The 144179-nt window shown below is 37.4% G+C and overlaps 2 protein-coding genes, 1 long non-coding RNA gene and 3 pseudogenes across 10 annotated transcripts in view; 3 read left to right on the top strand and 3 right to left on the bottom strand.

Annotated features, from left to right (window-relative positions):
- Positions 1 to 21360, top strand: part of ano10a (anoctamin 10a) — a 73758-nt gene extending 52398 nt beyond the window's left edge. For 6 of the 7 annotated variants that reach the window (XM_086079062.1, XM_086079061.1, XM_086079059.1 and 3 more), the window contains 2 exons: positions 11648 to 11764; positions 18258 to 21360. In XM_086079062.1, the coding sequence (XP_085935188.1) occupies positions 11648 to 11764; positions 18258 to 18323 (183 nt within the window). In that variant the 3' untranslated portion in view covers positions 18324 to 21360. The remainder of the gene's footprint in view (positions 1 to 11647; positions 11765 to 18257) is intronic. The other variant, XM_086079058.1, reaches the window with a different exon arrangement.
- LOC147171772 (uncharacterized) lies at positions 2589 to 3588 on the bottom strand (annotated as a pseudogene).
- Positions 3850 to 5355, bottom strand: LOC147171771 (uncharacterized; annotated as a pseudogene).
- An 8012-nt stretch (positions 21361 to 29372) lies between the features above and the next one.
- LOC147171769 (uncharacterized) lies at positions 29373 to 30520 on the bottom strand (annotated as a pseudogene).
- A 10981-nt stretch (positions 30521 to 41501) lies between these two features.
- pomgnt2 (protein O-linked mannose N-acetylglucosaminyltransferase 2 (beta 1,4-)) lies at positions 41502 to 72634 on the top strand. 2 transcript variants are annotated; one of them, XM_086078191.1, is made up of 3 exons: positions 41502 to 42086; positions 54800 to 54881; positions 60849 to 72634. In XM_086078191.1, exon 3 carries the CDS (start codon positions 60894 to 60896, stop codon positions 62691 to 62693), a length of 1800 nt encoding a protein of 599 aa, XP_085934317.1. In that variant the 5' UTR covers positions 41502 to 42086; positions 54800 to 54881; positions 60849 to 60893; the 3' UTR covers positions 62694 to 72634. The 2 variants fall into 2 exon arrangements, with proteins under 2 accessions (XP_085934317.1, XP_085934316.1); XM_086078190.1 differs by having other exon boundaries at positions 41503 to 42086; positions 60852 to 72634.
- LOC147171768 (uncharacterized) lies at positions 64388 to 72634 on the top strand. Its single transcript, XR_015095351.1, has 3 exons — positions 64388 to 64561; positions 66733 to 66812; positions 70554 to 72634. It is a non-coding gene; the product is annotated as an uncharacterized LOC147171768 (long non-coding RNA).
- Positions 72635 to 144179: the final 71545 nt, after the last annotated feature.

Here is a 144179-nt window from a genome sequence, read left to right as displayed (position 1 = left end):
GAAGCCACTGCTGCTTAAATGTTAAAATTAATATAAAGTATCAGCGCTATAGAATCTATGCCTACAACAACATGCTAGTTGATCAGTGTCACTAAGATGTGAGCGGTCACTGTGTCACTACGTTACTTAAACAAAAGTAACTAGACAGAAGTAACAGCCCAAAGGTAGGCTTAAAATCTTCAAATGAAAATCGTGACTTTAATGTGTTTTGTTTTCGTGAAAATTAGTGACCAACACGATATTAGCAGTCATATAGACCGCACCGGAGTGGCAGCAACAATCATACAATAAATCTTACCTTTCTACGAAAACTGCTTTCTTTCCGCCCACTTTTTACGCCTCAGACGTTGTTCTCTTTCAAAATGATGTGTACGCGTGTCCTACTCTGTTAGTTTGTCTGACTCATGCATATTAATGAGGAAAATGTTTGAGATCAATGGCAATCAACCCAATTGCGCGTTCCCGTTGATGGGTGTGAGTGTGTAGGTTGTCTCAGTTCGCCGAAGCACTCTGAGACGCACTCGGAGAACTGAGACTCCCTACACACTCGTACACATGAACGGGAACACGCAATTGAGGGGCACAAGGGTGGAAGTACGACTATTGGGAGACAGTCTACCATGTTGCAACAGTAACTGAAAACAGCGTAAATGTGTGACTTACGGAAGTCGGAAGTCTCGCCTCCTCCGTGGCCTATACCCCATAGGAAAATGCTTATTATGTGAAATTAAACTTGTGCTAAAATGGGGCCTAAGTGGGAATCAAACTAAGACCTTTCACATAACAGTCATTTGTTTTAACGAATGCACTATTGTGGATATTGAAGGGTCTGTGACATTGTACGTAATTATATTGAGTAATCGAGTGTAATAAATGCTGAATTAACATTTGAATGCATGTGGAATGCTTTATTATTATTATTATCATGTTAAATGACATTCAAAAAAAGGGATATTTAAGCTGCTAAATGCAGATAATTGAATTTTGAATTGCTGCCACCTGTGGCCAAAAAAAATGAAACTGCACACTCCCTTCTTCAAATACACAATGCGCACATGACTTCACATTCGCAGAGTGCGGTAAATTCAAACCCATATCCTAACTATTGGTGAAAACTATTGGTGAAAGGCTTGCAGGAGTTCCCATTGTGAACAGCTAAGGTGTTAATCTACTAATTAAAAACTTTTCAGTCATAAAATGGTCAAATAAAAATGGCTATTGTTAAGATATTTTGGGTTAAATTGTTACATATGTGTCGGGCCATTTATACATGTGACAAATTGCAGGGTCCACGCCGCTGTCGCTTCAATGCACCATAGACACTCAGGTGGATAGCAGATGTTTCTTTTAATGTAGCAACACTGCAACACAGTGTGACAAAGAGGCGGTGGTGATTATAGAGAAGGGGTATCGAAAACCGGTTCTTGTTGAGAACCGTCTCCCAGTGTTTCAATTCCTTGGCATCATTTGCTGTTTTTGCCAACGATTCCCTTATCGGTTCTGTGTGGGACGATGGCGTCACCACGCGCGCGAGTCGCGCAACTTTTCCGTGCGCGCCGGCAGCAAACATGGCGCCATGCTCGAAAGTTTGTTGACATCTTCCAAGAAAAGCTAACTACAGGCCAACTTGCAATGTTTGCAAAGACAAGGAGGAGGAGTGTAAATAATGTAGTCTTTTTTTCTTTTCTTTTTTTCTGGGGACCCCATGGCACCCCACTGAATCCTCGAATGTGGACCTTAAAACTTCACTGTTGGGTTTGTAAGTCCATGTTACTTTTAAACATGTCTCTTGTTTACAGATACAACTAAGACATAAAAAAGTGGATGCTAATCTTTTATTTATTTATTCATCTTTTTTCCCAAAAAAGATTCGATAAGAGAATTGATTGAAGAATCAAATCGTTAAGCAGAATCAAAAACGGAATCGGAATCGTAAAAATCTTATCAATTCCCATCCCGAGTGGTGAATCAACCAGTCTCAGACAAATATGGAATCATGCTAAGAATCCTCGTAGCTCTGCTCTACATTGAAAAAATATATCTATTCTCAAAAGAAAAAAATATATTAAAAAGTCCATATTCTTGACAAAGTGATCATATGATGTCTTAGTTTTAACATTTTTTCTTAATAAAACAGTTTTCACATTTAATCACAATACAACAGAAAAAGGACACATTCACTCCTGTTTACAGAGCGTCCCTGACCGCATCACATGCAGCGTGAAGTGTCTGCATAATACAAAAATGAATGGCGGCCGCGCTGAACTGTGAGCTCGGGCCAAAAATACAGTCAAGAAAAACACCATGACAAATAAAACATAGCAATAAGAGAAACATTTACCTGCAACATAGTGTGTCAAAGAGGCAGTGGTGAATCACCCAGTCTCAGACAAATATGGAATCTATGCAGCAAACGACCGAATGTTACTTCATCATAAAAACAGTTTCAGTCGACAAATTCTACTTTAACGTCAACAGAGAGAGCTATGTGGGCTCATAACAATCAAAGAGAACTAGGTGAGCAGACCACACAGTATCATGAGAAACACAAATTGAAATAATACAGTATAATCATTCATTTATCCGGACTACCACGAGATGTGACTTACCGTTACAGTTGGGTCAGTAGACCACAGTGCAGTAGGCAAGGATTGCAACATGTAACCAGCAAGCTCGCTGTCAGATGTTTCTCTTTCATGATGTCGGTCCAAAAATTGATGTTCTAAAACAGACATAGATACAAATAAATCAGATTTAATCCAATAGGCATCAAGAGATTTGGAATACAGCAAGTCTGTATGTAAAGATGGTTGCCAATCAGTTGCTTTTGTGCAGGCCAGGACAAATGGACCCAAATCTTTCGCCGTGTGCTTGGATGACACCATCAGTGAAACATGAGGATGGCACGGAGGCATAGATGGATCAGGTGGATTTGCCATCATATAACATTGTGATTGTTCTTCAGTCAGAGCAACTGAATAAACCACACCGGGTTTGCCTGCAAACAGATCACCCACACGCAACTCCCAGGCGTTGTCATCAATTGGTTGGAACGCTTCACTGTACATCTCATCACCACATCTGTCATAGAAAAGAGTGCAATGCATACAGTATGATACCATATCATATGACCTGAGATTATGAACCCAAGACGACCAAAGTGTCCAAAAAGTTTCAGCATCCCTCCAGCCGGAGGAATCAGTGTCAATCTTTGCCCAGTAGATGTCAGCACGGCGTGTTGAGGCACCACTGGAAATTGGGTGGAGACGTTGGAGGCGGAGTCACCAGTGCAGTAATGAGTATGTCCATCTGGATCAATGGAGCAGTCCTTATGAGAAGATCTCTTCCCAAAAGATTCACTGGACAGTTCAGTGCGTACACAAAGGATTGAAGCAAAGTTTGTGTGAAACACTGGGTGTGTACAGGAGTTGTCATATGCAGGATAGTTTCTTCTCCCTTGAATCCAACCAATGAAATTTCTTCGGCGGTGAGGGAACTTTCAGGTGGAAATATCATAATGGTGGAGTGACGAGCTCCAGTGTCGACCATAAATGGTAAAGAAGTTCCTCCTACCATCAGTTCAATCATAGGTTCCTGCAGACCTTGGCATGTGAATTCAGGGCCCCATCATTGCGGAAACTGTCCACCAGGTGGCGGCAGGAACTGCTGGTTTGGCACAGGCGGATACTTCTGCTGGGGTGGAGCCAGGTACTGTGGGGCGTTCTGTGACTTACGTCCCCTCTGCTGGTTGTAGCCGCGCCCTCCTTGTTGACGCCTGCCTCCTCTGCCTCTCCAGCCTTGTGGGCGTTGATGACAGTGTCCAGCGTGGCCACAGTTGTAGCACTGGTTTCAGGCCATGAATGGACCTGACTGATACATAATACACTCAGACATAACAGTAGGTGATGAGTCAACAGTAGAAGCCGGAGGAGCAATATTCTCCTCGCTTTTCTTCAAAGTTTGGAATTGCATAATTGCTAATTGCTAATTGTAATTCAGTATTCGTATGTTTTTCTGTTTGACTCTATATCTTTAGCATACCTCCTCAGATGGTGTTTCAGATGAGACAGCCATCTGGTGTGGTCTGCACCAGGAAGATCAGGATTCACCTCCATGGCCTGCACAACAGACTTAGGGACACCTTTCAGCACCGCTGCTCTAAAAACTTGTGAATATAGTGCAGAGTCAGTCGGCAAGTGTCCAGTTTTCAAATAATATTCTACAAGGGCACGGTCAATGAATGCCGCAGCCTCCTCATCAGCTTTTGGAGCGAACATCAAGTCTGAAATGACCATCTCAGGAATAGGAAACAGTGAGCCAAGACATTGTCAGGTAATTATCACGTGAGGGAGCCTCACCATCCATTAAAGAGGACATCCCTGAATTACTCATCAACACTTCTAGTTGAGAAAGAGGGCACGCCTGCGTCAAGAGCGCGCGCACATCCCCCGCGGTTAAAATCTGCCCTGTGGCCGCTCTCTGCACAGATCTCAACCAATTTTCACCCCCCACCTGCATTGGGGGAAGTTTCTGCAACAACACACTCAAGTCAGAGGGCAAGTAAGGTTTATAAACAATGGCAGAATTTCCTGTAGCGGGGTCAACTTTTGCCAGCATTGGGGCTTGAAAAATTGTCTGAGAACGCGTCACTGGTTTTTGGGGAGTACTGTCTGAATGACGTCCAGTCATGCTAATGTCTTGAGTGTGGTCAAATGCAGAATCAGGGCGTGTCCCTGAAGCTGTCCAAACTGCACATTTTAGGTCGGCCAGCTGATTTTGAATATCTGCAATGCGATAGCTGTTCGCCAATGCACTAGAAGTTTCTTTAGTCATTTCCCGCTCTCGTTGCCTAAACAATTCATCTTGTTCAGCCTTCAATATACGGTTTTGTTCTGTTAGTTCATTGTCTGCAGCTCTTTCAAAGCGTGCAAGAATTCTACGCCATTTGCTGCAAATTAGCTGGGGCACTTCAGAGTGTCTAGTCAGTTCCAACCCGAAAGCTCTGGCTTGGTTCAGTTTCTCCTGCAGCCCATCATTCATATGCAACACTTTATCCAATTTTTCCTCCACTTGTCTCACAGAGGCGGTTACGCCAGCTGCCAAGCCGTCAGCCGCGGCTTGCACCACAGATTCTCGCAGCCGAGGGCTACTGTCAGAACTTTCACCATTCCAGTCAACATTGAGACTTCCCCCATTCACAGTTAATAGGGGAGCTTGCATATTTTGCAGCATCTGAAGAGCATTTCCATATGGGGACTCAGTAAACTGCTTAATGGGCTCAAACACATTTTCCGTGGGCGGCTCAACATACGGTGGCGGCGCAGTTGGCAACATAAACACATTCCTCCTTCTCATTCCTTGCTTCTCTCATATTCTTCCTAGACTTTTTCAATGCACTACCCATAGCCATCATTCTAGCATTAGCCATAATTTTATCCACTTCTACAGTTTACTCTGACTTTTCTCCCTCTTGGAGACAACCCATATGTCCTTTCTACTTCTTTGTTCAACAACTGTCTTTTCTTCACACATGCTTGTTCCACCTCTTTCATCAATGACACCAAACATACAGCGGTTGATAATGAAGGAAACCATACCCCCTCACAAGTTCTCATCCAATTATTCAACAATTCTTTCATTCCATCTCTATCTTCTGCAGGCATAATTCCCACACATACTTCACACGCATTTTTTACCTGTGCACTCAACAACAAGTTCTGACCATGGTTTGGAAGAACACGTAGATCAAACTATTCAGTATTGCGGTCAAATTCTCCCTCCATTTCTATATTATTTACTTACTTCCTTATTTATTATTATATTTTATTATTATTAATTTTTATTAATTCAGTGACGTCTTATTTGTGGTACCACAGTTTAATAAGCCTCCTATTTATTCAATACCCCCCCCCCCCAAAAAAAAGAAGAAGAACAAACAAACATGTAATTTCTCAGCAGTGGTCGAATTTTTAACTTCTCATTTCAAAAGTACTTGACTTGGACCAAACAAAAGCACTCAAACCTTAATTTATCAACAAAAGTGGTTGACTAGGACCAAACAAAAGCACTCAAACCTTAATTTATCAACAAAAATGCTTGACTAGGACCAAACAAAAGCACTCTAACCTTAATTTATCAACAAAAGTGCTTGACTAGGACCAAACAAAAGCACTCGAACCTTAATTTATCAAAACCACTTGACTCGAACTTCTTATTCTCTTATTTCTCTTCACTCAGTTGCGCACAATTCATTCCGTAACGTTACTTCCGTATACAAGGACTCTAGGATTCTAAAATAGAACGAAACCACCTTGTATAGTTAATGTCTTAGTAAAATCCAAAACCAAGGACTTCGTGTCTCTAGGATTCCGTAATGGAACGAAACAAACTTGTATTTTATATTTTACTAATACCTGTTCACTCAGATCTCATATACGATTTAGTCACAATTTAGAAGACGTGAAAACAGGTCTCAGAGTTTACAACAGGCAGAAATTCAACTACGAGGATAAGTGTCCTCTTACCTTACAATTACTTTGGCGCCAGAAGTTCTGTCTGTTGATCAACACTTCAACCTTTTTTCGTCAGGGTCACCATTTGTTGGAAAACAATCCTTTTGTTTTCCGCGTGTTCCCTTTGTTCCGGGTAATGAGAATGTTGATTTTCTGAATACAGACTGGAGATCGGTGAGCAGGTCCTTCGAAGGATTTATTATTACAGAATATTCTGGACACAAACAAGTTTACAGACAAAACGCTGCAGAAGTTCTTGCAAGTGTGTCGATTCCTCACAATTGCATTTGTCTTATACTTTCAGAAAAGTGGTCCCCCCAAACCCCTGAGGAAATTAAAGCAGTTATGACTAAATCTAAACAGTTATAATTAAATCTGGGCAGAAGACTGTCAACAGTATATGTCCAGTTTTTTAAATTAAACTCTACTTTCTTCGTTTAACTAACTCCCTCTGGAAGGGTACACGGGACAGGCTCGGCGGATTCAACTCAACTGTTGTTTATTGCTCACACGCACACATCAACACACTCACACACTACCTCACAGACTTGTTCACATTTTGTGTAGTAAGTAACAGTAGTTGCAGTATTTGAGGCATCCGGTACTGACAACAAGGAACGGCTTGATGGCCCACCCCGTACACACAGGTGCAAACCATTCATTCATGATTAACCTTACTCCCTACAAAAATAATAATACATCATAAGCATTAGGTAACTGGCTTGACTAAAATACATGTACAGTACACAAATAAGATTTAAATACATGTGTAAACACAAAATGCGCACTACAAGAATTTATGTCTTACTGTAATTAAACTGTAATTAAATTAATTTAGAAAATAAACAAAAGTTTTACACCTCTCACTTGGTCTATTGATTCTATAATCCAAGAAGGCCACCATACCCATGCAAATATTTTCTCGAACATAAATAGGATGTGCATACATATAAGCGTAAAGGAGTGTTGAGGTCAATAAAGAAAGTCAATCGTCATTGTTAGCATTGTGAAGTCCCTTCACCGAAGCATACCATCAAAATGGTGATGGTGGGGAGTCTTTATCCCGTACCGAAACACACCACCATCCCTTGAGGGGGATGGTGGAGGGGAGTCTTTGTCGTACACGGAGTACTGTGCACTACATCATGTCATGTGGTGGGAATTATCCTTTTTACCAGAACACATCACGTGGCAGGGATCCATTGTTCTGCAACACAACATGTGGTGAGGACCCTTTTTACCGCAACACACCATGTGGTGGGGATCCTTTGTACCACAATGCACCACGTGGTGGGAATCCTTTTCACCACAACACACCACGTGGTGGGGAGTCTTCTTGTTTCTGTAAAAGAACCAACAGTCTTCTGACATCCCTATGCAGGATGGTTGAGGGGCAGGGTTCTCAAACCTGGTTTCTCTTTACCTGTTCATCAGACGAATGAAAACATTGACATGTTTTAACTCTTACATCATGTACTACTCCATGTGTGTCAGGACATACTTTCACAACTCGGCCAAGTTTAAACATGCAGAAGCATGCCATTTTTGGCGGATGAATGGGCCAGGTCCAGCAAGCTGACTCCATCGCTTCCAGAATTTGTCAACCTCGATCTGAACTGCCCTCAGACACACAACAGGATAGGAGGGGTATTTAAACCCTCGGTCTTGCCCGGCCAAGCAGAAGCGTGTTTAGCGTGATGTCTTCTACAGCTTTGTCCTGTACTTGTGTTCTGGCACAGATTGGCCTCTCGTTAGATAAATTGGCAGTCAAATAGAGGAGCGTCTGGAATTCCAGAGTTGTGAGATTGCCTCCCTCACCAACACTGCTCACTGCTCTTTTGAGTACACGGAAAGATACTTCGGCTGCCCCATTTTAAAAGGGAGAGTCCACCGGGTGAATCTCCCATGACCAGTCAGTGCCCGCAACTGCCGCCTTCTTTAGAATCAAGTCCCTGTCAATGTTCTTCAAGAAAGTTCTTGTAACATCAGACTAGCACCCACAAAGTGTGTCCCCTGATCATACCAGAGCTTCCTTGGGACCCCTGGGGGCTGTAAACCGAAGGTAGGCTTTCATGAACCCTTCTGTCGATAAGTCCTCCACAACATCATGTACAGCTCTTGAAGCCATACAGCTCTACACTACACTCCAGACCTTCATCCTAGTTCTGTGTTTCACAGTGTCTTTGACAATGTAAGGCCCAAACAGATCTAGAGCTGCAAATTTGTAAGGTGCAGCAGGTTCAATTCTCTCGACTGGAAGTACGCTCATTATCTGCATACACATTCTCGCTTTGTTCGTACGACAGTCCATACAGAAATGTATGACATTTCTAGCAATCCTTGATCCCTGTACCACCCACGCTATAGATCTACCCTGAAGAATTGTGCCTTCAATCCCCTCGTGATTGGTTTCATGAGCTTCCCGTGGTGATTGGGTTCATGAGCTTCCCGTGTGAGAAGGGTGCTGACCCACGCGTAATATGAAATGAGGGGCACTCCATTTCTTTCCTGCTAAATAGTCTGTACTCTGCCATAGCACAGCAAGAGACCCAAAGCCTCATCCCTGCTGACAACGAGCCAGTTTATTGTTACAGGAAATTTACTCCATTCTGGGCAGCCAGGCACAGATCTTGAAGTGCAACCTCAAGCTCTTGTACTATTGGTGCCGCCTCAGGCATTGTGGATCATTATGGGAGGTGAGGAGGTCATCTACGTAGCAATCTTCTTCGACGACGCATCTCTCTTCCACCATACTTGAGAAGCTAGGGCACGGCTACTTGCTCAATGCCTGCAACCTTGTCTCCCATGTTCACCCTTATGACAGCATAGTCCTTAATCTCAATCCTTGGCGAGTCTCTCCACAGGAACCTGTGGACATGGACCTCTTGCTCCTCAAACCATATGGAATTATACATTTTATTTTTTTGAGCAGTACAATCTCGATGTTTATTTACTGTATCAATCCCTTAATATTTTTTTTTTTATGCAGAACCTACAGCGATGCAAAACAACAGGAAAAAAAAGCTTACTTAAAATACAAATCGAGAAGGTAACATTTTTCTTACAATCACAATTAAGTTTGAAAATCTATACATGGTCAGTGGTGTATGCACACTATTTGAAGTCATTGAGCATGTTATGAATATTACTGTTTTTAATTACTTTCTGCCATGTGTTTAATGTAAAACATATCCATGGGTTTTTTTAACTCTAAATTCTGCAATGGCAACCAGGAGAGGGAATTTAACATTCAGATTAAGCTCTATTTTTTACATATGGCTTTATAATTTGGATTAGACCAATATCGTAGGGGGACTAACTGCTGTTAAGAAATATTTCCTTAAACACGGTAGTGCCATCCCCCCATTTTGCTTCCTTAGTTGTAGAACACTATATTTAACGCGCAGCCTTTTCCCTTCCCATATAAATCGAGAAATCAGTTCCTTCTTTTAAATAGTTATCATCTGAAGATGTACAGTAAACGGGGAAAAATATAAATTTACTAATATTTGTGTTTACTCTTGAGCTTAATTTGAAGAATGGAATAAGATTCCCTCTGTGAATGTATTTTTTTTATGATTAAGCATAATGGTTCAAAGTTGGCACTTGATAATTTAGTTAGGTCGTTTGTTAATACTATCCCAAAGTATTTTAAGGACTTCGCTTCCCACTTTAGTGCATACCTTGTTCTCAGCCACTCAGGCATAATTTGTGTTTTCGATATGTTGAGTTTTTATCCCGAAAGCCTCCCATAGTCTAAAAGGTCATCAGACCAGTGAATGATTTTTCAGGCTCTTCCAAGTAAAAAAAAGTATGTCATCAGCGAACAGCGCCACCCTCTGTTCCAAACTTGCAATTGTAATACCTTTGATATGGTTACTTTGCCTTATCAGTTGGCCTAAGGGCTCACTAAATAAAACAAACAAAAGGGGAGACAGAGCACAGGAGACTAACTTGGAGGTTGTGTTTTCGTATCCCACCTCTGACTGTACATTGCAAATAAATCCATGGCCATTATGCTAAGTGATATACATGTATACCAACTATATCAGGACATGCATAATAATTTCACTGAAATTATTAAAATCGATGTGTCCCATTCAGCTTTAGATGACAATTTTCAATACGTCATAATCCCTGATTTTCAAAAAGTCAAGTTAGCTCACAGGTACAGCAGCTTTCTGTTCACAATGGGAACATGTCATTATGCATTGTGTATTTGAAGAAGGGAGTGCTCAGTTTGATTTTTTTTGTTGTTGCCACATGTGGCAGTAGCAATTCAAAATTAAATGTTCTGCATTCAGCAGCCTAAACATCCATTTTCAATGTAATTTAACAATATTGTTATAATAAAGCATTCCACATGCATTAAAATGTTAGCTTTTCCAGAAATTGCATAATGTCTAGTGTTAGATATATTGTAAAATATTTTTTCACTTACAATTTGTGATTGTTAGTTGTCTTGTGACCACAAAATTGTAACACGTTACGGGAGTCAGTAGCTTTAAATAATAATATTAATCATAATAATATATAAAAATATATTGAGTAACTAGTTATGTTACGCCGTTACTACCAAAATGTAATATATTACTGTAAAGGGTTTATGAATGGCTGTAGTTTCAATATGTTGTGCATCTTGGGTAAAATATATTTGACATTTTTCTGATCACGCATGTCCTGAGCGGAGAATGCACAAATTCAACTGTAAAAATATTGATGAATCACAGAATTGTATCAAACGGTTGTATGCTCGATTTAAGCACAGATTTCTGATCAACTGTTGAAAGGGGACTGAATCTCTTCTTTCATCAATTACCACTGCAAACATCAAAGTGTATGTAGCAATGGAAACAAATATTTGTTGGTTTGTATTTTTGTTAAATTTTTTGGGGTGTTTTCTGTAAGTGCTTTGTGACAGCCGTGGCTGTTTGAAAGCACTATATAGATAAAGATGACTTGACAAATTTATGCTCATACACTGTTAGTGAAAGAGGCCCACATTATATTTCTATAATTATTTTGTCATACAGTATTAACCCCTTGTTCTGAGCATGTTTTTAAGAAAAGTTATGTGCATATAAAATCAAAACATCATGGAAAAACACATATCTTATGTTGAACTGGAATTTCAGCATGGATTTCTGGCTTTCAAGTTTATCCTGGCATTCCTGGTTCCTGATGTCCCCAAACACATACAGATCAAGCTGGCTCGTCTGGAATTTGAATCAATGGAGGCTCTCAAAAAAAAGGTAAAACTACAACTCTTTTCTCCCTTTCAGTCAGGATTATATGGTGCTAAATTCAGGCCATACATTTTTTTCCAAGTTATTTTAGTTTTTTTTTTTTTTTCATGGTTAATTTGGAAATGTTTGTGGGGGCTAATGGTAAGTTTCTGCAATGCAAAAATAGACGGGAGTCTCAAGTTTTCTTTTACTCCAACTTGCACAAAAGAAAAAATACAACTGCGTCATTAGTCGGGTTTCCATCCATTTTTATTAGAATTTTCAAGAAATGCGAAAATAAAACTGAATGGAAACGCTAGAAATTCGAAAAAAGGCCCAAAATTTGCAAAAAAAAAGTTGTTACGGTTAGAGGGGGTGGATTTTGAAGCGTACTGAAAAAAGGAAAATGCGAATTTTGACTATGGAAACAGGTTTGGCGAATAAACACTGCCAAGACCCAGATACACGTTGCAAGTTTTGACCAGATATTACATCACACTTACATTTGTAGTCAAAAAGCAATAGTGGGCGATAGCGTAAGGTCTGTTTGGGGGGGGTTGGGGGCGAAAACAGGAATATTTTTGGAATTAATTAAATAAGCGAATATTAATGCAATTTTAGATGGGAAAACAGCAAAAAAAACACTACGGTTTATCGATAATTACAAAAGCAAACTCATACGACATCGCATGGCACAGTCGCTTCCTGTTTTTCTTCTTCTTTTAAATTACTGGTCAACTTTTACTCGCTTACATAACGGTGGCGTTTGTGAAGCATCGCCAATGTTTACTTGCTTTGTCAATTGCAGTGTGTGTTTGCTCAATGCATTGAGAGTTTTCTGATTGTGTTCGGTTGCTTTACTTATCTTTTCTTTAGTGGTAGTCGTACTTGTGGAGTCCTAAAGTCACGTAAGTCCTCCATATTGTCCGTGATGGAACAGTTATTTTCACGGCGAGCATTTTCCGGCACACATTACGATGTTATTTTGGTCTTGTCAACCCCAAAAGATTTCCAGGCTATGGACGTGGACTTAAGTCTTGCTAAGTTTATTAGTTACAAAAAACGAGACTTCAATTCAATGTTTTCACTTGGAAACACTTCTCTCGTCTTACTCACGACTGGTGCCACCGAGTGACGTGACTGAATCCTGCCTGCTGATTTGCAGAATGAAGACGTATCACTTCCTCTTCCATCTATGCACGCTGATTCGCCAAATGAGAACTTTCATCACTTCCTCCTACTTTGCATCCAATCAATTGAGCCCCCCCACCACCCATTTAGAGATAGTATTAAAACTCGATAATTTCAAATTGGACATCGTGATAGCCAAGTTGACGATATCGATGATGATAATTATCGCCCACCCCTATTTTTCATGCAATGCATTTTCTTTATTTTCATGACTATTTACATTGTTGATTCTCACAGAAGGCATCAAAACTAAAAATGAACAAATGTGGAGTTATGTACTTAAAATTTTTTGAAATGACTGAAAACCTGTTTTAGATTCTAGTTTCTTCAAAATTGCCACTCTTTGCTCTGATTACTGCTTTGCACACTCTTGGCATTCTCACCTCTGGGAACTCCTTCAATACTGTTGGAAAACCACTTCAGGTGCTCTTGAAGCTCATCTAGGGAATGCCAAGAGCAAAAAAATCATCAGAGCAAAGAGTGACTCTTTTGAAGAAAATAAAATATAAAATATATATATGTTTTCAATTGTTTAACCTTTTTTAAGTACATAACTCCACGTGTTAAGTCAAGTTTATTTATATAGCCCTTAATCACACAAGAGTCTCAAAGGGCTTCACATGCCCACAGTTGACAAATATTAACAATTTAGGGGTGTAAATTGCCTATTACCTTGCGTTTCGATCTGTATCACGATTCGATTTTGATACCGATTAATCCCAATACGAAGTCAATTATTGCGATTTTTTTAAAAAAAATTATACCTCAAATTTAGAAAATATTAATCGGTTAACTTGGTCATGTACACTGTAAAATTTGTATGAAAATGTACTTCAGGCTTATAACTGTGAGCCACTGTATTTAACAGGTTGCAATCTGTTTCATGTTCAAATTTGCTTAATGCTTTAAGTGTGAACCCTAACTCTAATTAAAACATTTTGTTGAATATTTCTATAAAAAATGTATCTTTAAAAATCGATTAGGCTGCATATTGAATCGATACGAGAATTGTTCGCTGTAATATCGCGATGTATTGCCAAATAAATTTGTTAACACCCCTATTAACGACATCCCCTGATCGATACTAAACAATATTAACTAGAATAGTGCGAAACTCCATTTAAGAAGTTGAAGCACTACAAGAAGACGTCGTCAGAGAAGTGGGTCCTCATCCAAAGTCACCCTGGTAGGTCGTGGCAGCTATCTCTCAGCAACTCCAAGATAATGGTCCGCCCCAGATCTCATCCCGGTCAACCAGCGCAGAATCCGTAAAGCAGCATCCAAATCGGTCATTGGCACCTAACTCCCTCTCCAAGCCGTGGAAAAGGGAGTAAAAGAAAGCCCTGGACCAGGCTGAGTGGACGTGGGGCAAGAGTGGACCGCGGTGGCGACGGCCCCGTGGGGCGGATGGTCGGTCGGTACTGTCGGTCGTCCCACAGCTCTGGGCCGGCTGGGCTCCCGCGAGTCGGCAAATTAGAGAGACCTCAAGAGACCAAAAGAAAAGACTGAGGAAAGGAAGGAAGGATAGATGAAGCAGAGTTAGATCCACAGACATCAGCCTCCACCGATTCAACGACCAGAGGAAGAAGCAGATTGTGTTTGAATTTCGATAGATGCTCGTGTGGTGGATCTGGCATGCATGAAAACCTCCACCAAAGAGGGGAGCCGTCGACCCCGGCCAGGACAGAGCAAGCACAACCCCCCAGGGCCCCCCAGGCCACGGCAGCGCCAAGGCACAACCCTCGGGCCTCGCAGGGGCCACCGGCCGGAGAGCAAACCATTAAGGCCATAAGGCCATTAATCACTTCAGCAAAGGCTGTCTCAGTATAGTGAAACAGCCCTGAATCCTGACTGAAAAGGTTCATACCAATTGTTAGCAGCCATGTAATTATTCAGCTGTTGCGCGACAACTTTTTCAAGTAGTTTTGCAATAAACGGTGAACTTGATACCGGTCTATAATTACAGAGAATTTCTGGGTCGAGGTTAGGTCGTTTAAGTAGAGGTTGAATAACAGTGGTTTTAAAAGCAACTGGAACAGTGCCAGTAGAAAGTGATAATTTTGTAATATTTAAAACTCATCACAGTCGATATCCAAAACTGATTCTTCCAGCTCAATACAAGGGAGTGTACACATTGTACACTGTAATGCACCACTAAATTAAAAACAAAATTATGATTTCAATCATTTCATGAAAAGTTAGAGATGTAAGGAATTACAATTTGAAAACATACCGCAATGAGATAGGTAGCATGGCATAGTCAGAATCAGATGGATCAGAAGCCAGTTCTCCGTCAAACTCCATTCTGGAAATAAAACAGGAAAGCAGCACATGTAAATATTTACTGATCTATAAGTATGGAATTATAGAGAGACAAATTGGTGACTTACACAGTGTTCTCCGGACTGCGTTTTGCTCAACAAAAATGGCATCCTGTAGTTCCACTGATTTCATGCTACAAAGAAAATAAAGCACAAACAAACAAATGTTATACAAAAATTATAAAAGAAGACAATTGTTTGCCTTTCTTGTAGCAACTGTAGTGCTTCTTCTTCATTCAAAGGTTTTACTCCAGTAAGTGGAAGTCACCACTGTAGTGATTATTTGGGTTGCCGTACTGGCGAACGAGAAATTTAGACCGTTCTGAGGGGAGTTGTAATTTCCTCAGCAACCTCTGGGGGCACCACATTGACTTTGTCCCTCCTCTTCTGTGCACTTGAAGCAGACTTGGTTGACTGAGACCAAGCTGTTGGGATAATATTTGATAATTTTTTAAAATCAGAATTGACAAGCCAGATGTTTCATTTATCATTCTGAACACATTTCAAACATTACCACGATCATAAGGATATTGAATCCGCTAAGCTTACTAATTAGCTAAACTTCGATGGCTGCAGAAGTTACACACATCATTCATTTGAGATTGGTTGGACAGGTTGTATACAAAGACAAACAACAGGAGTCACTTGATATCAGTTAAGTACATAAAGTCCGTTTATGTCCGGAATTATGTAGACTTCAAATTAATTAGGAGCGGCAAGATTCTTGAGGATAATACCGATAGTGACCGCTGGAGGGCCCTGTTGTACCGTATAACTTCCAAGGGGCGTTGTTTCAAAAAACACATGGCTGATTCCTGTGGAAAAGCCAGACCATAAAAGATGGTCTGGAGACTGATAAGCAGTCTTATTGCTAGTTTGCTTCCTAAACAGGCTTTTAGGTCTCGTTGGCGCTGAGTTATGTGTTTCCTGTGGGTTGTAAAAACTAAATCCAGTCCCTGCTGGAGGGAAATTCAAAGAGTTTTTACTTTTTGAACTCTCTCTGGTTGGTTTGAGAAAACACAGGGTTGAGGCTTGTACACACATTCCCCAGGGGGAAGTGTTTAAAAAGGTAAAAAAAATAAAATAAAAATAAAAATATATATATATATTGAGGGTGACGGGCAATATTTGTTACACCTCTTTAAATAAAAGATTGTCACGTAATAAGTAAGACATAATTTGCCTTCACAAATTAAACTAAACTAAAAACTAACTAACTAACTAACTAACTAAAAAGTCAAATAGAATTTCAAAATTTGAACTTACCTATCCGATTCCCCAGCACTCACTGAACTGGGGAAATGTGTACCTTTACTGATGACGTAGATGGCTTATGTGGTGTTAAAGTTGAGTATATGGGCCATGTCCTTTCAGGCTTTCCATAGCTACAAAGACGCACAGTTACAATGCAGGTTACATGTATGCAAACGTTGTAACAGTGTCGAAGTACATTTTTGTATGCTATTTGATTAGCACCTTATTTTTACACTGTTTACCTTGTAATAACTGTTAGACGTTTTCAACAAATTGTATTCGATTATGCAATGTTGTAAACTATTCATGACAGTTTTTACATTGGAGCAAGTTATGCTTTGCTGTGCTACGTTGCATGGAAAACATCGAGAAAGATTTGAGCAGTGGCTTTTGTTTCACCAGGTGAAAAATTACTAAATCACAACAGAAGCTTGCACATTCAAATAAGCCCTAATACACGAAAGGCTTATTCAAAATACACAATACAGCTCCGCTACGTTTATTCCCCCACAAAATAATTCTACAAAGATTAGCAATGCACTAAATCGATGGTCGCTCACGGAGCTACCATAACAAACAACTGGCTATAAATTGTTAGCAATACTGCCTTTAGCATACTGCATGTCTAGTTGTTTTACTTATTATTTTCTGGGAGATTTTTAAATAGTGCTTACCTTTCAAGCCAATTGTGGGTAATTTTTCATACCTAGAGCAGTTTTAAGCGTTCTCCATTGCAGGTCTTGTTTATTGCCGACGTCTATCAGTCTCCACTTTGTCTTTTTGTCGCACTTGAATACACTTTTCTTTTTTCTTTTTCCCTGGATTCTGAGTTGGAGTTTGGGCTGTGCTCGAAGTTGGTTTCTTCTTGTTTGTGGTAGTAGTTTGCATCCTAACTGTAAAAAGTTAAAGGTGCTTATGCACGCAGTGTCGTACGCTAGCTAACACCAAAGGCTAACGCTATGTTGTTTTATTTTTCTTGTTTTATTGTTTGTTTTGTTTTTGGTGCACTAACACACATATGTGGTCTCCCAGGCGGGGAAGCGAACTCACGCCAACCTGTACCAAAGGCAAGCGACGGTAACCACTCCGCCACCCGGAGACCCTAGGCCAGGGGTGGGCACACTCGGTCCTCGAGGGCCGTAGTCCTGCAGGTTTTGGATGTTTCCCTTCTCCAACACAGCTGATACATGATCAGCTCATTAGCAAGCTCTGCATAAGCCTGATAACGATCCTGTTGATTGGAATCAGCTGCGTTGGAGCAGGGAAACATCCAATACCTGCAGGACACCGGCCCTCGAGGACCGAGTTTGCCCACTACTGCCCTAGGCTAACGCTATGTTCAGGACTCCGCGGGGACACGCATGACGTCACCCTCTGCCACTCCACCCCTCCTCAAAGAAACTGTATTGTGCTGGTCCCCACACTCTACTATAGGGGAAGGTAAAAGCTGATAGGTGCAGTCAGAGTAAAAACAGTCAGGGTCTTCGTACTCATCTGGGCATTGGTGGAGCATGCATGATGTAGAAAAAGCTTTAATATTACTTTTTTAACGGCACATTGCACCTTTAAAGTTGTGTTCCTAAATTACCTAAATGTCTAACGGCCAAATTAGACATTTTGAGTTATTTATTTATGTATTTTTGATGGGTAAAAGTGTTTTACAAAATAAATGAAGACAGCTCACAACTGCATACATGGTACAATCATGGCAAAATACAATTTTGACTTGAACTGCTGTTTGTTCTGTGTTTCAGAAAATGTTTGACATCCCGGTGTTAAGAAGAGTTGGCTGTGAAGAAGAGGGAGAAATAAATGCATAATGATGACCTAAACTGATACATCTGGAAAAACTGTTCAGATCTCTATGTATGACCTGTGTGCAATTATACTATGATGCTGTATAAAAGAAATTAATTTAATAAAGGTTGGAAATATTCATAATGGGGGGGGGGGGTGGGGGGCACTAAATTGTATTACACATAAGACTCAAAACTGATTTTTATTGTGTTGTATTATTGATACAAATTTCATTTTATTAGGTTTCTTAATTTAACTATAGTCTGAGCTTTGTCTGTTTTAAACGGTGAACAAAAGACCAGCTAGATGTGTGGCAGACCAACATGTCATTTTAAATTTATTGTTTTGGTTTGGCCCATCTTTTGAGGCAGAAATCACTGAAAACAATATGTTGGCCAAAGAGTCTTACAGTTCTGTGCAACAATACAGCTAGCAAGCATAAGCTCACATCTCTCCCAAAAGTTAAAGTTAAAGTACCACTGATTGTCACAACCACCTAAGTGGGACGAAATTCATTCTCCGCATTTGACCCATCCCCTAAGGCAGCAGTGAGCAGCAGCAGGGGCCGCGCTCAAGAATCATTTGGTCATCTAACCCCCCAATTCCAACCCATAATTCTGAGTGTCAAGCAGGGCGGCAATGAACCCATAACCTCCTTGTTAGCTGGCATGCTTCAAAACTCCTTTCCCAATTTCAGGAGTCATATCATCAAAATTGCAAAGAATCTTCTTAATTGCTTTTGGCTCATTTGCATTCACTTCGTGTTTTTGCCAAGAATAACCAGGATGGTTCAGTAAAACACCATGGATCACCTGCAAAAACCTCCCATCTCACCCAAAACAGTTTAGCCATTTGTCAAAACTTAATTCCTTTTTCATATAATAGTCAATGCCCCCAAAATGCTTGACATTGGAATTGTGTTGGTACCGCGAGTCAAAAAGCCTTGATTTTTTTCCCTTTTTTTTTCTTTTTTCTTTTTTTCTTCTAAGAGCTTAGTATTGTTTATTCGGTAATTTCACCGATTTGACATGTCATCATCATTGCTCTTTTTTTCCCTCTTTTTTTAAAATTTTGTATGTGGGTGAGTATGTGTATGTGCGTGCGTGTGTGCGAGTGTGTGTGTATTCATTAGTTCACCAAAAACCTATTAAAAAATCCCATACCGTTCACCTAAACCGAACACCGCCGTCAGGAGACCCGAGGAAGGACCAAAGAAAAGAGGAAAGTGAAATCCAGCACCGACCAGACACCACCCACCGGGCCACCAACCAGAGTCCTTCACCAACCCCAGAAACATCTAAATTCCAACAAATCATGGAGACCTCAAGAGACCAAAGGAGAGACTGAGGAAAGGAAGGAAGGACAGACAAAGCAGAGTGAGATCCACAGACACCAGCCTCCACCGATTCAATGACCTGAGGAAGAAGCAGATTGTGTCTGAGTTTCGATAGATGCTGGTGTGGTGGATCTGGCATGCATGAAAATCTCCACCAAAGAGAGGAGCCGTCGACCCCTGCCAAGACGGAGCAAGCGCAACACCTCAGGGCCCCCCAGGCCGCGGCAGCGCCAAAGGACGACCCCCGGGCCCCGCCAGGGTCACCGGCCGGAGAGCAAACCCAGGAGCAGTAGCGCCCCCCACCCCAACACGGCCCGCGCCCCCACCCAACGCAGCAGGACGGGGCACTGTAGGCCCGCCAGGCACCCCACCGGTCCACAGCCCCCGCTCCCCCCACGACCCCCCGCCCCCCATCCACCCCAACCCAGGCCCAGCCGCCCCCAGGCCCCCAGACACATTTCTTTTTACCTGTAGGTGACACTACCACTATGATGAAGTACAAGTTTTTAGATGTCTTCAGGTCTGGACACTAATCAAACGTGTACAATTTTGAGAAAATATCATCTGAGTTAAGTTCAAGCAGCTTTTATTGTCACGGTGAGTCATCTGACTTTGCGGTACCGTAATGGTTCGGGGCGTGAACAACAGGATCCCTTCAACGGGTTAGCGCAGTAGATTAAAAACTTTTTTTTTTTTAAAAGGACATTTATTGTCATTACTCGGTGGCGCTATATGTGTAACCGAATATTGTCGTATAGAGATCCGGACGTTGACGTAACACATCCCACAATGCACGTTAGCGCCTCGATTCTGGCAGGATATAAAATGTGTCTGCTACTTTGAGTAAAGGGCAAATGCCATACTTTTACAATGATAGTTAACTGTGGACCAAGTCTTACAACGACAAAGGGAAAAAGAAGAAGGATTAAGCATTCTCTAGGCTACCAAAAGAGGAACCAATGTATAGCCAATGGATTATAGCAGTCATGAAAATAGTGAACAACAAGACGGAGGAATTGGGACCCTCCTCATCGTGGTGGATATCGCTTGTTTAGTGATCACTTCATATCAGATGAGTTAATTACTGAATCAGTCATGTCTATGTAGCTTGATTCTATAGGTATTAAATGAAGGTGAAAGACGTGATCAGGCACTTTGTATCGTATTGGTTGAACCAACAGATGCTAACCAACGTGAATCTAGCCTCCCACAAGTCCCACCATTCATTTGTGCTGCTACGGTTTAATAGATATTACACAGTTGATTTTAGTAACTGACCAACAGCATGAAGAAGACAAACAAAGAACAAAGCCCATTTGAGGAATAGAGGAAGTTATTCATGACAACACCTCTCAGAAATAGCGATATCAATCACAAGGATATATCCGCAGAACAAAGCTCTACTGAGGAAATGAGGAAATTAAAACAAGTTTTGACTAAATCTGGGCAGAAAACACACTTCAGTAACTTATATTATTATTTTTCTTTACCATAAACGGACTAATCTAATTAATTATCCTCCCCGTATTTGAAACGCCGTTATCGTTATTGTATGTGAAATGCCGTTGCGTTACATTTCATTTATTAGTTTCAAGGCTCGAAGTAAGCTGCAAGACATTGTGCATTTGTGTGTTGCTCTTGTGGAAATCTTGCTCTGAAATGTGCACAGTTCGAGGCACTGTTGTTGTCGGACCTCGTCACAATAAAAGTATTGACAGCTGAAATGTATAGTGACTTTTATTTTGGAAGTGCCGAGGGGGATTTTCGGCTCTTTTGAGTGATCCGGTTCATTTGGATCTGCTCTTTTTGGCTCTCAAACAGCTCTTTAACTGTAGCTTTTCTTTTAAATATTTACAACAAACTTAGCATACATTTTGATAAATGACTTGGTGGACTAAGTATTGCACTCTACAGACTGCAAATAGCAACAATTATCAATCAAAGAAAATTATCTTTGTTTATTTTATTGTAAGTTAAAAAGGCTAGTGATAGAAAATGTTCTCTGTTTTCTTGCGTGTTGAAATAAAACTCAAAGTTGAGATCAAGTGGAGAGGCTTTCTTGCAAGAGATTTTATTTAAAAATTTCTAAAGTCATTTAGGACCCTTACTGAATCAGAAGTGGTCTCCAAATGTGCCCTCCTTCTGGGCTCATCCCAACTTATACAAAAACAGTGTTTACAGAAAATAGTCTCCCCCTCCTGACTCCTGTCCTTGTGGGAAGAGTGAAATACAAAAACAGATAATAAATCTTCAGCTTGTATCTTAGTCCACTCCAGATGTAGGAAAATAATTGGTCCCGGCACCTCCTGGACCAGATAATTTATGGACAGAAACTTTGCTTGCACTTCCAAACATATACTCCCTTTAGATAAGAACAGAAACCTTATTAGACATTTCTTTCCCAGAAAAGAGAACAAAGGCACTATACATCGAATAACATTTAAATTAACTGTTGTCACAACAACTCTAACTAAAATCAAAACGGTTAAGATATATATTGAAACAGTAAAAAAATTTCACAATGTTAACATTCCTTCAATTGGGCTCGAAAGAGCCCACAATAAACATTTAAACATTTATTTTTTATTTTTTTTAGAGGAAAATACCAGCAGGATCTTCATCCCCCACATTGAATGCAATAGTGGGCATGAATGGGTTAGCAGAAGCAACCATCATATAAGACGACTTATTTTGTACGTCCTGTTTTTCAATAGCAGTGGTAATAATTCTTTGGCAAAGAGAACGAATACATGGAATACAGCAACACCCGCACGTGGTTAACAAAGCAGCGAAAACAGCAACAGATATCAAAATTGAGGAAACTAAAGCTTTATAGCGCCCAAATACTTCCATCCAATTTTCCCATACAGAAGTATTCACACCGGAATGCTCTTTCATTTTCTTATTGAGTGTCCGCAGTCAATGTTCCCTCTAATTTTTCATGTATCTGGGCATACACACAAGCTCCCCGAGCAAACAGGACTACTGTGAGCAACATCAGATATGCACGCTTTATTTTTAAATAAGTAATTTGGTCCACTTAAAAAAAAGACAAAAATCTGAAAAATGGGATGTGTAAATGTTATACAGTATGTGAGAGTCCTGCTTTGGCCATGGGAAGAGTCCTGCTTTGGCCTGGCTGAGGGTCCTGTTCTGGAAGATATGAGACATATACACCTTTCAGACATAACATTTTGCTCACATTAAAACATTCACATTTTGCACAATGACTTGTGCTGTAGCTTGTGATGCAGTGCAAATTCCTGTAACACTTTGTCTGTAAAATATCTAAATACACAGTTTTTCTTGGCATTTCTACTACCCATAAATGATCTAATAGTAACAACATTTAATGATTAATATCCATAAAGACAAAATCTTAATAACCGTCACTAGAATATGCACAAATCTGACTTAAATTTTACCTTATTTTTCACGTCTGTCCTTCTTACTTCTCCAATGGTTGTACACTTTGTCCAGGTTAATTGCTTCGTCTGCTTCTTGCTTTGACTTTATGCGCATTAGCTGGTCCAAATGTGTCATTTCAAGACGATTTCTGGATTTTGTTTTGATATGATTCATTAAACTAAATCCTCTTTCACAGTCGGCACTGGAAGCTTGAAATGTAGCACAAATATCCACAAGCTGTGAGATCTCCTCTCGCTGCATGTTTTGCAGAGTAGACCTTTCTCACTTGAAAAAGAAAAAATCTCACCCAATTTCACCGCTTTTTATTCAATTTGCACATGCTCCGACAACCATTCCATCTTAAAAGAACTGCATTTCTTTTTTACTGTGGCTTGGTGAGTGGATGTGTCGCTGCCTGTTCGTTTCGCCATGATGCGGGGTTTGTATTAGCGTCTATTAACCTGCTAGCTAACCTGCACGGCGCATATAGGCAGGGCCCAGACGCAAGCACCGTCAATGCCATGATTGGCTTCGTACCGTAAGTGAACCGTATCGTATCATTGGCTGGACACCTGTCACTCACTGAGTGAGAAACAAAAAAACAATATTATTGGGCGAATTAATTAGATTAAGTCTAATATTAGATATTAATTAATACGTTATGTTGATGTTTATGCGCTGGATAGATTTTCTTGTGCGCTGAGAATATGCGGGCAGTGTGCGATTGCGCACGCGCACAGCTTATTGTCCGCAGTCCTTCAATTGCAATGGTTAAACTTCCATCTGGTGCAGTGTTGTTAGGAATAAAAGTGCAACACTGATCTCCAAACATTGAGCAACCTCCGCCCTTTTCTGCCAGCAACATGTCTAGTGCAATTCGATTTTGGAATGTCATCAAAGATGTGGCAGCTAACTGGCCGCGTACAGCCTCAAAACCAGATTGAGTCCAACTTCCTAGCCTTTGGACATTATAATGTACATAATTAATTCTATCTACGTTTTTGTTAATGGTGCACCACCAGCAAATTAGAGATTTGAATCCTGAGAGTACTTGATCAGCTAATTTGTACTCATCTGGCACACCTCTTGGTACTCCAATTGCATCAATGTAGGTGGCGACATTCTGCTCTTGCCAAGAATACCGTTTGGTTCTCTGAAAAGAAGGAGGAGATTTTGGTTCCCAATTATCAATCATTTTTGGTTGTTCATAGTCTTATTTACACAAACTAAAATGGGAAAATATGGATCAGGTCCGAAAAACCATGCCCATAACAATAGCCCAAAACAGTAGTTGTTATATAGAGTTGCATTAGGCGGACATATATTTCCATCAGGAAGAGCAAAGGTCAAATCGAGTCGACCTCCCATTTTACGCAATGTTATCCTTTTGCTAAAGAAAATTGCCTCCGTGCTAGTTCCCGGAGGCCAGTATCGTCCGTTCTGGGTGGTTATCAGAGCACTCCAGTCTTGCCGTAAATGTCCTGTCAAATACCACCAGTATGTCACCCAGTCCCCCCCTTTTGTCTGCTTCCCTCTCGTAAATCCCTTCAAAGATTTAATTGGAATTTTAACAGGTGTGTTTGGAGCCACTATCACAGCAATTGAGTTATCATAAGTCCAGGATATGATCCAGGGAATGCGTGGAGAATCAATACCTCGCTTAATACGATATGTAGTAGTTACGCTCAAAGTTGGAGCAAGGGGGTTACAGAAATACCAGATCAGCATCAACATCAACATGAGAAAAAGTGTCAATATGTAACAGCGTTTGGAGATGTGTTCCCGCCTCGAAGCCATCTCGTGATGAAGTTCTTTGTTGAATGAAAAGAGTGGCGTGTTAGTTTTTTTCTTTTTAAAGACCCCAGGGTAGACTGCCCAAGGTCCTTTTATTTGTCACCGGGATTATTCTTCGTGGAATGATGCCCAGGAAAAAGGGCACTTGACTCAATCTCCGTTGAATGATGTCCTCTGAAACAGCAGCTCGACAACCGGGCACTGGATCACTGGATCAGCAGACGTGGCCCTCAAGTCGGGTCGTCCGTTGGTCCGCAGGTGGTGGGATCGCTGAGCCAGAGGCGGATCCAGCGGGCCGGGTAGACGAGATGTGGTACCAGGTGTCCCCCTTTTTATGCAAGTGCACTGCACAAGACGTTCTCTCCGTGACCTTGTGGGGTCCGGTCCATCTAGGAGCAGACCATTTTCTTTTAGTCACTTTTAACCACACATATTCACAATCATTTATTTCTAAAGGAGCATCTGGCCACTTTTTTGTTAGCTTGGAGAACGTAGATGCTAACTGTTTCAGTACTGGAGGTCCTGCAATGTGCGACTCACCCAGCGGTGCAACAGGAGCCGGAAATGGTCTGTTTTTGTGACCTTCAAATGGAGTCCAGCCTTTGGCTGAGTTTAGTGACATTCGCACATTCATTAATGCAATAGGAAGAGCTTGTAGCCAATTCAAATTTGACGAGGCCAGTGCTTTAGCTAATTTTTCTTTAATATTTCTATTCATTCGCTCAACCTGTCCTTGGGATTGGGGATGATAGACTGACCCGAATGTATGTCTTAGCCCCAATGTTTTTTCTACTTCCTGTAGATGTTTGTTTTTGAAATGGGTTCCATTGTCTGATCTAATTTTTCTGGGAAACCCATCTGATGGTATGTAATAATTAATCAAATGTTTTACCACGACCTCTGCTGTTTCAGATTTACATTGATATGCCTCAGGCCATCCGGAAAAGGAGTCCACAATTACCAACAAATATCAGTATCCTTCCACTGATCTTATCATGTCAGTAAAATCCATTGAAATTACCTGTCCCGGGGCAGTCACTTCTGGATCGTGAGTGCCCGGAGGAGGTTTAGATGTCGGCATACTGTTAAATTTATTGTAAACACTGCAGTCCTGCAGTTCACTTTTAACAATTTGTCTCATGTAAGGATGCCACCAATTGCGCAGTCGTCTCAATATTTCCTCTGTATCAACATGGCACAGTCCATGGGCTTCAGAAATCAGGTTTTTTAATTGTTTCTCCGATGGGATATATTTACCTTGTTTCTGCCATATACCTGCTCCATCCTTTCGTCCTCCTTCTGACAGCCACACACTTTGTTCTTCCAGACTGGCCTTCTCCTGCCACAGCTTAATTGTTTCTGTGGTTATTTCTTGTCCTAATTCACCTTCGCTCACCATCAATTGTAATGTTGGGCTGTAACCCGCTGCTTGTTTTGCCACCTTGTCTGCCGAATCATTTCCTACTGACACAAAATCATTATTTTTTGAATGTCCTTTACATTTTATCACAGCTACTGCTTTAGGCAGTAGTAAGGCGTCTTTCAAATCAAAGATGTCTTGATGATGTTTGATAGGCGTCCCTGAAGCAGTCATGAAGTCATTTCTTTGCCATTCTTTTATGGCTGTATGTATCACTACATGCGCATAAGCAGAACCGGTGTAAATGTTCACAGTCTTATCTTTTGCTATTTTTAATGCAGTTGTCACAGCCACTATTTCTGCTCTTTGAGCTGACTGTGGCCCTGTGAGTCTGTCTGCCACTATCGGGTCAAAAGTTGTTCCAATCATCTGTGTTACAGCAAAACCTGACTGGAGTCCTTTATTGCCTTTAAAACAACAGCCGTCCGTAAATAACGTCAAGTCTGGGTCGTCCAGTGGTGTGTCGTAAAGGTCATTTCTCAGTGAGTTATCTTCCAAAATTCGCTGAGTACAGCAGTGGGATTGTCCCTCCAACATACCTTCTGCCATGTTAATTCCCTCATGTACAAACAAAATGTGAGGTTGTGTCAGAACTGATTCAATCTTTCTCTGTCGTCCCCCTGTCATAGTAAATGCTTGGCTGGTTATGTACTGCACTGTACTATGTGATGTACGTACTGTCAGCGGGTGATGTAACACAATATGAGATGTTTTCTGAATCAGGCGAGCTAATGCTGAAGCAAAGGCTGCACACAGAGGATGACGTTGTTCATATTTTTCAAGAGGTGTTGATGCATAAAGGCAAACATGTCTATTACCATTTTTCCCCTTCTGAAAAAGAACAGCTGACACACTGAGGGATTTTTCAGAAACATCCAGGAAGAACATTTTAGTGTAATCAGGGACGACAAGAGCCGCAGCTGATGACAAAAACTGTTTCAGCAGAACAAAAGAGTTCTCAGCAGCTGGAGTCCAATTAAGAGCATGTGACAGGTTTCTCATTCCTTTTTCATTCACTAATTGTCTGAGAGAATGAGTCAGTTCCGCAAAATCCGGAAAATGATGTCTGGAATAGTTGCACAGACCCAGAAAAGCCAACATTTGTTTAACATTTGTCGGTTTGGGATGGTGCAAAATGTCATCTTTGTGTGACGGAGAAATACCTGTTCCATGCCCCGAGATAAGTCGACCCAAGAATGAAACCTGAGGTCGGGCAATTTGGAGTTTGCCTTTGGAGCACTTCAAGCCCACCGAAGCCAGGTGGCTCAAAAGGAGCTGTGTAGCTTGAAGGCAGGACTCCTCGGATGGTGCAGCTAGGAGTAGATCATCCACATACTGCACTAAAATAACATCAGGAGGAAGTTGGAGAGGTGACAGCAGCTGTCGAAGGGAAGCATTGAAAACTCCAGGAGACAACACAAAACCCTGAGGAAGCCGGGTGTAGGAATAACACTCATTATTCCACGTAAATACAAAATACTTCTGCATAGACAGGTCAAAAGGGAGGCAAAAAAATGCATTTGCAAGATCAATGCAGGTGAAATGCGTATGCAATGGAGTAATTTGTGACAGCGCAGAATGCGGGTTTGGCACCGGGAGTGCTGGTGTCAAAACTTTAGCATTAATAGCTCTGAGATCATGCACCATAGGAAAATTCACCAGTGTTTTTCTTTACTACTGGGAGAATGGGAGTATTGTAACTAGACTTATCAACTTTACAAATAACCCCTGTTTTTAGCAAACCATCAATTGTTACTGAGATGCCAAGTCGCCCTTCATTTTTCATTGGGTACTGCGGCACCCAAACGGAGTCGAGTTTTAATTCAAAAGTTACTGGAGCAACTTTACACAGGCCCACATCAGTCGGGTCAGTAGACCACAGTGCAGCAGGCAAGGATTGTAACATGTCACCAGCAAGCTCGCTGTCAGATGTCTCTCGTCCATGATGTCGGTCCAAAAGCTGATGTTCTAAGACAGACATGGAAATAAACAAATCAGATTTAATCCAATAGGCATCCAGAGATTTGGAATATAGTAAATCTGTATGTATAGAATGTTGCCAATCCGTTGCTCTTGTGCAGGCCAGGACAAATGGACCCAAATCTTTTGCCGTGTGCTGGGATGACACCATCAGTGAAATATGAGGATGACATGCCAGCACAGATTCACCAGGTGGTTCCGCCATCTCATACCACCAAGATTGTTCTTCAGTCAGATTAACAGAAAAAGCCACGCCGGGTTTTCCTGCAAACAGATCACCTACACGCAACTCCCAGGCGTTGTCAACAACTGTACGGAATGCTTCACTGTATATCTCATCACCACACCTGTCATAAAATAATGTGCAATGTATACAGTCCGATATCACATCATATGATCTTAGATTTCTCACCCACGATGACCAAAGTGTCCAAAAAGTTTACGCATCCTCCAGCCTGAGGAAACAGTGTCAATCTTTGCCCAGTAGATGTCAGCAGTGGTGCATGTCATGGCGTGTTGAGTTACCACTGGGAACTGGGAGGAAACATTGGAGGCGGAGTCCCCCACGCAGTGATGAGTATGTCCATCTGGGAACTGAAGCGTTAGCCCGTCCGGCCCACATTGGATCAATGGAGCAGTTCTTATGAGAAGATCCCTTCCCAAAAGATGTACAGGACAGTTCGGTGCGTACACGAATTAATGCATGAAAGTCTGCGTGCAGCACTGCGTTTGTAACGGATTTGTCATGTGCAGAATAGTGTTTTCTCCCTTGAATCCAACCAACGAAATGCCATCAGCGGTGAGCGTACTTCCAGGTGGTAATGTCATAATGGTAGAGTGACGTGCTCCAGTGTCTACCATAAATGATAAAGTAGTTCCACTCACCTTTAATGCAATCATAGGCTCCTGCAATGCAAATAAGGTGGATTCTGGGTCCCGTCATTGCGGAAACTGTCCGCTAGGTGGCGGCAGGAACTGCTGATTTGGCACCGGTGGATATAGCTGCTGGGATGAAGCCGGGCGAGGAGGAAAATTCTGTGACTCACGTCCCCTTGGCTGGTAAAAGCTGCGTCTGCCCTGTTGACGTCTGCTACCTCTGCCCCTCCCACGTGGGTGTTGTCGGCAGGCATCTGCTCAGTGTCCAAAACGGCCACAACTGAAGCACTGGTCACGGTTGATGGCTGATCCCGACTGATACATAGCACACTCAGAAACAACAAAAGGTGATGAGTCCACAGTAGGAGCCGGGAGAGCAAAATTCTCCTCTTTTTTCTCAAAGTTTGTAATTGCATAATTGCCAATTGTAATTCAGTATTCCTATGTTTTTCAGTTTTTGATTCAATATCTTTCGCATACCTTCTCAGATGATGTTTAAGATGAGACAACCATCTGGCGTGGTCAGATCCGGGCAAATCGGGATTCACCTCCATGGCCTACACAACAGACCTAGGGACACCTTTCAGCACCGCTGCTCTAAAAACTTGTGAATACAGTGCAGAGTCAGTTGGCAAGTGTCAATAAACGCCGTAGCCTCCTCATCAGCTTTTGGAGCAAACATCAAGTCAGATATGACAATTTCCGGGATTGGGAACAATCCGCCGAGCACCTCAAACAGTGTCAAAAAATTATCACGTGATAGTGCCTCACCATCCATTAAAGATGATATTCCTGAATTCGTCATCAGCACTTCCAGTTGAGAGAGAGGGCATGCCTGCGTTAAGAGTGCACGCACATCTCCCGCAGTTAAAATCTGACCTGTCACCTATCTCTGCAGAGACCTCAGCCAGTTTTCACCCCCCGTCGGCAGTGGGGGAAGTTTATGCAAAAGTACGCTCAAGTCAGAAGGCAAATAAGGCTTAAACACGGTAGCCGAATTCCCGGTGGCTGGATCAACTTTCGCCAACATGGGTGCTTGCAAACCTACTTTATAACGAGTCGCAGGTTTTTTAGGAGTACTGTCTGGGAGCCTGTCGGTCGCACTAAGGTCACGTATTCCCATAACATCCCCGACAGCACATATCAGATGAGCTAATTTGATACCTATTCGCCAATGCATTAGAAGCTTCATTAGTCATGTCACGTTCACGTTGTCGAAACAATTCGTCTCGTTCCGCCTTTAATAAACGGTTTTGTTCTGTCAATTCGTCGTCTGCAGCTTTTTCAAAGCGAGAAAGAATCGTACGCCATTTACTACGAACTACCTGGGGCACTTCAGCGTGTCTAGTCAGTTCCAAACCGAAAGCTCTAGCCTGGTTAAATTTTTCCTGCGGGTCATCCTTCATAGCCAATACTTTGTCTAATTTTTCCTCCCAATTGTTTCACAGAGGCGTTTACGCCAGCTGCCAAGCCGTCAGCCGCAGCCTGCAAAACAGAGTCGCGTTGAGGATTTTTATCACAATTTTCACCATTCCAATCCACATTGAGATTACCGCCATTTACAGTCAATATAGGCGCCTGCAAATTTTGCAGCATCTGAACAGCAGTACCATATGGTGAATCCGTAAACGGGTTTATAGCTTCAAACATATTTCCCGTGAGCGGCTCAGCATACGCCGGTGGAGCTGTTCGTTTAGCATCAAAATCAGCCACTTTGTCATCACCAGCTTCTATCATAGCCATCCGAGCGATTTTAACAGAACTGCCCAAAGCCAACATTCTAGCATTAATCATCATTCGATCCACTTTTTTACAATTTCGTCGGACTCTTCTACCATTTAAAGAAAATACAAAAGTCTCTCGTACCATTTTGTCCAGTGATTGACGTTTTTTCACGCATGCCAATTCCACCGCTTTCATCAAAGATATCAAGCAAACCGCGGATGTCAACGGTGGAAACCAATCTTTTTCACAGCAAGCCGTCATCCAATCATTCAATAGTACTTTCATTTTACGTCGATGTTTTTCGGGCATGGCTCTGACTGAAACCTCGGAAGCATTCTTAACTTGTACATCCAAGAATAAGTTCCGACTGAACCGGAAGTACTTTTAGGTCAAACCATTCGGTGTCGCGGTCAAAACCGCCCTCCATTATTTATTTTAATTATTCACCACTTTAGTTATTATTATATTCAAGTCGTATTAAATTTATCAATTCAGTGACGTCTCACTTGTAGTATGATAGTTCAATAGGTTAAATTTATTCGACAACGTTACTCGTTCCTCCCCTCAAAAAAAACTAATAAAATTAACCACAAACATGAAATAACTCCGAAAAAACACGGACACATTTAACCAATACAGACAAACATGAGAGCTCGGACACACGTAACAAATACAGTACGAAACAGGAAATACCTCCGAAGCGCACGAACACACTTCACAAAATACAACGTACCTTCGTTAAAAATAATAAAAAATAAATTACATCCGGATCTCCCGATTTCTTAGTAGTAGCGTAATAAAGCCCTACGTCAACCTGTACCTCTTAAAATTCATAAAATAACCATCATAATCTCTAGATTTCTTAGCGGCAGCGTAAAACCCCCGCGCCTATCCGTTTTCCTCTCAAAATTCATAAAATAACCATCATGATCTATCAATTTCATCACAGCGGCGAGACTCCCGTCCCAAAAACAAAATAAAACTGCTTGCTTCAACCTGTATATTTTAAAATTCTTAATGCTTCTTCAGCTGCGCATAAACCAACGTGGCGGTACATCCGTAAACAATGACCTCGTCACCACGTACGTGTATAATTCAATGTCGTAGTAAAATCCCACATCAAGGACTTCGCGTCCCTCCGTTAATCGAACGACTTCAAACTCTACTACTACCTGTTCACTCAGACCTCATGTAAAATTTAGACAATTTAGAAGACGAAAACCGGTTGCAGCGGTCCCAAACAGACAGAACCGTCCGTGAACGCCGCAGCCCGCAATCGTCAAAACGTCGGGCGTCACCATCTGATAGAAAACGTTCTCTGTTTTCTTGCGTGTTGAAATAAAACTCAAAGTTGAGATCAAGTGGAGAGACTTTCTTGCAAGAGATTTTATTTAGAAATTTCTAAAGTCATTTAGGACCCTTACTGAATCAGAAGTGGTCTCCAAATGTGCCCTCCTTCTGGGCTCATCCCAACTTATACAAAAACAGTGTTTACAGAAAATAGTCTCCCCCTCCTGACTCCTGTCCTTGTGGGAAGAGTGAAATACAAAAACAGATAATAAATCGTCAGCTCATATCTTAGTCCACTCCAGATGTAGGAAAATAATTGACTCCTGGACCGGATAATTTATGGACAGAAACTTTGCTTGCACTTCCAAACATATACTCCTTTAGATAAGAACAGAAACCTTATTAGACATTTCTTTCCCAGAGAAGAGAACAAAGGCACTATACATCGAATAACATTTAAATTAACTGTTGTCTTATTATTACACAACTCTAACTAAAATCAAAACGGTTAAGATATAAATTGAAATTTTTACAATGTTAACACTACAAACAATAAGCAACCAAATCAAAACTTCAACCAACAACAATCAAAATAACAATCAAATAAAAATAGTGAGTAGTAATTTAAGTTCAACAGCAGCAGCAAACAAAACAAACATTATTCTCCTCCTGTCTCCCTCTGACTGTCGGAGATGCGGAGCACAGTACACTCACTGCATGCCCTCACCCTTCCCCTTTCTCTTCCCGTTACTATTATTAGTTATTATTATTAGTATTAATGGAGACAGGTTGACACAACGGGGATTGGATTTGTACCGCTGTTTGTGCGATCGATAGGTCACGTGATTCGTTATTTATGTATGTTTTAAGGTCTGTTATGTGTGTGCGTTTTTGTGGGCGTCTGTGTTGTTCTTGTGAAATTGTTTAACGTTAAATTTAACCTATTGAACTATCATGCTACAAGTGAGACGTCATTGTATTGATAAATATTAATACGACTTGAGTAGAATATAAACTGAAGTGGTGAATAATTAAAATAAAAATGGAGGGCGATTTTAACCGTGATACCGAATGGTTTGACCTAAATGTGCTTCCGGTTCATAGTCGGAACTTATTCTTGGATGCACAAGTTAAGAATGCTTCCGAGGTTGTAGTCGGAGCCATGCCCGAAAAACATCGACAAAAAATGAAAAAACTATTGATTGATTGAATGAACGGCTGTCGCTGGACAAAATGGTACGAGGGATTTTTGTATTTTCTTTGAATGGTAGTAGAGTCGGACGAAATTGTAAAAAAAATGGATCAAATTATGTGAAATGCTAGAATGTTGGCTTTGGCCAGTTCCGTTAAAATCGCTCGGGGGGCTTTGATAGATGCTGGTAATGATACAGTGGCTGATTTTGATGCTAAAATAACTTCTCCTCCGACATATGCTAAGCCGCTCCCGGGTGATTTGTTTGAAGCTATTAACCCGTTTACTGAATCACCGTACAAAACTGCGGTTCAAATGCTGCAAGATTTGCAGACAACGAATTGACAGAACAAAACCGTTTATTATTTTAAAATGAATAAAGAGTGTGTGCGTATGTACTTGTAAAAGTTTGAGAAATTGGGAGACTTGTTGAGTAATCGTATGTGACCTAGATACCAAAGGTGGGGGCTACCATAGTGGGTTGTGATTGTGAGTGAGAAATGTGCGTAGTGAGATTTTGTTTGTTTTTCTTCAATATCTTTAACTGTATGTTTGGTGTTGTTTTTGTGTGAGATGAGACTGGTGTGATAATGGCATTTGTTTTTCGATTGGGAATGTGGTAAAATAGATTTTGCGATGTGATGATGCTAAGATTTTTTTTCTTTTTCCGCTCCCCCCGTCTCTAAAAATAAGGAAAAAAAGGGGGGGGGGGCTTTGTGTGTGTGAGATGGGAGTTTTTCTTTTTTCTTGGTAAGAGAGGAATGATAAACAATAAAAAAACAAATAACAGTATTTGAAGGATATTGCTGAGTTCTTGTAGAAGAATATTAGATTCGATTTTTTTTTAGTGACTGGATAGAAAGTCTTTTATATTATATTATTTTTGATATAGAGGATGGATTTGTTGACTTTCTCTTTTTTAGGAAAATTAATAAAGAATAATGAAAAAATAATAGTATTTTGTATTGAGCTATATTAAGTTAACATAATTATACCTACATCTATATAGCTGTGGCTAGATTTAAGATAGTTGAATGAGAAGTTATAAATGTTTTTGAAGTCTAAATAATAATAATGATTTTTAATATTTGTTTTTCTCTGAGTGTGTCATTCCAGAAACTGATGCTAAAGTTCCAAAGCAGATGGGGGTTTGATGGCCTTCACTGATTACAAACTGCGAACGGGATGCGCCCCAGCTGCTGATACGTTGTATTTGCAAGTATTGCTAGTAGCTATTTTGAAGGGCATTCCCAAAAAAACAAGCTATGGTATAGTTGAAACATTTTTTGAGAAAGCAGGAAGTAAACTATCTTGCTGTGGTCCCATCCTCCTCAGTCTGTCATTTGAAGTGCATTGGATCAGGCGGGTGCATTCATTGGTCAGGTGAGCGCCTGGGAGGGCCGAAATGTGTCATCAGGTCCACGATTGCAGACAGCAACCTCCAGCGTCTGGGTGGACATGGCAGAGGTCAAAGAGCTTCACGCCGCAGCAAAGTCATTCCCCTGTGCCTACAGACTAACATGGTGCTCAAATTCCACAATGCCCAGTGACTGTGTACAAGCCTCGTTACAGAGACGTCTCCTCTCATCACTGCTCAATGCCTGCTTTGAACATTGCCTGACACATCCGCCGCCCTGCCATCTGCTGGCCAGGACTGAACATTGACTACTAAAAGCCTGTGGTCCGACTGGGATCCGACACTTCGATCAATGATATGGTAAACTGGTTGTATGCAGGGCATTTTTGATGTGTCGGATGGGGAGATGTGATCTATAGCAAGGTATTTCAGGAAATTGAAAACAACATATGTGAATTTGAAATGGGATGATTGGGAAAATGTATTTCAATCTTAATTACTCTATTTTATTATTGGGTTTAGCCTACTAAATTTTTGCCTATTTTCTTGGGAGAATCCGTTTCTGAATTGGTACAATGGGAATTTAACAAATACGATACGATACGATATTCTTTTATTTTCCCCGTGGGGAACTTTTTCCTGGACTCCGTCCAGCTGCAGTTACAGTATAGAAAAAACAACAGAATAAAAGGAGATCAAATTAAAGTTAAATAAGAAGTGCAGCAATAAGTAGAAGACTTCCCAGAAGTCTTCACAGAAGTATATATTATAAATATATATATATATATATATATATATTATCTAAGTATATATTCTATACACATAATATTGTACCATATATCTTATTGTACTGAGTTAATGTTATTATGTTAATAACAGCGAGTTTGCTGGGTTTTGTATTACTGTTGTGTTTTATATGACACACTATTATGTAGAAGAGGTGGGGTTAATTAATAGTTTAGGAATAATTGACGGTTTGCTCAAAGTAGGAGTGTTGTGTTATTTTCGGCTCTAATTATAATATGTTTATTTTACCCGTTAATAAGGTAGATATTTGTAAGTTTCGTGTAATTCCTATCCTGAATTAGATTAATGTGGTTACCTCTATTTTTATGACCCCAAAATCCTAATATACCAGTGTCTCAAATTGTATCTGCCTGTGTTTATTTTAATTGTAGTGACCTGAAGCTCTCTCGTTTGCCTCATAATCGCCTGATTTTTTCTTTTGCGGAAAGCTATAGTCTGGTGTTCCTTATTTATGAGCTACGAGGTCTCTGTTTTTTCCTCCCTTTATCTTGACGGGCTTGAAAAGATCAGTGGATCTTTGTCAAAAGGAGGGTGTTCATGTTTAAAAAATGTATTAATGTAGACGAATTAGATTAGTAAAATGAAAATGTTTTGAAGTGATAATCCACAGTCTGAATGTGAGAAATCTACAAAGGAGGAAATCAAGCTGCCGGAAACAAAGTAAGTTTGAAGCAAGCGAAGACAATAATGAAGCATATCGCCAAATTAAGGTAATTATATTATATTTTATCTCAGAAACAATTGAAAAATGTAATGTTTGGAGCCCAGTGTTTGCAAAAGATTATATATGATGCTAGTAAAATTATTCCTTTCAGGATGGTTAAAGGCAACTTCATGCAAATTTAGAACAGTAAATATCGTGGTAAAAAATTACCTACTATTATATGAAACCCATTTGAAAAATAAATATTTACAAGCTCTGTCTGTTGTATTAATGAAAGAGCGAATGTCATTCAACTCAATCAAAGGCTGGGCTCTATTTCAATGTCACAAAAAATGGACCTTTTCCTGTTCCAACAGCGCAGAACCTACGGATTTTAATCAAATAACATTTACTAATCCCAACTAACAAAAACTATCAGGTGTTTTTTCTCCAAATAAAATTTATGTGGGTTTATGAGAGACTAAATTAAAATGTTTTGCACCCAGGAGAACGATCCCATGGGGTGACGGAGAGAACATCTTGTGCGGTGCGCTTGCATAAGACGTGGTACCACCTGTCATCCACCAGGCCGGCCGGAACAACCGCTGGCTCAGCGATCCGACCTGCGATCACCGGATGACCCGACCTGAGAGCCACGTCAGCTGAATCAGTGCCCGGTTCTGGAGCGGCCGTTTGAGGACATCAAAACGGCTATCAAGTCAAGTGCCTTTTCCTGGGCAATCATTCCACGAAAAATCACATTTGCGGGCAGAATAATCCCGGTAACAAATCGAAGGATTTCGGGCAGTCTACCCCGAAATCCTGAAAGAAGAGAAAAACTGACACACACTCTTTTCATTCAACAAAGAACTTCATCACGAGATAGCTTCAAAGCGGGAACACATATCCGTCTGCCGATGCACCGCGACACTCTTTTTGAACAACAACATTTCGTGTTAAGCCTCACACATGCTATGCTTATTCCACTGAAAAATCTTTTAATGTATCAAATTGTTTTTCTTAATGCCATATGACTGCTAAACTACCTCCCCTCCTGCTAAAGGGATGTTTTAATGATAACTATTTTCCCCACACAACCAGTGCTTAATTTTGCGTTGCTGTTTGCGATGATGAAGATCCGGCTGGTATTTTCCTTTGAACAAGAAAGAAAAAAATGTTTCAATGTGTTGAGCTCTCACGAGCTCAAATGAGGGAATGTTAGATTATTAACATTGTTTTTCTGTTTCTATTTATATTTTAACCGTTTTGGATATTAGTTAGAGCTGTGTAATAATAAGACAACAGTTAATTCATATGTTAAGTCAATCTATAGTCCTTTGTTCTCTTGCCTGGGAAAGAGGAAGGTAACAGGTTTCTTTTTCTTTATTATCTAAAGAGAGTAATGTTTGTAGGAGTCACTGTTCGGCCAAAGAGAGTCCAAGGACAATCTGGTATACTGCTGTTGAAGTCTAATCTGATTTTGTACTTTTGAGAACTTGCTGAGGGAAGGGGAGAGGCGATTTCCTTTATTCACTGATTTTCAATAAATGTGCTGTGTGCTCGAGGAGAGGGAGACATTTTGAACGAATCACTGCTTGGGTGACTTCATATATGTGATCAGAAGCTTCTGAATAATTTTACCTTTGTAAAGGAACTTCTTCACCAGAATCTCAACTTCAATTTATTGGAACACGCAAAGAGTACAAAAATATTATCTACTCTATCAATACCTCATGCGTGCGGGTGCGATCTACGGTACGGGCCGCATTTTTGCGGAAAAATCCGTGGAAGGATGATATAATAAAAAAGATAAACCACTTTTTCCTAGGATAGTAATATGTGCCTGCGTTGCAGCGATGACTCTGTATACAACATGGGCCTTAAACAAGATCTCGTTACTTTCCGTTCTAATCACTGTTTTACGGTATTAACTAAACAGTGATATGAAGTTATGCTGCCTGATGGTCACAAAAAAGCTTAATTAACTCTTTGACTGCCAAAAACGTTTAATAACGTTTAGTAAAATCCAAATGAGTGCCGCCAAAGACGTTAAAAGACGTTCACTGTGTTTTTTTTTGTTTGTTTTTTGGAAACGGGTGGAGGAAAGCCTTGGCAAGATGTGCTGAAAGTATCAAGCAGATCGAGTTAGTATAATGACTATTTTTGGGCACTAGATGGCAGCGATGACTCTCTTTGGACAAGATCGGGTCAGTAGAAGACGTGAGGCGGAGCTAAAGTGTTGAGGGGAGAATGGCTGAGGAAGTGAAAATGGCGACCGGTTGCAAGCAGCTCACGCTTGAACATTTTTTTCAAAGATGAAAAGCATCGACCAATGCTATAGAGCACATTGATGATGATGATGGTGACTCCGAGGTTGACGCCGAAGTTGGAAGCGTTGACGCGACGGCTTCGATCACGTCGTAAAGCCTCACCAGCGATGCTAACGGCGGTAAACGTGGTGCACAACCGAGCACTTCTGTACAGGCGGACGTTCAATCGGACGATGAAGAGTACCCCGAGTCCAATGCATATTCATCGGAGGAGTGGGTACAGTCTGATCACGGAGAAGACACTGGTTCTGGACTACGATGCCACCATGAATGGAGTGGATAAGATGGATCAGAACATCTCTTACCACCCGGTATAGGAACTGAAGGATACGATACGATACGATACGATACGATACGATATACTTTTATTTTCCCCGTGGGGAACTTTTTCCTGGATTCCGTCCAGCTGCAGTTACAGTAAAGAAGAAACAACAGAATAGAAAGAGATAAAATTAAAGTTAAATAAGAAGTGCAGCAATAAGAAATCTTCACAGAAGTATACATGTGTAGAGAAGTACATACATGAGGACTGCACACACACACTCCTAAATATATATATATATATATATATATATATATATATATATATATATATATATATATATATATATATATATATATACACATGAGTATGTACAGCACAGCTGCATATATTCCACACACACAACATTGCACCATATATCTATTGTACTGAGTTAATGTCGGTTGTTAAGCAGTTTGATGGATGTCGGCAGGAATGAGTTCTTGTAGCGGTTCAGCCGGGTTCTGGGGGCCCTGAATCTCCTGCCGGAAGGCAGTAGCTGGAACTCATGATGCAGAATGTGAGTCGGGTCAGTAACAATTTTCTGTGCCAGTCCGGTGACGGACCGCTCATAAAGCATCTGTAGGGAAGGATGATTCCTGACCCCCATGATCTTCATGGCAGTCCGCACCAGACCGGCAATCTGTGACCTTGACTGCACAGTCAGGTTGCCGTACCAGGCAGCAATGCCGTATCTGATGATACTTTCCAATGCAGCCCGGTAGAACAACAGCATGATCCTCTGCTCCACTCCATAGACCCTAAGTCTGCGTAGGAAATAGAGACGCTGTTGGAGTTTGGAGCAGAGACTTCCAACATGTACCCTCCAGCTGAGTGTGTTGTCAATGTGGACCCCCAGATACCTGTATGAACCCACCTGGCTGATGTGATTGCTTTTAATGACGACTGGCCTGTGGTCACCAACAGCTTTTGGATCAAATATCACCTCCTCTGTCTTCCCCACATTGAGCACAAGATGATTCTGGTCACACCACTGGACAAATTTCTCTATTTCTGAGAAATAGTCCAGTGGGCTACCGCCGGCCTGCAGCAAGCTGATGATAGCTGTGTCATCAGAGAACTTAATGATAAAGTTCGATACGAGGAAGCCAGATGTAACACCAGGTCACCATATCATGATCCTGAGAGTAGACTTGATGACAACATGGCCAAACACACACTGCAGTATATACCTGCTACTCCCCGGAAAAAAAGTGCACGCGAAGGGGCAATCGCAGTGAAACTAATCTGTGGTGCAAATCCTGCTGCGTCCCCTTGCACGCAGGGGAGTTTTACACAATATATCTCACAAAAAGAAAAACTGTGTAGTTAAAACATCCACACAATTGTAAATAGTACCACAGTTGCACACATTTGTAAAGTTTGCCAAATTGTTTTGTCAAATTGTTGCACTGTTGAATGTAAGTAAACGTATTTTATCAAAAAACACATTTTCATTGTTTGTGGTAGTGTTTTACAGAAGTAAAGCACTGTTTAGGTGTTTGTGGTATCATTCATGGGGAAAAATTCAAAGGTGCCAAATTCACTAGAGTGCATGAAATAATATTGTTTCACAAAAAGCTTGATTTCTCCGTATTTTGGGTGAAACTAACCTATTTTCTATTGTTGATTACTGAAAAACGGAATAAGGTAGAAACTAACTTTTTTTTCTGATGAAAGATGAGAGTTCAATCTTTCATTTGGTAGTATCTGTGTTTCCATAGTCCAAACACAACATTTTCTGTGGACCTTGAAAGATCAATAAAAATGCTTAAATCAGCTGGCACCCACATATCCTCTTTTCTGAAAATGCTTGGCAATCAAAGAGTTAATGCGCGTTTGACAACTTGGTCCGAGTGCATTCGCTTTTATTTGCAAAGCTGTACCACCACTTCCTGATTATCAATGCAATGCTCTTATTTTAAAGTGTACCCCACCACTTCCTGTGTGACACTTCCTTTCAGACAGTGCACATTTTTAAACAGTGCATTTTATTTTCATTTATTTATTTATTTTTAATCCACACACACATATTCATACGAATAAATGTGGTCTCTAGGTGGGAAGCGAACCCGCACCGCCAGCACCGAGGGTAAGCGATGCCTTGACACTCCCACCTCGCCACCCAGAGCAGTGCAAATGGAATGCGGAAGTGCATGGTAGATCCCCTGCGTTAAGAGCACTGATCTGTATATATTATTGGACAGCTGGTAGCCCATACACGCCCGTGTAAGCCGTTGAAGCCATAGGGTGGTCATTAATTATTATTATTATTATTATTATTTTAATATAAAGTGGACAGTATGTGCTGCTTTGAAGACAAACTTCTTCTCCCCAATATTAGCTTTGGCAGAGGCATCTTTTATTGAATTACATGCATCATTTTTTAATTTAAAAAAATATACATTTTCCTTCTGTACACCAAACATCATTCATCTTATAATTTATATGTGTATTTAAGCCCAAGTTTTAAAATGTCTGAATTCCTCTTGTTTATGTTTAACAAATTTAAAACATCGTAAATCATGCCGTTTCTACTAAGTACTCAAATGTTCTCCAATTTCGATACTGTAGTGTAATGTATAGGATTGTATGCCGTGAACGCGTTTCTTGGGAGTGGTAAAATGGCGGCTTTGAGGCTTCATAAATCTCGGCCTAGCAGCTATCCAGTTATATACAGAGCAGTGGTTGAGAGGAGAGGCGGGTACTAGCTTCACCGCAGTGATTGTACGTACAGGGAATGGCATTACTTGGATCTTTTGTTCTAGCCTGGCGAGTGAGTCTGGTCAACCGCCCTATCAGTCGCATTTCTGAGGCGGGGCATACCATAGCTAACAGACAGTGGACTGAACCAATGAGCGAAGAGCGGACGTGAGAAAAGCGACTCGTTGAATACTTTTTTTTTTTTTTTGCGGAGACACAGTAAAAAGCCAACATGGTTACTAGCCGAAGAGAGACAGTAGTGAATGACGTCGTTGCTGCGTGAAAAACTTGATGACTGAAGAGTGACGTTGCTACAAAGACGAGGTCACGCAAATAGACAAATTTGATTGGGCCGTCCTGTTTTAGGACGGAGTCGAATCGCTGTCTATGGCCGCCTGGCGGCTTGCCAGGCTACTTTTGTTCTAGTGTAGTTTCCGTACGTTAGCGAGCCAAGATAGACCACCTGCCGCGCATATGCGCGCAAATCGTGCAGGGGGCGCAAATCGTGTATTGACGCAAGTCCGTGCCCTGGGTATTGAAACAGGGCCGAAGAAGCAGTTGATGATGAAGATGATGACAAAGGTGGTGTGTTTTCCTGGAATCAGTCCCCAAATCTGCTTTAAGGTACACGTTTTAGTGTGTTAGTTTGTAAACGTTTACCTTAAATGTCTTGACTTCCAATGGTGCTCGTGTTTTAGGCCATCAGCCAAGAAGCAATATGTGGCTTGAGCCGTTAGAAATAGGATTTCGTTCCACATTTGTGTGGGGGGCATCTGTTTTTTGGTTTCTCTTGTTAAGTAAAGTAATCCGCTTGAATCATTGCAGTTTTATTTTTATTTTTATATCAGACATCTAAACATAGCATGATAGGGTAAAACTGGCAAGAGTTTGTTGTCTGTATGCATGTTTAGACCCCTACATTTTTGAAACTTGAAATGATAAAAAGTAAAAAATTATGTACAACATTATGTAATGTGAGCTTTGTCCCATAATGGCAGCACTAAAGTAAAAAAATTACTTTGTTCAATAACTCTTCATGCAACGTACAATGGAATTTCAGGTTAGGGTTAAAGATTGAGATAATAAACACATTCAACACAAGTTTATATTTTGTAGTACAATATGAATAAACTTTATTTACAGATTACAGACAGATGCTGTCAAACCATAATCTTGAGGGTACATAGATTTGAACTGTAATCTGAAATGATCAAGTGAGTTTTTCTGATTTACAGTATATGTAGGTATCATCATCATCAGACTCAACTAGTGTTGTCACTATCAAATATTTTTAGAAATGATTAATCGATTTATTAAATCGACTAATGGGATTCATTTTAATGTTTCATTAAAGTGTGTTACAAAAGCATTTTTTTCTGATGACTGTTTTTTAACCAGTGATTGGTGTTAATTTCGTACTTCGTATAAGTGATTTAAAAAAGAAAAAAAAGGGGAGGGGGTGATGTTGTACGATGATACAGTTTCGGTTTGTGGAACGAAAGTGAATGATAAGTGGCCGTGGTTGATGGCCTATTTCAGAAACGAGATCTTCTCTGCTCCTGCTTAAATGAAGGCGGTGTGTCTGCGGGTGTTGTGCCCATGTAGTTACCCCCAAACAAACCCCTTAGCCGCAACTTAATGATAAGACGATATTGGTAATGTTTTTTAAATTAGTTCCTTGTTCTGCTTTTTCTCTTTTTTCAAAGATAATTAGCTCTTGTATGGACAAACAGTTGTCCCTTGGCAAATTTATTTGGATCGCCATTTTAGTCTTCTTTATCATAATTATAATAATAATAATGCAATCAGATTTATACAGCGCTTTTCTAGACACTCAAAGACATTTTACAATGGAATGGATACGTTATTCATGCACTCACACATTCTAAGCTACTTAAGTAGCCACAGCTGTCCTGGGGCAGGCTGACTTCCGTCATGGCTGCCACTGTGCGCCTACGGCTCCTCCGACCACCACCAAACATTCGCACACTTTCCATACAGTGTGGTTAGCACTGGAGGCAATGTGTGTGAAGCGCCTTGCCCAAGGACATGACAACACATGACTTGGGGAGAGTGGGGATCGTACAGCCAACCTTCTGGTGACTGAACAACCGTCTCTACACCCTGAGCCACAGCCACAAATTTGTCATTGTTGTTGTTATAATTGTTATTATTATTATGATTATTATTATTATTATTATTATTAGTAGTAGTAGTAGTAGTAGTACTAGTAGGGCTGGGTATCGATTCAGATGTCCAAAATCGATTCAATTCGATTCAGAAGGGCCCGATTTGATACATGATTCACATTGGTTTTCAATTCAGTTAAGGGTTTCATGCAGTGCCAATTTAACTTTTATTTGGAAGATATTTTCAGAAGTACCAATGTTGCAAATAGTAGAAACTTTTTTCACTTACTTGGCGCATTAGTAAAAATATTAATATTTACATTTATAATTGAATCCAATGCATTTACATTAATCATGTATATTTTTATTGAACATGACCTGATCAAAACAATAAATAATAATTTAAACCAATTACAACTATAGCGCTATGTAAATAAAGTGGCAAAAACACTCTGGCAAATCACAACATTCACATTCCTGTGACGGGTTTTTATGCTAAGCTTCCAGTAGTTAATAAAAATAATAATAATTTGACATAAGAAACACAGTCATAGTGCATAATTATGCATCCAAAATTTGTGTTTTTATGGCCAATATTTTACCTTACTTCTCACTTTTTTTTTTCTTTCATTTAATGTACAGTTTAATTACTGCCACATGCATGCACTCCGTTTAATAATGTGGCGGTAATCTACCAAAAGCACCTGCCAACCGCGATAAGAAAGAAGAAGAAGTCATGCATTACCGCCAGTGGCCTTCTTCATAGCCATAGGCATCTATGCTAAAGAAGGGGGCGCTAATGAATCCAAAGTATTTGACAACCATCAAATTGAAGTAGAAGAAGTAGTTCGTAGTCTTGTAAGTTATAGTGTAGTAGTCCTTCTTTACTATTTAGAGCAGCAAGATGCACAGTAAACAATCAGGATTCTACTTTTGGCTCCAATGTGGCACAGGATTTTAGTTTGGTAAGCCATTTAAAACTACTGCAAAAAGAAAAGCTTTTCCATAGTGCATCTGTCTACAGTGTGTGTTGTATAAATCGTACAATACTTGATAAAAGATTGCTCATTTTGCCAGGCCAGATGTGTGTACCAAGTTTCATGAGTTTCTGTGCATGTTTAGGCCCTCAAAATCGTCGTCATATTCTTGGCGAACAGTGCCTTGCCACGTCCAGAGCAATTTGCAAAAACTCACAAATTTCGTGTTGTGACATCATTGAAGGCCTAAACACTGTTCTGAGCAAATATAAGGTAGATCGAGTTAACGTGGTTGGAGAAAAACGTTGAAGAAAAAAAACCCCAAAAATTGCCATTATTGCCGTGGCGCTATCAATATGATGAAATATACACCCTTAAAAATGTTTAACTCAACCTTTGGGTCAACGCTGTTGGGTCATCTTTTTAGCCAGTTGGTGGTAAAATTTTACTAAATTATTAAACCATCTGCTGGGTCAGAGATGTTCCACCCATAACATAAAATAAAATGCATTGATCTCTTAACCCAACTACTGGTATAGGCTGTTGAGGTCAGTTTGATCAGGAAAATATGTTTACATTTACACCAGTTGTTGGGTTAAAATTTGCCCCGCCTTCAAGGTTTGCATTTGGAAGTCCCCATTTTATCTCCCCCATCTTTTCTCTTAACTTGGACTTGCCGGCTGTTGCTAATGGTGACGTGAAGCAGTAAATACACCGCATTTTACATTATTATACAATAATGTATTTTATTTTAGGCTAGCTGTATTATCAACTTTAACTTTGGAGTACAATAATGCGGGACGCTAGTTAGCCCGCCCAAAGTGCCTGCTTGGCGACGGCGAACGTCGGGGCCATGGCGCTCGTAGGAGAAAGAGTGTTTTGTCGGCCAGTGCGCTATCCGATGGAATTAAATGAACGATAGTTCTCAGATTTTGGGTGAACATGAACTAAACGTTGTGTATTTCTGCCACTTAAACTATTGACCATTTACACCAACGTCACGTGATCACGTGATTGCCCTATGACGAACGGCGTAAGGAAATGATTGTTGAATGGAAGTGGACGTGACCCGGAGCGACTTAGTGACTCAGCGACTGCTATTTTACAAATTAAAAGTTATTTTTGCCCATAGAGCCATGGAAAATACTACTTCAACCGAAGTTTGCTTGTCAGTCGAAGTCGCACATTTAGTCGGGACTCATAGTGTGTGATATTTACTTTATTTGGAGATTGCTAGTTTGAAAACAGCCCCTTACCTTCTGTTGCCTGTTGTTTTTACTAAGTTAATCAAATCGTCGACTTTGCCGGAATTCACAGCGCACGGCCTATATCATTATGTAGTCAATGCCATCTCTCCTCCTTACACCGGGGCTGATTTAAAACCTTGTCGCTGGCTGGGTTTCTGGGACGAGATGCTACGCTCACACCAGGGGACAATATACCTCAAAATGCAAAGGTAGGTTGTTTATCATGCTAACTGACTTATTTTTACATAGTCCGTTCTATATTGAAACGCTGTGATGATGTTATGTTACTATGTTTACTAGCATGGAACAAATTACTATTGTAGTGGCAAGCTATGCAGTAATTTCATGAATATGACTTTGGGTCCAGAGTGAAAAACTCCAAGCACAAAGATGAAATCCCCCATTATTAAACAGTTAAATGCACTTAATAGTTTGAAGAAGGTACACTTTAAAACTAAGCTGTGTGTTCGTGCATTTGGCGTGGACGTCAACTATCTGGCTCGTTAATGTGATTTGAAACACGCAATGGGGGTGTGGGGGTAGTTGGTGTAAGTGAGCGACTCTGGCGGTTACCGTGGGTTACAGATCGACTACAGCTCTCAAAAAGCTGAAGTCCGGAAATTATTGGTGGGCAGTGGGTACTAGACATTGAATTGCAAGGTCGTTTATGGCAATGTTTATTAATTGTGAAGAAGTATAAAGCCAGCTAGTTTGCTTTGTGTCAATACTAGTGAGGAATTTCATCCTAAATATGTTTGTATTCCTTTCCAAAACATGGCTAACTTGCACTAAAGTGTGGAATTTGCCTGAATGGATTACTTCATTTGGGCTCTGTATCAGGCCATTATCTGTAGCAATTTTGTTCAAACTTGTAAACATCTGGATGCTGATACTGGGGTGGAAAACTTTGATGTATGATGTCATTTTTAATAATAAGTGCCAATATTCAACAAACAAATCAATCGCAAATATTTGTGCAGTGTTTCCTTGCTATAATTGTGTTTCACCTTTTCCGTAAAAGTTACACGGACTTTCATCTGTGACTGTAACAGATTTTAATTTGTAACCATAACTTTATGTATCGCAGGTTTACCTTATTTCGTGTTTTTTCTTACTATTCTTCGTCCTTCTTAGTCGGACTAGTAAATATATATATATATATATATATATATTATATATATATATATATATATATATATATATATATATATATAATATATTATATATATATATATATATATATATAATATATTATATATATATATATATATATATATAATATATTATATATATATATAATATATTATATATATATATATATATATAATATATTATATATATATATATATAATATATTATATATATATATATATATATATATATAATATATTATATATATATATATATATATAATATATTATATATATATATATATAATATATTATATATATATATATATAATATATTATATATATATATATATATAATATATATATATATATAATATATTATATATATATATATATATATATTATATATATATATATATATATATATTATATATATATATATATATAATATATATATTAGTTTTTGAGTTTTGTTTCACAAAACCCAAGACCATGAACGGCACATTTGAACGAGTTTCCGAATGGTCCGAGTGAAGCAGCGTGTTCGTGTTTCCGAACCCACCCACGCTGAGGGAACAGGGATTGTGGGGTCAACAAGGTCTTATGCTCATGGTCTCGTTTTTTGTGTAAACAACCCCCCCCCCCCCCAACTTCATAAACAATAATACTCTGTCAGGTTCGATTGAGAAGGAAGAAAAATACAAAAACCCAGAAAATAGCAATGTAAACATGCGATACATAATGTTTTGGTCACAAATTACAATCTGTGTCACAGCAAGGCCTCAAAAGGTGAACTGTGGTGTAGCGAGGGAACACTAAAAATATTTGCTATTTATTTGATTGTTAATTATTGCCTACTTTGATTTGTAATCTGAGATTATGCAGAGCAAAAATGGTAAATAGATTTTTTATATGAAGGTTCTAAAAAAAAGTTTTTTAGATTTGACATAGCTGATCAACAAGCTTACAACACATCATGTAAAATAATAGATTTTTTATTTGCTTTTTTCATGTATAAAATTTACGTTCATGATGATGCATTGGTGACAGGTTATCAATTTATAATAATTGTAATAACTTAATCATTTTGTTCTTTTTCTTCCCTCTTTTCTTCTTCAGCCTGGAAAAAACCTGGTTCAGTACCTGAGCACAGCAACAACGTTGTACCCATTTGTTGTTATGCTTGAGGAGGAGCATCTGTGCTCACAAGCCTGTGATCATAAATGGGGCGGGCAGCCATGGTGCACCGATCCCTTTTAGGTGCAGTTGATGGGTCCTGCCTATACATTTCATTTATTTCATGCACAGTTATATTACCCCAAACCATGTGTCCAGAGTTGGGAATTTATTCAGAATGTGATCTTCCACATTCCAGGACAGCAATCAAATGCAGTACTGTAAATTGACAAAAGACCAAATTGCTTTTTTTTCTTCTATTATTTAAAATTGTTGTTTGTGATTGAATTATTTAAAAAATGGTACAAATCCTCAGAATTTCATACTCTCAACATAAAATATTTGCAAAATCCTGCAGTCATCCATGATAGAAGACTGACAATCTTTTGTATTAATCAAATCTAGAAAATTGCAAACATCTGCTTTTAGTTTGTGGAACAATCATCAGCAATGTTGCCCATTTTCTGACCAAACCAGTCAATGATTCTTAATTTGTTTTTTCCCCTGTATTATCACTTTGAACTGTTATGTTTTTGAATAAATTGATGGAAATATATATTTTTTTATTTGATTCATTGATTAATAATAAAAAGAGCAATTGTTAGTTGCAGCCTTGCGCCCTTGTTGTGAAATAAAACAATGGATGATATTTGCGTCTTGGTTGTAATCCTTTAACAACAATTTTATTTAATGTGTACAAATAGAAATGCTAACTCCAAAACACTTATCCAGAAATAACAGTCAGATGTGTAATGTTTGGATCATATGCGGCCCAGAAAATGGGATTAAAGGGATACTTAACTCATTGAGCCATTTTCAACAGCAAAAAGTTCACATTTTGTCCAGAATTAATTCGATAACTTCATTATTTTTCATGTACAATTAACATGTTTAAAAACACATTTTCCACTTGCTGCCAACTGAAGATGACATCACCTGTGCTGAGAAAATAGGTAACGAGTAACAACCAATCATGGCTCATCTGGTTTCTAGGTTTGTCAGCAAACTGAGCCATGATTGGTCGTTACCTGTTTCCTCAGCACTGGTGATGCCATCTTCAGTCGACAGCAAGTGGCAATTTTTTTTTTAAAGGTATTAATTGTTCATGAAAAATAAAGTTATCAGATTAATAATTAGACAAAATATTATCTTCTTACTTTTGAAAATGTCTCAATGAGTCAAGTATCCCTTTAACAAGACGAAGTCAGAGTTGACCCATTTTGGAATCAATTATGGTAACCCAACATGCCTGGTGACGCCCATAACCCAGCCCCACTGATCTAAAATAACTACTGGCTGGGTTGGTACAACTTTAGGAATGTGTTGGGTTAACAAATAGCCCAATTTGGGTAAAATTTGACCCAGCAATTTTAAGAGTGTAAGTTCGTAGATGTCTTCAGCACTGGATTCTCATCAAATGTGTGAAATTTTGAGAAAATAGGATCATCTGGGTCAAGTTAACGCAACTTTTCACGGTGAATCATCAGACTTTGCGGCACCGCAACGCCACGCCCTTTGGCGAAAAGTTACAATATTCGGTGTGGGGCATGATCAACATCTTTATGCTTTTCTGACAAAATTTCAACTGGATCCCGGGCTCGGCACAATAGATAAAACAATATAAAGTATGACATTTCTTGTCACCACTAGGTGGTGCTACATGTATAACCAAATATTATCATTTAGATGTTTTCAGGCCGTGGCTATTAACTCTTTGACTGCCAAGCATTTTCAGAAAAGAAGATGTGTGGGTGCCAGCTGATTTAAGCATTTTGACTGATCTTTCAAGGTCCACAGAAAATGTTGTGTTTGGACTATGGAAACACAGATACTACCAAATGAAAGATTGAACTCTCATCTTTCATCAGAAAACTTAACTTAACTTAACTTTGGCTGGGACTGCTGTCAGCAGCTGGCTTGCCCTGGGTCTTCAGAAGTTGATTTTCTTTGACTCTTGATTTTTTAACCTCTTTCTTAGTTTGTTTCCAAAGGCATTCTTCTGAAGTGACTGCTGGTTTTTCAGTCCTCCCCATTCTTACATACAGCTCCACTTTAAATAGCACTGCCGCTGCATGGTTACAACATGACCCTAGGCTGAAGTGACAGAGGACAGGCACACTCCAGTTAGTCTCAGATGACATAACTCTCAAACTTAACATGAGAATTGGGTTAATGTTTCTTACAGGAGTGGGACGATACGGGTAGCTCACAATTCAAGACTGTGACGATATGTGGCCCACGATAACAACAATATCACGATACATAATATCTATGATATTCGATATATTGTCAGAAATGTTCTCAACGATGTATCAGAACATTCAGTATGTGACAGTGAAAACTTGCAGACTGTTCTTCGCAAGTAGTGTGCAGACACCAGTTCTTCACCACTGTTTCTGACTACTTTAGGGGATTAGCGTTCCTATAAACAGGAGAGATTAAGTACTGATGGTGAGTCGGTGACAGCAAAGGATCACAAAAGTCATGGTTCGGATCGGACCACAGATTTGAGTCACAGATCAAATCGTTTTTTGGATCAGAAAACAAAATAAAATAAATTGATGTATTTTATTAACTCTTTGACTGCCAGACGTTTTCAGAAAAGGGATGCTGTGGGTGCCAGCCGATTTAAGCATTTTGACTGATCTTTCAAGGTCCACAGAATTTTTTTTGTTTGGACTATGGAAACTCTCATCTTTCATCAGAAAAAAAAAGTTTGTTCCTACCTTATTCCGTTCTTCAGTAATCAACAATAGAAAATAAGTTAGTTTCATCCAAATGCTCTGTTTTGGACCAAAATACGGAGAAATCAAGCTTTTCGTGAAACGATATTATTTCATGCACTCTAGTGAATTTGACTCCTTTTTTTTGTCCATGAATGATGCCACAAACATCTAAACAGTGCTTTACTTATGTAAAACACTACCACCAACAATGAAAAAGTGTTTTTGATAGCAAAATACGTTTATTTGCATTCAACAGTGTAATAATTTGACACAACAATTTGGCAAACTATTTACAAATGTGTGCAACTGTGGTACTATTTACAATTATGTGGATGTTTCAACTACAGTTTTTCTTTTTGTGTAACACTCCCCTGCGTGCAAGGAGACGCAGCAGGATTTGCACAACAGAATAGTTTTCACTGCGATTGACGTTACACTTTCTTGCCGGCCTTTTTTTCCGGGGAATAGCAAGTATATACTGCAGTGTGTGTTTGGCCATGTTGCCATCAAGTCTACTATCAGGATCATGATACGGTTACGTTACGGTGGTGTTACGTCTGGCTTCCTCATGTCCTTCAGTTCCTATACAGGGTGGTAGATGTTCTGATCCATCTTATCCACTCCATTCATGGTGGCATCGTAGTCCAGAACCAGTGTCTTCTCCGTGATCACACTGGTACCCACTCCTCCGATGAATATGCATTGGACTCGAGGTACTCTTCATCGTCCGCCTGTGCAGAAGTGCTCGGTTGTGCGCCGCGTTTTCTGCCGTTAGCATCGCTAGCCGGTGAGGCTTTACGACGTGATCATAGCCGCTGGGTCAACACTTCCAACTTCGGCGTCAACCTCAGAGTCACCATCAACATCATCGTCGTAATCAATGTGCTCTTTAGCATTGGTCGATGCTTTTCGACTACTCTTCATCGTCCGATTGAACGCCCGCCTGTGCAGAAGTGCTCGTTTTCCGCCGTTAGCATCGCTAGCCGGTGAGGCTTTACGACATGATCATAGCCGCCGCGTCAACGCTTCCAACCTCGGAGTCACCATCATCATCATCGTCGTCATCAATGTGCATTGGTCGATGCTTTTCGTCGTTGAAAAAAATGCTCAAGCGTGAGCTGCTTGCAACCGGTCGCCATTTTCGCTTCATCAGCCATTTTCCCCTCAACACTCTAGCTCCGCCTCACGTCTTCTACTAACGCTAACCCAATCTTGTCCAAAGAGAGTCATCGCTGCCATCTAGGGGCCAATAATAGTCATTATACTAACTAGATCTGCTTGATACTTTCAGCACAGCTGACCAAGGCTTTCCTCCACCCGTTTCCAAAAAAAACCAAAAAAACCATAGTGAACGTCTTTGGCACCCCTCCGTAGGATTTTACTAAACGTTATTTAACGTTTTTGGCAGTAAAAGAGTTAAACACTTTTGCCCTTTAAACAAAAAAATCAACTCAAAATGTCTAATATGGTTGTTTAAAATTTAGGAAAACAACTTTAAGATAAATAAGAGGCAGATACATTTTTTTTAATACTTGGTCTATGTATATAATAACAAGGTATTAATGGCTTAAAACAGCAATATTTGACATTTTGAGTTATTGTCAAAGGTGTATTATCTTTTTTTATGAAAAAGTCTAAGTGCAATTTAAAGCCCATTCCTTTCCCTTAAACATGGAGAGTGAATTACAAAGTAGCCTAGGTCCACGATATTGAAAAAGAAGTAAAGAAAGCAAGCCATGTATTGCTGTTGCCAGCCATTTTTTGCGGCGGCGGCGAAGGCAGAAGAGAGTTGTCGCTGTATGTATTCGAATGTGGAGATGGAAGTGAACAAAAAGAGATCAAATGAAACGCCAGACTGCAGTGTGACCTGTCTCCTGTAGTTCATTTTGTTTATCTCGTTTGGACCCCACCCATTTGGCGACCGGGCACTATCCGCGGAGACGACTCGAACTCCGTTGGAACTCCGTAAATGGCATCAGCTTAAAGTCGAGACATGCTTTCAAGGCACAATTTAAACTGCACAATTTAAACTGCACGATTTAAACTGCACGATTTAAACTGCACGATTTAAACTGCACGATTTAAACTGCACAATTTAAACTGCACGATTTAAACTGCACAATTTAAACTGCACAATTTAAACTGCACAATTTAAACTGCACAATTTAAACTGCACAATTTAAACTGCACAATTTAAACTGCACAATTTAAACTGCACAATTTAAACTGCACAATTTAAACTGCAGTTACGCAGTTGTACATGGGAATGGAGCAGCCGTAAGATAATTCCACATCAATGAATCCATGGTTCGGAAGGTGAGGAAGCAGAAAACGTCGGAGCTTGCCATCATTCTGGCATGATCCAACCGCTGGAGGAGCATTGGAGCGATCCACCAAAAAACTGGGCGCGCCGCGGTGTGTGAATAGATTCTGAACTGAATTCACTATTTTACTCCAGTTGCCATTTTAAAACAAATAGTAGAATGCTTGTTACCGTATTTTAGCATACATACTACCATTTGTTTTTAGCATGCAAGCGCCAAGTATGGTACGATGCGCTCGTTTCGGAGCTGCAGTTACCTACATTTAGCCACCAGTCTTTGTCTTTGAAAAAAATGCTCAAGTGTGAGCTTCTTGCAACCGGTCGCCATTTTCGCCTCCTCAGCCATTCTCCCCTCAACACTCTAGCTCCGCCTCACGTCTTCTACTGACGCCTACCCGATCTTGTCCAAAGAGAGTCATCGCTGCCATCTAGTGCCCAAAAATAGTCATTATACTAACTCGACCTGCTCGATACTTTCAGCACAGCTTGCCAAGGCTTTCCTCCCCCGTTTTAAAAAAAACAAAAAAAACATAGTGAACGTCTTTTAACGTCTTTGGCGGCGCTCATTTGGATTTTACTAAATGTTATTAAACGTTTTTGGCGGTCAAAGAGTTAAGATTCATGAGAAGTTTGCATTTCCTCTTTTTTGATGAAGGAAATATTAAAGGCAAAATTTTAGGCCCCGCCCCCGTCATATAGTATTTCAAAAAGTCAAGATTTTTTCCCCCACTTGTCCCAGGACTTGAGATGATACATGCCAAGTTAGAAGTAAATCGGATGAAAACTGTTGGCAAATGGGCAAAAAGAATGACCACAGAGAATGTGCAAAAATGGGCCAAAATTGGACATTCAAAAATTCATAGCTCACTTCCTGTACATTTTAGGATATGGCTTCCGCTGTCTTTTTTTTTTGTGTGTCTTGGGGCGCTTCACGTGCCTGCCAATTTTCGTAGCCCTCGGTCAAACGTGCCGGGATTAGTGCATATTTTTTCACACTAAGGGGCGCTATATGTTGCTATGTTGTTATGGCAACTTCATATAGAGCCCGAGGAGTGTGAAAAGTTTGGTGAGTTTTCTTAAATGTTTAGGTCCCCAAAAATGAGATCGTTTACAAAGAAGAAGAAGAATATGAACGAAAAACAAGGGGGACCTCTTGGGCTAATAAAGTATACTGGATATATGGTGTTTTATGGCACATATACCATTTGTACCAATCCCTCCAGGATTTCACTGGCATTTATATATATATATATATATATATATATATATATAGATATATATATATAGATATATAATTTACCTAAACATGTCTTTACGATAGCATTTTTATCTGACTGTATGATCGAAACATCTTCTAATTAGTACGTTAACACATTAGATGCTTACAGTGGGTACTACCGTGATCCTATGGCTAATGGTTTTTAGTCAGGATTCGGGTTTTGAATTTGCGATGTCATGGACGCATTGCACATGTGAAAAAGCGTGCGTACAGTTTTATTTTAGTCACGATTCGAATAATTTTCTGCGTAAGGGATACATTATTATTTTTTCTATTCGGTTACAGCTATTTCTTGTTTTTGATAGAATTCTCCTATCGCCTGAAGATCTAACTTTTGTTATTCTCCCTAGGACGTGCAAATGCTAGCTGCTACGACACACAGGATGACCTTTACTATATGTATACCCTAAAACTACCGCACCTATTAAATAGGTAAGTATTTACAATACTTTAATTGTGCGTCTTTCATTTTTTTTATGTCTTTTGCATTTAAGTGCTAGCCCTTTTTAATTTTAATGCTAACCGATTGTTCTGCTATTAATTAAATAGTAACATTTATTTCACAATCAGGGCAGTGGATGCCTGGTTAGCACGGCTGCCTCCCAGCACAGAGGTTGCGAGTTCGATTCCAGGCTCAGGCCTTCCTGGATGGAGTTTGCATGTTCTCCCAAACTGCCAAAATTAAAAAAGAATAAATTACTAAATAAATAAATAGAAGTGAAAATAAACACACACACACACACACACACACACACACACACATATATGTATATATATATATATATATATATGACACGTTGAGGCGGATTTAGGACTTGGGCGCAGAGAGAAGAGGCAGATATTTATTAAACACCTCGTTGTTGCCGGCAGTGGGCTGCTCGGTGGAGGAGGCAGGACTGGCCGTGGGGAAGGTGGTGGGATACAGTAGTATTAAATCTGCGTCCCGAATGAATGGAGCGATCGTTATCTTCCTTGATGACACTAACAAGGTGGGACAGGTGGTTGAGAGCGGTGTTGTGATTGGCGACACCTTCACTCTTGTTCTCCCCCTCGTGAGCCCTGCAAGAAAGGTAACGATCTCGAATGCTCCGCCGTTTATTAAAAACGAGGTGCTCGCTAAAGAACTGTCGAGATTTGGTCAACTCGTTTCACCGATAAAAATGGTGTCTTTGGACTGCAAGTCACCGCAGCTTAAGCATGTTGTGTGTCACCGGAGACAGGTGCACATAGTGCTTAAAGACACGACGGGCGAGCTGAACCTGACATGCACTTTTAAAGTTGATAATTTCCCGTATATGGTGTTTGTTTCTACTGAACACATGAAGTGTTTTGGGTGCGGTGCGGAGGGGCACCTAGTTCGCTCCTGTCCAGAGCGGAGGGCGGGAGCGCCCCCCCACCCGGGGATGCGGCGGTGGCCGAAGGGGCGCTGCAGCCCACGGAGCCGGTGGATTCGGCGGCGTTGGAGGCTCCGGTGTTGGCCGATCTGTCGGCTCCGGTCGCCCCGGTGACGGCGGGGTTGGCAGATTCGGTTGATACGGTGCCGGTGGTGGGCGGGGCCGCGGAGGGGTCGACAGGAGCCGGCGGTGGCCCGCCACTGCCACAAACCGATAACGTAATACAGGAATCGATAAAAGAAAAAAGGGGAGCAAACGCCGTCATTCTACGACCGTGTGAAAATGTCTTTGTGAATGAAAACATGGCTGATGTGGGCGATGAGGCAATGTCTGATGATGACACACTGAAAGTGTCGCAAAAGAGAAAACTTAATGTTCTTGTGAAAGGTATTGTTAAAAATAGAAAAACGACTGAAAGTGAATGTGATTTTACACAGGATGACAACGATGTACCCTACTCTGTCGAAATGATTAAGAGGTTTCTTGAAGATACAAAAGGGGTACGGCAAACCGCCGTATCCGAGCATTTTCCCGATCTCAGGCTTTTTATTAAGTCCAAAGCCTCTTTCACGAAGGCTTGGGGAAGTGCTCACCGACCAAGAAATTTATCGGCTCAGAAAGAGCATAGCGAAAGCCAAAGATGAATTGCACAATGATGAAATGGGTGATTAATCTCCTTTTATTGTTTTTTTGTCATTGCTGTGTTGTCCTAATGGGTCGCTATTTATTTTCCCCATTAATGTGTGATTTTAATATGGGAACTCTGAACGTGAATGGTGCCCGGGCTGATTTCAAAAGAGCTGCTCTTTTTAAGATGATGGAATTGAATGGACTGAATGTGTTGTTTCTTCAAGAAACGCACCGCACTGACAACAATGTCTGTGAATGGAAAATAGTTTTTAAGGGGGAGGTAATTCTGAGCCATGGTTCCAGTGCCAGTGGTGGAGTTGGTATTTTATTAGCTCAGAATTTTTTGCCGGCTTCCTTTAGTGTAGAAGAAATTATTCCAGGTTTTTTACTAAAAGTTATAGCTTTCTATGAAGATGTTAAGTTAGTATTTTTAAACGCCTATGCTCCAACCAGAGGGGTGGAGAGGATCACGTTTTTGGATAAGTTAGGTGATGCTCTTAAAGCGTGTCGTGGTGATTTCGTGTTTTTAGGCGGTGATTTTAATTGCACTGAAAATCCTGCTCTGGACAGGAATCATCCTGAGCCACACCCTGGGTCGTCTCACAGACTCAGACAGCTCATTAAAGACCACGAGCTGTCTGACCTATGGAGAGTTTTTCATCATGACACACGACAGTACACATGGAGCCATAGCTATGAGAAGTATTTATCCCTCGCCAGACTTGATCGCTTTTACTGTTTTAGTCACCTTTTGAATATTTTTAAAAGGTGCTCGATTCGGCCTGTGGGTTTTAGCGATCATTTTCTTGTGTCTTGTTCCGTTTTTATTCAGAACATTCGCTTACGTAGCGCCTATTGGCATTTTAACACAGCTCTTTTGAATAATCAGGCTTTTAAAACAGCTTTTTTTTTTTTTGGGTTATCCCACAGAGAGAGCAGACCCAATTTTCCCACCATCCAGCAATGGTGGGATTACGGAAAAACTCAGACCAGACAACTGTGCCAGAATTTCACTCGCTTTGCCACGGGTGAGTTGACCCGGACTGTAAGGGGTCTGGAGAGACAGGTAGAGGAGTTACAGTCTTTAGCTGCTTCTACTGGAAATCGAGGGCTTTTAGACTCCCTCAAGTCCAAACAGTCGGCGCTGGCCAGCCTGCTCGGGGTTTCTGCACAGGGGGCGCTGGTCAGGTCGCGTTTTATGAACATCTCGCAGATGGATGCCCCCTCTCAGTTTTTCTTTGGGCTTGAGAAGAAAAATGGACAAATGAAAATCATTCATTGCTTACGCACGGGTAGCCGTTCTGAAGTCTCAGATTCTTCTGGGATTAGGAAATATGCTGCCGGTTTCTACAGAGACCTTTATAGGAATGAGTGGTCAAGTAATCCAGAGACACACAGTAAATTTTTAAGCGGTCTCCCTCAGGTGAGCCAGGAGCAAACCCCCAGTTGGCGGCACCGGTGAGGCTCGAGGAGCTGGAAGCTGCCCTAGGGAGCCTGCAGTGTGGCAAGGCTCCTGGCATTGACGGCCTTTCGGTGGATTTTTACAAGTCCTTCTGGCCGATTGTCGGACCAGACTTGCTTGCCGTGATGAACGACAGCATCAAAAATGGGAAACTCCCGTTGAGCTGCAGGAGGGCCATCATCACCCTGCTACCAAAGAAGGGAGACCTGCAGGATATTAAGAACTGGAGGCCTGTGTCCTTGCTGTGCTCCGATTACAAGATATTGTCCAAAGCGCTGGCCCTTAGGCTGCGAGGGGTGATGTCGTCCATCATCCACCCTGATCAGACCTATTGCGTGCCGGGCAGGCTCATTAGTGACAATGCAAATCTAATTTGAGATTATTTGGAACTCTGCAATTCCTTGGCTATTGGGACTGGTCTCATTTCCATAGACCAGGAAAAGGCTTTTGACAGGGTGGAACACCAGTACCTGTGGCAAACGATGGGTGCTTTTGGTTTCGGCCCTGACTTCATAGCCATGATCCGGGTGTTTTATTGTGATATTGAGAGTGTTCTTAAAATAAATGGTATGGCAGTGGTTCCCTAATTCCAAACCCGGAGGACGGCTTCCCCCACATCGGCCTGCTCCCAGACTTGGGTGACTGTGGCGGTCCCCTGCTGGAGAACATTCCAGCAGTTCCGTTGGGAGCCGCGTCCGGAAAACATTTTTACCGAACAATGGTCAAGACCTTACACAAAAACAAACTTAACGGACGCTTGGACACTCCATGGAGGAGAGTTATAGACGATAAACTGAAGCCAGCTTGAGGCACCTTATACAAGGCCCCAGTGGTCAAGAAACACAGCGATGTTCAGTGGCGGATCCTCCACGGCATCGTGGCCGTGAACTCCTATATATCCGCAATAAATCCAGCCGTTGCGGATACCTGCCCCTTCTGTGGACACAGGGAAACAGTATTTCACTGTTTCTATCAGTGCGAGCGTTTGCAATCTGTTTTGATTTAGTTTTTACTCAATGTAAAGTAGCTTTTCACAAGCACTCTTTTATTTATGGTTTAAACCACAAGGGCCAGATCAAGAAGGAAAGCCGGGTTTTAAACTTTGTTCTGAGCCAGGCTAAGATGGGTGTGTGGTTGTCCCGAAAAAGGAAAGTTGACGATGGGGCAGAAATCGATCCCACGGTTCTGTGTAAAAAGTTGATAAAGTCCAGACTCTTTATTGATTTTAGTTTTTACAAGAGAGCAGGAGATTTTGGATAGGTTTTGACAGACAGATCGGTGCAGCGTCTGCAGTGATGCGGACGCTGTATCGGTCCGTCGTGGTGAAGAAGGAGGATTTACCGGTCGATCTACGTTCCTGCCCTCACCTATGGTCACGAGCTGTGGGTCGTGACCGAAAGAACAAGATCCCGGATACAAGCGGCCGAAATGAGTTTCCTCCGCAGGGTAGTCGGGCTCTCCCTTAGAGATAGGGTGAGAAGCTCGGTCATCCGGGAGGGACTCCGCGTCGAGCCGCTACTCCTCCACGTTGAGAGGAACCAGTTGAGGTGGCTCGGGCATCTGGTTCGGATGCCTCCTGGGCGCCTCCCTGGGGAGGTGTTCCGGGCATGTCCTACCGGCGGGAGGCCCCGGGGACGTCCCAGGACACGCTGGAGAGACTACGTCTCATGGCTGGCTTGGGAACGTCTTGGGATCCCGTTGGAGGAGCTGGCTGAAGTGGCTGGGGAGAGGGAAGTCTGGGCTTCCCTGCTAAAGCTGCTGCCCCCGCGACCCGACCCCGGATAAGCGGAATTGGAGACGGAACGGAACGCCAATAAGAATAAGATCCACTGTATTTAAATTAGAGCTGTCAAACGATAAATTTTTTAAATCAGATTAATCACATCTTAGAATTTTGATTAATCACGATTAATCGTTTTTTATCAAAGAAAATTTCCGCCCAAATTCGAAGAGCCTAGGTTTTGTGTTAATTCTTTTGAATGTTTGAATGATATGAGGACATTTTTTTATCCACTGCACACGCTCATCCTCCTCTTTTTCTAATCAGTTAATTACTTGCATAATTTAAAATAGAAAAAAATGACCCCAATATTTTGACAAACAAATATTCTAAATGTAATATGCAAAGATTTATGAAATTCTTTACTTTAATGCATGTAATTATGTTTATTGCTCAAACACAACCTGTGCTACCTTAAACGTAGCCATCCACTGTCACGCTTAAGGATAATATATGGTCAAAATTAATAGTGCAATTAATCTGCGTTAATTCATGATTAATGCGATATTTTTTTGTGATTAATTAAGCAGTTAACACTTTAACTTTGCCAGCACTAATTTAAATACAAAACATGCTTTGATTTTAAAACATCACTATCCTAGCGATAATGTTAAAAGCGAAGGGAGGATCCCATTCAAATGCTAACCAGAAGTTAGTAGGGCCCGACCGATATGCAATTTTTTAGGCCAATGCAGATTTTTGGCAGAAAAAAATAGCGATTAATCGACAGATTATTTTATATAATATATATATATATATATATATATATATATATATATATATATATATATATATATAGATACATATATATATATATATATATATATATATATATATATAGATACATATATATATATATATACATATACATATATATATATATATATATATACATATATATACATATATATATATATATATATATATATATATATATATATATATATATATATATATATATATATATATATATAGATACATATACATCGTTCTGAATCAAAAATCTAATCGTGACAGTCAAATATTCCCACCCCTAACAAAAAGGTTGTAATTTTTTGTTAAAATAACTTACTTTAACCCTTCTATCCTCTCTGTTCCCATCTTCCCCATCCCTTGTCTTCTCTTTCTGTCAGCAGATGTTTGTCTCGTGAGACTGAAGGTCTTCAACAACAGCAACGATGCACACTTCAGTGGTCAGCTGCAGACTGAATTTGGGTGTACTTTTTAATGGACTACTTGTCGCTGTAATTGCAGCTTTACTTTGGCAGTACTCCAAGTTGAGAGAACATGCTACAATGCTAGAGGAAGAGTTGCACATGGCACAGCGGTCCCAAGAATTTACACATTCGAATATAGACTATCATCGAGCCCTGCAGGCTCTTCATGAAGATGGCACCCGCATGGTGTGCAGCAGCAAAATGCACACTGATCGCATCTGCCGCTTTGATTACCTCTGCTACTGTACAGAGGGAGATGAATTTGTATTCTTTCATTCCAATGCCTCCATTATGGTGCCAAACTTGGGTTCTAGACGATTCCAACCTGCTTTGCTTGACATGTCCTCAGTAGAAGATCACAATACCCAATATTTCAACTTTTTAGAGCTTCCAACTGCTGCTTTGAAGTTCTTGTCCAAGCCTGTGTTTGTACCAGATGTGACATTGATTTTTAACAGGTTTAATCCTGACAACATAATGCATGTTTTTCATGATGATCTGCTGCCAGCTTTCTATACTATGAAACTGTATTCGGACCTGGACGAGAGAGCACGTTTGATGTTCATGGAGGGTTGGGGTAAAGGGCAATACTTTGACCTCTACAGACTTTTAAGCAGTAAGCAGCCACTTCTCAAAGAACAGCTAAAAGATTTTGGAAAGCTCATTTGTTTTACTAAATCTTATGTGGGTGTGTCCAAGATGACAACTTGGTATCAGTATGGGTTTGTTCAGCCACAAGGGCCCAAGGCTAACATTTTGGTCTCAGGAAATGAGATTAGACAGTTTTCCGAATATTTTATGGTTAAAATGAACATCACAAGAAAGGAAGAGGTGGAGAAGGATGTTGGTAATGTGGGAGATGAGAGCGAGAAGGATGAATACATAGTTGTGTTCAGTCGCCTAACAACAAGGCTAATAGTCAATGAAGCAGAGTTAATCATCGCACTAGCTCAGGAGTTCAAGATGAAAGTCTTTAAAGTTTCTCTGGAGGAACAGTCTTTTCCCAGCATTGTCCAGGTTATCAGTGGTGCTTCCATTCTAGTGACCATGCATGGAGCCCAGCTTATCACCTCACTTTTTCTCCCCCGAGGAGCTATTGTGGTTGAACTTTTCCCCTTTGCTATAAACCCAGAGCAGTATGCTCCATACAAAACCCTTGCTACACTTCCAGGCATGGATCTACATTATTTTTCATGGAGAAATACCAAGAAGGAGAACACCGTTACCCATCCAGACCGACCCTGGGATCAAGGAGGTATAGCTCACTTAGAGAAGGAAGAGCAAGAGCGAATATTGGCAAGCAAACAAGTCTCAAGGCACAAGTGTTGTCGCAACCCAGAGTGGCTCTTTCGAATCTACCAAGATACTTTGATAGATATCCCTTCACTTCTTGATGTTGTCAAGGAAGGGATAAAGACTAGGCAAAGCTTTAAGAAGTCCAAACCTGCCAGTAAGATTCATCCAGGCAGGGTTAGGGAACCCCAGTGTCAAACCTCGGTGCAAGCTACTGACAAGGCACAACTTATTATCTCTTGGCATATCCCATGGAATCTGAAATACTTGAAGGTCAAAGAGGTTAAGTATGAGGTATGGATTCAAGAAGAAGGAGAAAATACTTACATGCCTCATATCATTCAACAGCAAAACTACACATTTTCAGAAAATATTAAGCCTTTCATCACCTACCTGGTATGGGTCAGGTGTATATTCAACAACAACCTTCTGGGTCCCTTTGCAGATGTTCTTTTGTGTAGAACTTAAAGCTGCCATACAATTGTGATATTATTATTATTATCATCATTATTATTATTATTATTATTGTATTAGTTTCTGGTTTTGTTGTTTTAGACATTAAACATGTAACAAAGTCCATGTTTTAATTACTGATTGTCCTGTGATACAAAATGAAGTTGTGATTATGGAGTAGAGTTCAATTTGGAACCCCACGGGCGGCCGTGACATGGCCTCGTGTGGGATGACGAGGCTTGTAACCCTCCATAGGACAAAAGGACTGCCCAGTATGTGACAGAGGGGCGGCCGGGAGAGCGGCTCCCCCCGAGTTTGATGGAGCATAAGGCCTGGCAAGGCTAGCAAACTTACGCCCTGCGTCATTAGCACGTACCGTGCGTTCCAGCGCTCCTGACGCTGTCGATCCGAAAACGTGACCCGGCACCACAGGGAGGTGACGCAGTTCCTTCCGAGAGGGCTCTCGCAAGCGCCATGTTACAGAACAATGTAGCCTCCTCTATTTCGTTGTCTCTCAAAGCTGCGGAGAGAGCAAGTAGGAGATGCGCTTCGGCGTTGGCCAGGCGTGCTACTACCGTCGGCGTGTTGTATGACTTAGTGACCAGTTCGTCAATCAAGCGCCACGGAGGGCTAGGGCATATCATAGCCTCTCCAAGGGCCTCCTCCGGGGAGACGATGAGTGAAGCCACATAATACATTAGGCATATGGTCCAAACAAATAGGATTCAGAAACCGCTTATCTGCCGGGAGCCGAGGATAAACAATAGAATTGGACCAGCAGGAATGAAGGTCTGTCAAAAAAAGACGAGATTCCGGGATTCAAAAAGACTCGGTTGAGTAGTCCATCGGAGAGAGGTCACACTTAGTAGGAGGCTCAGAAAAGCCAGACCTGTCCAAATGTAAACGTTGGAAGGCGCTTAGCATAACAGTGCGCACCAATTCCACTCCAGCTGAAAAACTTTCAGGAGGAGGAGAAAACGGGGCAGTGGAAACAGAGTCCATACCCAAACATGCCTCAGAATCCCGGACGGAGACAACATCCTCGGCGACGTCGTCTGCTTGGGAGGGCAATTGGAGTGTAACCCTAACCCTAACCCATCCGGCATATCCACCAATGCATAGGGCAACTCCACTGCAGAGGGCTGAGAAACATATTGCCATCACACTCGCCTGCAAACGGCTCAACTGCAAGGCGATCCGCTCGACTCTTCTTACTCCGATGGTCAAGGGCAGCAAGAGAAGCAGACCTGCGTTTTGCCCGACCCCTGCGAGGGTGGGGGGGGGGCCCATTGCCACCGCCGACAATGAACGCCCCTGGAAAGCCGCTGTGTCCTGGTGAGTCAGCGCAACATCAGTTATGTTCACCGGAGTGTGGTCCTGCGTGTGGCAGAGGAGGCGAAAAACCGGCCTCTTCACCAACGGAACAAATGTGTGCTCACAGCAACACGTAAATGAACGTCTGTGTCGTCATAAACTAGCAGAAGTCATGACAGACAATATCAAAGCCATCAAACAACATCAAGGCGGCTTGCGACCTCACGGACTGAGCCGCATAAGTTGCGAGACAATACAAGCTAGGAAAGGATACGAAATAACCGTACCAACACTAGCGAGTTGTATTCAAAACAAGTCAAAGTAACAGTAGGCAAGACGTCAACAGTCGCTAACATCCACCAGGCGTACTTACAAACTTGAAGCCGCACTCAGCGATGAGGAGCGGAGATCATGTAAAGATGGAAGGGGAGCTCCAACGTCCATACATAAATACCAAAAGTCCAAATACACCGAACCATCGCAGCCTAAGGGGGGCGGGGAACCCCACTGCCCCGATCAACAAGATCACAGGCCACCAGCGACGGCGACGAAGAACGGCGGTAAATGCCGTGAGTGATCGCGTGAGAAGGTCAAAGAGACTCGGTTCCGGCTACGATCCCCTTTTATACATGAGTATCATGTCAGCCGGAACCCTGGAAATGTCCTTTTATGAATTCTTTCTCGAGTGTCTGTCATACAAAGACACACAAACCGTGAAACCATGCTGACAAAAAATAAAGATGACTTTTAAAATGGACAGCCTAGACTAAACAAAGTATACAGGCTGCCATCCTTTTATTATTTTTTTTTTATTCAAATTGTTTAAAAATGATTTTTTTTTTCCCTTTCAGGTCAACTTTCTAATTCATATTTATGACTTTTTTTTATTTTTTGTTTATTTTATTTTATTTTATTCCACTTTGATGTAATGCAAGGCAAATGTAATTGTTTCATTTGGACCACAGTATTCTTTTTTTTAAATTGAGTGTGATTTGCACATGTATAGTATTTAACATTTCCGGTGAAAATTCCCTGGCCAAGCCCAACCGCTGCCATTTCGGATTTTTGCTTGCGGAGTAATGGACGTTGATATTGGTAATAGGGATGTAACAATATCCAAACATCACGATACGATAGTATCATGATCTTGTGCGGAGGTTGGCGATATTAAAAAAGGGTCACAATATTGTAAAAAAAATAAAATAAAAATAGAGAGCTCATACTAAGAAAAAACAATATTGTGCTTTTGTACATAACAGCAACACATATAAACCACCAAAATCTCTAATAAGACTTAATATTGAGGCACTTGCTTGCTAATGCACACACACATTGAGTTACTCCACATATTGACTCAGTTCACAAGCATATTACATTCTCCTTCATCTGACCATTAGTGTGGATTTTAAACATAGAAGGGCCAAAACATTTTGTGAAAATTAAACTGCTCTAAAAAAAAACTAACCAACAGAGGGTGCTAGAACTGCAAAAATGAAAATCAACCTGACTGTTTTTTGTGGTTTTTTTTTTACAGATTGCTGCTTTTAATATTGTGACATGACGACGACAGTATTGTGGCAATTTTAATATCACGATATTGCCGTTATTGTTACATCCCTAATTGGTAATGTGGCAACTTCACAACAATGTGTGGTGAGATTCCAACCAAGACATCAACTTTACACAGGTTCAGTATTCACTGATGAGCATGAGATGGTGTTGGTTAAAAAAAAAACATACAAAGGTTTATTTAATTCATAAAAATAGTTCAAAATACCCTCAGTCTAAAGCTCAACGATGGGGCCAGGGTCCTTCGGAGTGGGGAAGACCCTATGAAAATACAATAAATGTACACTAAATGTGACAGTCACACACTCACGCAAGTGAAGGAAGGGGGAAGGGAAACCACGACCAGGAGGCACAGCACACACACAAAAAAAAGGTCGCTGCCACTGAAGGGGGGAAAAAAGAAACAAGGAAGTAGGAGCAAATCAATTAACAAGCAAATCAATTAACCAACTAATTATGAAACAAAAAAAAGCAATTTGGTAAAATAACCCACCCAAATAAACCCCAACAAAACGACAAAAGATATTAAAACTAATGTTTAAAAGAAGAGAGTCTTGTTACAAAAAGTCCAAACACTTATTGCGAGGGCTTAGACTAACACAAACAGGCAGATTGCCAGGCAGGTCAGGCAAGCGAATGGATGAATGAATGAGCAGTTCGATCAGTTTGCGCAGATGAAGGGATGTCGAGCACGCTTGCCCGGGAAGAAGGGAACGGTGGTGCGGCACCGACGACCATCCGCGCGGCGAGTTTGGCACAGCAGCACAATTTCCACACGTCACAACACAACAAAAGCAAAGCAAAACAGCCGTGATCTAATGGCGATGACCTTCCCACGCACACCTGTCCCACTTGAGAAATCTTAATGTACACCACGAGTCAGGGCCAGGAGGAGAGCTCTGGCATACCAGACGTGCATGATCTGAGGCACACATGGTGAGGATGGCGAGACCCGGAAGTGGGCAGGTCTCCAAGCGAAAGAATAGAGGAGGACGCAAGATGCTAACCTACCAGCTTTTATAGTGAATACTTACTAACCAATAGGATTGGTTAGGATTGAGTCATACAATAGGATTTAATGACTCAATCACCTTACCACATTCAACCCCCCCCCTTTTTTTTTCATTGTCGCCCCGACGATGAAACTAAATCTCATGTAATCTAATTCCAGGGACTGAACAGAGCCGACAGCCCATTGGCTGCCACTCCAGAAGAGGTTGCTGCTTCCTGTGTTCGCGCCGACCTAGGGAGGTGATGCACGTTTGCATGATGTCCAGCTGTTGCGCAAGTAGTGCGACGCAGAAATCTCTGACTACTGGGAGCTTTGTCTTGAGTATTTCTTGACTGCTGAGTCAATGGTTCCCGTGATTCACCTGGTAAAGCCATTTGAGTGATATGTTCCTCCAGAGCTGGATAAGAGGAAGGTACCAGGTTGGAGGCAAGCCCAATTGCCCCCAGTTGAGAAGGCACTACCTAAGGAGTCCCACCTGTTAAAACAAACAGAGTATCCTTAGGCCATGAGTCATCTTCTAACCATCAGTTGGTGACACTGAGGGAGGCTTTCTGGTCACGGGTGGGAAACGCCAATGTGTACTTGCTAAAAACACCCGTAATAACAAGCACATTTTCAATCCCATTACAAGCTGGTTCCAAAATCGTGAAGTCCAATGCCAAGCTCTCATTTGGTCGGAAAGCCAGGAGGTGTCCCATGGTGGCCCGAGCAGATTGTGGAGTGTCCTTTACAACTTGACTTCTGTCACATGCCTGACACCACTGGTCAACATCTGATGCCAGTAGCACCTTTGCCTGAGTAACTTCAAGGTCTTCCCCACCCCTTGGTGGCCATGTTTTTGGTGGACTTGAGTCAACACTTCTCTCTCTAAGCCAGATGGCAACAGCAGCTGGAGAATTGCCTCTGCACCACCAGGCCTGTAGACCTGGTGGTAGAGGGCTCCACTTCTCTCAACCAACCTGTCCCACCGACGCAAGAGAGACAGGTTTTGACAACTGCTGGCGCGGCGCTTCTCCCGGATTGGGCGCTGCTACCGCTCCCAAAACGGCCACAGCTCAGCCACGATTGGGTCAGACCTTTGAAACTAACAAAAGTCCACCTGGGGTTGAAGCGGCAAATCTGCAATGGTAGCTTGAGTAGCTTGTGGCCTCGTCCCTTTAAAAGCTTGTTGTAAGGTTTTTGGAAGTGTTGTGCCTGGAAGTATCACTTCCATGTCATTCACCCTAGGTGAATGTAGGGGAGAAAGTGCATCTGTATTGACATTACATTTACCTGAACGGTACTTGATTTCAAAGTTGAACTGGGTTGCCGAACGCTGCTCAGTGTCCCCAAGTTAAGCAGATGGCAAATAGCTTAGTGGGTTGTTGTTTGTATAAAGGACACACTTATTCCCCAGGAGATAATCTCTGAATTTCTCCATCATGGCCCACTTCAGCACCAAGAACTCTAGCTTCACAGAGCTATAATTGTTCATTTTCTGCTCAGTGGGCCTCCATCCCCAACTCTTGTAATCTATGGGCCTTACATACCATGTTGCTCCTGCGGGAGCACAGCCCCCAGGCCACTGTAGCTTGCGTCCACCTCCAGAATAAAAGGGAGGGAAAATCTGCATAGGCCAGCACAGGTGAAGTAGTGCCTTGAGCGTTTCAAAGCTCTGATGGCACTGTGGAGTCTAATGTCCAGCAATCGGCTGTGACTTTGTACCTAATTTTGCGCCAACTCTGTCAACTCTGATGGAGGGGGACAGCCAACTTGGCAAACCCACTACAAAGCGGCAGTAATAGCTGGCAAATCCAAGAAATTATCGCAGCTCAGATGTAGTTTTAGGGGGCTGCCAATTAGCCACCACTTCTACTTTGCCTGGATCGGTGGCAACACCCTCACTAGAAATACCCCAAGTAGCTCACTTGTTTGTGGAAAAACACTTGGAAGGTTTTGCCTTCAGGCCTTCTTGTTGAAAGTGCCCCAGCACCAATTCCAGTCACTCCATATGTTGTTTAGCATTGGTGGAAAAGACAAATAAAGAAGCAAGGACTGGCATTGTTGGTCTCCAAAAGTCCACTGCATGAGCCTCTGGAAGGCGCTGGGTGCATTGCAAAGGCCAAAGCGCATGCAGTTCCATTCGAAAAGGCCAAATGGAGTACAAAATGTGTTTTTTGGTCGATCTGCTTCCGCCACAGGCACTTGGTTGTACCCAATGGCAGGGTTCATGGTGGAAAACCAGTAGGCATTCGTCAAACCATCCAACGATTCATTGATTCGAGGAAGCGGAAAAGCATCCTTCCTTGTCTTTTGATTAAGTTGCCAATAGTCGACATACATGCAAATTGTACCTTCCTTCCTTTTAACCAGAACTATGGGTGTGGCATAGGGACTGCAGCTCTCACGGGTGACTTGGGCTTCAAGTCGTTGGCTAATGTTTCAAAAAAAAGGTTATGAAAGTACTTTTGTTGCCTTTCAAAACTAAAATCCAACAACATAATTTACATAAAACAAATTATTATTATTACCTTATCCTTGGATGACGTCATACTACAAGATGCGCCCCATTCTGGAAGGTCGCGCGCCACTACACCTGCGGTCGTTAAGTTGGTCGCTATATTTGTATTTACGTAGTCTCACTCACAGTAAACAAAAGCCAAAGTCATACAATGCAGAAAACTCAAGCAAAACAAATGCCTTTATTTGATAGATCTTGTCGACATGATCACAGATCATGCTGCTTGCTCGCCTAGCTTCAATTGAAATGTAGTGACACGAGTTGTAATCAGCCTCGCAACTATGATGAAGTCTGACATTTGGGCGCACTTGGCTAAGTTGGCTCTGATGATGCGGGGAAGATGTCCCCCTCAGTTTCATAAAAAACACGATTCTTCCCATCCACTTTCGCTGCGGCAAAAATCTCTGGTAAAACTAACGTTCCTCTTCCATTGGAATATGGAAGAGGAACGTTAGTTGTGCATAAGTTGCTGTGCACATGGAGCTTGTGTACAGCTTCTACTCCAACTACTGATGCGTTTAAGGTACACAGAATATGTCGGTATTTGTAACTTTCGCTCAGAATTTTAATAAACTCTTCCTGAAGACTCCAACTAGTAGCATGTACTTAATAATAGCTGAATTGAAATGTACTTCAAAATATATGTGGAAATTGCTACATGATCTTTGTTTTTATTTTAACGAATAGCTAGTTTTGGGGGTTTGCAGCCAGAGTAAGGTCCTAATAAGAAACAGGTAGCAGTGTGTTCAGAAATTAGGGGGACAATAAAGAACCAAAAAAAGAAGAAAAAACAACAACAATCACAGCGTTTTATCAAAAACAAACAATGTAGCTTGCTGAGATGTGTCAGTTTATTGTTGGGTACAGTCCCAATAATAAAATATTAACAGCTACACCTACAGAAAAATAATAAAAGGCAATTTCTCTTACCTGAATCAAGCTAAATGTAAAGTAAGAATTTTTTTATGCTACTTGCACTATAGGAAAATTCTAATTGTGTTATTTAAAATGTAAATTTCATGTACATTTTACAGAATCATTTTATTTATGTAAATTTGTTGTTCATAAATGATTCTTCATACACAAATGTCAAAATGTTTTTATGGTGATTGGCATTGGAATTGCAAACAACTGTTTCATATGCGTGATGTATTGTTAAGCCATTATTTAAATTAAGAGTTTTACAATGGATACCCCCCACACACACACACACAAACGTACTAGCGCACAGATCTACATCCACACCCTCTAAGAATTTTCCGTGCTATTCATCTACTTTAAGCACCCCCCCAACCCTCCACACATGGTGGTTCGGTGGTGAAATTGGATTCAAACCCCAAGTGGGTGGATAGTACAGACACGTTATTATTATGCCCCTTTTTTTTTCCCTGTTCACAAGGCTTCAGATACAGTAAAGAACATAAAAAAATAAAAAATCGACATCGATATTCAAACATCTTTCCTCATTCTGTTTCTGCAGGTGGTCATGAAGAAGAAAACTGGTGGCAGTTCCTCCTGATATAGATGGTTATACAGGAAAACAGATTCACAATGTGTCGGCTGCAGGAAAGACTACCTTGTCTATTGTACCACTGCAACAAGATCTTGATCTTACTCCATTGCCATGTGTAACAATTAAAGACCAGTCACCCTCAATTTTTTTTGTCTATTCCTTTTCTTAACATTTCACTCTTGGAAATATGCGCTTAGTCAACCTAGGATTGGGTGAGATGCCTCCGTTCTCCCCCTTTTGCCTAAACCAGAGACAGTCCAAAAGAGGTTACACTCTTTTGAAGTCAACCACAGGCCAACTCACCAGGATGTTTGTTTGTCACCAGCCAGAACCACAAGTTTATGGCATCAAAGTATTTTATCGGAAAGCATCATCTTGACCCCTGCTGACATCGCAGACTGGCAGTCTACAAACTCTTATCAAAGTCATAAAACGACATGGGCCAAAAGGTCCGTTGGAATCCTGGTCAGTACATTCCAGCCTTCTTGGAGGTTACACGTGACCAGAGTGGTTACATGAAACACCTATACATACAAGTGAACTTATGCACAACTGAATGTTTCACATCATGTTATGTCTATGAAAAAGGAATGTCATATGTATTTCAACAGGAATGATGATTGTAAACCCAGAGATTATTTAGTTACTCCGGAAAGAACAACATGATCTCATGATGATTAGTTGATATGTGTAACGATAACATGTTTTGCTTGGAAGAACTTGACTTGCCAGCCTGACCAAATACAATTTTTATTAATTCTTCAATAATTTGGAGTTTAAAAGTCTCTGACTTGGGTTGAGCCAAAAGAGGGACGGCGCCTGCACCCCCTTTGTGACGGACACGCCCCGCAACTTTAAAACAGCCGGCGCGAACCTCGTTCTGCGCGCTTGTTTCCGGCCCTCTGTTCCTGCTTCATTCACCTTTTTCACTTCGTTTGGCCCAGAACTGACAAAAGGACTCCCCGGTGCCGTGCCACGTTTTTCAACCACGTGGCATCTCTGTTCCCTGAACGATCAAGTGTCTCGGACTATCCCAGCTGGCTTCAGGCAGTGGGCGGGGTACACCCTGAACTGGTTGCCAGCCAATCCAGGGCACACAGAGACGAACAACCATCCACACTCACAATCACACCTATGGACAATTTGGAGTGTTCAATTAACCTGCCATGCATGTTTTTGGAATGTGGGAGGAAACCGGAGTACCCAGAGAAAACCCACGCAAGCACGGGGAGAACATGCAAACTCCACCCAGGAAGGCCGAAGCCCGGACTCGATCTCACGTCCTCTGCACTGGGAGGCGGACGTGCTAACCAGTCATCCATCGTGCCGCCCATAATAATAATAATAATATAATATAATAAAACATATAAATAATATATTTAAAATATGTATTAACTAATTTGGTACCATTAGCATATGTTGCAACACTAATTTCAGGACTGGCAGAATGAGAGTGAGGTCACAAAGTCAACCCTTACACACCCCAACATAGAGGCAAAAAATGTGACAGGTAATGTTGAACTGAACTCTGTCAGCAAATTTGCATATTGTTCAAGTTATCTCAGAATGATGACTTTAACAGTTGCTGTTCACAGGGTAGAAAGGAATACCCTATATGTTGTGGCTTCTCTTCATCAGAAGACATTGCTCTGCATGCAAGCCAATGTGGTGAAAGGTTTGCCATTGTATATGTTATTATACATTTGAATGTTCACAAATTCAGCATTTCCCATTTGTCTTGCATTTGATGCTATGTTTGTTCACTAAAATTATAGATAAATATACAGTTTAATGTCCCAGCAAGTCTGAAAATATATTTTTAGATGGGTTGAAACCTAAATAGTGATATATAGTACTCGTGTTTTTTTGTTTTTTGTTTTCAGTCCGCAGGACAGTCTTTTTTCTTTTTTTTTTCTATTTTTTTAAAGAGCTCAGTATTGTTCATTCGGTAATGTCATTATCATTGCTGTTTTTTATTTTTTATGCTTCTTTCCTGCTAATGCAAGCGGTTCAATAAATATTGCAAATAATAAAGGCGACAGTGGGCATCCCTGTCTTGTGCCTCTCTGTAGAGTAAAACTCTGAGATATAATCCCATTAGTAGTAACAGTAGCTTTAGGAGAATCATATAATACTGACACCCAGTGAATAAATGACTTCCCAAAGCCAAATTTATTCAAAACAGCAAAGAGGAAGTGTCTTTTTAGTTAACATATCGTCTAACTGTATTTTTGTATTTTGTAAGTCAGTCCATATTTGGTTATTTGGGTTTATTAATTAATCAAAAACTGAAAAACATAGGAATACTGAATTACAATTGGCAATTATGCAATTACAAACTTTGAAGAAAAAAGAGGAGAATTTTGCTCTCCCGGCTCCTACTGTTGACTCATCACCTACTGTTGTTTCTGAGTGTGCTATGTATCAACCGTGACCAGTGCTTCAATTGTGGCCGTTCTGACCACTGGGCCGGTACCTGCCGACAACACCCACGTGTCGGGAGGGGCAGAGGTAGCAGACATCAACAGATCAGACGCGGCTATTACCAGCCGAGGGGACGTGAGTCACAGAACCCTCCTCCCCGCCCGGCTTCATCCCAGCAGCAATATCCGCCTGTGCCAAATCAGCAGTTCCTGCCGCCACCTAGTGGACAATTTCCGCAATGACGGGACCCAGAATCCACCTTATTTGCATTGCAGGAGCCTATGATTGAATTAACGGTAAGCGGAACTACTTTATCATTTATGGTAGACACTGGAGCTCATCACTCTACCATTATGACATTACCACCTCGAAGTACGCTCACCGCTGATGGCATTTCGTTGGTTGGATTCAAGGGAGAACAAACTATTCTGCATATGACATCTCCAATACACACGCAGAGCTTCACGCAGACTTTTTTTTTACATTCATTTGTGTATGCCCCGAACTGTCCAGTGAATCTTTTGGGAAGGGATCTTCTCATAAGAACTGCTCCATTGATCCAATGTGGGCCGGACGGGCTCACGCTTCAGTTCCCAGATGGACATACTTATTACTGCGCATGTATGTATACATTGCACATTATTTTATGACAGGTGTGGTGATGAGATATACAGTGAAGCATTCCGTATAGTTGTTGACAACGCCTGGGAGTTGCGTGTAGGTGATCTGTTTGCAGGAAAACCCGGCGTGGCTTTTTCTGTTAATCTGACTGAAGAACAATCTCGGTGGTATGAGATGGCAAAACCACCTGGTGAATCTGTGCAGGCATGTCATCCTCATATTTCATTGGTGGTATCATCCCAGCACACGGCGAAAGATTTGGGTCCATTTGTCCTGGCCTGCACAAGAGCAACGGATTGGCAACCCTCTATACATACAGATTTACTATATTCCAAATATTTTGATGCCTATTGGATTAAATCTGATTTGTTTGTTTCCATGTCTGTTTTAGAACATCAACTTTTGGACCGACATCATGGACGGGAAACAGCTGGTGGCATGTTACAATCCTTGCCTGCTGCACTGTGGTCTACTGACCCGACTGATGTGGGCCTGTGTAAAGTTGCTCCAGTAACTTTTGAATTAAAACCGGACTCCGTTTGGGTACCACAGTACCCAATGAAGGAGGATGGACGACTTGGCTTAAAGTGGGGGTTATTTGCAAAATTGATAGGTCTAGCTACAATACTCCTATTCTCCCAGTAGTAAAGAAAAATACTGGTGAATTTCGTATGGTGCATGATCTCAGGGCTATTAGTGCTAAAGTTTTGACACCCACACTACCGGTGCCAAATCCTCATTCTGCTCTGTCACAGATCACTCCATTACACACACATTTGACCTGCATTGATCTTGCAAATGCATTTTTTTGCATCCCTCTTGACCTGTATATGCAGAAGTATTTTGCATTTACCTGGAATAATGAGTGTTACTCCTACACCCGGCTTCCTCAGGGTTTTGTGTTGTCTCCTGGAGTTTTCAATGCTTCCCTTCGACAGCTGCTGTCACCTCTCCAACTTCCTCCTGATGTTCTTTTGGTGCAGTATGTGGATGATCTACTCCTAGCTGCACCATCCGAGGAGTCCTGCCTTCAAGCCACACAGCTCCTTTTGAGCCACCTGGCTTCGGTGGGCTTGACGTGCTCCAAAGGCAAACTCCAAATTGCCCGACCTCAGGTTTCATTCTTGGGTCGACTTGTATCGAGGCATGGAACAGGTATTTCTCTCTGTCACACAAAGATGACATTTTGCACCATCCCAAACTGACAAATGTCAAACAAATGTTAGCTTTTCTGGGTCTGTGCAACTATTCCAGACATCATGTTCCGGATTTCGCAGAACTGACTCATTCTCTCAGACAATTAGTGAATGAAAAAGGAATGAGAAACCTGTTACATGTTCTTGATTGGACTCCAGCTGCTGAGAACTCTTTTGTTCTGTTGAAACAGTTTTTGTCATCAGCTGCGGCTCTTGTCGTCCCTGATTACACTAAAATGTTCTTCCTGGATGTTTCTGAAAAATCCATCAGTGTGTCAGCTGTTCTTTTTCAAAAGGGGGAAAATGGTAATAGACATGTTTGCCTTTATGCATCAACACCTCTTGAAAAATATGAACAACGTCATCCTCTTTGTGCAGCTTTCAGCATTAGCTCGCCTGATTCAGAAAACATCTCATATTGTGTTACATCACCCGCTGACAGTACGTACATCACATAGTACAGTGCAGTACGTAACCAGCCAAGCATTTACTATGACGGGGACGACAGAGAAAGATTGAATCAGTTCTGACACAACCTCACATTTTGTTTGTACATGAGGGAATTAACATGGCAGCAGGCATGTTGGAGGGACAATCCCACTGCTGCACTCAGCGAATTTTGGAAGAGAACTCACTGAGAAATGACCTTTACGACATCCCACTGGACGACCCAGACTTGACGTTATTTATGGACAGCTGTTGTTTTAAGGGCAATGATGGACTCCAATCAGGTTTTGCTGTAACACAGATGATTTGCTGTAACACAGGGTCACAGTCAGCTCAAAGAGCAGAAATGGTGCAAGGTGGAAAGCCACATGTACTTGTGGCAGTAGTAGTAGTAGAGTAGTAGTACTAAGGTAGGTGATTGCATGACCTGCCACTTGTTTTCCTGTCTTTGACTGTGAAGAAGCCCGGCTAATTCTCACTTTACGATCTGCAGACATGAGGGCGAAATGTCTTTGTCTTTCACTTTTGCGGACGGAGGTGAGTAGGAATGTTCAGAATATAAATTATTTATTCATGTTACAACATGACCTGTCCACAACATGGGATCTTATGTGCAGGGCAAGATGCTTGGGACCTGACTGGGACAAACGTTTTGAGGACAAAAAGACGTGTTAGCAAGCTCACACCATCTGCAGGAGCGTAGGTGCAGAACTCGTGTCTATCCTCTCCCAAGGTGGAGCAGGAGTGGCTGCAAGATTTCCTGAACTTGGGTCCCCATCCCTACCTGTCACACGGACTACGTCACACACAACGTCCTCCAGTGGCCCCAAGCAAGAAGGGATTGGGTGCAATGTTCTCCAATTTTCCGTGTGTCTGTGCATTCACAAACTTCTTGAGCGTTCCTTGGAGTACGGTGAGCAACATCCACAGACTTAGGCCTATATATGAATGGACACACAATGCCACTTATTCACAAATAACGAGAAGTGAAGCATCTTACGCTACGTTTTCATGTTATTTACTGTCTCTAGGGTGAAAATGCCACTGTGTGTGCTGTATGGTTGTACCAATAAGTCTGCAAGAAGCGCTTCATGCACAATGCATTGGTAAGAATGCATTTATGAATGTTCTCTTATAAGCTATATCTGTGAGTGTTACTCAATGATTTGTCCGCATCATCTAGTCAGAACCAGGAACAATGAAATGAAAGCAAAGCTCATCAGGGCAAAATTGGCTGTGAAATGTAAACCTAACTGTTAGTTAATTTGCATTTAACCCCAGTAAGCCCTTAGCAACATCAGACAATGGCTGCCAAACCAGTATCACACCTGTCCAGAACCTGAAATAATAATGTATGTTACAAAAACATTCAAACCACTTATATGTCAGATTTGTGACACTATTTGAATCAGCCCTAGTTTGTCACTTGTTTTAAATCACACAGGTCATTTTAACATAGGCCCACATCGTCCACTCAAAAATAATGGAAAACATATCGTACATTTAAGGTGAAACTGTAAAAATCTTTACAAAAATTGAACCTGTGCACAATTAAATGCAAGGCTAGAATCAGGTTCAGAATAATAAAATTACACTAAATAGAGCAAAAAATGTGAGTCAACAACGTTTAGTTTAGGTGTTAGAGACAAGATTAACTTGTTATTGCTTAAAATGTGTTTTCAGCTTCTTTTGTACATTTGAGGTGAATGTGTCAAAATCTTCAAAATGAGCACGTGCACAATTAATGCATGCTAGAATCACATTCAGTGTGCCAAAATACACTTAATAGAGCAATAATTTGGAGTCCACAAAGTTTGGTTTAGGTGTGAGAGCCAAAACTAACTTTTTATTTTAGTTTTCAGCCCCTGATTAAGGTAAAACTGTCAAAATCTTCAAACTGAACAACATGTGCACAATAAAATCGTATTCAGAATGCTGAAGTACACTAAATACAGCAAAAAAAAATTGTGAGTCCATAACGTTTCATTTAGGTGTGAGAGCCAAGGTTGACTTTTTATTGCTTAAAAAGCGTTTTCAGCCCCTGATTGAGGTGAAACTGTCAAAATCTTCAAACTGACCATGTGCACAATAAAATGCATGCTAGAATCACATTCAGTATGCCAAAATACACGAAATACAGCAAAAATTTGGAGTCCACAAAGTTTGGTTAAGGTGTTATAACCAAGATAAACTTTTTATTGCTTGAAAAGCATTTTCAGCCCCTGATTGAGGTGAAACTGTCAAAATCTTCAAACTGACCATGTGCACAATAAAATGCATGCTAGAATCCCATCAGTATGCCAAAATACAAGCAAGAATTTGGAGTCCACAAAGTTTGGTTTAGGAGTGAAAGCCAAGATTGACTTTTCATTGCTTGAAAAGCGTTTTCAGCCCCTGATTGAGGTGAAACTGTCAAAATCTTCAAACTGACCATGTGCACAATAAAATGCATGCTAGAATCACATTCAGTATGCCAAAATACACGAAATACAGCAAAAATTTGGAGTCCACAAAGTTTGGTTAAGGTGTTATAACCAAGATAAACTTTTTATTGCTTGAAAAGCGTTTTCAGCCCCTGGTTGAGGTGAAACTGTCAAAATCTTCAAACTGAATATGTGCACAATGAAATGCATTCTAGAATCATATTCATAAAGCTAAAGTACACTAAATACAGCAAAAAATTGTGAGTCCACTATGTTTGGGTTAGCTGTGAGAGCCAAGATGAACTTTTTATTGCTTTAAATGTTTTTTCAGCTCCTGATGTGCACAATGAAATGCATGCTAGAATCACATTCAGTATGCCAAATTACACCAAATACAGTAAAAAGATTAACTTTTTATTGCTTTAAAAAAAAATTCAGCTCCTGATGTGCACATGAAATGCATGCTAGAATCACATTCAGTATGCCAAATTACAATAAATACAGTATAAAAAAAAGTGAGTCCACAATGTTTGGTTTAGGTGTGAGAGCCAAAATTGACTTTTTATTGCTTAAATTGCGTTTTCAGCCACTGATTGAGGTGAAACAGTTTATATCTTCAAAATGAACATGTGCACAATAAAATGCATGCTAGAATCATGTTTAGAATGCTAAAGTACATAAATACAGCAAAATTCATGATTCCACAACATTTGGTTTCGTTGTAAAAGCCAAGATGAACTTTTTATTGCTTAAAATGCTTTTTCAGCCCCTGCTTTAGGTGAAACTGTCCAAATCTTCAAAATGAACATGTTCACAATGAAATGCATGCTAGAATAACATTCAGGATGCTAAAATACACTGAATACAGCAAGAATTTGGAGTCCACAAAGTTTGGTTTAAGTGTGAGAGCCAAGATAAACATTATATTGCTTAAAACGCGTTTTCAGCCCCTGGTTGAGGTGAAACTGTCAAAATCTTCAAACTGAACATGTGCACAATGAAATGCATGCTAGAATCATATTCAGAATGCTAAAGTACACTAAATACAGGAAAATATGTGAGTCCACAATGTGTGGTTTAGGTATGAGAGCCAAGATTGACTTTGTATTGCTTAAAATGCATTTTTAGCCCCTGATTGAGGTGAAACAGTTTATATCTTCAAAATGAACATGTACACAATGAAATGCATGCTAGAATCATGTTCAGAAAGCTAAAATACATAAATACAGCAAAAATCGTTATTCTACAACGTTTGGTTTACGTGTAAAAGCCAAGATTAATTGATTGTTGCTTTAAACGTTTTTTCAGCTCCTGATGTGCACACTAAAATAAATGCTGTAATCACATTCAGGATGCTAAAATACACTATATAGAGCAAGAATTTAGAATCCACAACGTTTGGTTTAGGTGTGAGAGCCAAAATTGATTCTTTATTGGTTAAAAATAGATTTCAGCCCCCGATTGAGGGGAAACTGTCCAAGTCTTCAAAACGAACATGTACACAATGAAATGCATGCTAGAATCATATTCAGGATGCTAAAATACACTAATTAGAGCAATAATTTGAAGTCCACAACGTTTGGTTTATGTGCAAGAGCCAAGAATAACTTTTTATTCCTTCAAATGTGTTTACAGCTCCTGATGTGCACAATGAAATGCATGCGAGAATCACATTCAGAATGCTAAAGTACACTTAAATAAAGCAAACTTGTGGGTGCACAACGTTAGGTTTAGGTGTGAGAGCCAAGACTTTTTATTGCTTAAATTTTTAGCCCCCGATTGAGGTTAAACTGTCAAAATCTTCAAACTGAACATTTGCAAAATAAAATGAAATGCATGCTAGAATGATATTCAAAATGCTAAAGTACACTAAATACAGTACAAAAATGAAAAGAAAAAAAAAGTTAGTCCACAACGTTTGGTTTAGGTGTGAGAGCCAATATTAACTTTTTATTTCTTTAAATGTGTTTTTAGCATCTGATTCAGGTGTAACGGTCAAAATCTTCAAACTGAACATGTGCACAATAAAATGCATGCTAGAATCATATTCAGAATGCTAAAGTACACTAAATATGGGAAAATATGTGAGTCCAGAATGTTTGGTTTAGGTATGAGAGCCAAGATTTACTTTTTATTTCTTTAAATGTGTTTTCAGCCCCTGATTGTACACTTTAGGTGAATCTGCCAAAATCTTCCAAATGAACATGTACACAATGAAATGCATGTTAGAATCACATTCAGGATGCTAAAATACACTAAATACAACAAGAATATGGAATCCACAACGTTTGGTTTAGGTGTGAGAGCCAAGATTAACTTTTTATTGCTTTAAATGCGTTTTCAGCTCCTGATTGTATATTTGAGGTGAATCTGTCCAAATCTTCAGAATGAACATGTGCACAATGAAATGCACGCTAGAATCATTTTCAGAACGCTAATGTTCACTAAATGTAGCAAAAAATTGTGAGTTTACAACGTTTGGTTTAGGTTTGCCTAGATTATTTTTTTTATAGCTAAAAATGCGTTTTCAGGCCTCGAATGAGGTGAAACTGTCCAAATCTTCAAACTGAACATGTGCACAATGAAATGCATGATAGAATCACATTCAATTTGGCAAAATACACTAAATACAGCAAGAATTTGGAGTCTACAAAGTTTGGTTTAGGTGTGAGAGCCAAGATTGATTCTTTATTGGTTAAAAATAGATTTCAGCCCCCGATTGAGGGGAAACTGTCCAAGTCTTCAAAACGAACATGTACACAATGAAATGCATGCTAGAATCATATTCAGGATGCTAAAATACACTAATTAGAGCAATAATTTGAAGTCCACAACGTTTGGTTTATGTGCAAGAGCCAAGAATAACTTTTTATTCCTTCAAATGTGTGATCCTGATGTGCACAATGAAATGCATGCGAGAATCACATTCAGTATGCCAAAATACACGAAATACAGCAAGAATTTGGAGTCCACAAAGTTTGGTTTAGGTGTGATAGCCAAGATAAACTTTTTATTGCTTAAAAATACACATGGGCGTACACTGACAACACACAGACATACACTGCATGCACAAAGCCCTGCAGATGGTAGAGTAAAGTTGCACCAGTGGTATGTGTTTCTTGTTGTAGTGGCGCGTGACTGGGACTACTGCCGTCTGAGCGTGGCATGGACCCCTGCCACGGATCATCTGGCCTCGTCAACCTGGACATCCTGAAGATTCATCCCTCTTGACAAAGGGGGGCCTGTAACGAATATTGCCCGTCACCCTCTTCCCTGTCAAAATCTTCAAAATGAGCAACAGCACAATGAAATTAATGCTGGAATCATCTTCAAGTTGCTAAAATACACTAATGAGAGCAAAAAGTTTGAGTCTACAACATTTAGTTAAGGTGTGAGAGCGAAAATGAACTTTTTATTGCTTTAAATGCATTTTCAGCCCGATTGTACACTTCAGGTGAAACTGTCAAAATCTTCAAAATGAGCAAAAGCACAATGAAATTAATGCTGGAATCATCTTCAAGTTGCTAAAATACACTAATGACAGAAAAAAGTTTGAGTGTACAACATTTAGTTAAGGTGTGAGAGCCAAAATGAACTTTTTATTGCTTTAAATGCTTTTTCAGCCCGATTGTACACTTCAGGTGAAACTGTCAAAATCTTCAAAATGAGCAAAAGCACAATGAAATTAATGCTGGAATCATCTTCAAGTTACTAAAATACACTAATGACAGCAAAAAGTTTGAGTCTACAACATTTAGTTAAGGTGTGAGAGCCAAAATGAACTTTTTATTGCTTTAAATGCATTTTCAGCCCGATTGTACACTTCAGGTGAAACTGTCAAAATCTTCAAAATGAGCAAAAGCACAATGAAATTAATGCTGGAATCATCTTCAAGTTGCTGAAATACACTAATGACAGCAAACAGTTTGAGTCTACAACATTTAGTTAAGGTGTGAGAGCCAAAATGAACTTTTTATTGCTTTAAATGCATTTCAGCCCGATTGTACACTTCAGGTGAAACTGTCAAAATCTTCAAAATGAGCAAAAGCACAATGAAATTAATGCTGGAATCATCTTCAAGTTGCTAAAATACACTAATGACAGCAAAAAGTTTAAGTCTACAACATTTAGTTAAGGTGTGAGAGCCAAAATGAACTTTTTATTGCTTTAAATGAATTTTCAGCCCGATTGTACACTTCAGGTGAAACTGTCAAAATCTTCAAAATGAGCAAAAGCACAATGAAATTAATGCTGGAATCATCTTCAAGTTGCTAAAATACACTAATGACAGCAAAAAGTTTAAGTCTACAACATTTAGTTAAGGTGTGAGAGCCAAAATGAACTTTTTATTGCTTTAAATGAATTTTCAGCCCGATTGTACACTTCAGGTGAAACTGTCAAAATCTTCAAAATGAGCAAAAGCACAATGAAATTAATGCTGGAATCATCTTCAAGTTGCTAAAATACACTAATGACAGAATTTTTTTTGAGTCTACAACATTTAGTTAAGGTGTGAGAGCCAAAATGAACTTTGTATTGCTTTAAATGAATTTTCAGCCCGATTGTACACTTCAGGTGAAACTGTCAAAATCTTCAAAATGAGCAAAAGCACAATGAAATTAATGCTTGAATCATCTTCAAGTTACTAAAATACACTAATGACAGCAAAAAGTTTGAGTCTACAACATTTAGTTAAGGTGTGAGAGCCAAAATTAACTTTTTATTGCTTTAAATGCATTTTCAGCCCGATTGTACACTTCAGGTGAAACTGTCAAAATCTTCAAAATGAGCAAAAGCACAATGAAATTAATGCTGGAATCATCTTCAGGTTGCTAAAATACACTAATGACAGCAAAAAGTTTGAGTCTACAACATTTAGTTAAGGTGTGAGAGCCAAAATGAACTTTTTATTGCTTTAAATGCATTTTCAGCCCGATTGTACACTTCAGGTAAAACTGTCCAAATCTTCAAAATGAGCAACAGCACAATGAAATTAATGCTGGAATCATCTTCAAGTTGCTAAAATACACTAATGAGAGCAAAAAGTTTGAGTCTACAACATTTAGTTAAGGTGTGAGAGCCAAAATGAACTTTTTATTGCTTTAAATGCATTTTCAGCCCGATTGTACACTTCAGGTGAAACTGTAAAAATCTTCAAAATGAGCAAAAGCACAATGAAATTAATGCTGGAATCATCTTCAAGTTGCTAAAATACACTAATGACAGCAAAAAGTTTAAGTCTACAACATTTAGTTAAGGTGTGAGAGCCAAAATGAACTTTTTATAGCTTTAAATGCTTTTTCAGCCCGATTGTACACTTCAGGTGAAACTGTCAAAATCTTCAAAATGAGCAAAAGCACAATGAAATTAATGCTGGAATCATCTTCAAGTTGCTAAAATACACTAATGACAGCAAAAAGTTTAAGTCTACAACATTTAGTTAAGGTGTGAGAGCCAAAATGAACTTTTTATTGCTTTAAATGAATTTTCAGCCCGATTGTACACTTCAGGTGAAACTGTCAAAATCTTCAAAATGAGCAAAAGCACAATGAAATTAATGCTGGAATCATCTTCAAGTTGCTAAAATACACTAATGACAGCAAAAAGTTTAAGTCTACAACATTTAGTTAAGGTGTGAGAGCCAAAATGAACTTTTTATTGCTTTAAATGAATTTTCAGCCCGATTGTACACTTCAGGTGAAACTGTCAAAATCTTCAAAATGAGCAAAAGCACAATGAAATTAATGCTGGAATCATCTTCAAGTTGCTAAAATACACTAATGACAGAATTTTTTTTGAGTCTACAACATTTAGTTAAGGTGTGAGAGCCAAAATGAACTTTGTATTGCTTTAAATGCATTTTCAGCCCGATTGTACACTTCAGGTGAAACTGTCAAAATCTTCAAAATGAGCAAAAGCACAATGAAATTAATGCTTGAATCATCTTCAAGTTACTAAAATACACTAATGACAGCAAAAAGTTTGAGTCTACAACATTTAGTTAAGGTGTGAGAGCCAAAATTAACTTTTTATTGCTTTAAATGCATTTTCAGCCCGATTGTACACTTCAGGTGAAACTGTCAAAATCTTCAAAATGAGCAAAAGCACAATGAAATTAATGCTGGAATCATCTTCAGGTTGCTAAAATACACTAATGACAGCAAAAAGTTTGAGTCTACAACATTTAGTTAAGGTGTGAGAGCCAAAATGAACTTTTTATTGCTTTAAATGCATTTTCAGCCCGATTGTACACTTCAGGTAAAACTGTCAAAATCTTCAAAATGAGCAACAGCACAATGAAATTAATGCTGGAATCATCTTCAAGTTGCTAAAATACACTAATGAGAGCAAAAAGTTTGAGTCTACAACATTTAGTTAAGGTGTGAGAGCCAAAATGAACTTTTTATTGCTTTAAATGCATTTTCAGCCCGATTGTACACTTCAGGTGAAACTGTAAAAATCTTCAAAATGAGCAAAAGCACAATGAAATTAATGCTGGAATCATCTTCAAGTTGCTAAAATACACTAATGACAGAAAAAAGTTTGAGTGTACAACATTTAGTTAAGGTGTGAGAGCCAAAATGAACTTTTTATAGCTTTAAATGCTTTTTCAGCCCGATTGTACACTTCAGGTGAAACTGTCAAAATCTTCAAAATGAGCAAAAGCACAATGAAATTAATGCTGGAATCATCTTCAAGTTGCTAAAATACACTAATGACAGCAAAAAGTTTGAGTCTACAACATTTAGTTAAGGTGTGAGAGCCAAAATGCACTTTTTATTGCTTTAAATGCATTTTCAGCCCGATTGTACACTTCAGGTGAAACTGTCAAAATCTTCAAAATGAGCAAAAGCACAATGAAATTAATGCTGGAATCATCTTCAAGTTGCTAAAATACACTAATGACAGCAAAAAGTTTAAGTCTACAACATTTAGTTAAGGTGTGAGAGCCAAAATGAACTTTTTATTGCTTTAAATGAATTTTCAGCCCGATTGTACACTTCAGGTGAAACTGTCAAAATCTTCAAAATGAGCAAAAGCACAATGAAATTAATGCTGGAATCATCTTCAAGTTGCTAAAATACACTAATGACAGCAAAAAGTTTAAGTCTACAACATTTAGTTAAGGTGTGAGAGCCAAAATGAACTTTTTATTGCTTTAAATGAATTTTCAGCCCGATTGTACACTTCAGGTGAAACTGTCAAAATCTTCAAAATGAGCAAAAGCACAATGAAATTAATGCTGGAATCATCTTCAAGTTGCTAAAATACACTAATGACAGAATTTTTTTTGAGTCTACAACATTTAGTTAAGGTGTGAGAGCCAAAATGAACTTTGTATTGCTTTAAATGCATTTTCAGCCCGATTGTACACTTCAGGTGAAACTGTCAAAATCTTCAAAATGAGCAAAAGCACAATGAAATTAATGCTTGAATCATCTTCAAGTTACTAAAATACACTAATGACAGCAAAAAGTTTGAGTCTACAACATTTAGTTAAGGTGTGAGAGCCAAAATTAACTTTTTATTGCTTTAAATGCATTTTCAGCCCGATTGTACACTTCAGGTGAAACTGTCAAAATCTTCAAAATGAGCAAAAGCACAATGAAATTAATGCTGGAATCATCTTCAGGTTGCTAAAATACACTAATGACAGCAAAAAGTTTGAGTCTACAACATTTAGTTAAGGTGTGAGAGCCAAAATGAACTTTTTATTGCTTTAAATGCATTTTCAGCCCGATTGTACACTTCAGGTAAAACTGTCAAAATCTTCAAAATGAGCAACAGCACAATGAAATTAATGCTGGAATCATCTTCAAGTTGCTAAAATACACTAATGAGAGCAAAAAGTTTGAGTCTACAACATTTAGTTAAGGTGTGAGAGCCAAAATGAACTTTTTATTGCTTTAAATGCATTTTCAGCCCGATTGTACACTTCAGGTGAAACTGTAAAAATCTTCAAAATGAGCAAAAGCACAATGAAATTAATGCTGGAATCATCTTCAAGTTGCTAAAATACACTAATGACAGAAAAAAGTTTGAGTGTACAACATTTAGTTAAGGTGTGAGAGCCAAAATGAACTTTTTATAGCTTTAAATGCTTTTTCAGCCCGATTGTACACTTCAGGTGAAACTGTCAAAATCTTCAAAATGAGCAAAAGCACAATGAAATTAATGCTGGAATCATCTTCAAGTTGCTAAAATACACTAATGACAGCAAAAAGTTTGAGTCTACAACATTTAGTTAAGGTGTGAGAGCCAAAATGCACTTTTTATTGCTTTAAATGCATTTTCAGCCCGATTGTACACTTCAGGTGAAACTGTCAAAATCTTCAAAATGAGCAAAAGCACAATGAAATTAATGCTGGAATAATCTTCAAATTGCTAAAATACACTAATGACAGCAAAAAGTTTGAGTGTACAACATTTAGTTAAGGTGTGAGAGCCAAAATGAACATTGTATTGCTTTAAATGCATTTTCAGCCCGATTGTACACTTCAGGTGAAACTGTCAAAATCTTCAAAATGAGCAAAAGCACAATGAAATTAATGCTGGAATCATCTTCAAGTTGCTAAAATACACTAATGAGAGCAAAAAGTTTGAGTCTACAACATTTAGTTAAGGTGTGAGAGCCAAAATGCACTTTTTATAGCTTTAAATGCTTTTTCAGCCCGATTGTACACTTCAGGTGAAACTGTCAAAATCTTCAAAATGAGCAAAAGCACAATGAAATTAATGCTGGAATCATCTTCAAGTTGCTAAAATACACTAATGACAGAAAAAAGTTTGAGTGTACAACATTTAGTTAAGGTGTGAGAGCCAAAATGAACTTTTTATTGCTTTAAATGCTTTTTCAGCCCGATTGTACACTTCAGGTGAAACTGTCAAAATCTTCAAAATGAGCAAAAGCACAATGAAATTAATGCTGGAATCATCTTCAAGTTACTAAAATACACTAATGACAGCAAAAAGTTTGAGTCTACAACATTTAGTTAAGGTGTGAGAGCCAAAATGAACTTTTTATTGCTTTAAATGCATTTTCAGCCCGATTGTACACTTCAGGTGAAACTGTCAAAATCTTCAAAATGAGCAAAAGCACAATGAAATTAATGCTGGAATCATCTTCAAGTTGCTGAAATACACTAATGACAGCAAACAGTTTGAGTCTACAACATTTAGTTAAGGTGTGAGAGCCAAAATGAACTTTGTATTGCTTTAAATGCATTTCAGCCCGATTGTACACTTCAGGTGAAACTGTCAAAATCTTCAAAATGAGCAAAAGCACAATGAAATTAATGCTGGAATCATCTTCAAGTTGCTAAAATACACTAATGACAGCAAAAAGTTTAAGTCTACAACATTTAGTTAAGGTGTGAGAGCCAAAATGAACTTTTTATTGCTTTAAATGAATTTTCAGCCCGATTGTACACTTCAGGTGAAACTGTCAAAATCTTCAAAATGAGCAAAAGCACAATGAAATTAATGCTGGAATCATCTTCAAGTTGCTAAAATACACTAATGACAGCAAAAAGTTTAAGTCTACAACATTTAGTTAAGGTGTGAGAGCCAAAATGAACTTTTTATTGCTTTAAATGAATTTTCAGCCCGATTGTACACTTCAGGTGAAACTGTCAAAATCTTCAAAATGAGCAAAAGCACAATGAAATTAATGCTGGAATCATCTTCAAGTTGCTAAAATACACTAATGACAGAATTTTTTTTGAGTTTACAACATTTAGTTAAGGTGTGAGAGCCAAAATGAACTTTGTATTGCTTTAAATGCATTTTCAGCCCGATTGTACACTTCAGGTGAAACTGTCAAAATCTTCAAAATGAGCAAAAGCACAATGAAATTAATGCTTGAATCATCTTCAAGTTACTAAAATACACTAATGACAGCAAAAAGTTTGAGTCTACAACATTTAGTTAAGGTGTGAGAGCCAAAATTAACTTTTTATTGCTTTAAATGCATTTTCAGCCCGATTGTACACTTCAGGTGAAACTGTCAAAATCTTCAAAATGAGCAAAAGCACAATGAAATTAATGCTGGAATCATCTTCAGGTTGCTAAAATACACTAATGACAGCAAAAAGTTTGAGTCTACAACATTTAGTTAAGGTGTGAGAGCCAAAATGAACTTTTTATTGCTTTAAATGCATTTTCAGCCCGATTGTACACTTCAGGTGAAACTGTAAAAATCTTCAAAATGAGCAAAAGCACAATGAAATTAATGCTGGAATCATCTTCAAGTTGCTAAAATACACTAATGACAGAAAAAAGTTTGAGTGTACAACATTTAGTTAAGGTGTGAGAGCCAAAATGAACTTTTTATAGCTTTAAATGCTTTTTCAGCCCGATTGTACACTTCAGGTGAAACTGTCAAAATCTTCAAAATGAGCAAAAGCACAATGAAATTAATGCTGGAATCATCTTCAAGTTGCTAAAATACACTAATGAGAGCAAAAAGTTTGAGTCTACAACATTTAGTTAAGGTGTGAGAGCCAAAATGAACTTTTTATTGCTTTAAATGCATTTTCAGCCCGATTGTACACTTCAGGTGAAACTGTAAAAATCTTCAAAATGAGCAAAAGCACAATGAAATTAATGCTGGAATCATCTTCAAGTTGCTAAAATACACTAATGACAGAAAAAAGTTTGAGTGTACAACATTTAGTTAAGGTGTGAGAGCCAAAATGAACTTTTTATAGCTTTAAATGCTTTTTCAGCCCGATTGTACACTTCAGGTGAAACTGTCAAAATCTTCAAAATGAGCAAAAGCACAATGAAATTAATGCTGGAATCATCTTCAAGTTGCTAAAATACACTAATGACAGCAAAAAGTTTGAGTCTACAACATTTAGTTAAGGTGTGAGAGCCAAAATGCACTTTTTATTGCTTTAAATGCATTTTCAGCCCGATTGTACACTTCAGGTGAAACTGTCAAAATCTTCAAAATGAGCAAAAGCACAATGAAATTAATGCTGGAATAATCTTCAAATTGCTAAAATACACTAATGACAGCAAAAAGTTTGAGTGTACAACATTTAGTTAAGGTGTGAGAGCCAAAATGAACATTGTATTGCTTTAAATGCATTTTCAGCCCGATTGTACACTTCAGGTGAAACTGTCAAAATCTTCAAAATGAGCAAAAGCACAATGAAATTAATGCTGGAATCATCTTCAAGTTGCTAAAATACACTAATGAGAGCAAAAAGTTTGAGTCTACAACATTTAGTTAAGGTGTGAGAGCCAAAATGCACTTTTTATAGCTTTAAATGCTTTTTCAGCCCGATTGTACACTTCAGGTGAAACTGTCAAAATCTTCAAAATGAGCAAAAGCACAATGAAATTAATGCTGGAATCATCTTCAAGTTGCTAAAATACACTAATGACAGAAAAAAGTTTGAGTGTACAACATTTAGTTAAGGTGTGAGAGCCAAAATGAACTTTTTATTGCTTTAAATGCTTTTTCAGCCCGATTGTACACTTCAGGTGAAACTGTCAAAATCTTCAAAATGAGCAAAAGCACAATGAAATTAATGCTGGAATCATCTTCAAGTTACTAAAATACACTAATGACAGCAAAAAGTTTGAGTCTACAACATTTAGTTAAGGTGTGAGAGCCAAAATGAACTTTTTATTGCTTTAAATGCATTTTCAGCCCGATTGTACACTTCAGGTGAAACTGTCAAAATCTTCAAAATGAGCAAAAGCACAATGAAATTAATGCTGGAATCATCTTCAAGTTGCTGAAATACACTAATGACAGCAAACAGTTTGAGTCTACAACATTTAGTTAAGGTGTGAGAGCCAAAATGAACTTTGTATTGCTTTAAATGCATTTCAGCCCGATTGTACACTTCAGGTGAAACTGTCAAAATCTTCAAAATGAGCAAAAGCACAATGAAATTAATGCTGGAATCATCTTCAAGTTGCTAAAATACACTAATGACAGCAAAAAGTTTAAGTCTACAACATTTAGTTAAGGTGTGAGAGCCAAAATGAACTTTTTATTGCTTTAAATGAATTTTCAGCCCGATTGTACACTTCAGGTGAAACTGTCAAAATCTTCAAAATGAGCAAAAGCACAATGAAATTAATGCTGGAATCATCTTCAAGTTGCTAAAATACACTAATGACAGAATTTTTTTTGAGTTTACAACATTTAGTTAAGGTGTGAGAGCCAAAATGAACTTTGTATTGCTTTAAATGCATTTTCAGCCCGATTGTACACTTCAGGTGAAACTGTCAAAATCTTCAAAATGAGCAAAAGCACAATGAAATTAATGCTTGAATCATCTTCAAGTTACTAAAATACACTAATGACAGCAAAAAGTTTGAGTCTACAACATTTAGTTAAGGTGTGAGAGCCAAAATTAACTTTTTATTGCTTTAAATGCATTTTCAGCCCGATTGTACACTTCAGGTGAAACTGTCAAAATCTTCAAAATGAGCAAAAGCACAATGAAATTAATGCTGGAATCATCTTCAGGTTGCTAAAATACACTAATGACAGCAAAAAGTTTGAGTCTACAACATTTAGTTAAGGTGTGAGAGCCAAAATGAACTTTTTATTGCTTTAAATGCATTTTCAGCCCGATTGTACACTTCAGGTGAAACTGTAAAAATCTTCAAAATGAGCAAAAGCACAATGAAATTAATGCTGGAATCATCTTCAAGTTGCTAAAATACACTAATGACAGAAAAAAGTTTGAGTGTACAACATTTAGTTAAGGTGTGAGAGCCAAAATGAACTTTTTATAGCTTTAAATGCTTTTTCAGCCCGATTGTACACTTCAGGTGAAACTGTCAAAATCTTCAAAATGAGCAAAAGCACAATGAAATTAATGCTGGAATCATCTTCAAGTTGCTAAAATACACTAATGAGAGCAAAAAGTTTGAGTCTAAAACATTTAGTTAAGGTGTGAGAGCCAAAATGCACTTTTTATTGCTTTAAATGCATTTTCAGCCCGATTGTACACTTCAGGTGAAACTGTCAAAATCTTCAAAATGAGCAAAAGCACAATGAAATTAATGCTGGAATCATCTTCAAATTGCTAAAATACACTAATGACAGCAAAAAGTTTGAGTGTACAACATTTAGTTAAGGTGTGAGAGCCAAAATGAACATTGTATTGCTTTAAATGCATTTTCAGCCCGATTGTACACTTCAGGTGAAACTGTCAAAATCTTCAAAATGAGCAAAAGCACAATGAAATTAATGCTGGAATCATCTTCAAGTTACTAAAATACACAAATGACAGCAAAAAGTTTGAGTCTACAACATTTAGTTAAGGTGTGAGAGCCAAAATGAACTTTGTATTGCTTTAAATGCATTTTCAGCCCGATTGTACACTTCAGGTGAAACTGTCAAAATCTTCAAAATGAGCAAAAGCACAATGAAATTAATGCTGGAATCATCTTCAAGTTGCTAAAATACACTAATGAGAGCAAACAGTTTGAGTCTACAACATTTAGTTAAGGTGTGAGAGCCAAAATGAACTTTTTATTGCTTTAAATGCATTTTCAGCCCGATTGTACACTTCAGGTGAAACTGTCAAAATCTTCAAAATGAGCAAAAGCACAATGAAATTAATGCTGGAATCATCTTCAAGTTGCTAAAATACACTAATGACAGCAAAAAGTTTAAGTCTACAACATTTAGTTAAGGTGTGAGAGCCAAAATGAACTTTTTATTGCTTTAAATGAATTTTCAGCCCGATTGTACACTTCAGGTGAAACTGTCAAAATCTTCAAAATGAGCAAAAGCACAATGAAATTAATGCTGGAATCATCTTCAAGTTGCTAAAATACACTAATGACAGAATTTTTTTTGAGTCTACAACATTTAGTTAAGGTGTGAGAGCCAAAATGAACTTTGTATTGCTTTAAATGCATTTTCAGCCCGATTGTACACTTCAGGTGAAACTGTCAAAATCTTCAAAATGAGCAAAAGCACAATGAAATTAATGCTTGAATCATCTTCAAGTTACTAAAATACACTAATGACAGCAAAAAGTTTGAGTCTACAACATTTAGTTAAGGTGTGAGAGCCAAAATTAACTTTTTATTGCTTTAAATGCATTTTCAGCCCGATTGTACACTTCAGGTGAAACTGTCAAAATCTTCAAAATGAGCAAAAGCACAATGAAATTAATGCTGGAATCATCTTCAGGTTGCTAAAATACACTAATGACAGCAAAAAGTTTGAGTCTACAACATTTAGTTAAGGTGTGAGAGCCAAAATGAACTTTTTATTGCTTTAAATGCATTTTCAGCCCGATTGTACACTTCAGGTAAAACTGTCAAAATCTTCAAAATGAGCAACAGCACAATGAAATTAATGCTGGAATCATCTTCAAGTTGCTAAAATACACTAATGAGAGCAAAAAGTTTGAGTCTACAACATTTAGTTAAGGTGTGAGAGCCAAAATGAACTTTTTATTGCTTTAAATGCATTTTCAGCCCGATTGTACACTTCAGGTGAAACTGTAAAAATCTTCAAAATGAGCAAAAGCACAATGAAATTAATGCTGGAATCATCTTCAAGTTGCTAAAATACACTAATGACAGAAAAAAGTTTGAGTGTACAACATTTAGTTAAGGTGTGAGAGCCAAAATGAACTTTTTATAGCTTTAAATGCTTTTTCAGCCCGATTGTACACTTCAGGTGAAACTGTCAAAATCTTCAAAATGAGCAAAAGCACAATGAAATTAATGCTGGAATCATCTTCAAGTTGCTAAAATACACTAATGACAGCAAAAAGTTTAAGTCTACAACATTTAGTTAAGGTGTGAGAGCCAAAATGAACTTTTTATTGCTTTAAATGAATTTTCAGCCCGATTGTACACTTCAGGTGAAACTGTCAAAATCTTCAAAATGAGCAAAAGCACAATGAAATTAATGCTGGAATCATCTTCAAGTTGCTAAAATACACTAATGACAGAATTTTTTTTGAGTCTACAACATTTAGCTAAGGTGTGAGAGCCAAAATGAACTTTGTATTGCTTTAAATGCATTTTCAGCCCGATTGTACACTTCAGGTGAAACTGTCAAAATCTTCAAAATGAGCAAAAGCACAATGAAATTAATGCTTGAATCATCTTCAAGTTACTAAAATACACTAATGACAGCAAAAAGTTTGAGTCTACAACATTTAGTTAAGGTGTGAGAGCCAAAATTAACTTTTTATTGCTTTAAATGCATTTTCAGCCCGATTGTACACTTCAGGTGAAACTGTCAAAATCTTCAAAATGAGCAAAAGCACAATGAAATTAATGCTGGAATCATCTTCAGGTTGCTAAAATACACTAATGACAGCAAAAAGTTTGAGTCTACAACATTTAGTTAAGGTGTGAGAGCCAAAATGAACTTTTTATTGCTTTAAATGCATTTTCAGCCCGATTGTACACTTCAGGTAAAACTGTCAAAATCTTCAAAATGAGCAACAGCACAATGAAATTAATGCTGGAATCATCTTCAAGTTGCTAAAATACACTAATGAGAGCAAAAAGTTTGAGTCTACAACATTTAGTTAAGGTGTGAGAGCCAAAATGAACTTTTTATTGCTTTAAATGCATTTTCAGCCCGATTGTACACTTCAGGTGAAACTGTAAAAATCTTCAAAATGAGCAAAAGCACAATGAAATTAATGCTGGAATCATCTTCAAGTTGCTAAAATACACTAATGACAGAAAAAAGTTTGAGTGTACAACATTTAGTTAAGGTGTGAGAGCCAAAATGAACTTTTTATAGCTTTAAATGCTTTTTCAGCCCGATTGTACACTTCAGGTGAAACTGTCAAAATCTTCAAAATGAGCAAAAGCACAATGAAATTAATGCTGGAATCATCTTCAAGTTGCTAAAATACACTAATGACAGCAAAAAGTTTGAGTCTACAACATTTAGTTAAGGTGTGAGAGCCAAAATGCACTTTTTATTGCTTTAAATGCATTTTCAGCCCGATTGTACACTTCAGGTGAAACTGTCAAAATCTTCAAAATGAGCAAAAGCACAATGAAATTAATGCTGGAATAATCTTCAAATTGCTAAAATACACTAATGACAGCAAAAAGTTTGAGTGTACAACATTTAGTTAAGGTGTGAGAGCCAAAATGAACATTGTATTGCTTTAAATGCATTTTCAGCCCGATTGTACACTTCAGGTGAAACTGTCAAAATCTTCAAAATGAGCAAAAGCACAATGAAATTAATGCTGGAATCATCTTCAAGTTGCTAAAATACACTAATGAGAGCAAAAAGTTTGAGTCTACAACATTTAGTTAAGGTGTGAGAGCCAAAATGCACTTTTTATAGCTTTAAATGCTTTTTCAGCCCGATTGTACACTTCAGGTGAAACTGTCAAAATCTTCAAAATGAGCAAAAGCACAATGAAATTAATGCTGGAATCATCTTCAAGTTGCTAAAATACACTAATGACAGAAAAAAGTTTGAGTGTACAACATTTAGTTAAGGTGTGAGAGCCAAAATGAACTTTTTATTGCTTTAAATGCTTTTTCAGCCCGATTGTACACTTCAGGTGAAACTGTCAAAATCTTCAAAATGAGCAAAAGCACAATGAAATTAATGCTGGAATCATCTTCAAGTTACTAAAATACACTAATGACAGCAAAAAGTTTGAGTCTACAACATTTAGTTAAGGTGTGAGAGCCAAAATGAACTTTTTATTGCTTTAAATGCATTTTCAGCCCGATTGTACACTTCAGGTGAAACTGTCAAAATCTTCAAAATGAGCAAAAGCACAATGAAATTAATGCTGGAATCATCTTCAAGTTGCTGAAATACACTAATGACAGCAAACAGTTTGAGTCTACAACATTTAGTTAAGGTGTGAGAGCCAAAATGAACTTTGTATTGCTTTAAATGCATTTCAGCCCGATTGTACACTTCAGGTGAAACTGTCAAAATCTTCAAAATGAGCAAAAGCACAATGAAATTAATGCTGGAATCATCTTCAAGTTGCTAAAATACACTAATGACAGCAAAAAGTTTAAGTCTACAACATTTAGTTAAGGTGTGAGAGCCAAAATGAACTTTTTATTGCTTTAAATGAATTTTCAGCCCGATTGTACACTTCAGGTGAAACTGTCAAAATCTTCAAAATGAGCAAAAGCACAATGAAATTAATGCTGGAATCATCTTCAAGTTGCTAAAATACACTAATGACAGCAAAAAGTTTAAGTCTACAACATTTAGTTAAGGTGTGAGAGCCAAAATGAACTTTTTATTGCTTTAAATGAATTTTCAGCCCGATTGTACACTTCAGGTGAAACTGTCAAAATCTTCAAAATGAGCAAAAGCACAATGAAATTAATGCTGGAATCATCTTCAAGTTGCTAAAATACACTAATGACAGAATTTTTTTTGAGTTTACAACATTTAGTTAAGGTGTGAGAGCCAAAATGAACTTTGTATTGCTTTAAATGCATTTCAGCCCGATTGTACACTTCAGGTGAAACTGTCAAAATCTTCAAAATGAGCAAAAGCACAATGAAATTAATGCTTGAATCATCTTCAAGTTACTAAAATACACTAATGACAGCAAAAAGTTTGAGTCTACAACATTTAGTTAAGGTGTGAGAGCCAAAATTAACTTTTTATTGCTTTAAATGCATTTTCAGCCCGATTGTACACTTCAGGTGAAACTGTCAAAATCTTCAAAATGAGCAAAAGCACAATGAAATTAATGCTGGAATCATCTTCAGGTTGCTAAAATACACTAATGACAGCAAAAAGTTTGAGTCTACAACATTTAGTTAAGGTGTGAGAGCCAAAATGAACTTTTTATTGCTTTAAATGCATTTTCAGCCCGATTGTACACTTCAGGTGAAACTGTAAAAATCTTCAAAATGAGCAAAAGCACAATGAAATTAATGCTGGAATCATCTTCAAGTTGCTAAAATACACTAATGACAGAAAAAAGTTTGAGTGTACAACATTTAGTTAAGGTGTGAGAGCCAAAATGAACTTTTTATAGCTTTAAATGCTTTTTCAGCCCGATTGTACACTTCAGGTGAAACTGTCAAAATCTTCAAAATGAGCAAAAGCACAATGAAATTAATGCTGGAATCATCTTCAAGTTGCTAAAATACACTAATGAGAGCAAAAAGTTTGAGTCTAAAACATTTAGTTAAGGTGTGAGAGCCAAAATGCACTTTTTATTGCTTTAAATGCATTTTCAGCCCGATTGTACACTTCAGGTGAAACTGTCAAAATCTTCAAAATGAGCAAAAGCACAATGAAATTAATGCTGGAATCATCTTCAAATTGCTAAAATACACTAATGACAGCAAAAAGTTTGAGTGTACAACATTTAGTTAAGGTGTGAGAGCCAAAATGAACATTGTATTGCTTTAAATGCATTTTCAGCCCGATTGTACACTTCAGGTGAAACTGTCAAAATCTTCAAAATGAGCAAAAGCACAATGAAATTAATGCTGGAATCATCTTCAAGTTACTAAAATACACAAATGACAGCAAAAAGTTTGAGTCTACAACATTTAGTTAAGGTGTGAGAGCCAAAATGAACTTTGTATTGCTTTAAATGCATTTTCAGCCCGATTGTACACTTCAGGTGAAACTGTCAAAATCTTCAAAATGAGCAAAAGCACAATGAAATTAATGCTGGAATCATCTTCAAGTTGCTAAAATACACTAATGAGAGCAAACAGTTTGAGTCTACAACATTTAGTTAAGGTGTGAGAGCCAAAATGAACTTTTTATTGCTTTAAATGCATTTTCAGCCCGATTGTACACTTCAGGTGAAACTGTCAAAATCTTCAAAATGAGCAAAAGCACAATGAAATTAATGCTGGAATCATCTTCAAGTTGCTAAAATACACTAATGACAGCAAAAAGTTTAAGTCTACAACATTTAGTTAAGGTGTGAGAGCCAAAATGAACTTTTTATTGCTTTAAATGAATTTTCAGCCCGATTGTACACTTCAGGTGAAACTGTCAAAATCTTCAAAATGAGCAAAAGCACAATGAAATTAATGCTGGAATCATCTTCAAGTTGCTAAAATACACTAATGACAGAATTTTTTTTGAGTCTACAACATTTAGTTAAGGTGTGAGAGCCAAAATGAACTTTGTATTGCTTTAAATGCATTTTCAGCCCGATTGTACACTTCAGGTGAAACTGTCAAAATCTTCAAAATGAGCAAAAGCACAATGAAATTAATGCTTGAATCATCTTCAAGTTACTAAAATACACTAATGACAGCAAAAAGTTTGAGTCTACAACATTTAGTTAAGGTGTGAGAGCCAAAATTAACTTTTTATTGCTTTAAATGCATTTTCAGCCCGATTGTACACTTCAGGTGAAACTGTCAAAATCTTCAAAATGAGCAAAAGCACAATGAAATTAATGCTGGAATCATCTTCAGGTTGCTAAAATACACTAATGACAGCAAAAAGTTTGAGTCTACAACATTTAGTTAAGGTGTGAGAGCCAAAATGAACTTTTTATTGCTTTAAATGCATTTTCAGCCCGATTGTACACTTCAGGTAAAACTGTCAAAATCTTCAAAATGAGCAACAGCACAATGAAATTAATGCTGGAATCATCTTCAAGTTGCTAAAATACACTAATGAGAGCAAAAAGTTTGAGTCTACAACATTTAGTTAAGGTGTGAGAGCCAAAATGAACTTTTTATTGCTTTAAATGCATTTTCAGCCCGATTGTACACTTCAGGTGAAACTGTAAAAATCTTCAAAATGAGCAAAAGCACAATGAAATTAATGCTGGAATCATCTTCAAGTTGCTAAAATACACTAATGACAGAAAAAAGTTTGAGTGTACAACATTTAGTTAAGGTGTGAGAGCCAAAATGAACTTTTTATAGCTTTAAATGCTTTTTCAGCCCGATTGTACACTTCAGGTGAAACTGTCAAAATCTTCAAAATGAGCAAAAGCACAATGAAATTAATGCTGGAATCATCTTCAAGTTGCTAAAATACACTAATGAGAGCAAAAAGTTTGAGTCTACAACATTTAGTTAAGGTGTGAGAGCCAAAATGCACTTTTTATTGCTTTAAATGCATTTTCAGCCCGATTGTACACTTCAGGTGAAACTGTCAAAATCTTCAAAATGAGCAAAAGCACAATGAAATTAATGCTGGAATCATCTTCAAATTGCTAAAATACACTAATGACAGCAAAAAGTTTGAGTGTACAACATTTAGTTAAGGTGTGAGAGCCAAAATGAACATTGTATTGCTTTAAATGCATTTTCAGCCCGATTGTACACTTCAGGTGAAACTGTCAAAATCTTCAAAATGAGCAAAAGCACAATGAAATTAATGCTGGAATCATCTTCAAGTTACTAAAATACACAAATGACAGCAAAAAGTTTGAGTCTACAACATTTAGTTAAGGTGTGAGAGCCAAAATGAACTTTGTATTGCTTTAAATGCATTTTCAGCCCGATTGTACACTTCAGGTGAAACTGTCAAAATCTTCAAAATGAGCAAAAGCACAATGAAATTAATGCTGGAATCATCTTCAAGTTGCTGAAATACACTAATGACAGCAAACAGTTTGAGTCTACAACATTTAGTTAAGGTGTGAGAGCCAAAATGAACTTTTTATTGCTTTAAATGCATTTCAGCCTGATTGTACACTTCAGGTGAAACTGTCAAAATATCCAAAATGAGCAAAAGCACAATGAAATTAATGCTGGAATCATCTTCAAGTTGCTAAAATACACTAATGACAGCAAAAAGTTTAAGTCTACAACATTTAGTTAAGGTGTGAGAGCCAAAATGAACTTTTTATTGCTTTAAATGCATTTTCAGCCCGATTGTACACTTCAGGTGAAACTGTCAAAATCTTCAAAATGAGCAAAAGCACAATGAAATTAATGCTGGAATCATCTTCAAGTTGCTAAAATACACTAATGACAGAATTTTTTTTGAGTCTACAACATTTAGTTAAGGTGTGAGAGCCAAAATGAACTTTGTATTGCTTTAAATGCATTTTCAGCCCGATTGTACACTTCAGGTGAAACTGTCAAAATCTTCAAAATGAGCAAAAGCACAATGAAATTAATGCTTGAATCATCTTCAAGTTACTAAAATACACTAATGACAGCAAAAAGTTTGAGTCTACAACATTTAGTTAAGGTGTGAGAGCCAAAATTAACTTTTTATTGCTTTAAATGCATTTTCAGCCCGATTGTACACTTCAGGTGAAACTGTCAAAATCTTCAAAATGAGCAAAAGCACAATGAAATTAATGCTGGAATCATCTTCAAGTTGCTAAAATACACTAATGAGAGCAAAAAGTTTGAGTCTACAACATTTAGTTAAGGTGTGAGAGCCAAAATGAACTTTTTATTGCTTTAAATGCATTTTCAGCCCGATTGTACACTTCAGGTGAAACTGTAAAAATCTTCAAAATGAGCAAAAGCACAATGAAATTAATGCTGGAATCATCTTCAAGTTGCTAAAATACACTAATGACAGAAAAAAGTTTGAGTGTACAACATTTAGTTAAGGTGTGAAAGCCTAAATGAACTTTTTATTACTTTAAACGCATTTTCAGCCCTTGATTGTACACTTCAGGCGAAACTGTCAAAATCTTCAAAATGAGCAAAAGCACAATGAAATTAATGCTGGAATCATCTTCAAGTTGCTAAAATACACTAATGAGAGCAAAAAGTTTGAGTCTACAACATTTAGTTAAGGTGTGAGAGCCAAAATGCACTTTTTATTGCTTTAAATGCATTTTCAGCCCGATTGTACACTTCAGGTGAAACTGTCAAAATCTTCAAAATGAGCAAAAGCACAATGAAATTAATGCTGGAATCATCTTCAAATTGCTAAAATACACTAATGACAGCAAAAAGTTTGAGTGTACAACATTTAGTTAAGGTGTGAGAGCCAAAATGAACATTGTATTGCTTTAAATGCATTTTCAGCCCGATTGTACACTTCAGGTGAAACTGTCAAAATCTTCAAAATGAGCAAAAGCACAATGAAATTAATGCTGGAATCATCTTCAAGTTACTAAAATACACAAATGACAGCAAAAAGTTTGAGTCTACAACATTTAGTTAAGGTGTGAGAGCCAAAATGAACTTTGTATTGCTTTAAATGCATTTTCAGCCCGATTGTACACTTCAGGTGAAACTGTCAAAATCTTCAAAATGAGCAAAAGCACAATGAAATTAATGCTGGAATCATCTTCAAGTTGCTGAAATACACTAATGACAGCAAACAGTTTGAGTCTACAACATTTAGTTAAGGTGTGAGAGCCAAAATGAACTTTTTATTGCTTTAAATGCATTTCAGCCCGATTGTACACTTCAGGTGAAACTGTCAAAATATCCAAAATGAGCAAAAGCACAATGAAATTAATGCTGGAATCATCTTCAAGTTGCTAAAATACACTAATGACAGCAAAAAGTTTAAGTCTACAACATTTAGTTAAGGTGTGAGAGCCAAAATGAACTTTTTATTGCTTTAAATGAATTTTCAGCCCGATTGTACACTTCAGGTGAAACTGTCAAAATCTTCAAAATGAGCAAAAGCACAATGAAATTAATGCTGGAATCATCTTCAAGTTGCTAAAATACACTAATGAGAGCAAAAAGTTTGAGTCTACAACATTTAGTTAAGGTGTGAGAGCCAAAATGAACTTTTTATTGCTTTAAATGCATTTTCAGCCCGATTGTACACTTCAGGTGAAACTGTAAAAATCTTCAAAATGAGCAAAAGCACAATGAAATTAATGCTGGAATCATCTTCAAGTTGCTAAAATACACTAATGACAGAAAAAAGTTTGAGTGTACAACATTTAGTTAAGGTGTGAGAGCCAAAATGAACTTTTTATAGCTTTAAATGCTTTTTCAGCCCGATTGTACACTTCAGGTGAAACTGTCAAAATCTTCAAAATGAGCAAAAGCACAATGAAATTAATGCTGGAATCATCTTCAAGTTGCTGAAATACACTAATGACAGCAAACAGTTTGAGTCTACAACATTTAGTTAAGGTGTGAGAGCCAAAATGAACTTTTTATTGCTTTAAATGCATTTCAGCCCGATTGTACACTTCAGGTGAAACTGTCAAAATATCCAAAATGAGCAAAAGCACAATGGAATTAATGCTGGAATCATCTTCAAGTTGCTAAAATACACTAATGACAGCAAAAAGTTTAAGTCTACAACATTTAGTTAAGGTGTGAGAGCCAAAATGAACTTTTTATTGCTTTAAATGAATTTTCAGCCCGATTGTACACTTCAGGTGAAACTGTCAAAATCTTCAAAATGAGCAAAAGCACAATGAAATTAATGCTGGAATCATCTTCAAGTTGCTAAAATACACTAATGACAGCAAAAAGTTTAAGTCTACAACATTTAGTTAAGGTGTGAGAGCCAAAATGAACTTTTTATTGCTTTAAATGAATTTTCAGCCCGATTGTACACTTCAGGTGAAACTGTCAAAATCTTCAAAATGAGCAAAAGCACAATGAAATTAATGCTGGAATCATCTTCAAGTTACTAAAATACACAAATGACAGCAAAAAGTTTGAGTCTACAACATTTAGTTAAGGTGTGAGAGCCAAAATGAACTTTGTATTGCTTTAAATGCATTTTCAGCCCGATTGTACACTTCAGGTGAAACTGTCAAAATCTTCAAAATGAGCAAAAGCACAATGAAATTAATGCTGGAATCATCTTCAAGTTGCTGAAATACACTAATGACAGCAAACAGTTTGAGTCTACAACATTTAGTTAAGGTGTGAGAGCCAAAATGAACTTTTTATTGCTTTAAATGCATTTCAGCCCGATTGTACACTTCAGGTGAAACTGTCAAAATCTTCAAAATGAGCAAAAGCACAATGAAATTAATGCTGGAATCATCTTCAAGTTGCTAAAATACACTAATGACAGCAAAAAGTTTAAGTCTACAACATTTAGTTAAGGTGTGAGAGCCAAAATGAACTTTTTATTGCTTTAAATGAATTTTCAGCCCGATTGTACACTTCAGGTGAAACTGTCAAAATCTTCAAAATGAGCAAAAGCACAATGAAATTAAGGCTGGAATCATCTTCAAGTTGCTAAAATACACTAATGACAGAATTTTATTTGAGTCTACAACATTTAGTTAAGGTGTGAGAGCCAAAATGAACTTTTTATTGCTTTAAATGCATTTCAGCCCGATTGTACACTTCAGGTGAAACTGTCAAAATCTTCAAAATGAGCAAAAGCACAATGAAATTAATGCTGGAATCATCTTCAAGTTGCTAAAATACACTAATGACAGCAAAAAGTTTAAGTCTACAACATTTAGTTAAGGTGTGAGAGCCAAAATGAACTTTTTATTGCTTTAAATGAATTTTCAGCCCGATTGTACACTTCAGGTGAAACTGTCAAAATCTTCAAAATGAGCAAAAGCACAATGAAATTAATGCTGGAATCATCTTCAAGTTGCTAAAATACACTAATGACAGCAAAAAGTTTAAGTCTACAACATTTAGTTAAGGTGTGAGAGCCAAAATGAACTTTTTATTGCTTTAAATGAATTTTCAGCCCGATTGTACACTTCAGGTGAAACTGTCAAAATCTTCAAAATGAGCAAAAGCACAATGAAATTAATGCTGGAATCATCTTCAAGTTGCTAAAATACACTAATGACAGCAAACAGTTTGAGTCTACAACATTTAGTTAAGGTGTGAGAGCCAAAATGAACTTTTTATTGCTTTAAATGCATTTCAGCCCGATTTTACACTTCAGGTGAAACTGTCAAAATCTTCAAAATGAGCAAAAGCACAATGAAACTAATGCTGGAATCATCTTCAAGTTGCTAAAATACACTAATGACAGAATTTTTTTTGAGTCTACAACATTTAGTTAAGGTGTGAGAGCCAAAATGAACTTTGTATTGCTTTAAATGCATTTTCAGCCCGATTGTACACTTCAGGTGAAACTGTCAAAATCTTCAAAATGAGCAAAAGCACAATGAAATTAATGCTGGAATCATCTTCAGGTTGCTAAAATACACTAATGACAGCAAAAAGTTTGAGTCTACAACATTTAGTTAAGGTGTGAGAGCCAAAATGAACTTTTTATTGCTTTAAATGCATTTTCAGCCCGATTGTACACTTCAGGTGAAACTGTCAAAATCTTCAAAATGAGCAAAAGCACAATGAAATTAATGCTGGAATCATCTTCAAGTTGCTAAAATACACTAATGAGAGCAAACAGTTTGAGTCTACAACATTTAGTTAAGGTGTGAGAGCCAAAATGAACTTTTTATTGCTTTAAATGCATTTTCAGCCCGATTGTACACTTCAGGTGAAACTGTCAAAATCTTCAAAATGAGCAAAAGCACAATGAAATTAATGCTGGAATCATCTTCAAGTTGCTAAAATACACTAATGACAGCAAAAACTTTGAGTCTACAACATTTAGTTAAGGTGTGAGAGCCTAAATGAACTTTTTATTGCTTTAAACGCGTTTTCAGCCCCTGATTGTACACTTCAGGTGAAACTGTCAAAATATTCAAAATGAGCAAAAGCACAATGAAATTAATGCTGGAATCATCTTCAAGTTGCTAAAATACACTAATGACAGAAAAAAGTTTGAGTCTACAACATTTAGTTAAGGTGTGAGAGCCAAAATTAACTTTTTATTGCTTTAAATGAATTTTCAGCCCGATTGTACACTTCAGGTGAAACTGTCAAAATCTTCAAAATGAGCAAAAGCACAATGAAATTAATGCTGGAATCATCTTCAAGTTGCTAAAATACACTAATGACAGCAAACAGTTTGAGTCTACAACATTTAGTTAAGGTGTGAGAGCCAAAATGAACTTTTTATTGCTTTAAATGCATTTCAGCCCGATTTTACACTTCAGGTGAAACTGTCAAAATCTTCAAAATGAGCAAAAGCACAATGAAACTAATGCTGGAATCATCTTCAAGTTGCTAAAATACACTAATGACAGAATTTTTTTTGAGTCTACAACATTTAGTTAAGGTGTGAGAGCCAAAATGAACTTTGTATTGCTTTAAATGCATTTTCAGCCCGATTGTACACTTCAGGTGAAACTGTCAAAATCTTCAAAATGAGCAAAAGCACAATGAAATTAATGCTGGAATCATCTTCAGGTTGCTAAAATACACTAATGACAGCAAAAAGTTTGAGTCTACAACATTTAGTTAAGGTGTGAGAGCCAAAATGAACTTTTTATTGCTTTAAATGCATTTTCAGCCCGATTGTACACTTCAGGTGAAACTGTCAAAATCTTCAAAATGAGCAAAAGCACAATGAAATTAATGCTGGAATCATCTTCAAGTTGCTAAAATACACTAATGACAGCAAAAAGTTTGAGTCTACAACATTTAGTTAAGGTGTGAGAGCCAAAATGAACTTTTTATTGCTTTAAATGCATTTCAGCCCGATTTTACACTTCAGGTGAAACTGTCAAAATCTTCAAAATGAGCAAAAGCACAATGAAACTAATGCTGGAATCATCTTCAAGTTGCTAAAATACACTAATGACAGAATTTTTTTTGAGTCTACAACATTTAGTTAAGGTGTGAGAGCCAAAATGAACTTTGTATTGCTTTAAATGCATTTTCAGCCCGATTGTACACTTCAGGTGAAACTGTCAAAATCTTCAAAATGAGCAAAAGCACAATGAAATTAATGCTGGAATCATCTTCAGGTTGCTAAAATACACTAATGACAGCAAAAAGTTTGAGTCTACAACATTTAGTTAAGGTGTGAGAGCCAAAATGAACTTTTTATTGCTTTAAATGCATTTTCAGCCCGATTGTACACTTCAGGTGAAACTGTCAAAATCTTCAAAATGAGCAAAAGCACAATGAAATTAATGCTGGAATCATCTTCAAGTTGCTAAAATACACTAATGAGAGCAAACAGTTTGAGTCTACAACATTTAGTTAAGGTGTGAGAGCCAAAATGAACTTTTTATTGCTTTAAATGCATTTTCAGCCCGATTGTACACTTCAGGTGAAACTGTCAAAATCTTCAAAATGAGCAAAAGCACAATGAAATTAATGCTGGAATCATCTTCAAGTTGCTAAAATACACTAATGACAGCAAAAACTTTGAGTCTACAACATTTAGTTAAGGTGTGAGAGCCTAAATGAACTTTTTATTGCCTTAAACGCGTTTTCAGCCCCTGATTGTACACTTCAGGTGAAACTGTCAAAATATTCAAAATGAGCAAAAGCACAATGAAATTAATGCTGGAATCATCTTCAAGTTGCTAAAATACACTAATGACAGAAAAAAGTTTGAGTCTACAACATTTAGTTAAGGTGTGAGAGCCAAAATTAACTTTGTATTGCTTTAAATGCATTTTCAGCCCGATTGTACACTTCAGGTGAAACTGTCAAAATCTTCAAAATGAGCAAAAGCACAATGAAATTAATGCTGGAATCATCTTTAAGTTGCTAAAATACACTAATGACAGCAAAAAGTTTGAGTCTACAACATTTAGTTAAGGTGTGAGAGCCAAAATGAACTTTTTATTGCTTTAAACGCGTTTTCAGCCCCTGATTGTACACTTCAGGTGAAACTGTCAAAATCTTCAAAATGAGCAAAAAGAAAAATGAAATTAATGCTGCAATAATCTTCAAGTTGCTAAAATACACTAATGACAGCAAAAAGTTTGAGGCTACAACTTTTAGTTAAGGTGTGAGAGCCAAAATGAACTTTGTATTGCTTTAAATGCATTTTCAGCCCGAATGTACACTTCAGATGAAACTGTCAAAATCTTCAAAATGAGCAAAAGCACAATGAAATGAATGCTGGAATCATCTTCAAGTTGCTAAAATACACAAATGACAGCAAAAAGTTTGAGTCTACAACATTTAGTTAAGGTGTGAGAGCCAAAATGAACTTTGTATTGCTTTAAATGCATTTTCAGCCCGATTGTACACTTCAGGTGAAACTGTCAAAATCTTAAAAATGAGCAAAAGCACAATGAAATTAATGCTGGAATCATCTTCAAGTTGCTAAAATACACTAATGACAGCAAAAAGTTTGAGTCTACAACATTTAGTTAAGGTGTGAGAGCCAAAATGAACTTTGTATTGCTTTAAATGCATTTTCAGCCTGATTGTACTTTTCAGGTGAAACTGTCAAAAGCATCAAAATGAGCAAAAGCACAATGAAATTAATGCTGGAATCATCTTCAAGTTGCTGAAATACACTAATGACAGCAAACAGTTTGAGTCTACAACATTTAGTTAAGGTGTGAGAGCCAAAATGAACTTTTTATTGCTTTAAATGCATTTCAGCCCGATTGTACACTTCAGGTGAAACTGTCAAAATCTTCAAAATGAGCAAAAGCACAATGAAATTAATGCTGGAATCATCTTCAAGTTGCTAAAATACACTAATGACAGCAAAAAGTTTAAGTCTACAACATTTAGTTAAGGTGTGAGAGCCAAAATGAACTTTTTATTGCTTTAAATACAATTTTCAGCCCGATTGTACACTTCAGGTGAAACTGTCAAAATCTTCAAAATGAGCAAAAGCACAATGAAATTAATGCTGGAATCATCTTCAAGTTGCTAAAATACACTAATGTCAGCAAAAAGTTTAAGTCTACAACATTTAGTTAAGGTGTGAGAGCCAAAATGAACTTTTTATTGCTTTAAATGAATTTTCAGCCCGATTGTACACTTCAGGTGAAACTGTCAAAATCTTCAAAATGAGCAAAAGCACAATGAAATTAATGCTGGAATCATCTTCAAGTTGCTAAAATACACTAATGACAGAATTTTTTTTGAGTCTACAACATTTAGTTAAGGTGTGAGAGCCAAAATGAACTTTGTATTGCTTTAAATGCATTTTCAGCCCGATTGTACACTTCAGGTGAAACTGTCAAAATCTTCAAAATGAGCAAAGGCACAATGAAATTAATGCTGGAATCATCTTCAAGTTGCTAAAATACACTAATGACAGCAAAAAGTTTGAGTCTGCAAAATTTAGTTAAGGTGTGAGAGCCAAAATGAACTTTGTATTGCTTTAAATGCATTTTCAGCACGATTGTACACTTCAGGTGAAACTGTCAAAGTCTTCAAAATGAGCAAAAGCACAATTCAATTAATGCTGGAATCATCTTCAAGTTGCTAAAATACACTAATGACAGCAAAAAGTTTGAGTCTACAACATTTAGTTATGGTGTGAGAGCCAAAATGAACTTTGTATTGCTTTAAATGCATTTTCAGCCCGATTGTACACTTCAGATGAAACTGTCAAAATCTTCAAAATGAGCAAAAGCACAATGAAATGAATGCTGGAATCATCTTCAAGTTGCTAAATAACACAAATGACAGCTAAAAGTTTGAGTCTACAACATTTACTTAAGGTGTGAGAGCCAAAAAGAACTTTGTATTGCTTTAAATGCATTTTCAGCCCGATTGTACACTTCAGGTGAAACTGTCAAAATCTTCAAAATGAGCAAAAGCACAATGAAATTAATGCTGGAATCATCTTTAAGTTGGTAAAATACACTAATGACAGCAAAAAGTTTGAGTCTACAACATTTAGTTAAGGTGTGAGAGCCAAAATGAACTTTTTATTGCTTTAAATGCATTTCAGCCCGATTTTACACTTCAGGTGAAACTGTCAAAATCTTCAAAATGAGCAAAAGCACAATGAAACTAATGCTGGAATCATCTTCAAGTTGCTAAAATACACTAATGACAGAATTTTTTTTGAGTCTACAACATTTAGTTAAGGTGTGAGAGCCAAAATGAACTTTGTATTGCTTTAAATGCATTTTCAGCCCGATTGTACACTTCAGGTGAAACTGTCAAAATCTTCAAAATGAGCAAAAGCACAATGAAATTAATGCTGGAATCATCTTCAGGTTGCTAAAATACACTAATGACAGCAAAAAGTTTGAGTCTACAACATTTAGTTAAGGTGTGAGAGCCAAAATGAACTTTTTATTGCTTTAAATGCATTTTCAGCCCGATTGTACACTTCAGGTGAAACTGTCAAAATCTTCAAAATGAGCAAAAGCACAATGAAATTAATGCTGGAATCATCTCCAAGTTGCTAAAATACACTAATGAGAGCAAACAGTTTGAGTCTACAACATTTAGTTAAGGTGTGAGAGCCAAAATGAACTTTTTATTGCTTTAAATGCATTTTCAGCCCGATTGTACACTTCAGGTGAAACTGTCAAAATCTTCAAAATGAGCAAAAGCACAATGAAATTAATGCTGGAATCATCTTCAAGTTGCTAAAATACACTAATGACAGCAAAAACTTTGAGTCTACAACATTTAGTTAAGGTGTGAGAGCCTAAATGAACTTTTTATTGCTTTAAACGCGTTTTCAGCCCCTGATTGTACACTTCAGGTGAAACTGTCAAAATCTTCAAAATGAGCAAAAGCACAATGAAATTAATGCTGGAATCATCTTCAAGTTGCTAAAATACACTAATGACAGAAAAAAGTTTGAGTGTACAACATTTAGTTAAGGTGTGAGAGCCAAAATGAACTTTGTATTGCTTTAAATGCATTTTCAGCCCGATTGTACACTTCAGGTGAAACTGTCAAAATCTTCAAAATGAGCAAAAGCACAATGAAATTAATGCTGGAATCATCTTTAAGTTGCTAAAATACACTAATGACAGCAAAAAGTTTGAGTCTACAACATTTAGTTAAGGTGTGAGAGCCAAAATGAACTTTTTATTGCTTTAAACGCGTTTTCAGCCCCTGATTGTACACTTCAGGTGAAACTGTCAAAATCTTCAAAATGAGCAAAAAGAAAAATGAAATTAATGCTGCAATCATCTTCAAGTTGCTAAAATACACTAATGACAGCAAAAAGTTTTAGTCTACAACTTTTAGTTAAGGTGTGAGAGCCAAAATGAACTTTGTATTGCTTTAAATGCATTTTCAGCCCGAATGTACACTTCAGATGAAACTGTCAAAATCTTCAAAATGAGCAAAAGCACAATGAAATGAATGCTGGAATCATCTTCAAGTTGCTAAAATACACAAATGACAGCAAAAAGTTTGAGTCTACAACATTTAGTTAAGGTGTGAGAGCCAAAATGAACTTTGTATTGCTTTAAATGCATTTTCAGCCCGATTGTACACTTCAGGTGAAACTGTCAAAATCTTAAAAATGAGCAAAAGCACAATGAAATTAATGCTGGAATCATCTTCAAGTTGCTAAAATACACTAATGACAGCAAAAAGTTTGAGTCTACAACATTTAGTTAAGGTGTGAGAGCCAAAATGAACTTTGTATTGCTTTAAATGCATTTTCAGCCTGATTGTACTTTTCAGGTGAAACTGTCAAAAGCATCAAAATGAGCAAAAGCACAATGAAATTAATGCTGGAATCATCTTCAAGTTGCTGAAATACACTAATGACAGCAAACTGTTTGAGTCTACAACATTTAGTTAAGGTGTGAGAGCCAAAATGAACTTTTTATTGCTTTAAATACAATTTTCAGCCCGATTGTACACTTCAGGTGAAACTGTCAAAATCTTCAAAATGAGCAAAAGCACAATGAAATTAATGCTGGAATCATCTTCAAGTTGCTAAAATACACTAATGTCAGCAAAAAGTTTAAGTCTACAACATTTAGTTAAGGTGTGAGAGCCAAAATGAACTTTGTATTGCTTTAAATGCATTTTCAGCACGATTGTACACTTCAGGTGAAACTGTCAAAGTCTTCAAAATGAGCAAAAGCATAATTCAATTAATGCTGGAATCATCTTCAAGTTGCTAAAATACACTAATGACAGCAAAAAGTTTGAGTCTACAACATTTAGTTATGGTGTGAGAGCCAAAATGAACTTTGTATTGCTTTAAATGCATTTTCAGCCCGATTGTACACTTCAGATGAAACTGTCAAAATCTTCAAAATGAGCAAAAGCACAATGAAATGAATGCTGGAATCATCTTCAAGTTGCTAAAATACACAAATGACAGCTAAAAGTTTGAGTCTACAACATTTAGTTAAGGTGTGAGAGCCAAAATGAACTTTGTATTGCTTTAAATGCATTTTCAGCCCGATTGTACACTTCAGGTGAAACTGTCAAAATCTTCAAAATGAGCAAAAGCACAATGAAATTAATGCTGGAATCATCTTTAAGTTGGTAAAATACACTAATGACAGCAAAAAGTTTGAGTCTACAACATTTAGTTAAGGTGTGAGAGCCAAAATGAACTTTTTATTGCTGTAAACGCATTTTCAGCACGATTGTACACTTCAGGTGAAACTGTCAAAGTCTTCAAAATGAGCAAAAGCACAATGAAATTAATGCTGGAATCATCTTCAATTTGCTAAAATACACTAATGACAGCAAAAAGTTTGAGTCTACAACATTTAGTTAAGGTGTGAGAGCCTAAATGAACTTTGTATTGCTTTAAATGCATTTTCAGCACGATTGTACAATTCAGGTGAAACTGTCAAAATATCCAAAATGAATAAAAGCACAATGAAATTAATGCTGGAATCATCTTCAAGTTGCTAAAATACACTAATGACAGCAAAAAGTTTTAGTCTACAACATTTAGTTAAGGTGTGAAAGCCAAAATGAACTTTGTATTGCTTTAAATGCATTTTCAGCCCCATTGTACTCTTCAGGTGAAACTGTCAAAATCTTCAAAATGAGCAAAAGCACAATTAAATTAATGCTGGAATCATCTTCAAGTTGCTAAAATACACTAATGACAGCAAAAAGTTTGAGTCTACAACATTTAGTTAAGGTGTGAGAGCCAAAATGAACTTTTTATTGCTTTAAATGCATTTTCAGCCCGATTGTACAATTCAGATGAAACTGTCAAAATCTTCAAAATGAGCAAAAGCACAATGAAATGAATGCTGGAATCATCTTCAAGTTGCGAAAATACACAAATGACAACAAAAAGTTTGAGTCTACAACATTTAGTTAAGGTGTGAAAGCCAAAATGAACTTTGTATTGCTTTAAATGCATTTTCAGCTCGATTGTACTCTTCAGGTGAAACTGTCAAAATCTTCAAAATGAGCAAAAGCACAATGAAATTAATGCTGGAATCTTCTTCAAGTTGCTAAAATACACTAATGACAGCAAAAAGTTTGAGTCTACAACATTTAGTTAAGGTGTGAGAGCAAAAATGAACTTTGTATTCCTTTAAATGCATTTTCAGCCCGATTGTACTTTTCAGGTGAAACTGTCAAAAGCTTCAAAATGAGCAAAAGCACAATAAAATTAATGCTGGAATAATCTTCAAGTTGCTAAAATACACTAATGACAGCAAAAAAATTTAGTCTACAACATTTAGTTAAGGTGTGAGAGCCAAAATGAACTTTGTATTGCTTTAAACACGTTTTCAGCCCCTGATTGTACACTTCAGGTGAAACTGTGAAAATCTTCAAAATGAGCAAAAGCACTATGAAATTAATGCTGGAATCATCTTCAAGTTGCTAAAATACACTAATGACAGCAAAAAGATTGAGTCTACAACATTTAGTTAAGGTGTGAGAGCCAAAATTAACTTTGTATTGCTTTAAATGCATTTTCAGCCCGATTGTACACTTCAGGTGAAACTGTCAAAATCTTCAAAATGAGCAAAAGCACAATGAAATTAATGCTGGAATCATCTTCAAGTTGCTAAAATACACTAATGACAGCAAAAAGTTTGAGTCTACAACATTTAGTTAAGGTGTGAGAGCCTAAATGAACTTTGTATTGCTTTAAACACGTTTTCAGCCCCTGATTGTACACTTCAGGTGAAACTGTCAAAATCTTCAAAATGAGCAAAAGCACAATGAAATTAATGCTGGAATCATCTTCAAGTTGCTAAAATACACTAATGACAGCAAAAAGTTTGAGTCTACAACATTTAGTTAAGGTGTGAGAGCCAAAATTAACTTTGTATTGCTTTAAATGCATTTTCAGCCCGATTGTACACTTCAGGTGAAACTGTCAAAATCTTCAAAATGAGCAAAAGCACAATGAAATTAATGCTGGAATCATCCTCAAGTTGCTAAAATACACTAATGACAGCAAAAAGTTTGAGTCTACAACATTTAGTTAAGGTGTGAGAGCCAAAATGAACTTTGTATTGCTTTAAATGCATTTTCTGCACAATTGTACATTTCAGGTGAAACTGTCAAAATCTTCAAAATGAGCAAAGGCACAATGAAATTAATGCTGGAATCATCTTCAAGTTGCTAAAATACACTAATGACAGCAAAAAGTTTGAGTCTGCAACATTTAGTTAAGGTGTGAGAGCCAAAATGAACTTTGTATTGCTTTAAATGCATTTTCAGCACGATTGTACACTTCAGGTGAAACTGTCAAAGTCTTCAAAATGAGCAAAAGCACAATGAAATTAATGCTGGAATCATCTTCAAGTTGCTAAAATACACTAATGACAGCAAAAAGTTTGAGTCTACAACAATTAGTTATGGTGTGAGAGCCAAAATGAACTTTGTATTGCTTTAAATGCATTTTCAGCCCGATTGTACACTTCAGATGAAACTGTCAAAATCTTCAAAATGAGCAAAAGCACAATGAAATGAATGCTGGAATCATCTTCAAGTTGCTAAAATACACAAATGACAGCTAAAAGTTTGAGTCTACAACATTTAGTTAAGGTGTGAGAGCCAAAATGAACTTTGTATTGCTTTAAATGCATTTTCAGCCCGATTGTACACTTCAGGTGAAACTGTCAAAGTCTTCAAAATGAGCAAAAGCACAATGAAATTAATGCTGGAATCATCTTCAATTTGCTAAAATACACTAATGACAGCAAAAAGTTTGAGTCTACAACATTTAGTTAAGGTGTGAGAGCCTAAATGAACTTTGTATTGCTTTAAATGCATTTTCAGCACGATTGTACAATTCAGGTGAAACTGTCAAAATATCCAAAATGAGCAAAAGCACAATGAAATTCATGCTGGAATCATCTTCAAGTTGCTAAAATACACTAATGACAGCAAAAAGTTTTAGTCTACAACATTTAGTTTAGGTGTGAAAGCCAAAATGAACTTTGTATTGCTTTAAATGCATTTTCAGCCCCATTGTACTCTTCAGGCGAAACTGTCAAAATCTTCAAAATGAGCAAAAGCTCAATTAAATTAATGCTGGAATCATCTTCAAGTTGCGAAAATACACAAATGACAGCAAAAAGTTTGAGTCTACAACATTTACCTAAGGTGTGAGAGCCTAAAAGAACTTTTTATTGCTTTAAACGCGTTTTAAGCCCTTGATTGTACACTTCAGGTGAAACTGTCAAAATCTTCAAAATGAGCAAAAGCACAATGAAATTAATGCTGGAATCATCTTCATTTTGCTAAAATACACTAATGACAGCAAAAAAATTTAGTCTACAACATTTAGTTAAGGTGTGAGAGCAAAAATGAACTTTGTATTGCTTTAATCACGTTTTCAGCCCCTGATTGTACACTTCAGGTGAAACTGTCAAAATCTTCAAAATGAGCAAAAGCACAATGAAATTAATGCTGGAATCATCTTCAAGTTTCTAAAATACTCTAATGACAGCAAAAAGTTTGAGTCTACAACATTTAGTTAAGGTGTGAGAGCCAAAATGAACTTTGTATTGCTTTAAATGCATTTTCAGCCCGATTGTACACTTCAGGTGAAACTGTCAAAATCTTCAAAATGAGCAAAAGCACAATGAAATTAATGCTGGAATCATCTTTAAGTTGGTAAAATACACTAATGACAGCAAAAAGTTTCAGTCTACAACATTTAGTTAAGGTGTGAGAGCCAAAATGAACTTTGTATTGCTTTAAATGCATTTTCAGCCCGATTGTACACTTCAGGTGAAACTGTCAAAATCTTCAAAATGAGCAAAAGCACAATGAAATTAATGCTGGAATCATCTTTAAGTTGGTAAAATACACTAATGACAGCAAAAACTTTGAGTCTACAACATTTAGTTAAGGTGTGAGAGCCAAAATGAACTTTTTATGGCTTTAAATGCATTTTCAGCCCGATTGTACACTTCAGGTGAAAATGTCAAAATCTTCAAAATGAGCAAAAGCACAATAAAATTAATGCTTGAATCATCTTCATTTTGCTAAAATATACTAATGACAGCAAAAAGTTTGAGTCTACAACATTTAGTTAAGGTGTGAGAGCCAAAATGAACTTTTTATTGCTTTAAAAGCGTTTTCAGCCCCTAATTGTACACTTCAGGTGAAAATGTCAAAATCTTCAAAATGAGCAAAAGCACAATGAAATTAATGCTTGAATCATCTTCGTTTTGCTAAAATACACTAATGACAGCAAAAAGTTTGAATCTACAACATTTAGTTAAGGTGTGAGAGCCAAAATGAACTTTTTATTGCTTTAAATGCATTTTCAGCCCGATTGTACACTTCAGGTGAAAATGTCAAAATCTTCAAAATGAGCAAAAGCACAATGAAATTAATGCTTGAATAATCTTCATTTTGCTAACATAAACTAATGACAGCAAAAAGTTTGAGTCTACAACATTTAGTTAAGGTGTGAGAGTCAAAATGAACTTTTTATGGCTTTAAATGCATTTTCAGCCCGATTGTACACTTCAGGTGAAAATGTCCAAATCTTCAAAATGAGCAAAAGCACAATGAAATTAATGCTTAAATTATCTTCATTTTGCTAAAATATACTAATGACAGCAAAAAGTTTGAGTCTACAACATTTAGTTAAGGTGTGAGAGCCAAAATGAACTTTTTATGGCTTTAAATGCATTTTCAGCCCGATTGTACACTTCAGGTGAAAATGTCAAAATCTTCAAAATGAGTAAAAGCACAATAAAATTAATGCTTAAATCATCTTCATTTTGCTAAAATATACTAATGACAGCAAAAAGTTTGAGTCTACAACATTTAGTTTAGGTGTGAGAGCCAAAATGAACTTTTTATTGCTTTAAATGCATTTTCAGCCTGATTGTACACTTCAGGTGAAAATGTCAAAATCTTCCAAATGAGCAAAAGCACAATGAAATTAATGCTTGAATCATCTTCATTTTGCTAACATACACTAATGACAGCAAAAAGTTTGAGTCTACAACATTTAGTTAAGGTGTGAGAGCCAAAATGAACTTTTTATGGCTTTAAATGCATTTTCAGCCCGATTGTACACTTCAGGTGAAAATGTCAAAATCTTCAAAATGAGCAAAAGCACAATGAAATTAATGCTTGAATCATCTTAATTTTGCTAACATACACTAATGACAGCAAAAAGTTTGAGTCTACAACATTTAGTTTAGGTGTGAGAGCCAAAATGAACTTTTTATTGCTTTAAATGCATTTTCAGCCTGATTAAACACTTCAGGTGAAAATGTCAAAATCTTCAAAATGAGCAAAAGCACAATGAAATGAATGCTGGAATCATCTTCAAGTTGCTAAAATACACAAATGACAGCTAAAAGTTTGAGTCTACAACATTTAGTTAAGGTGTGAGAGCCAAAATGAACTTTGTATTGCTTTAAATGCATTTTCAGCCCGATTGTACACTTCAGGTGAAACTGTCAAAATCTTCAAAATGAGCAAAAGCACAATGAAATTAATGCTGGAATCATCTTTAAGTTGGTAAAATACACTAATGACAGAAAAAAGTTTGAGTCTACAACATTTAGTTAAGGTGTGAGAGCCAAAATGAACTTTGTATTGCTTTAAATGCATTTTCAGCACCTGATCGTACACTTCAGGGGAAACTGTCAAAATCTTCAAAATGAGCAAAAGCACAATGAAATTAATACTGGAATCATCTTCAAGTTGCTAAAATACACTAATGACAGCAAAAAGTTTGAGTCTACAACATTTAGTTAAGGTGTGAGAGCCAAAATGAACTTTTTATTGCTGTAAACGCATTTTCAGCACGATTGTACACTTCAGGTGAAACTGTCAAAATCTTCAAAATGAGCAAAAGCACAATGAAATTAATGCTGGACTCATTTTCAAGTTGCTAAAATACACTAATGACAGCAAAAAGTTTGAGTCTACAACATTTAGTTAAGGTGTGAGAGCCAAAATGAACTTTGTATTGCTTTAAATGCATTTTCAGCACGATTGTACACTTCAGGTGAAACTGTCAAAGTCTTCAAAATGAGCAAAAGCACAATGAAATTAATGCTGGAATCATCTTCAATTTGCTAAAATACACTAATGACAGCAAAAAGTTTGAGTCTACAACATTTAGTTAAGGTGTGAGAGCCTAAATGAACTTTGTATTGCTTTAAATGCATTTTCAGCACGATTGTACAATTCAGGTGAAACTGTCAAAATATCCAAAATGAGCAAAAGCACAATGAAATTCATGCTGGAATCATCTTCAAGTTGCTAAAATACACTAATGACAGCAAAAAGTTTTAGTCTACAACATTTAGTTTAGGTGTGAAAGCCAAAATGAACTTTGTATTGCTTTAAATGCATTTTCAGCCCCATTGTACTCTTCAGGCGAAACTGTCAAAATCTTCAAAATGAGCAAAAGCTCAATTAAATTAATGCTGGAATCATCTTCAAGTTGCGAAAATACACAAATGACAGCAAAAAGTTTGAGTCTACAACATTTACCTAAGGTGTGAGAGCCTAAAATAACTTTTTATTGCTTTAAACGCGTTTTAAGCCCTTGATTGTACACTTCAGGTGAAACTGTCAAAATCTTCAAAATGAGCAAAAGCACAATGAAATTAATGCTGGAATCATCTTCATTTTGCTAAAATACACTAATGACAGCAAAAAAATTTAGTCTACAACATTTAGTTAAGGTGTGAGAGCCAAAATGAACTTTGTATTGCTTTAATCACGTTTTCAGCCCCTGATTGTACACTTCAGGTGAAACTGTCAAAATCTTCAAAATGAGCAAAAGCACAATGAAATTAATGCTGGAATCATCTTCAAGTTTCTAAAATACTCTAATGACAGCAAAAAGTTTGAGTCTACAACATTTAGTTAAGGTGTGAGAGCCAAAATGAACTTTGTATTGCTTTAAATGCCTTTTCAGCCCGATTGTACACTTCAGGTGAAACTGTCAAAATCTTCAAAATGAGCAAAAGCACAATGAAATTAATGCTGGAATCATCTTTAAGTTGGTAAAATACACTAATGACAGCAAAAAGTTTCAGTCTACAACATTTAGTTAAGGTATGAGAGCCAAAATGAACTTTGTATTGCTTTAAATGCATTTTCAGCCCGATTGTACACTTCAGGTGAAACTGTCAAAATCTTCAAAATGAGCAAAAGCACAATGAAATTAATGCTGGAATCATCTTTAAGTTGGTAAAATACACTAATGACAGCAAAAACTTTGAGTCTACAACATTTAGTTAAGGTGTGAGAGCCAAAATGAACTTTTTATGGCTTTAAATGCATTTTCAGCCCGATTGTACACTTCAGGTGAAAATGTCAAAATCTTCAAAATGAGCAAAAGCACAATAAAATTAATGCTTGAATCATCTTCATTTTGCTAAACTATACTAATGACAGCAAAAAGTTTGAGTCTACAACATTTAGTTAAGGTGTGAGAGCCAAAATGAACTTTTTATTGCTTTAAAAGCGTTTTCAGCCCCTAATTGTACACTTCAGGTGAAAATGTCAAAATCTTCAAAATGAGCAAAAGCACAATGAAATTAATGCTTGAATCATCTTCGTTTTGCTAAAATACACTAATGACAGCAAAAAGTTTGAATCTACAACATTTAGTTAAGGTGTGAGAGCCAAAATGAACTTTTTATTGCTTTAAATGCATTTTCAGCCCGATTGTACACTTCAGGTGAAAATGTCAAAATCTTCAAAATGAGCAAAAGCACAATGAAATTAATGCTTGAATAATCTTCATTTTGCTAACATAAACTAATGACAGCAAAAAGTTTGAGTCTACAACATTTAGTTAAGGTGTGAGAGTCAAAATGAACTTTTTATGGCTTTAAATGCATTTTCAGCCCGATTGTACACTTCAGGTGAAAATGTCCAAATCTTCAAAATGAGCAAAAGCACAATGAAATTAATGCTTAAATTATCTTTATTTTGCTAAAATATACTAATGACAGCAAAAAGTTTGAGTCTACAACATTTAGTTAAGGTGTGAGAGCCAAAATGAACTTTTTATGGCTTTAAATGCATTTTCAGCCCGATTGTACACTTCAGGTGAAAATGTCAAAATCTTCAAAATGAGTAAAAGCACAATAAAATTAATGCTTAAATCATCTTCATTTTGCTAAAATATACTAATGACAGCAAAAAGTTTGAGTCTACAACATTTAGTTTAGGTGTGAGAGCCAAAATGAACTTTTTATTGCTTTAAATGCATTTTCAGCCTGATTGTACACTTCAGGTGAAAATGTCAAAATCTTCCAAATGAGCAAAAGCACAATGAAATTAATGCTTGAATCATCTTCATTTTGCTAACATACACTAATGACAGCAAAAAGTTTGAGTCTACAACATTTAGTTAAGGTGTGAGAGCCAAAATGAACTTTTTATGGCTTTAAATGCATTTTCAGCCCGATTGTACACTTCAGGTGAAAATGTCAAAATCTTCAAAATGAGCAAAAGCACAATGAAATTAATGCTTGAATCATCTTCATTTTGCTAAAATACACTAATGACAGCAAAAAGTTTGAGTCTACAACATTTAGTTTAGGTGTGAGAGCCAAAATGAACTTTTTATTGCTTTAAATGCATTTTCAGTCTGATTAAACACTTCAGGTGAAAATGTCAAAATCTTCAAAATGAGCAAAAGCACAATGAAATGAATGCTGGAATCATCTTCAAGTTGCTAAAATACACAAATGACAGCTAAAAGTTTGAGTCTACAACATTTAGTTAAGGTGTGAGAGCCAAAATGAACTTTGTATTGCTTTAAATGCATTTTCAGCCCGATTGTACACTTCAGGTGAAACTGTCAAAATCTTCAAAATGAGCAAAAGCACAATGAAATTAATGCTGGAATCATCTTTAAGTTGGTAAAATACACTAATGACAGAAAAAAGTTTGAGTCTACAACATTTAGTTAAGGTGTGAGAGCCAAAATGAACTTTGTATTGCTTTAAATGCATTTTCAGCACCTGATCGTACACTTCAGGGGAAACTGTCAAAATCTTCAAAATGAGCAAAAGCACAATGAAATTAATACTGGAATCATCTTCAAGTTGCTAAAATACACTAATGACAGCAAAAAGTTTGAGTCTACAACATTTAGTTAAGGTGTGAGAGCCAAAATGAACTTTTTATTGCTGTAAACGCATTTTCAGCACGATTGTACACTTCAGGTGAAACTGTCAAAATCTTCAAAATGAGCAAAAGCACAATGAAATTAATGCTGGACTCATTTTCAAGTTGCTAAAATACACTAATGACAGCAAAAAGTTTGAGTCTACAACATTTAGTTAAGGTGTGAGAGCCAAAATGAACTTTGTATTGCTTTAAATGCATTTTCAGCACGATTGTACACTTCAGGTGAAACTGTCAAAGTCTTCAAAATGAGCAAAAGCACAATGAAATTAATGCTGGAATCATCTTCAATTTGCTAAAATACACTAATGACAGCAAAAAGTTTGAGTCTACAACATTTAGTTAAGGTGTGAGAGCCAAAATGAACTTGTTATTGCTTTAAAAGCGTTTTCAGCCCCTAATTGTACACTTCAGGTGAAAATGTCAAAATCTTCAAAATGAGCAAAAGCACAATGAAATTAATGCTTGAATCATCTTCATTTTGCTAAAATACACTAATGACAGCAAAAAGTTTGAGTCTACAACATTTAGTTAAGGTGTGAGAGTCAAAATGAACTTTTTATGGCTTTAAATGCATTTTCAGCCCGATTGTACACTTCAGGTGAAAATGTCCAAATCTTCAAAATGAGCAAAAGCACAATGAAATTAATGCTTAAATTATCTTCATTTTGCTAAAATATACTAATGACAGCAAAAAGTTTGAGTCTACAACATTTAGTTTAGGTGTGAGAGCCAAAATGAAATTTTTATTGCTTTAAATGCATTTTCAGCCCGATTGTACACTTCAGGTGAAAATGTCAAAATCTTCAAAATGAGCAAAAGCACAATGAAATTAATGCTTGAATCATCTTCATTTTGCTAACATACACTAATGACAGCTTAAAGTTTGTGTCTACAACATTTAGTTAAGGTGTGAGAGCCAAAATGAACTTTTTATGGCTTTAAATGCATTTTCAGCCCGATTGTACACTTCAGGTGAAAATGTCAAAATCTTCAAAATGAGCAAAAGCACAATAAAATTAATGCTTGAATCATCTTCATTTTGCTAAAATATACTAATGACAGCAAAAAGTTTGAGTCTACAACATTTAGTTTAGGTGTGAGAGCCAAAATGAACTTTGTATGGCTTTAAATGCATTTTCAGCCTGATTGTACACTTCAGGTGAAAATGTCAAAATCTTCAAAATGAGCAAAAGCACAATGAAATTAATGCTTGAATCATCTTCATTTTGCTAACATACACTAATGACAGCAAAAAGTTTGAGTCTACAACATTTAGTTAAGGTGTGAGAGCCAAAATGAACTTTTTATGGTTTTAAATGCATTTTCAGCCCGATTGTACACTTCAGGTGAAAATGTCAAAATCTTCAAAATGAGTAAAAGCACAATAAAATTAATGCTTGAATCATCTTCATTTTGCTAAAATATACTAATGACAGCAAAAAGTTTGAGTCTACAACATTTAGTTTAGGTGTGAGAGCCAAAACGAACTTTTTATTGCTTTAAATGCATTTTCAGCCTGATTGTACACTTCAGGTGAAAATGTCAAAATCTTCCAAATGAGCAAAAGCACAATGAAATTAATGCTTGAATCATCTTCATTTTGCTAACATACACTAATGACAGCAAAAAGTTTGAGTCTACAACATTTAGTTAAGGTGTGAGAGCCAAAATGAACTTTTTATGGCTTTAAATGCATTTTCAGCCCGATTGTACACTTCAGGTGAAAATGTCAAAATCTTCAAAATGAGCAAAAGCACAATGAAATTAATGCTTGAATCATCTTCATTTTGCTAAAATACACTAATGACAGCAAAAAGTTTGAGTCTACAACATTTAGTTAAGGTGTGAGAGCCAAAATGAACTTTTTATTGCTTTAAACGCGTTTTCAGCCCCTGATTGTACACTTCAGGTGAAAATGTCAAAATCTTCAAAATGAGCAAAAGCACAATGAAATTAATGCTTGAATAATCTTCATTTTGCTAACATACACTAATGACAGCAAAAAGTTTGAGTCTACAACATTTAGTTAAGGTGTGAGAGCCAAAATGAACTTTTTATGGCTTTAAATGCATTTTCAGCCCGATTGTACACTTCAGGTGAAAATGTCAAAATCTTCAAAATGAGCAAAAGCACAATAAAATTAATGATTGAATCATCTTCATTTTGCTAAAATATACTAATGACAGCAAAAAGTTTGAGTCTACAACATTTAGTTTAGGTGTGAGAGCCAAAATGAACTTTTTATTGCTTTAAATGCATTTTCAGCCTGATTGTACACTTCAGGTGAAAATGTCAAAATCTTCAAAATGAGCAAAAGCACAATGAAATTAATGCTTGAATCATCTTCATTTTGCTAACATACACTAATGACAGCAAAAAGTTTGAGTCTACAACATTTAGTTAAGGTGTGAGAGCCAAAATGAACTTTTTATTGCTGTAAACGCATTTTCAGCACGATTGTACACTTCAGGTGAAACTGTCAAAATCTTCAAAATGAACAAAAGCACAATGAAATTAATGCTGGACTCATTTTCAAGTTGCTAAAATACACTAATGACAGCAAAAAGTTTGAGTCTACAACATTTAGTTAAGGTGTGAGAGCCAAAATGAACTTTGTATTGCTTTAAATGCATTTTCAGCACGATTGTACACTTCAGGTGAAACTGTCAAAGTCTTCAAAATGAGCAAAAGCACAATGAAATTAATGCTGGAATCATCTTCAATTTGCTAAAATACACTAATGACAGCAAAAAGTTTGAGTCTACAACATTTAGTTAAGGTGTGAGAGCCTAAATGAACTTTGTATTGCTTTAAATGCATTTTCAGCACGATTGTACAATTCAGGTGAAACTGTCAAAATATCCAAAATGAGCAAAAGCACAATGAAATTAATGCTGGAATCATCTTCAAGTTGCTAAAATACACTAATGACAGTAAAAAGTTTTAGTCTACAACATTTAGTTAAGGTGTGAAAGCCAAAATGAACTTTGTATTGCTTTAAATGCATTTTCAGCCCGATTGTACACTTAAGATGAAACTGTCAAAATCTTCAAAATGAGCAAAAGCACAATGAAATGAATGATGGAATCATCTTCAAGTTGCGAAAATACACAAATGACAGCAAAAAGTTTGAGTCTACAACATTTAGTTAAGGTGTGAGAGCCAAAATGAACTTTGTATTGCTTTAAATGCATTTTCAGCCCGATTGTACACTTCAGGTGAAACTGTCAAAATCTTCAAAATGAACAAAAGCACAATGAAATTAATGCTGGAATCATCATTAAGTTGCTAAAATACACTAATGACAGCATAAAGTTTGAGTCTACAACATTTAGTTAAGGTGTGAGAGCCAAAATGAACTTTGTATTGCTTTAAATGCATTTTCAGCACCTGATCGTACACTTCAGGTGAAACTGTCAAAATCTTCAAAATGAACAAAAGCACAATGAAATTAATGCTGGAATCATCATTAAGTTGCTAAAATACACTAATGACAGCATAAAGTTTGAGTCTACAACATTTAGTTAAGGTGTGAGAGCCAAAATGAACTTTTTATTGCTGTAAACGCGTTTTCAGCACCTGATTGTACACTTCAGGTGAAACTGTCAAAATCTTCAAAATGAGCAAAAACACAATGCAATTAATGCTGGACTCATCTTCAAGTTGCTAAAATACACTAATGACAGTAAAAAGTTTGAGTCTACAACATTTAGTTAAGGTGTGAGAGCCAAAATGAACTTTTTATTGCTTTAAATGCATCTTAATCCCGATTGTACACTTCAGGTGAAACTGTCAAAATCTTCAAAATGAGCAAAAGCACAATGAAATTAATGCTGGAATCGTCTTCAAGTTGCTAAAATACACTAATGACAGCAAAAAGTTTGAGTCTACAACATTTAGTTAAGGTGTGAGAGCCAAAATGAACTTTGTATTGCTTTAAATGCATTATCAGCCCGATTGTACACTTCAGGTGAAACTGTCAAAATATCCAAAATGAGCAAAAGCACAATGAAATTAATGCTGGAATCATCTTCAAGTTGCTAAAATACACTAATGACAGCAAAAAGTTTTAGTCTACAACATTTAGTTAAGGTGTGAAAGCCAAAATGAACTTTGTATTGCTTTAAATGCATTTTCAGCCCCATTGTACTCTTCAGGTGACACTGTAAAAATCTTCAAAATGAGCAAAAGCACAATTAAATTAATGCTGGAATAATCTTCAAGTTGCTAAAATACACTAATGACAGCAAAAAGTTTGAGTCTACAACATTTAGTTAAGGTGTGAGAGCCAAAATGAACTTTGTATTGCTTTAAATGCATTTTCAGCCCGATTGTACACTTCAGATGAAACTGTCAAAATCTTCAAAATGAGCAAACGCACAATGAAATGAATGCTGGAATCATCTTCAAGTTGCGAAAATACACTAATGACAGTAAAAAGTTTGAGTCTACAACATTTAGTTAAGGTGTGAGAGCCAAAATGAACTTTGTATTGCTTTAAATGCATTTTCAGCCCGATTGTACACTTCAGGTGAAACTGTCAAAATCTTCAAAATGAACAAAAGCACAATGAAATTAATGCTGGAATCATCTTTAAGTTGCTAAAATACACTAATGACAGCAAAAAGTTTGAGTCTACAACATTTAGTTAAGGTGTGAGAGCCAAAATGAACTTTGTATTGCTTTAAATGCATTTTCAGCACCTGATCGTACACTTCAGGTGAAACTGTCAAAATCTTCAAAATGAGCAAAAGCACAATGAAATTAATATGGGAATCATCTTCAAGTTGCTAAAATACACTAATGACAGCAAAAAGTTTGAGTCTACAACATTTAGTTAAGGTGTGAGAGCCAAAATGAACTTTTTATTGCTGTAAACGCGTTTTCAGCACCTGATTGTACACTTCAGGTGAAACTGTCAAAATCTTCAAAATGAGCAAAAGCACAATGCAATTAATGCTGGACTCATCTTCAAGTTGCTAAAATACACTAATGACAGTAAAAAGTTTGAGTCTACAACATTTAGTTAAGGTGTGAGAGCCAAAATGAACTTTTTATTGCTTTAAATGCATTTTCAGCCCGATTGTACACTTCAGGTGAAACTGTCAAAATCTTCAAAATGAGCAAAAGCACAATGAAATTAATGCTGGAATCGTCTTCAAGTTGCTAAAATACACTAATGACAGCAAAAAGTTTTAGTCTACAACATTTAGTTAAGGTGTGAGAGCCAAAATGAACTTTTTATGGCTTTAAATGCATTTTCAGCCCGATTGTACACTTCAGGTGAAAATGTCAAAATCTTCAAAATGAGCAAAAGCACAATGAAATTAATGCTTGAATCATCTTCATTTTGCTAAAATACACTAATGACAGCAAAAACTTTGAGTCTACAACATTTAGTTAAGGTGTGAGAGCCAAAATGAACTTTTTATTGCTTTAAACGCGTTTTCAGCCCCTGATTGTACACTTCAGGTGAAAATGTCAAAATCTTCAAAATGAGCAAAAGCACAATGAAATTAATGCTTGAATAATCTTCATTTTGCTAACATACACTAATGACAGCAAAAAGTTTGAGTCTACAACATTTAGTTAAGGTGTGAGAGCCAAAATGAACTTTTTATGGCTTTAAATGCATTTTCAGCCCGATTGTACACTTCAGGTGAAAATGTCAAAATCTTCAAAATGAGCAAAAGCACAATGAAATTAATGCTTGAATCATCTTAATTTTGCTAAAATACACTAATGACAGCAACAAGTTTGAGTGTACAACATTTAGTTAAGGTGTGAGAGCCAAAATGAACTTTTTATGGCTTTAAATGCATTTTCAGCCCGATTGTACACTTCAGGTGAAAATGTCAAAATCTTCAAAATGAGCAAAAGCACAATGAAATTAATGCTTGAATCATCTTCATTTTGCTAAAATACACTAATGACAGCAAAAAGTTTGAGTCTACAACATTTAGTTAAGGTGTGAGAGCCAAAATGAACTTTTTATTGCTTTAAACGCGTTTTCAGCCCCTGATTGTACACTTCAGGTGAAAATGTCAAAATCTTCAAAATGAGCAAAAGCACAATGAAATTAATGCTTGAATAATCTTCATTTTGCTAACATACACTAATGACAGCAAAAAGTTTGAGTCTACAACATTTAGTTAAGGTGTGAGAGCCAAAATGAACTTTTTATGGCTTTAAATGCATTTTCAGCCCGATTGTACACTTCAGGTGAAAATGTCAAAATCTTCAAAATGAGCAAAAGCACAATGAAATTAATGCTTGAATCATCTTAATTTTGCTAAAATACACTAATGACAGCAACAAGTTTGAGTGTACAACATTTAGTTAAGGTGTGAGAGCCAAAATGAACTTTTTATTGCTTTAAACGCGTTTTCAGCCCCTGATTGTACACTTCAGGTGAAAATGTCAAAATCTTCAAAATGAGCAAAAGCACAATGAAATTAATGCTTGAATCATCTTCATTTTGCTAACATACACTAATGACAGCAAAAAGTTTGAGTCTACAACATTTAGTTAAGGTGTGAGAGCAAAAATGAACTTTTTATGGCTTTAAATGCATTTTAAGCCGGATTGTACACTTCAGGTAAAAATGTCAAAATCTTCAAAATGAGCAAAAGCACAATGAAATTAATGCTTGAATCATCTTCATTTTGCTAAAATATACTAATGACAGCAAAAAGTTTGAGTCTACAACATATTGTTTAGGTGTGAGAGCCAAAATGAACTTTTTAATGCTTTAAATGCATTTTCAGCCTGATTGTACACTTCAGGTGAAAATGTCAAAATCTTCAAAATGAGCAAAAGCACAATGAAATTAATGCTTGAATCATCTTCATTTTGCTAACATACACTAATGACAGCAAAAAGTTTGAGTCTACAACATTTAGTTAAGGTGTGAGAGCCAAAATGAACTTTTTATTGCTGTAAATGCATTTTCAGCACGATTGTACAATTCAGGTGAAACTGTCAAAATATCCAAAATGAGCAAAAGCACAATGAAATTAATGCTGGAATCATCTTCAAGTTGCTAAAATACACTAATGACAGCAAAAAGTTTTAGTCTACAACATTTAGTTAAGGTGTGAGAGCCAAAATGAACTTTGTATTGCTTTAAATGCATTTTCAGCCCCATTGTACTCTTCAGGTGAAACTGTCAAAATCTTCAAAATGAGCAAAAGCACAATTAAATTAATGCTGGAATCATCTTCAAGTTGCTAAAATACACTAATGACAGCAAAAAGTTTGAGTCTACAACATTTAGTTAAGGTGTGAGAGCCAAAATGAACTTTGTATTGCTTTAAATGCATTTTCAGCCCGATTGTACACTTCAGATGAAACTGTCAAAATCTTCAAAATGAGCAAAAGCACAATGCAATGAATGCTGGAATCATCTTCAAGTTGCGAAAATACACAAATGACAGCAAAAAGTTTGAGTCTACAACATTTAGTTAAGGTGTGAGAGCCAAAATGAACTTTGTATTGCTTTAAATGCATTTTCAGCCCGATTGTACACTTCAGGTGAAACTGTCAAAATCTTCAAAATGAACAAAAGCACAATGAAATTAATGCTGGAATCATCTTTAAGTTGCTAAAATACACTAATGACAGCAAAAAGTTTGAGTCTACAACATTTAGTTAAGGTGTGAGAGCCAAAATGAACTTTGTATTGCTTTAAATGCATTTTCAGCACCTGATCGTACACTTCAGGTGAAACTGTCAAAATCTTCAAAATGAGCAAAAGCACATTGAAATTAATATGGGAATCATCTTCAAGTTGCTAAAATACACTAATGACAGCAAAAAGTTTGAGTCTACAACATTTAGTTAAGGTGTGAGAGCCAAAATGAACTTTTTATTGCTGTAAACGCGTTTTCAGCACCTGATTGTAAACTTCAGGTGAAACTGTCAAAATCTTCAAAATGAGCAAAAGCACAATGCAATTAATGCTGGACTCATCTTCAAGTTGCTAAAATACACTAATGACAGTAAAAAGTTTGAGTCTACAACATTTAGTTAAGGTGTGAGAGCCAAAATGAACTTTTTATTGCTTTAAATGCATTTTCAGCCCGATTGTACACTTCAGGTGAAACTGTCAAAATCTTCAAAATGAGCAAAAGCACAATGAAATTAATGCTGAAATCGTCTTCAAGTTGCTAAAATACACTAATGACAGCAAAAAGTTTGAGTCTACAACATTTAGTTAAGGTGTGAGAGCCAAAATGAACTTTGTATTGCTTTAAATGCATTATCAGCCCGATTGTACACTTCAGGTGAAACTGTCAAAATCTTCAAAATGAGCAAAAGCACAATGAAATTAATGCTGGAATCATCTTCAATTTGCTAAAATACACTAATGACAGCAAAAAGTTTGAGTCTACAACATTTAGTTAAGGTGTGAGAGCCTAAATGAACTTTGTATTGCTTTAAATGCATTTTCAGCACGATTGTACAATTCAGGTGAAACTGTCAAAATATCCAAAATGAGCAAAAGCACAATGAAATTAATGCTGGAATCATCTTCAAGTTGCTAAAATACACTAATGACAGCAAAAAGTTTTAGTCTACAACATTTAGTTAAGGTGTGAAAGCCAAAATGAACTTTGTATTGCTTTAAATGCATTTTCAGCCCCATTGTACTCTTCAGGTGAAACTGTAAAAATCTTAAAAATGAGCAAAAGCACAATTAAATTAATGCTGGAATCATCTTCAAGGTGCTAAAATACACTAATGACAGCAAAAAGTTTGAGTCTACAACATTTAGTTAAGGTGTGAGAGCCAAAATGAACTTTGTATTGCTTTAAATGCATTTTCAGCCCGATTGCACACTTCAGATGAAACTGTCAAAATCTTCAAAAAGAGCAAAAGCACAATGAAATGAATGCTGGAATCATCTTCAAGTTGCGAAAATACACAAATGACAGCAAAAAGTTTGAGTCTACAACATTTAGTTAAGGTGTGAGAGCCAAAATGAACTTTGTATTGCTTTAAATGCATTTTCAGCCCGATTGTACACTTCAGGTGAAACTGTCAAATACTTCAAAATGAGCAAAAGCACTATGAAATTAATGCTGGAATCATCTTCAAGTTGCTAAAATACACTAATGACAGCAAAAAGTTTGAGTCTACAACATTTAGTTAAGGTGTGAGAGCCAAAATGAACTTTGTATTGCTTTAAATGCATTTTCAGCCCGATTGTACACTTCACGTGAAACTGTCAAAATCTTCAAAATGAGCAAAAGCACAATGAAATTAATGCTGGAATCATCTTCAAGTTGCTAAAATACACTAATGACATCAAAACGTTTGAGTCTACAACATTTAGTTAAGGTGTGAGAGCCAAAATGAACTTTGTATTGCTTTAAATGCATTTTCAGCCCGAATGTACACTTCAGGTGAAACTGTCAAAATCTTCAAAATGAGCAAAAGCACAATTAAATTAATGCTGGAATCATCTTCAAGTTGCTAAAATACACTAATGACAGCAAAAAGTTTGAGTCTACAACATTTAGTTAAGGTGTGAGAGCCAAAATTAACTTTGTATTGCTTTAAATGCATTTTCAGCACAATTGTACACTTCAGGTGAAACTGTCAAAATCTTCAAAATGAGCAAAAGCACAATGAAATTAATGCTGGAATCATCTTCAAGTTGATAAAAAACACTAATGACAGCAAAAAGTTTGAGTCTACAACATTTAGTGAAGGTGTGAGAGCCAAAATGAACTTTGTGTTGCTTTAAATGCATTTTCAGCCCGATTGTACTTTTCAGGTGAAACTGTCAAAAGCTTCAAAATGAGCAAAAGCACAATAAAATTAATGCTGGAATCATCTTCAAGTTGCTAAAATACACTAATGACAGCAAAAAGTTTGAGTCTACAACATTTAGTTAAGGTGTGAGAGCCTAAATGAACTTTGTATTGCTTTAAACACGTTTTAAGCCCTTGATTGTACACTTCAGGTGAAACTGTCAAAATCTTCAAAATGAGCAAAAGCACAATGAAATTAATGCTGGAATCATCTTCATTTTGCTAAAATACACTAATGGCAGCAACAAAAATTTAGTCTACAACATTTAGTTAAGGTGTGAGAGCCAAAATGAACTTTGTATTGCTTTAAACACGTTTTCAGCCCCTGATTGTAGACTTCAGGTGAAACTGTCAAAATCTTCAAAATGAGCAAAAGCACTATGAAATTAATGCTGGAATCATCTTCAAGTTGCTAAAATACACTAATGACAGCAAAAAGTTTGAGTCTACAACATTTAGTGAAGGTGTGAGAGCCAAAATGAACTTTGTATTGCTTTAAATGCATTTTCAGCCCGATTGTACTTTTCAGGTGAAACTGTCAAAAGCTTCAAAATGAGCAAAAGCACAATGGAATTAATGCTGGAATCATCTTTAAGTTGCTAAAATACACTAATGACAGCAAAAAGTTTGAGTCTACAACATTTAGTTAAGGTGTGAGAGCCTAAATGAACTTTTTATTGCTTTAAACGCGTTTTCAGCCCCTGATTGTACACTTCAGGTGAAAATGTCAAAATCTTCAAAATGAGCAAAAGCACAATGAAATTAATGCTTGAATAATCTTCATTTTGCTAACATACACTAATGACAGCAAAAAGTTTGAGTCTACAACATTTAGTTAAGGTGTGAGAGCCAAAATAAACTTTTTATGGCTTTAAATGCATTTTCAGCCCGATTGTACACTTCAGGTGAAAATGTCAAAATCTTCAAAATGAGCAAAAGCACAATGAAATTAATGCTTGAATCATCTTAATTTTGCTAAAATACACTAATGACAGCAAAAAGTTTGAGTCTACAACATTTAGTTTAGGTGTGAGAGCCAAAATGAACTTTTTATTGCTTTAAATGCATTTTCAGCCTGATTAAACACTTCAGGTGAAAATGTCAAAATCTTCAAAATGAGCAAAAGCACAATGAAATTAATGCTGGAATCATCTTCAAGTTGATAAAATACACTAATGACAGCAAAAAGTTTGAGTCTACAACATTTAGTTAAGGTGTGAGAGCCAAAATGAACTTTGTATTGCTTTAAATGCATTTTCAGCCCGATTGTACTTTTCAGGTGAAACTGTCAAAAGCATCAAAATGAGCAAAAGCACAATAAAAGTAATGCTGGAATCATCTTCAAGTTGCTAAAATACACTAATGACAGCAAAAAGTTTGAGTCTACAACATTTAGTTAAGGTGTGAAAGCCTAAATGAACTTTTTATTACTTTAAACGCATTTTCAGCCCTTGATTGTACACTTCAGGCGAAACTGTCAAAATCTTCAAAATGAGCAAAAGCACAATGAAATTAATGCTGGAATCATCTTCAAGTTGCTAAAATACACTAATGACAGCAAAAAGTTTGAGTCTACAACATTTAGTTAAGGTGTGAGAGCCTAAATGAACTTTGTATTGCTTTAAACACGTTTTCAGCCCCTGATTGTACACTTCAGGTGAAACTGTCAAAATCTTCAAAATGAGCAAAAGCACAATGAAATTAATGCTGGAATCATCTTCAAGTTGCTAAAATACACTAATGACAGCAAAAAGTTTGAGTCTACAACATTTAGTTAAGGTGTGAGAGCAAAAATGAACTTTGTATTGCTTTAAATGCATTTTCAGCCCGATTGTACTTTTCAGGTGAAACTGTCAAAAGCTTCAAAATGAGCAAAAGCACAATAAAATTAATGCTGGAATCATCTTCAAGTTGCTAAAATACACTAATGACAGCAAAAAGTTTGAGTTTACAACATTTAGTTAAGGTGTGAGAGCCTAAATGAACTTTTTATTGCTTTAAACGCGTTTTAAGCCCTTGATTGTACACTTCAGGTGAAACTGTCAAAATCTTCAAAATGAGCAAAAGCACAATGAAATTAATGCTGGAATCATCTTCATTTTGCTAAAATACACTAATGACAGCAAAATGTTTTAGTCTACAACATTTAGTTAAGGTGTGAGAGCCAAAATGAACTTTGTATTGCTTTAATCACGTTTTCAGCCCCTGATTGTACACTTCAGGTGAAACTGTCAAAATCTTCAAAATGAGCAAAAGCACAATGAAATTAATGCTGGAATCATCTTCAAGTTGCTAAAATACACTAATGACAGCAAAAAGTTTGAGTCTACAACATTTAGTTAAGGTGTGAGAGCCAAAATGAACTTTGTCTTGCTTTAAATGCATTTTCAGCCCGATTGTACACTTCAGGTGAAACTGTCAAAATCTTCAAAATGAGCAAAAGCACAATGAAATTAATGCTGGAATCATCTTCAAGTTGCTAAAATACACTAATGACAGCAAAAAGTTTGAGTCTACAACATTTAGTTAATGTGTGAGAGCCTAAATGAACTTTGTATTGCTTTAAACACGTTTTCAGCCCCTGATTGTACACTTCAGGTGAAACTGTCAAAATCTTCAAAATGAGCAAAAAAACAATGAAATGAATGCTGGAATCATCTTCAAGTTGCTAAAATACACTAATGACAGCAAAAAGTTTGAGTCTACAACATTTAGTTAAGGTGTGAGAGCCAAAATGAACTTTGTATTGCTTTAAATGCATTTTCAGCCCGATTGTACACTTCAGGTAAAACTGTAAAATCTTCAAAATGAGCAAAAAGAAAAATGAAATTAATGCTGCAATCATCTTCAAGTTGCTAAAATACACTAATGACAGCAAAAAGTTTTAGTCTACAACATTTAGTTAAGGTGTGAGAGCCAAAATGAACTTGGTATTGCTTTAAATGCATTTTCAGCCCGAATGTACACTTCAGGTGAAACTGTCAAAATCTTCAAAATGAGCAAAAGCACAATTAAATTAATGCTGGAATCATCTTCAAGTTGCTAAAATACACTAATGACAGCAAAAAGTTTGAGTCTACAACATTTAGTTAAGGTGTAAGAGCCTAAATGAACTTTTTATTGCTTTAAACGCGTTTTCAGCCCTTGATTGTACACTTCAGGTGAAACTGTCAAAATCTTCAAAATGAGCAAAAGCACAATGAAATTAATGCTGGAATCATCTTCGAATGTACACTTCAGGTGAAACTGTCAAAATCTTCAAAATGAGCAAAAGCACAATGAAATTAATGCTGGAATCATCTTCATGTTGCTAAAATACACTAATGACAGCAAAAAGTTTGAGTCTACAACATTTAGTTAAGGTGTGAGAGCCAAAATGAACTTTGTATTGCTTTAAATGCATTTTCAGCACAATTGTACACTTCAGGTGAAACTGTCAAAATCTTCAAAATGAGCAAAGGCACAATGAAATTAATGCTGGAATCATCTTCAAGTTGCTAAAATACACTAATGACATTAAAAAGTTTGAGTCTACAACATTTAGTTAAGGTGTGAGAGCCAAAATGAACTTTGTATTGCTTTAAATGCATTTTCAGCACGATTGTACACTTCAGGTGAAACTGTCAAAGTCTTCAAAATGAGCAAAAGCACAATGAAATTAATGCTGGAATCATCTTCAAGTTGCTAAAATACACTAATGACAGCAAAAAGTTTGAGTCTACAACATTTAGTGAAGGTGTGAGAGCCAAAATGAACTTTGTATTGCTTTAAATGCATTTTCAGCCCGATTGTACTTTTCAGGTGAAACTGTCAAAAGCTTCAAAATGAGCAAAAGCACAATAAAATTAATGCTGGAATCATCTTCAAGTTGCTAAAATACACTAATGACAGCAAAAAGTTTGAGTCTACAACATTTAGTTAAGGTGTGAGAGCCAAAATGAACTTTGTATTGCTTTAAATGCACTTTCAGCCCGAATGTACACTTCAGGTGAAACTGTCAAAATCTTCAAAATGAGCAAAAGCACAATGAAATTAAGGCTGGAATCATCTTCAAGTTGCTAAAATACACTAATGACAGCAAAAAGTTTGAGTCTACAACATTTAGTTAAGGTGTGAGAGCCTAAATGAACTTTGTATTGCTGTAAACGCGTTTTCAGCACCTGATTGTACACTTCAGGTGAAACTGTCAAAATCTTCAAAATGAGCAAAAGCACAATGAAATTAATGCTGGAATCATCTTCAAGTTGCTAAAATACACTAATGACAGCAAAAAGTTTGAGTCTACAACATTTAGTTAAGGTGTGAGAGCCAAAATGAACTTTGTATTGCTTTAAATGCATTTTCAGCCCGATTGGACACTTCAGGTGAAACTGTCAAAATCTTCAAAATGAGCAAAAGCACAATGAAATCAATGCTGGAATCATCTTCAAGTTGCTAAAATACAATAATGACAGTAAAAAGTTTAAGTCTACAACATTTAGTTAAGGTGTGAGAGCCAAAATGAACGTTGTATTGCTTTAAATGCATTTTCAGCCCGAATGTACACTTCAGGTGAAACTGTCAAATTCTTCAAAACGAGCAAAAGCACAATGAAATTAATGCTGGAAACATCTTCAAGTTGCTAAAATACACTAATGACAGCAAAAAGTTTGAGTCTACAACATTTAGTTAAGGTGTGAGAGCCAAAATGAACTTTGTATTGCTTTAAATGCATTTTCAGCCCGATTGTACACTTCAGGTGAAACTGTCAAATACTTCAAAATGAGCAAAAGCACTATGAAATTAATGCTGGAATCATCTTCAAGTTGCTAAAATACACTAATGACAGCAAAAAGTTTGAGTCTACAACATTTAGTTAAGGTGTGAGAGCCAAAATGAACTTTGTATTGCTTTAAATGCATTTTCAGCCCGATTGTACACTTCAGGTGAAACTGTCAAAATCTTCAAAATGAGCAAAAGCACAATGAAATTAATTCTGGAATCATCTTCAAGTTGCTAAAATACACTAATGACAGCAAAACGTTTGAGTCTACAACATTTAGTTAAGGTGTGAGAGCCAAAATGAACTTTGTATTGCTTTAAATGCATTTTCAGCCCGAATGTACACTTCAGGTGAAACTGTCCAAATCTTCAAAATGAGCAAAAGCACAATTAAATTAATGCTGGAATCATCTTCAAGTTGCTAAAATACACTAATGACAGCAAAAAGTTTGAGTCTACAACATTTAGTTAAGGTGTGAGAGCCAAAATTAACTTTGTATTGCTTTAAATGCATTTTCAGCACAATTGTACACTTCAGGTGAAACTGTCAAAATCTTCAAAATGAGCAAAAGCACAATGAAATTAATGCTGGAATCATCTTCAAGTTGATAAAAAACACTAATGACAGCAAAAAGTTTGAGTCTACAACATTTAGTGAAGGTGTGAGAGCCAAAATGAACTTTGTGTTGCTTTAAATGCATTTTCAGCCCGATTGTACTTTTCAGGTGAAACTGTCAAAAGCTTCAAAATGAGCAAAAGCACAATAAAATTAATGCTGGAATCATCTTCAAGTTGCTAAAATACACTAATGACAGCAAAAAGTTTGAGTCTACAACATTTAGTTAAGGTGTGAGAGCCTAAATGAACTTTGTATTGCTTTAAACACGTTTTAAGCCCTTGATTGTACACTTCAGGTGAAACTGTCAAAATCTTCAAAATGAGCAAAAGCACAATGAAATTAATGCAGGAATCATCTTCATTTTGCTAAAATACACTAATGGCAGCAACAAAAATTTAGTCTACAACATTTAGTTAAGGTATGAGAGCCAAAATGAACTTTGTATTGCTTTAAACACGTTTTCAGCCCCTGATTGTAGACTTCAGGTGAAACTGTCAAAATCTTCAAAATGAGCAAAAGCACTATGAAATTAATGCTGGAATCATCTTCAAGTTGCTAAAATACAGTAATGACAGCAAAAAGTTTGAGTCTACAACATTTAGTGAAGGTATGAGAGCCAAAATGAACTTTGTATTGCTTTAAATGCATTTTCAGCCCGATTGTACTTTTCAGGTGAAACTGTCAAAAGCTTCAAAATGAGCAAAAGCACAATGGAATTAATGCTGGAATCATCTTCAAGTTGCTAAAATACACTAATGACAGCAAAAAGTTTGAGTCTACAACATTTAGTTAAGGTGTGAGAGCCTAAATGAACTTTGTATTGCTTTAAACACGTTTTAAGCCCTTGATTGTACACTTCAGGTGAAACTGTCAAAATCTTCAAAATGAGCAAAAGCACAATGAAATTAATGCTGGAATCATCTTCAAGTTGGTAAAATACAATAATGACAGTAAAAAGTTTAAGTCTACAACATTTAGTTAAGGTGTGAGAGCCAAAATGAACGTTGTATTGCTTTAAATGCATTTTCAGCCCGAATGTACACTTCAGGTGAAACTGTCAAATTCTTCAAAACGAGCAAAAGCACAATGAAATTAATGCTGGAAACATCTTCAAGTTGCTAAAATACACTAATGACAGCAAAAAGTTTGAGTCTACAACATTTAGTTAAGGTGTGAGAGCCAAAATGAACTTTGTATTGCTTTAAATGCATTTTCAGCCCGATTGTACACTTCAGGTGAAACTGTCAAAATCTTCAAAATGAGCAAAAGCACAATGAAATTAATGCTGGAATCATCTTCAAGTTGCTAAAATACACTAATGACAGCAAAACGTTTGAGTCTACAACATTTAGTTAAGGTGTGAGAGCCAAAATGAACTTTGTATTGCTTTAAATGCATTTTCAGCCCGAATGTACACTTCAGGTGAAACTGTCAAAATCTTCAAAATGAGCAAAAGCACAATTAAATTAATGCTGGAATCATCTTCAAGTTGCTAAAATACACTAATGACAGCAAAAAGTTTGAGTCTACAACATTTAGTTAAGGTGTGAGAGCCAAAATTAACTTTGTATTGCTTTAAATGCATTTTCAGCACAATTGTACACTTCAGGTGAAACTGTCAAAATCTTCAAAATGAGCAAAAGCACAATGAAATTAATGCTGGAATCATCTTCAAGTTGATAAAAAACACTAATGACAGCAAAAAGTTTGAGTCTACAACATTTAGTGAAGGTGTGAGAGCCAAAATGAACTTTGTGTTGCTTTAAATGCATTTTCAGCCCGATTGTACTTTTCAGGTGAAACTGTCAAAAGCTTCAAAATGAGCAAAAGCACAATAAAATTAATGCTGGAATCATCTTCAAGTTGCTAAAATACACTAATGACAGCAAAAAGTTTGAGTCTACAACATTTAGTTAAGGTGTGAGAGCCTAAATGAACTTTGTATTGCTTTAAACACGTTTTAAGCCCTTGATTGTACACTTCAGGTGAAACTGTCAAAATCTTCAAAATGAGCAAAAGCACAATGAAATTAATGCTGGAATCATCTTCATTTTGCTAAAATACACTAATGGCAGCAACAAAAATTTAGTCTACAACATTTAGTTAAGGTGTGAGAGCCAAAATGAACTTTGTATTGCTTTAAACACGTTTTCAGCCCCTGATTGTACACTTCAGGTGAAACTGTCAAAATCTTCAAAATGAGCAAAAGCACTATGAAATTAATGCTGGAATCATTTTCAAGTTGCTAAAATACACTAATGACAGCAAAAAGTTTGAGTCTACAACATTTAGTGAAGGTGTGAGAGCCAAAATGAACTTTGTATTGCTTTAAATGCATTTTCAGCCCGATTGTACTTTTCAGGTGAAACTGTCAAAAGCTTCAAAATGAGCAAAAGCACAATGGAATTAATGCTGGAATCATCTTCAAGTTGCTAAAATACACTAATGACAGCAAAAAGTTTGAGTCTACAACATTTAGTTAAGGTGTGAGAGCCTAAATGAACTTTGTATTGCTTTAAACACGTTTTAAGCCCTTGATTGTACACTTCAGGTGAAACTGTCAAAATCTTCAAAATGAGCAAAAGCACAATGAAATTAATACTGGAATCATCTTCAAGTTGCTAAAATACACTAATGACAGCAAAAAGTTTGAGTCTACAACATTTAGTTAAGGTGTGAGAGCCAAAATGAACTTTGTATTGCTTTAAATGCATTTTCAGCCCGATTGTACTTTTCAGGTGAAACTGTCAAAAGCATCAAAATGAGCAAAAGCACAATAAAAGTAATGCTGGAATCATCTTCAAGTTGCTAAAATACACTAATGACAGCAAAAAGTTTGAGTCTACAACATTTAGTGACAGTATGAGAGCCAAAATGAACTTTGTATTGCTTTAAATGCATTTTCAGCCCGATTGTACTTTTCAGGTGAAACTGTCAAAAGCTTCAAAATGAGCAAAAGCACAATGGAATTAATGCTGGAATCATCTTCAAGTTGCTAAAATACACTAATGACAGCAAAAAGTTTGAGTCTACAACATTTAGTTAAGGTGTGAGAGCCTAAATGAACTTTGTATTGCTTTAAACACGTTTTAAGCCCTTGATTGTACACTTCAGGTGAAACTGTCAAAATCTTCAAAATGAGCAAAAGCACAATGAAATTAATGCTGGAATCATCTTCAAGTTGGTAAAATACAATAATGACAGTAAAAAGTTTAAGTCTACAACATTTAGTTAAGGTGTGAGAGCCAAAATGAACGTTGTATTGCTTTAAATGCATTTTCAGCCCGAATGTACACTTCAGGTGAAACTGTCAAATTCTTCAAAACGAGCAAAAGCACAATGAAATTAATGCTGGAAACATCTTCAAGTTGCTAAAATACACTAATGACAGCAAAAAGTTTGAGTCTACAACATTTAGTTAAGGTGTGAGAGCCAAAATGAACTTTGTATTGCTTTAAATGCATTTTCAGCCCGATTGTACACTTCAGGTGAAACTGTCAAAATCTTCAAAATGAGCAAAAGCACAATGAAATTAATGCTGGAATCATCTTCAAGTTGCTAAAATACACTAATGACAGCAAAACGTTTGAGTCTACAACATTTAGTTAAGGTGTGAGAGCCAAAATGAACTTTGTATTGCTTTAAATGCATTTTCAGCCCGAATGTACACTTCAGGTGAAACTGTCAAAATCTTCAAAATGAGCAAAAGCACAATTAAATTAATGCTGGAATCATCTTCAAGTTGCTAAAATACACTAATGACAGCAAAAAGTTTGAGTCTACAACATTTAGTTAAGGTGTGAGAGCCAAAATTAACTTTGTATTGCTTTAAATGCATTTTCAGCACAATTGTACACTTCAGGTGAAACTGTCAAAATCTTCAAAATGAGCAAAAGCACAATGAAATTAATGCTGGAATCATCTTCAAGTTGATAAAAAACACTAATGACAGCAAAAAGTTTGAGTCTACAACATTTAGTGAAGGTGTGAGAGCCAAAATGAACTTTGTGTTGCTTTAAATGCATTTTCAGCCCGATTGTACTTTTCAGGTGAAACTGTCAAAAGCTTCAAAATGAGCAAAAGCACAATAAAATTAATGCTGGAATCATCTTCAAGTTGCTAAAATACACTAATGACAGCAAAAAGTTTGAGTCTACAACATTTAGTTAAGGTGTGAGAGCCTAAATGAACTTTGTATTGCTTTAAACACGTTTTAAGCCCTTGATTGTACACTTCAGGTGAAACTGTCAAAATCTTCAAAATGAGCAAAAGCACAATGAAATTAATGCTGGAATCATCTTCATTTTGCTAAAATACACTAATGGCAGCAACAAAAATTTAGTCTACAACATTTAGTTAAGGTGTGAGAGCCAAAATGAACTTTGTATTGCTTTAAACACGTTTTCAGCCCCTGATTGTACACTTCAGGTGAAACTGTCAAAATCTTCAAAATGAGCAAAAGCACTATGAAATTAATGCTGGAATCATTTTCAAGTTGCTAAAATACACTAATGACAGCAAAAAGTTTGAGTCTACAACATTTAGTGAAGGTGTGAGAGCCAAAATGAACTTTGTATTGCTTTAAATGCATTTTCAGCCCGATTGTACTTTTCAGGTGAAACTGTCAAAAGCATCAAAATGAGCAAAAGCACAATAAAAGTAATGCTGGAATCATCTTCAAGTTGCTAAAATACACTAATGACAGCAAAAAGTTTGAGTCTACAACATTTAGTTAAGGTGTGAAAGCCTAAATGAACTTTTTATTACTTTAAACGCATTTTCAGCCCTTGATTGTACACTTCAGGCGAAACTGTCAAAATCTTCAAAATGAGCAAAAGCACAATGAAATTAATGCTGGAATCATCTTCAAGTTGCTAAAATACACTAATGACAGCAAAAAGTTTGAGTCTACAACATTTAGTTAAGGTGTGAGAGCCTAAATGAACTTTGTATTGCTTTAAACACGTTTTCAGCCCCTGATTGTACACTTCAGGTGAAACTGTCAAAATCTTCAAAATGAGCAAAAGCACAATGAAATTAATGCTGGAATCATCTTCAAGTTGCTAAAATACACTAATGACAGCAAAAAGTTTGAGTCTACAACATTTAGTTAAGGTGTGAGAGCAAAAATGAACTTTGTATTGCTTTAAATGCATTTTCAGCCCGATTGTACTTTTCAGGTGAAACTGTCAAAAGCTTCAAAATGAGCAAAAGCACAATAAAATTAATGCTGGAATCATCTTCAAGTTGCTAAAATACACTAATGACAGCAAAAAGTTTGAGTTTACAACATTTAGTTAAGGTGTGAGAGCCTAAATGAACTTTTTATTGCTTTAAACGCGTTTTAAGCCCTTGATTGTACACTTCAGGTGAAACTGTCAAAATCTTCAAAATGAGCAAAAGCACAATGAAATTAATGCTGGAATCATCTTCATTTTGCTAAAATACACTAATGACAGCAAAATGTTTTAGTCTACAACATTTAGTTAAGGTGTGAGAGCCAAAATGAACTTTGTATTGCTTTAATCACGTTTTCAGCCCCTGATTGTACACTTCAGGTGAAACTGTCAAAATCTTCAAAATGAGCAAAAGCACAATGAAATTAATGCTGGAATCATCTTCAAGTTGCTAAAATACACTAATGACAGCAAAAAGTTTGAGTCTACAACATTTAGTTAAGGTGTGAGAGCCAAAATGAACTTTGTCTTGCTTTAAATGCATTTTCAGCCCGATTGTACACTTCAGGTGAAACTGTCAAAATCGTCAAAATGAGCAAAAGCACAATGAAATTAATGCTGGAATCATCTTCAAGTTGCTAAAATACACTAATGACAGCAAAAAGTTTGAGTCTACAACATTTAGTTAATGTGTGAGAGCCTAAATGAACTTTGTATTGCTTTAAACACGTTTTCAGCCCCTGATTGTACACTTCAGGTGAAACTGTCAAAATCTTCAAAATGAGCAAAAAAACAATGAAATGAATGCTGGAATCATCTTCAAGTTGCTAAAATACACTAATGACAGCAAAAAGTTTGAGTCTACAACATTTAGTTAAGGTGTGAGAGCCAAAATGAACTTTGTATTGCTTTAAATGCATTTTCAGCCCGATTGTACACTTCAGGTAAAACTGTAAAATCTTCAAAATGAGCAAAAAGAAAAATGAAATTAATGCTGCAATCATCTTCAAGTTGCTAAAATACACTAATGACAGCAAAAAGTTTTAGTCTACAACATTTAGTTAAGGTGTGAGAGCCAAAATGAACTTGGTATTGCTTTAAATGCATTTTCAGCCCGAATGTACACTTCAGGTGAAACTGTCAAAATCTTCAAAATGAGCAAAAGCACAATTAAATTAATGCTGGAATCATCTTCAAGTTGCTAAAATACACTAATGACAGCAAAAAGTTTGAGTCTACAACATTTAGTTAAGGTGTAAGAGCCTAAATGAACTTTTTATTGCTTTAAACGCGTTTTCAGCCCTTGATTGTACACTTCAGGTGAAACTGTCAAAATCTTCAAAATGAGCAAAAGCACAATGAAATTAATGCTGGAATCATCTTCGAATGTACACTTCAGGTGAAACTGTCAAAATCTTCAAAATGAGCAAAAGCACAATGAAATTAATGCTGGAATCATCTTCATGTTGCTAAAATACACTAATGACAGCAAAAAGTTTGAGTCTACAACATTTAGTTAAGGTGTGAGAGCCAAAATGAACTTTGTATTGCTTTAAATGCATTTTCAGCACAATTGTACACTTCAGGTGAAACTGTCAAAATCTTCAAAATGAGCAAAGGCACAATGAAATTAATGCTGGAATCATCTTCAAGTTGCTAAAATACACTAATGACATTAAAAAGTTTGAGTCTACAACATTTAGTTAAGGTGTGAGAGCCAAAATGAACTTTGTATTGCTTTAAATGCATTTTCAGCACGATTGTACACTTCAGGTGAAACTGTCAAAGTCTTCAAAATGAGCAAAAGCACAATGAAATTAATGCTGGAATCATCTTCAAGTTGCTAAAATACACTAATGACAGCAAAAAGTTTGAGTCTACAACATTTAGTGAAGGTGTGAGAGCCAAAATGAACTTTGTATTGCTTTAAATGCATTTTCAGCCCGATTGTACTTTTCAGGTGAAACTGTCAAAAGCTTCAAAATGAGCAAAAGCACAATAAAATTAATGCTGGAATCATCTTCAAGTTGCTAAAATACACTAATGACAGCAAAAAGTTTGAGTCTACAACATTTAGTTAAGGTGTGAGAGCCAAAATGAACTTTGTATTGCTTTAAATGCACTTTCAGCCCGAATGTACACTTCAGGTGAAACTGTCAAAATCTTCAAAATGAGCAAAAGCACAATGAAATTAAGGCTGGAATCATCTTCAAGTTGCTAAAATACACTAATGACAGCAAAAAGTTTGAGTCTACAACATTTAGTTAAGGTGTGAGAGCCTAAATGAACTTTGTATTGCTGTAAACGCGTTTTCAGCACCTGATTGTACACTTCAGGTGAAACTGTCAAAATCTTCAAAATGAGCAAAAGCACAATGAAATTAATGCTGGAATCATCTTCAAGTTGCTAAAATACACTAATGACAGCAAAAAGTTTGAGTCTACAACATTTAGTTAAGGTGTGAGAGCCAAAATGAACTTTGTATTGCTTTAAATGCATTTTCAGCCCGATTGGACACTTCAGGTGAAACTGTCAAAATCTTCAAAATGAGCAAAAGCACAATGAAATCAATGCTGGAATCATCTTCAAGTTGCTAAAATACAATAATGACAGTAAAAAGTTTAAGTCTACAACATTTAGTTAAGGTGTGAGAGCCAAAATGAACGTTGTATTGCTTTAAATGCATTTTCAGCCCGAATGTACACTTCAGGTGAAACTGTCAAATTCTTCAAAACGAGCAAAAGCACAATGAAATTAATGCTGGAAACATCTTCAAGTTGCTAAAATACACTAATGACAGCAAAAAGTTTGAGTCTACAACATTTAGTTAAGGTGTGAGAGCCAAAATGAACTTTGTATTGCTTTAAATGCATTTTCAGCCCGATTGTACACTTCAGGTGAAACTGTCAAATACTTCAAAATGAGCAAAAGCACTATGAAATTAATGCTGGAATCATCTTCAAGTTGCTAAAATACACTAATGACAGCAAAAAGTTTGAGTCTACAACATTTAGTTAAGGTGTGAAAGCCTAAATGAACTTTTTATTACTTTAAACGCATTTTCAGCCCTTGATTGTACACTTCAGGCGAAACTGTCAAAATCTTCAAAATGAGCAAAAGCACAATGAAATTAATGCTGGAATCATCTTCAAGTTGCTAAAATACACTAATGACAGCAAAAAGTTTGAGTCTACAACATTTAGTTAAGGTGTGAGAGCCTAAATGAACTTTGTATTGCTTTAAACACGTTTTCAGCCCCTGATTGTACACTTCAGGTGAAACTGTCAAAATCTTCAAAATGAGCAAAAGCACAATGAAATTAATGCTGGAATCATCTTCAAGTTGCTAAAATACACTAATGACAGCAAAAAGTTTGAGTCTACAACATTTAGTTAAGGTGTGAGAGCAAAAATGAACTTTGTATTGCTTTAAATGCATTTTAAGCCCGATTGTACTTTTCAGGTGAAACTGTCAAAAGCTTCAAAATGAGCAAAAGCACAATAAAATTAATTCTGGAATCATCTTCAAGTTGCTAAAATACACTAATGACAGCAAAAAGTTTGAGTCTACAACATTTAGTTAAAGTGTGAGAGCCTAAATGAACTTTTTATTGCTTTAAACGCGTTTTAAGCCCTTGATTGTACACTTCAGGTGAAACTGTCAAAATCTTCAAAATGAGCAAAAGCACAATGAAATTAATGCTGGAATCATCTTCATGTTGCTAAAATACACTAATGACAGCAAAAAGTTTGAGTCTAAAACATTTAGTTAAGGTGTGAGAGCCAAAATGAACTTTGTATTGCTTTAAATGCATTTTCAGCACAATTGTACACTTCAGGTGAAACTGTCAAAATCTTCAAAATGAGCAAAGGCACAATGAAATTAATGCTGGAATCATCTTCAAGTTGCTAAAATACACTAATGACATTAAAAAGTTTGAGTCTACAACATTTAGTTAAGGTGTGAGAGCCAAAATGAACTTTGTATTGCTTTAAATGCATTTTCAGCACGATTGTACACTTCAGGTGAAACTGTCAAAGTCTTCAAAATGAGCAAAAGCACAATGAAATTAATGCTGGAATCATCTTCAAGTTGCTAAAATACACTAATGACAGCAAAAAGTTTGAGTCTACAACATTTAGTGAAGGTGTGAGAGCCAAAATGAACTTTGTATTGCTTTAAATGCATTTTCAGCCCGATTGTACTTTTCAGGTGAAACTGTCAAAAGCTTCAAAATGAGCAAAAGCACAATAAAATTAATGCTGGAATCATCTTCAAGTTGCTAAAATACACTAATGACAGCAAAAAGTTTGAGTCTACAACATTTAGTTAAGGTGTGAGAGCCAAAATGAACTTTGTATTGCTTTAAATGCACTTTCAGCCCGAATGTACACTTCAGGTGAAACTGTCAAAATCTTCAAAATGAGCAAAAGCACAATGAAATTAAGGCTGGAATCATCTTCAAGTTGCTAAAATACACTAATGACAGCAAAAAGTTTGAGTCTACAACATTTAGTTAAGGTGTGAGAGCCTAAATGAACTTTGTATTGCTGTAAACGCGTTTTCAGCACCTGATTGTATACTTCAGGTGAAACTGTCAAAATCTTCAAAATGAGCAAAAGCACAATGAAATTAATGCTGGAATCATCTTCAAGTTGCTAAAATACACTAATGACAGCAAAAAGTTTGAGTCTACAACATTTAGTTAAGGTGTGAGAGCCAAAATGAACTTTGTATTGCTTAAAATGCATTTTCAGCCCGATTGTACACTTCAGGTGAAACTGTCAAAATCTTCAAAATGAACAAAAGCACAATGAAATTAATGCTGGAATCATCTTTAAGTTGCTAAAATACACTAATGACAGCAAAAAGTTTGAGTCTACAACATTTAGT

Source organism: Leptonotus elevatus, chromosome 6 (genome assembly GCF_054856555.1).
Source record: "Leptonotus elevatus isolate MCC_2025b chromosome 6, RoL_Lele_1.0, whole genome shotgun sequence".
In the NCBI taxonomy this organism is placed as follows: Eukaryota; Metazoa; Chordata; class Actinopteri; order Syngnathiformes; family Syngnathidae; genus Leptonotus; species Leptonotus elevatus.
The sequence above is the reverse complement of the archived record's forward strand: the minus strand, read 5'-3'. Positions and strand labels throughout refer to the sequence as shown.

Excerpts from the sequence above, each read along its gene's own strand:
- pomgnt2 (XM_086078191.1), top strand. The coding sequence starts at position 60,894 with ATGCACACTTCAGTGGTCAGCTGCAGACTGAATTTGGGTGTACTTTTT.